Source organism: Mustelus asterias, unplaced genomic scaffold, assembly GCF_964213995.1.
Source record: "Mustelus asterias unplaced genomic scaffold, sMusAst1.hap1.1 HAP1_SCAFFOLD_347, whole genome shotgun sequence".
In the NCBI taxonomy this organism is placed as follows: Eukaryota; Metazoa; Chordata; class Chondrichthyes; order Carcharhiniformes; family Triakidae; genus Mustelus; species Mustelus asterias.
In genome coordinates this window covers 50,193-194,371 of record NW_027590305.1, presented here as the reverse complement: position 1 = coordinate 194,371, position 144,179 = coordinate 50,193, and the positions used below count along the sequence as shown (strand labels likewise).

The following is a 144,179-nucleotide window of genomic DNA, read 5'->3' as shown; positions in this document are numbered from 1 at the left end:
AACGAGTATTTACTCAACACAAAATGGTCATGAACTGCGGCACAGTGGTTAGCACTGCTATCTCACAGCGCCAGAGACCTGGGTTCAATTCCGGACTCGGATCACTGTCTGTGTGGAGTCTGCACGTTCTCCCCATGTCTGCGTGGATTTCCTCCGGGTGCTCCGGTTTCCTCCCACAGTCTGAAAGACGTGCTGGTTAGGTGAATTGGCCGTGCTAAATTCTCCCTCAGTGTACCCGAACAGGCACCGGAGTGTGGCGACTAGGGGATTTTCACAGTAACTTCATTGCAGTGTTAATGTAAGTCTACTTGTGACACTAATAAATAAACTTAAAACTTATAAACTCACAGCTCCAAGGACCCAGATTCGATTCCGGACTCGGGTCATTGTCTGTTAGAGTTTGCACATTCTCCCCGTGTCTGCGTGGGTTTCCTCCAGGTGCTCCGGTTTCCTCCCACACTCCAAAGATGTGCAAATTAGGTGGATTGGCCGTGCTATATTGCCCTTAAGCTTGATTTTATTTTATTTGATTTTATTTATTATTGTCACATGTGTTAACACAGTGAAAAGTATTGTTTCTTGCGCGCTATACAGACAAAGCATACCGTTCATAGAGAAGGAAAGGAGGGAGTGCAGAATGTAGTGTTACAGGTATTGCTAGGGTGTAGAGAAAGATCAACTTAGTGCTAGGGAGGCCCATTCAAAAGTCTGATGGCAGCAGGGAAGACGCTGCTCTTGAGTCAGTTGGTATGTGACCTCAGACTTTTGTATATTTTTCCCGACGGAAGAAGGTGGAAGAGAGAATGTCCGGGGTGTGTGGGGTCCTTAATTATGCTGGCTGCTTTCTCGAGACAGTGGGAAGTGTAGACAGAGTCAATGGATGGGAGGCTGGTCTGTGTGATGGATTGGGCTACATTCACGACTCTTTGTAGTTCCTTGCGGTTTTGGGCAGAGCAGGAGCCATACCAAGCTGTGATACAACCAGGAAGAATGCTTTCTATGGTGCATCAGTAAATGTTGGTGAGAGTCGTAGCTGACATGCCAAATTTCCTTAGTCTTCTGAGAAAGTAGAGGCGTTGGTGGGCTTTCTTAACTGTAGTGTGCAGGTTAGGAGCATTAGCCACGGTAAATGCACAGGGATAGGGCTGAGAGTGGACCTACATAAGATGGAGACTCCATGTAGAGTCTGCTGTTTTACTTTCAGTTTTGGACTCTGCAGAGCAGAGAGCAGCTCTTCAATAAAACCTGTTGTGTGCTAATTTGAATCTGCACATGCAAGCCAAGTTTTTCTGTTCTGCAAGGCGATGGAGGAACTTGGAAACATGGTTAACATTGTCTAAACGGAGATGTTGCCAGACGGGGAGTCAACGCAGGTGAGTGAGGACGGAGGGGATTGGGTGAACGGGACTTGGTGCAGAGATTTCAACGAGCTCAAAATGATGGTGAATGATTTGAATTCACAATAACCTCCTCCCTGGGAAAGTTCACAAGTTAGCGTGAGCTTCTCAGACTTTACAGGAAATCATTAAAAGCTAAAAACTGGTCTGTGGCGCATATATACATCCGAGTTTTGAAACTTTTGCCACTTCCTCAAGATATTTTATTAGGCAGGGTGATTACATACTTGCAGAGTTACGTTAATGGGGAACAGTCCATCATGTGCTAGAAGCTGGCGAACTTTGGGACAAACACATAACCACCAAAGGCATTAAAGACTGAGCAAGTCTCATATTGTTTTTATTTCATGGGATTCACGGACTTATAGAAGTGTTTTGGGGATTACAGCCTGATTGTATCTGCTTTTTTAACAGAAACAGAAAACTGGTTAGCGCTGCTGCCTCACAGCACCAGGGACCCGGGTTCGATTCCCGGCTTGGGTCACTGTCTGTGCGGAGTCTGCACATTCTCCCCGTGTCTGCGTGGGTTTCCTCCAGGTGCGCTGGTTTCCTCCCACGGTCCGAAAGACGTGGTAGTTAGGTGCATTGGCCGTGCTCAATTGCCCCTTTGCGTCAGGGGAACTAGCTCGGGTAAATGCATGGGGTTATGGGGATAGGGCCTGGGTGGGATTGTTGTCAGTGCAGGCTCAAGAGCAAAAGAACAAAGAAAATTACAGCACAGGAACAAGCCCCTCGTCCCTCCAAGCTTGCACCGACCATGCTGCCCGACTGAACTAAAACCCCCTGCCCTTCCGGGGACCATATCCCTCTATTCCCATCCTATTCATGCACTCGTCAAGACGCCCCTTAAAAGTCACTATTGTATCCGCTTCCACTACCTCCCCCGGCAACAAGTTCCAGGCACCCACTACCCTCTGTGTAAAAAATCCGCCTCGTACATCTCCTTTAAACCTTGCCCCTCGCCCCTTAAACCTATGCCCCCGAGTAATTGACTCTTCCACCATGGGAAAAAGCTTCTGACTATCCACTCTGTCCATGCCTCTCATAATCTTGTAGACTTCTATCAGATCTCCCCTCAATCTCCCCTCAATCTCCGTCACTCCAGTGAGAACAAACCAAGTCTCCAACCTCTCCTCATAGCTAATGCCCTCCATACCAGGCAACATCCTGGTAAATCTTTTCTGTACCCTCTCCAAAGCCTCCACATCCTTCTGGTGGTGTGGCGACCAGAATTGAACACTATATTCCAAGTGCGGCCTAACTAAGGTTCTATAAAGCTGCAACACGACTTGCCAATTTTTAAACTCAATGCCCCGGCCTTCTCCACCTGCATTGCCACTTTCAGTGACCTGTGTACCTGTACACCCAGATCCCTCTGCCTATCAATACTCTTAAGGGTTCTGCCATTTACTGTATATTTCCTATCTGTATTAGACCTTCCAAAATGCATTACCTCACATTTGTCCGGATTAAACTCCATCTGCCATCTCTCTGCCCAAGTCTCCAAACGATCTATATCCTGCTGTATCCTCTGATGGTCCTCATCACTATCCGCAAATCCACCAACCTTTGTGTCGTCCGCAAACTTACTAATCAAACCAGTTACATTTTCCTCTGAATCATTTATATATATTACAAACAGCAAAGGTCCCAGCACTGATCCCTGAGGAACACCACTTGTCACAGCCCTCCATTCGGAAACACACCCTTCCACTGCTACCGTCTGTCTTCTTTGACCGAGAAAGAGTTTTAACAACATCAGGTATATTTGGTAGCAAATGCCATTAGCTTTCGGAGCGCTGCTCCTTCATCAGATGGAGTGGAAATCTGCTCTCAAACAGGGTAAGAAGTTTAACAACACCAGGTTAAAGTCCAACAGGTTTATTTGGTAGCAAAAGCCACACAAGCTTTCGAGGCTCTGAGCCCCTTCTTCACCTGAAGAAGGGGCTCAGAGCCTCGAAAGCTTGTGTGGCTTTTGCTACCAAATAAACCTGTTGGACTTTAACCTGGTGTTGTTAAACTTCTTACTGTGTTTACCCCAGTCCAACGCCGGCATCTCCACACCATGACTACCTCAAACAGGGCACAGAGACACAAAATCAAGTTACAGAATACTGATTAGAATGCGAATCCCTACAGCCAACCAGGTCTTAAAGATACAGACAATGTGAGTGGAGGGAGCATTAAGCACAGGTTAAAGAGATGTGTATTGTCTCCAGACAGGACAGCCAGTGAGATTCTGCAAGTCCAGGAGGCAAGCTGTGGGGGTTACTGATAATGTGACCGAGCCAGTTTTGTATCCATCTTGCTAGCTCACCTCTGATCCAAAAGGACTATTATTTCCATGATCCAAAACCCAGAAATGTGGTTGACTCTCAACTGCCCTTGAGCAACTAGGGATGGGCAATAAATGCTGGCCAGCCAGCGACGCCCGTGTCCCATGAATGAATTTTTAAAATCCCAGGTTACAGGGGTACATAAGCAAGATTCCACTCTCATTATCTTAAATTCCAGGAGTTTGGTCAACATTTTCAAATCTCTTACTTAAAGAGGAACCCTAAGGACTCTATAGGATAGTGAGAAATTAATGTAACTACTGACCATAAAGTGGGAAGAACAGACAGCCATTTGGGAGAGAGGGTTTATGTTTGTAACGGAATAAAACTGTCCGGGGTGTAAGGAATAAGGGGCACTTTTTAAAAATCCTTTCACAGGATGTGGGCGTCGCTGGCAAGGCCAGCCTTTGTTACCCATCCCTCATAGCCCCTTGAACTGCCTGGATCACTCGGCCATTTCAGAGGCATTTTAAGAGTCAATCCCATTGCTGTGGCTCTGGAGTCACATGTAGGTCAGACCGGGTAAGGATGGCAGATTTCCTTCCCTAAAGGACATTAGTGAACCAGATGGGTTTTTATGACAATCGACAGTGGTCAGCGCTGCTGCCTCACAGCGCCAGGGACCCGGGTTCAATTCCGGCCTCGGGTCACTGTCTGTGCGGAGTTTGCACGTTCTCCCCGTGTCTGTGTGGGTTTTCTCCAGATGCTCCGGTTTCCTCCCACAGTCCAAAAGAGGTGCTGGTTAGGTGCATTGGTCATGGTGAAAAAATTGCCCCTTAGAGTCAGGGGGATTAGCAGGGTAAATCCGTGGGGTTACGGGGATAGGGCCTGACTGGGATTGTTGTCGGTGCAGACTCGATGGGCCGAATGGCCTCCTTCTGCAGTGTAGGGATTCTATGATTCTATGATGTTAATGGTTTCATGGTCATCAGCAGATTCTTAATTCCAGAATTTTACTGAATTCAATTCAACTCAAAATTGAAATTCAGATTCCACAATCTGCCGTGGCGGGATTCGAACCCGGGTCCCCAGAACATTGCCCTGGGTCCGAAGAGGAAATGCTACGAAAACTCAGCAGGTCAGGCAGCAACTGCGGAGAGAGACCTTTGCTCTCTCATTAACACATTCTGCTCTCCCTGTTCCCCTTTGACCCCCCTTTTGTCTTGAGTCCATGACATCTTTGTCAACCTCTCCTTAGCTCTGACCTATCCCTGAGCTTCGATTCTGTTCCATCTCCTCCACCCCCGCCCCTTCTCGAACCATATAATCCATCACATCTGTGCCCCTCTTCAGCTCCGGAGAAGAGTCAACACAGACTTGAAACATTAACTCTGTTTCTCTCTCCACAGACACTGCCAGACCTGCTGAGTTTTTCCAGCATTTTCTGTTTTGATTTCAGATTTCCATCATCCGCAGTATTTTGCTTTGTATCACCTGGGTCCCGGATGACTGGTCCAGTGACAATAGCACTTCTCCCCACATGATGTATTTGTGCCCCCTAGTGTGAATTAAAAGATCACTGCTGATCAATCCGTACAGCCCTCTGTTCCTCATGGGCACTGGGTGAAATCCAGCAACATCTAACCAAGCCCACTGAGAAACAAATGCACCAGAGAAAGCATTCTTTCTGGTTGTATCACAGCTTGGTATGGCTCCTGCTCTGCCCAAGACCGCAAAGGGTCGTGAACGAAGCCCAGTCCATCACACAAACCAGCCCCATCACACAAACCAGCCTCCCATCCATTGACTCTGTCTACACTTCCCGCTGCCTCAGAAAAGCAGCCAGCATAATTAAGGACCTCACGCACTCCAGACATTCTCTCTTCCACCTTCTTCCGTCAGGAAAAAGATACAAAAGTCTGAGGTCACGTACCAACCGAATCAAGAACAGCTTCTTCCCTGCTGCCATCAGACTTTTGAATAGACCTACCTTGCATTAAGTTGATCTTTCTCTACACCCTAGCTATGACTGTAACCCTACATTCTGCACTCTCTCCTTTCCTTCTCTATGAACGGTATGCTTTGTCTGTAGAGCGTGCCAGAAACAATACTTTTCACTGTATCCCAATACATGTGACAATAATAAATCAAATCAAACTAAGGAGAAATGTAGCATGGCCAATCCACCTAACCTGCACATCTTAGGACACTAAGGAACAATTTAGCATGGCTAATCCACATAGCCTACACATCTTTGGACACTAAGAGGCAACTTAGCATGGTCAATCCACATAATCTTTGGAGTGTCGGAGGAAACCGGAGTGTCCAGAGGAAACCCATGCAGACACGGGAGGATGTGCAGACTCTGCACAGACAGTGACCTGAGTCCGGAATCGAACACTATGTACTGCACTCTCTCCTTTCCTTCTCTATGTACGGTATGCTTTGGCTGCATAATGCGCAAGAAACAATACTTTCACTGTATACTAATACAATAAATCAAACCATTTATTTTTCAAACTGGAAAATGCTCAGGAATAATAACAAATTAAAGGCATGTGCCATTCTGCCCACCTTTGCAAATATTTGAAATGTTGTTCCAATACTTTGTATCCTCCGCGCTCCCCCCACCACCTCCCCCCCCCCACCCCCCCCTCCGCACTCCACCCCTCTTTGAGTTCATTGGGCAACCCACACTCATCTTTGAGTGGCTGTTAATGAGATCCATTATTTAAACCCCACTTCCATCCGCCAGACACAATGTTAGCAGTTCAAAAAAATAGCTGTCTGGTTCTTATGGAGGTGGTAAGTGAGGGACCTCTTCACGTCCCTCAGTGACGCCTGCATTTCATTAGCAGAGTTGTCTCCATTGATCCAAAGCGAGGGCAAGACAATCCTCCTCAGAATCTCCTTCAGACTTCATATATCTAAAAATGTGAGGGTGGGGGTGTTAAAAAAAAAGCCATAACATGCCTCCTGAATCTCCTCCAGAGCTTATGTACAGGCAATCCAAAAGAAAGACTTTAGCCAGAGACTGTTTCTCTCCCGTCCATTTTATAAATTCTTTAAATAGCACTTCTTTCAATTATTAATGGTGCCAGAGGGAAGAGAAATCCTGCAGTGCAGCAGGCAAACAGGAATGATGCATCAGGGCGAGACGGAAAATATATTTTCACCAGCCTTTGCCTGATAAAAGTGGTGCGAAAATATTCACTCTTCCGAAGATCCGCTCCCCTCCCGAACCCAACTTTCGATCTCCGCGCAAATCCAAGGAATAACTTGAGTTCCCGCTCACGATGTGAATTGTCACTCCGCTCGTTTGACCCGATGGGCATATTTTTGCAAACGGTGGCTGTATTCCTCAGCCACAACCGACGCCAGGTTTTAAATAGTTGTCCATTTTTACACCAAAGCAGTCAAAGGAGGAATATCACATTTAAGCTCGAGTGGGCAAGAACATTAAATCAAATCAGTCGATCCTCTGAGAGATGATGCGAAGAGACAATAGACCCCCACACCCACCTCCCCCTCCCGAATATATTTTAAACAGAATTGAGTATCTCCATGCACCAGCCTATTGCTCGCTCTTTCGCAAACCAAACATGTTACAGAAATAACGCAGAGCCAGAATGTGAATTTCCCCGGAACGCACGGTTCCAGGTCCGCTGCACCCGCAAAATAAAACCTCAAATTATCCATACACGCAAAATTTTTAAAAACCACAAATGAGAAGACATCAGTCTGCAATTTATTTCTCTGTCTATGGACAGAGATAATGGACGAGGTTTTCCAGCGCTCCCCTCCAGGGGAAATCTTCCAGTCCCGCCGAGGTCAATGAACTTTTCAACAGCTCGCTACATTTTACAGCCCCGCCTCCCCGTACACCTCCACCCAATGTTTTATACAGAGTCGCATCGCAACCTTTCCAAATGATTGTCCAACTTGCCCACCAGGACTGTGCAAGAAGGAACACAAACAGTCTTTGTTACAGATGGAGCAATCTTCAGAGCTTCAGAAATGAGAGGAGTGACCAGCAGTTGGAAAATGCCTTTCAACACCACAAACTAACTAGGTTCATTAGAAGTGTTGTTGCAATGTATGGAAACGTATCAAGCATATAAAAACATAGAAACCAGAAGCAGGAGGAGGCCATCCAGCTCTATCATCCATTCAGGCTGGTACAGTGGTTATCCTTGCTGCCTCACAACGCCAGGGACCCGGGTTTGATTCCCAGCTTGGGTCACCTTCTGTGGGGAGTCTGCACATTCTCCCCGTGTCTGTGTGGGTTTCCTTCGTGTGCTCCAGTTTCCTCCCACAGTCCAAAGATGTGCAGGTTAGGTGGATTGGCCATGCTAAATTGCCCCTTAGTGTCAAAGGGACTAGCTAGGGTAAATGCTTGGGGTTATGGGGATAGGGCCTGGGTTGGATTGTGGTTGGTGTAGACTTGATGGGCCAAATGGCCTCCTCCTGCAGTGTAGGGCTTCTATGATTCTATGATTTTGATCATGGCTGATCATCAAATTCAATATCCTGATCCCCCCCACTTCCTCCCATATCCCTCGATCCCTTTAGCCCCAAGAGCTATATCTAATTCCTTCTGGAAATCACACAATATTTTGGCCTCAACTACATTCTGTGGGAGTGAATTCCACACATTTACCACCCTCTGGGTGAAGAAATTTCTCCTCACCTCAGTTCTAAAAGGTTTACCCCTTATCCTCAAACTATGACCCCTAGTTCTGGACTCCCCCACCATCGGGAACATTCTTTCTGAATCTACCCTGTCTAACCCTGTTAGAATTTTATAAGTTTCTATGAGATCCCCTCTCACTCTTCTAAACTCCAGTGAATATAATCCTAACCGACTTAGTCTCTCCTCACATGACAGACCTGCCATCCCAGGAATCAGCCTGGTAACCTTCAAGTTTAAGTTTATTTATTAGTGTCATAAGTACTCTTACATTAACACTGCAATTAAGTTACTGTGAAAATCCCCTAGTCGTCACACTCGGGCGCCTGTTCGGGTACACTGAGGGGCAATCTAGCATGGCCAATGCACCCTAACCAGCACTGTGGGAGGAAACCGGAGCACCCGGAGGAAACCCACGCAGGCACGGGGAGAATGTGCAGACTCCACACAGACAGTGACCCAAGCCAGTCCCTGGTCCCTGGCGCTGTGAGGCAGCAGTGCTAACCACTGTGTCACCCTGTTCGAATTTTATAAGTTTCTATGAGATTCCCGCTCACTCTTCTAAACTCCAGTGAATATAATCCTAACCCACTTAGTCTCTCCTCACATAACAGACCTGCCATCCCAGGAATCAGGCTGGTAAACCTTCGCTGTACTCCCTCTATAGCAAGGACATCCTTCCTCAGATAGGGAATATATGGTAGCGTCTGCGCATAAATTGCTCTAGCGGTGAGAATCCATGTTAACTGTATCACAGAGACACCATCCACCGACTCTGGGGAGTTGCATGCCCACACACCCACCATAAAGACATCTCCCACATGCATGCCTACCACCTCACCCCTCCCCAGTCCTGCTCCCCGTCACTCACCCCGGAAGAAAGTCTTGGATCGCAGGTAGCTGACACTGAGGCGGAGAATGGAGAGCTTGTCCAAAGTCGAGGTGACATCTTCGGTGAAAGGTAGAAGACCAGCCAGGCGGTCCAATTCGCAGTTCAGCCGATCACGGTGTCTCTTGGAAGGGTTCGATTTGATTCCGTCCGCTAACACCGGCTTCACACTGACAACAAGCAGAACAACACAGATCAACATGCGTGTGTAACACAAACTGGTGGCTGGCTACCTGAGTGCGAGGGTTTGGACACAGCATTATCACAGTGTAGCTAAATGTCATGGAAAGAGCTTGAATCATTTATCCAAATGCCAGGTTGGAATTAACACTTCTCACAGTTTGCATTAACCCCAGACGTCACAGTTTGCATTCAGTTTCATTCTTTCGCAGGATGTGACCCTTAATTGCCCCTTGAAAAGGTGGTGGATGAGCTGCCTTCTTGAACCCGCTGCAGTCCCTGAGGTGTAGGTACACCCACTGTGCTGTTAGGGAGGGGGTTCCAGGATTTTGACCCAGTGACAGTGAAGGAACGACCGATATATTTCCAAGGCAGCATGTTGTGTAACTTGGAAGGGGACTTGCAGGTGCTGGCATTCCTATGTCTCTGTTGCCCTTATCCCTTGAGGTGGTTGAGGTCATGGGTTTGGAAAGTGTTGTCTAAGGAGCCGTGGTGAGTGGCTGCAGTGCATCTTGTAGATGGTACACACAGCTGCCACTGTGTGTCGGTACTGGAGGGAGTGGATGTTTGTGGATGTGGTGCCACTTTGTCCTGGACAAGCTTCTTGAGTGATGTTGGAGCTGCACCCACCCAGGCAATTGTATTCCTTCACACTCCTGATTTGTGCCTTGTAGATAGTGGACAGGCTTTGGGGAGTCAGGAGGTGAGTTACTCGCCGCAGTAATTCCTAGCCTCTGATCTGCTCTGGTGGCCACAGTGTCTATATGGCTGGGAACCAGTTCAGTTTCTGGTAAATTGTAATTCCTGGGATATTGACTCTGGGAGTTTCTCGAAGCTAATACCATTGAAAGTCAGGGAGAGGTAGATAGATTGTCTCTTGTTGGAGATGGTCACTGTCGGGCAGTTAGTCAGGGTGAATGTTACTTAAACTTTACAGAGTTTGAACGTTTCCCGCAGCTCACAATAACCCCGATGACAAAGACCGACATTTTCCAACCCTTCCCGCTGGCAGGACACTCCAGTCCAGCCAATGGTGACTGCCCACGGTGCAATTCCAGGTGACGGAGAGTTCGAGACTCACAAAGCCCCATAAACATCGACGGGACACACACAGAGGACCAATGGCGTGGCGTCTCCCTCGCCAAGACAGACATCCCGGAGTGGGAAAATCCCACCCATAGCATCTAAACATCCAATCATATTCTCCATTAACCCCAATCGCAATCTGGATTAACCCAATCTCTCCATCTGGATTAACCCAATCTCTCAATCTGGAATAACCTCAACCTCCCAATCTGGATTAACCCCAATCTCAATCTGGATTAACCTTAACCTCTCAATATGGATTCACCTCAATCTGGATCAACCCCAATCTCTCAATCTGGATTAACCCCAATCTCAATCTGGATTCACCCCAATTTCAATCTTGATTAACCTCAATATGGAATATTGTGTGCAGTTCTGGTCACCTCACTATAAGAAGGATGTGGAAGCGCTGGAAAGAGTGCAGAGGAGATTTACCAGGATGCTGCCTGGTTTGGAGGGTAGGTCTTATGAGGAAAGGTTGAGGGAGCTAGGGCTGTTCTCTCTGGAGTGGAGGAGGCTGAGGGGAGACTTAATAGAGGTTTATAAAATGATGAAGGGGATAGATAGAGTGAACGTTCAAAGACTATTTCCTCGGGTGGATGGAGCTATTACGAGGGGGCATAACTATAGGGTTCGTGGTGGAAGATATAGGAAGGATATCAGAGGTACGTTCTTTACGCAGAGAGTGGTTGGGGTGTGGAATGGACTGCCTGCAGTGATAGTGGAGTCAGACACTTTAGGAACATTTAAGCGGTTATTGGATAGGCACATGGAGCACACCAGGATGATAGGGAGTGGGATAGCTTGATCTTGGTTTCAGATAAAGCTCGGCACAACATTGTGGGCCGAAGGGCCTGTTCTGTGCTGTACTGTTCTATGTTCTAATCTCTCAATCTGGATTGAACCCAAACTCTCAATCTGGATTAATCTCAATCTCTCAATCTGGATTAATCTCAATCTCTCAATCTGATTCAACTCCAATTTCTCAATCTGGATTAACCCCAATCTCTCAATCAGGATTAACCCCAATCTCTCAATCTGATTCAACCCCAATTTCTCAATCTGGATTAACCCCAATCTCTCAATCAGGATTAACCCCAATCTCTCAATCTGGATTAACCTCAATCTCTCAATCCGGATTGATCCCAATCTCTCAATTCAGATTGACCCCAATCTCTCAATCTGGATTCACTCCAATCTCAATCTGGATTAACCCAATCTCTCAATCAGGATTAACCCAATCTCTCAACCTGGATTAACAACAATTTCTCAACATGGATTAAACCCAATCTCTCAATCTGGATTCATCCCAATCTCTCAATCTGGATCAAACCCAATCTCAATCTGGATTAACCCCAATCACTCAATCTTGATTAACCCCAATCTCTCAATTTGGATGAACCCCAATCTCTCAATCTGGATTAACAATACACTTAGGCCGCTGAGTCTATATGGGTAGAACTGAGAAATAAGAAGGGGGAAATCACTTTGATAGGGTTGTACTATAGGGCCCCAAATAGTAGGCGGGAAAATGAGGAGCAAATATGTAAGGAGATTACAGATAGCTCCAAGAAAAATAGGGTGGTAATAGTCGGAGATTTTAACCTTCCCAACATTGACTGGGACAGCCATAGTATTAGAGGGTTGGATGGAGAGAAATTTGTTGAGCGTACTCAGGGGGAATTTTTCATTCAGTATGTGGATGGCCCGACTAGAGAGGGGGCAAAACTTGACCTCCTCTTGGGAAATAAGGAACGGCAGGTGACAGAAGTGTTAGTGAGGGATCACTTTGGGACCAGTGACCATAATTCCATTAGTTTTAAGATAGCTATGAAGAATTATAGGTCTGGCCCAAAAGTTAAAATTCTAAATTGGGGCAAGGCCAATTTTGATGGTATCAAGCAGGAACTTTCAAAAGTTAATTGGGGGAGTCTGTGGGAAGGCAAAGGGACATCTGGTGAGTGGGAGGCTTTCAAAAGTGTGCTAACCAGCGTTCAGGGTAAATACATTCCTCTTAGAGTGAAGGGCAAGGCTGGGAGAAGTAGGGAACCCTGGATGACTCGGGATATTGAGGCTCTGGTCAAGAAGAAGAAAGAGGCACATGACATGCATAGGCAGCTGGGATCAAGTGAATCCCTTGAAGAGTATCGGGGGTGTAGAAGTAGAGTTAAGAGAGAAATCGGGGGGCAAAAAGGGGACACGATATTGTTTTCGCAGATAAGGCAAAGGAGAATCCTTTGTTGGAAGGTATTTTGAGAGACAGGATCTACAGGCATTTAGAGATGCAAGGACTGATTAGGGACAGTCAGCATGGCTTTGTGAGTGGAAAATCATGTCTTACAAATTTGATTGAGTTTTTTGAAGGGGTAACCAAGAAGGTAGATGAGGGCAGTGCAGTTGATGTTGTCTACATGGACTTTAGCAAGGCCATTGACAAGGTACCGCATGGTAGGTTGTTGCATAATGTTAAATCTCAGAACCAGGGTGAGGTATCTAAATGGATACAAAATTGGTTTGATGACAGAAGCCAGAGGGTGGTTGTAGAGGTTTGTTTTTCAAACTGGAGGCCTGTGACCAGCAGTGTGCCTCAGGGGTCAGTGCTGGTCCACTGTTAGTTATCATTTATATTAATGATTTGGATGAGAATATAGGGGGCATGGTTAGTAAGTTTGCAGATGACACCAAGATTGGTGGCATAGTGGAGAAAAGAAGTGAATAAAGTTATCTCCAATTGCAACAGGATCTTGATCAATTGGGCCAGTGGGCTGACGAATGGCAGATGGAGTTTAATTTAGACAAATGCGAGGTGATGCATTTTGGTAGATTGAACCAGGGCAGGACTTACTCAGTTAATGGTAGGACATTGGGGAGAGTTACAGAACAAAGAGTTCTAGGGGTACAGGTTCATAGCTCCTTGAAAGTGGAGTCACAGGTGGACAGAGTGGTGAAGAAGGCATTCGGCATGCTTGGTTTCTTCGGTTAGAACATTGAATACAGGAGTTGGAATGTCTTGTTAAAGTTGTACAAGACATTGGTAAGGCCACACTGGGAATACTGTGTACAGTTCTGGTCACCCTATTATAGAAAGGATATTATTAAACTAGAAAGAGTGCAGAAAAGATTTACCGGGATGCTATCGGGACTTGATGGTTTGAGCTAAGGAGAGGCTGGATAGACTGGGACTTTTTTCTCTGGAGTGTAGGAGGCTGAGGGGTGATCTTATAGAGGTCTATAAAATAATGAGGGGCACAGATCAGCTAGATAGTCAATATCTGTTCCCAAAGGTAGGGGAGTGTAAAACTAGAGGGCAAAGGTTTAAGGTGAGAGGGGAGAGATACAAAAGTGTCCAGAGGGGCAATTGTTTCACACAGAGGGTGGGGAGTATCTGGAAGAAGCTGCCAGAAGTAGTAGTGGAGGCAGGTACAATTTTGTCTTTTAAAAAGCATTTAGACAGTTACATGGGTACGATGGGTATAGAGGGAAATGGGCCAAATGCGGGCAATTGGGACTAGCTCAGAGGTTCTAAAAAAGGGCGACATGGACAAGTTGGGCCAAAGGGCCTGTTTCCATGCTGCAAACCTCTATGACTCTATGGCTCTCAATCTGGATTCAGCCCAATCTTTCAATCTGGATTAACGTCAATCTCTCAATCTGGATTAACCCCAATCTCTCAATCTGGATTAAATGCAATCTTAATCTGGATTAACCTCAATCTCTCAATCTGGATTAACACCAATTTCTCAATCTGGATTCAGCCCAATCTCTCAATCTGGATTCAGCCCAATCTCTCAATCTGGATTCACCCAATCTCTCATTCTGGATTAACCCAATCTCTCAATCTGGATAAACACCAATCTCTCAATCTGGATTAACTCAAATTTCTCAATCTGGATTCACCCCAATTTCTCAATCTGGATTAAACCCAATCTCTCAATATGGACTAACCCCAATCTCTCAATCTGGATAAACACCAATCTCTCAATCTGGATTAACCTCAATCTCCCAATCTTGACTGACCACAATCTCTCAATTCGGACTAACCCTAATCTCTCAATCTGGATTAACCCCAATCTCAATCTGGATTAACCCCAACCTCTGAATCTGGATTGTCCCCAGTCTCTCAATCCAGATTTACCCCAATTTCTCAATCTCGATTAACTCCAATCTCAATCTGGATTCACCCCAATCTCTCAATCTGGATTAACTCTAATCTCTCAATCTGGATGAATCCCAATCTCAATCTGCATTAAACACAATCTCTCAATCTGGATTAACCCCAATGTCTCAATCTGGATTCACCCCAATCTCAAGATGGATTAAGGCCAATCTCTCAGTCTGGGTTAACCCCCAATCTCTGATCCTGTATTAACCTCAATCTCTGAATCTGGATTAACCCCATTCTTTCAATCTGGATAACCCCAACGTATCAATCTGGATTAACCCCATTCTCTCATTCTGGATTAACCTCAATCTCTCAATCTGGATTAACCCCAATCTCTGAATCTTGATTAACCCCAATCTCAATCTGCATTAACACCAATCTCTCCATCTGGATTATCCCCAATCTATCAATCTGGATTAATCCCAATATCTCAATCTGGATTATCCCCAATCTCTCAATCTGGATCAACCCCAATCTCTCAATGTGGATTAACCCCAATCTCAATCATAATTATGCCCAATCTCTCAATCTGGATTAACCCCAATCTCAATCTGCATTAACACCAATCTCTCCATCTGGATTATCCCCAATCTATCAATCTGGATTAATCCCAATATCTCAATCTGGATTAAACCCAATCTATCAATCTGGATTAATCCCAATATCTCAATCTGGATTAAACCCAATCTATCAATCTGGATTAATCCCATTCTCTCAATCTGGATTCACCCCAATCTCTCAATCTGGATTAACTCCAATCTCTCAATCTGGATTCACCCCAATCTCTCAATCTGGATTAACTCCAATCTCTCAATCTGGATTCACCCCAATCTCTCAATCTGGATTAACCCCAATCTCTCAATCTGGATTAACCCCAATCTCTCAATCTGGATTAACCCCAATCTCTCAATCTGGAATAACACTAATCCCAATGTGGACTAACCCCAATCTCAATCTCGAATAGCCCCTTCTTTCCCATTGGGTATTAACCTCCTGTGTGCCAGTGGGGATTAACCCTCTGTGTGCCAGTGGGGATTAACCCTCTGTGTGCCATGGGGATGAACTCTGTGTGTGCCAGTGGGGATTAACCCTCTGTGCCAGTGGGGATTAACCCTCTGTGTGCCATGGGGATGAACTCTGTGTGTGCCAGTCTCAGTTCTGATGCTCCCTGTCTATCTGTGTCTGTGTCTCTATCCATCTCTCCCTCTCTCTCTCTCCCCTCCCTCCCTCCCTCTCGCTGCCCCGGCTCACTCACCCTCTGGGAGCCGCTTTCCTCCTCCTCCTGCCCGGGTACATGTTGCTGGCGGAGCCGCTGCCGCTGCCGCCTCCCCGGGGCTCAGAGAGCCGCAACCCGGCTCCGCAATCCCGGCGCTGCTGGCGGCGCGGGCTCGAGCACCGCGGGCACGCGCCTATCCCCGCGGGGGCGCGCCTGGACCAGCCAGCCCGCGCCGGGAGCGCGCACCAGCTCCATCCCTCTGCATCGGCGGGAGGACGCTGCAAACATCTGGATCCACTGCACAGTGCCCTGGACACTGCTCTGGACACTGGACACTGCCCTGGACACTGCTCTGGACACTGGACACTGCTCTATGGACTGGTCTACAGGATGATGTATAGGGTGATCTATAGGGTGCTCTGTGTAACTGACTCTGTAAGATGCTCTGTGTGAGATATTCTATAAGGTTTTCTGTGTAATTTGCTCTGTAACATGTCCTATAAGGTGCCATGTGTTTCTATAAGATGTTCTATTTAAGTTGCTCTCTAAGATTCTCTATAAGGTGGTCTGTGTGAGTTGCTCCATAAGGTGTAATCTTTAGGCTGCTCTATAAGGTTTGCTGTGTAAATGCTTTGTAAGGTGTTCCATAGGGTGTTCTGTGTACATTGCTTGATAGGGTGTTATATAAGGTGTTCTGTGTGGGTTGTTCTATAGCGTTTTGTATGAATTGTTCAATAAGGTGTTTTATGTAAGTTGCTCTCTAACATGTCCTATAAGATGTTGGCGTAGGTTCTTCTTTACGGTGTTCTGTGTGAGTTGCTCTATAAAGTGTACCTGTGTAGGTTCCTCTGTTACGTGTATAATTTATATCACTCTATAGCTTTTCCTGTAAGCTGCCGTATAAGGTGTTCTATAAGTTGTCCTGTGTAGGTTCTTCTATAAGGTGTTTTGTAAATTGTTATATCAAGTGTTATATAAGGTACTCTGTGCAAGCTGCTATAAGGTGCTCTATAAGATGCTTTAGGCAGATTGCTCTATAAGGTATACTGTAAGGTGTCCTTTATAGGTTCTTCTTGGGGAGGAATCAAGATATTAAATTCGATAATCAGCCATAATCAAAATGAATGGCGGAGCAGGCTCGAAGGGCTGAATGGCCTAGTCCTGTTCCTACCTTCTATGTTTCTATAAGGTGTTATATGCGCGTTTCACTATAAGGTGTTCCATAGGGTGTCCTGTGTAATTTCCTCTATAAGGTGTTCCATATAAGTTGCTCTATAAGGCGTACTGTAAGATGCTTTATGCAGATTTCTTGATAAGATGTTATATAGGGTGTCCTGTATACATTGCTCTGGCGAGTGCCCTATAAGGTATTTTATGTAAATTTTTCAAGGGGGTGATCTATAATGTGTTCTGTGTAAGTTGCTCTATAATGTCGTCATTGTAAGTTTGCTCTATAACATGTTCTCTATGAGATGCTCTATAATGTGTTCTGTGTAAGTTGCTCTGTAATGTGTTGTGTAAGTTTGCTCTATAATGTGTTCTTTGTAAGTGGCTCTATAATGTGTTCATTGTAAGTTGCTCTATAATGTGTGCTCTATATGATGCTCTATAATGTGTTCCATGTAAGTTGCTCTATAAAGTGTTCTCTATAAGATGCTCTATAAGATGATCTATAAGGTGTTCACTATAAGATGTTCTATAAGGTGTTCTCTATAAGTTGCTCTATAAGGTGTTCTCTATAAGTTGCTCTATAGTGTGTTCATTGTAAGTGGCTCTATAATGTGTCCTGTGTAAGTGGCTTTATAATGTGTTCTGTGTAAGTTGCTCTATAATGTGTTCTCTATAAGATGCTCTGTAAGCTGTTCTCTATAAGATGCTCAATAAGCTGTTCCCTATAAGTTGCTGTGTAGGATGCCACGTGAACGAAGGATTTGTTCTCTCAGATGGAGCGAGAGGAAACCTATCTTTAATTAAAGTCTGATTTTGGCCACAATCGAACTGCTGAGAGTTTTGCTGTTGAAAAGTCCATTGTCACTAATTTATGAGGTGCTGCACTTTGGGAGGTCAAATGTTAAGGGTAAGTATACAATTAATGGCAGGACCCTGAACATCATTGATGTACAGTGGAGTTCAAGTCCATAGCTCCCTGAAAGTGACGACACAAGTAGATAGGGGGGGTAAAGAAGGCATATGACACGCTTGCCTTTATTGGTCGGGACATTGAGTACAAGAGTCAGGATGTCATGTTGCAGCTTTATAAAACTTTGGTTAGGCCGCACTTAAAGAGTATTGCGTTCAATTCTGGTCACCACATTACAGGGAGGATGTGGAGGTTTTGGAGACGGTGCAGAAGAGGTTTACCAGGATGCTGCCTGGATTAGAGAGTATGAGCTATAAGGAGAGGCTGGACAAACTAGGGTTATTTGCTCTGGAGCGGCGGAGGCTGAGGGGAGGCCTGATAGAAACCTATAAAATGATGAGAGGCAGAGATAGGGTTGACAGTCAGAATCTTTCTCCCAGAGTTAAAATGTCTAATTCTAGGCGGCACGCATTTAAGATGAGAGGGTGAAAGTTCAGAAGTGATGTGAGGGCTAGGTTTTTTACATAGAGAATGGTAAGAGTCTGGGACACGCTGCCAGGGGTGGTGATGGAGGCAGATACGATAGGGATGTTTAAGGGGCTTTTAGATAAACACATGAATATGCAAGGAACAGAGGGATATGGACCAAGGGCAGGCAGAAGGGATTAGTTTAATTTGGCGCCATGTTCAGCACTGTGGGCCGAAGGGCATGTTCCTGTGCTGTACTGTTCTATGCTCTGTATGCTGACAGGGTGAGGTCAAGTGGGAGGAGACTGTAGTGGACCATAGATACTGACATTGACCAATTGGGATGGTCGATGTTAAATTCTGTCGATGTCAAATTCTATTCGAGGTTTAAAGTTTAACGGAATATGGTTTATCTTTGCGGAGTTAGCGGATTGGGCCAGGCAGGTTAATAAGGAGCCTGGAGTTGGCTACCTGTATGGGTGTGAGTCAGAAACCAGGGAAGGTCCACCCTGGATCTCAGGCCCTAAAAGAGAAAACGCTGGAAAATCTCAGCGGGTCTGGCAGCATCTGTAGGGAGAGAAAAGAGCTGACGTTTCGAGTCCAGATGACCCTTTGTCAAAGCTAAAAGACACAGAAAGTGGGAGATATTTACACTGCAGGGTGAGGGAATGGAAGATTGTCATAGCCACAGAAACCAGGGGAAAGGCTGCTAATGGCAGACCATAGAGAGAATAAAGGATGTGAATGGCCAAACAGCAGAGAAGCTGTGATAGATGGAGATATTGTGGGGGGAGAGGATGGGACAGAGGTAGAATGTAGAAAAGAGTAAGCGGGGGGAGGGGGGGCGGAGAAAAGGTAAGAGACGGGGGATGAAGTAGGGGAAGGAAAGAGTGGTGAGGGTGGAAGAAAAATGAAGAAAGACAATGAAGAAATAAAAGGTAGAGAACAGTAAAAAAATTAAATAAAATAGAATGAAAACAAAGGGGTGGAGGTGGGGTAGAGCAAATCATCGGAAGTTGTTGAATTCGATGTTGAGACCGGAAGGCTGTAAAGTGCCGGAAGATGAGATGCTGCTCCTCCAGTTTGCGTTGAGCTTCACTGGAACATTGCAGCAGGCCAAGGACAGACATGTGGGATGGGAGCAGGATCGTGTGTTAAAATGGCAGCAACCGGAAGGTCAGGGTCCTGATTGCGCACAGACCGAAGGTGCTCAGCAAAGCGATCACCCAGTCTACGCTTGGTCTCTTCAATATAGAGGAGAACACATTGGGAGCAGCGAATGCAATAGACCAAATAGGAAGAGGTGCAAGTGAAACACTGCTTAACCTGGAATTAGTGTTTTGGGCCTTGGATGGTGAGCATTGAAGAGGTAAAGGGACAGGTTTTACACCTTCTGCGATTGCATGGGAAGGTACCATGAGTGACGGGAGAGGTGTTGGGTATAATGGAGGATGGGCTAGGTTATCCCGGAGGGAACGGTCTCTGCGGAATGCTGACAGAGGGAGTGAAGGGAAGATGTGTTTGGTGGTGGCATCATGCTGGAGTTGGCGAAACTGGCGGAGGATTGTGCTTTGCCTGCGGAGGCTGGTGGGGTGAAATGTGAGAACACGGGGGACTCTATCCTTGTTCTGGGAGGGAGGGGTGTGAGGGTTGTGGTGCAGGAGATGGACTGCATGCTGTTGAGGGCCCTGTCAACAACTGTCGATGGGAAACCACAGTTGAGGAAAAAGGAGCACATCTTAGAAGCACCACTTTGGAAAGTGGCATCATCAGAACAAATGCGACGGAGGCGAAGGAGCTGAGAAAAAGGGATGGAGTCCTTACAGGATGTGGGGTGTGAAGAGCTGTAGTCCAGATAGCTGTGGGAGTCAGTGGGCTTGTAATGGATATTGGTAGATAGTCTATTGCCGGAAATGGAGACAGAAAGGTCAAAGAAGGAAAGGGAAGTGTCAGAGATGGACCAGGTGAAGGCGATGGAGGGGTGGAAACTGGAAGCGAACTTGATGAGTTTTTCGAGGTCTGGACAAGAGCATGAAGCGGCAGCAAAATAGTCATCGATGTACCGGTAAAGGAGTTGTGGGAGGGGACCCGGGTCAGCCTGGAACAAGGAATGTTCCACATACCCCATAAAAAGACAAGCGTAGCTCGGACCCGTGCGGGTATGGATCTCAGGCAATTTCCTTCACCCACTTTGAACCCTGACCCTGACACTAAAATGGGATATTCATGTGAGGCTATGATGACACAATTATGTCATAGATTCCCTCATGACAGCCTATCCAATTAGTCACTGCAAAATGAACACCAGGAGGCAAAGATGAAAGTTTGGTCCAGAGCTCAGCAGTTGTTGTGAGACTATTTTTCGAACTTCAACGGCTTTTCTTCACATCCCAACACTGTTACAAAGAACAAAGAACAGTACAGCACAGGAACAGGCCCTTCGGCCCTCCAAGCCTGTGCCGATCACGTTGTCCTATCTAAACCAACCGCTCATATCCCTCCATACCCCGCCTGTTCATGTGTCTATCCAAATAAGTCTTCAATGTGGCTAATGTATCTGCCTCAACCACCTCACTTGGCAGCGCATTCCAGGCCCCCACCACCCTCTGTGTAAAAAACTCCCCCCGCACATCTCCACTGAACCTTTCCCACCCTTATCTTGAACTTGTGCCCCCTGTAATTGTCATTTCTGCCCTGGGTAAAAGCTTCTAACTGTTCACCCTATCCATACCCCTTGTAATTTCATAAACTTCTATCAGGTCACCCCCTCAGACTCCGTCTTTCCAGAGAGAACAATCCCAGTTGATTCAATCTCTCCTCATGGCTAATACCCTCCATACCAGGCAGCATCCTGGTAAACCTTTCCTGTACTCTCTCCAAAGGCTCCATGTCCTTCTGGCAGTGTGGTGACCAGAATTGGACACAGCATTCCAAATGTGGCCCAACCAACGTTTTATACAACTGTAACATAATTTCCCAACTTTTTAACCTCTAGATGTCCTTCAGGAATCAATCCTTGGCCCCTCCAAGTTCTCTCTACATGTTGCCCCTCAATGAAGCCATCCACAAACGGGGTGTTCGTTTTCATGCACACGCTGACAACACTCAGTTCACCCTCACCACCACCTCTCGAAACGATCGGAGAGTTTATCCCCACACCCATACCGGATGAGCAGAAATTTCCCCTAATTATGCATCACCTCCAGCCACACACTCTGTTCCCCAGTCACCTGTTACACCGCTGACCGCTGTCACAGACCCAACCTCTCAACCTTCACCTCCTGCTTAACCCTGAGCTGCGTTTCTGACTCCGGGATTCATCACTGAGACTTCCTATTTCCACTTCCCAACTCGTCTTTTTCCTTGATTTATTCTTTTATGGGATGTGGACCTCACTGGTAAGTCCAGCGTTTTTTGTCCAACTCCACCTGCCTTCGAACTGAGTGTCCCGCTCAATCATTTCAGAGGGCAGTTAACAGACACCAATGTTGGGGGTGGGTCTGGAGTCACATGTAGGCCAGGCCAGGTAAGGATGGCAGATTTCCTTCCCTAAAGGACATTAGTGAACCAGATGGGCTTTTATGACAACCATAGAATCATAGAATCCTACAGTGCAGAAGGAGGCCATTCGGCCCACTGAGTCTGCACTGACCACAATCCTACCCAGGTCCTATCCCCATAACCCCATGGATTTGCCCAAGCTAGTCCTCCTGACACTAAGGGGCTATTTAGCACGGCCAATTCACCTAACCCACACATCTTTGGACTATGGGAGGAAACCGGAGCACCCAGAGGAAACCCACGCAGAACGTGCAAACTCCACACAGTGACCCAAGCCGGAAATCGAACCTGGGTCCCTGGCGCTGTGAGGCAGCAGTGCTAACCACTGTGCCACCATGCCGTGGATCTACAGTGCAGAAGGAGGCAATTCGGCCAATTGAGTCTGCACCGACAACAATCCCACCCAGGCCCTATCCCCGTAACCCCACATATTTACTCTGCTAATCCCCCTGACACTAAGGGTCAATTTAGCACAGCCAATCCACCTAACCCGCACATCTTTGGAGTGCGGGAGGAAACCGGAGCATCCGGAGGAAACCCACGCAGACACGGGGAGAACATGCAGACTCCACACAGACAGTGACCCAAGCTGGGAATCGAACCCGGGTCCCTGGCGCCACAAGGCAGCAGTGCTAACCACTGTGCCACAGTGCTACCCAGAAAATAGTTTCAACATCTTAACTGTGATGGGGATTAATTGGCACTGTTTGATGTCTGCTTGACTTCTCCATCCTCCCCCCACCTTGGTGACCGCTGAAGTGTTCCCCAACAGGAAGAGAACAGTCTTGCCTGGTGATTGTCGAGCGGTGTTCATTCATCCGTTGTCGTAGCGTCTGCATGATCTCCCCAATGTACCATGCCTCGGGACATCCTTTCCTGCAGCGTATCAGGTAGACAACGTTGGCTGAGTTGCAAGTGTATGTACCGTGTACCTGGTGGATGGTGTTCTCATGTGAGATGATGGCATCCGTGTCGATGATCCGGCATGTCTTGCAGAGGTTGCTGTGGCAGGGTTGTGTGGTGTCGTTGTCACTGTTCTCCTGAAGGCTGGGTAGTTTGCTGCGGACAATGGTCTGTTTGAGGTTGCGTGGTTGTTTGAAGGCAAGAAGTGGGGGTGTGGGGATGGCCTTGGCGAGATGTTCATCTTCATCAATGACATGTTGAAGGCTCCGGAGAAGATGTCGTAGCTTCTCCGCTCCGGGAAGTACTGGACGACGAAGGATACTCTGTCCACTGTGTCCCGTGTTTGTCTTCTGAGGAGGTCGGTGCGGTTTTTCACTATGGCGCGCCGGAACTGTTGATCGATGAGTCGAGCGCCATATCCGGTTCTTATGAGGGCATCTTTCAGCATCTGGAGGTGTCTGTTACGATCCTCCTCATCCGAGCAGATCCTGTGTATACGGAGGGCTTGTCCGTAGGGGATGGCTTCTTTAACGTGTTGAGGGTGGAAGCTGGAGAAGTGGAGCATCGTGAGGTTATCCGTGGGTTTACGGTACAGTGAGGTGCTGAGGTGACCATCCTTGATGGAGATGCGTGTGTCCAAGAATGCAACCGATTCTGGAGAGTAGTCCATGGTGAGTCTGATGGTGGGATGGAACTTGTTGATGTCATCATAGAGTTGTTTCAGTGATTGTTCACCATGAGTCCAAAGGAAGAAAATGTCATCGATGTATCTAGTGTATAGCATCGGTTGAAGGTCCCGTGCGGTGAAGAGGTCTTGTTCGAACCTGTGCATGAAGATTCGCACTTTCAAATTCACACCTCAATATGCCAACATCTTCATGCACAGGTTCGAACAAGACCTCTTCACTGCACTGGACCTTGTAAGAGTGTTCTCTTCCTGTTGGGGAACACTTCAGCGGTCACAGGCATTCGGTCTCTGATCTTCAGGTAAGCGTTCTCCAAGGTGGCCTTCACGACACATGACAACGCAGTCGCTGAGCAGAAACTGATAGCCAAGTTCCGCACACATGAGGACGGCCTCAACCGGGATCTTGGGTTCATGTCACACTATCTGTAACCCCCACGACTTGCCTGGGCTTGCAAAATCTCACTAACTGTCCTGGCTGGAGACAATACACATCTCTTTAACCTGTGTTTAACCCTCTCTCCACTCACATTGTCTGTACCTTTAAGACTTGATTACCCGTAAAGACTTGCATTCCAACCATTATTTTGTAAATTGAGTTTGTGTCTTTATATGTCCTGTTTGTGAACAGAAATCCCACTTACCTGATGAAGGGGCAGCACTCCGAAAGCTAGTGGCTTGTGCTACCAAATAAACCTGTTGGACTTTAACCTGGTGTTGTGAGACTTCATACTGTGTTTACCGCAGTCCTACGCCGGCATCTCCACATCAAGTTCGGGTAATATGGAACATGGTTAGGGAATGGGGGGAAGGATAGAGAAGTCAAGAATACATCAAACAGTGCCAATGTTGAAGTTATTTTCCGGGCAGCATGGTGGAACAGTGGTTAGCACTGCTGCCCCCGCACCAAGGACCCGGGTTCAATTCCAGGCTTGGGTCACTGTCTGTGCAGAGTCTGCACATTCTCCCCGTGTCTGTGTGGGTTTCCTCCGGGTGCTCCGGTTTCCTCCCACACTCCAAAGATGTGCGGGTTAGGTGGATTGGCCAAGCTAAATTGTCCTTCGTGTCAAAGGATTAGCAGAGTAAATATATGGGGTTACAGGGAAAGGGTCTGGGTGGGATTGTTATCGGTACAGACTCAATTGGCCGAATGCCCTCCTTCTGCACTTCTGGTCCACGGTAACACAGTGGTCAGCACTGCTGCCTCACAGTGCCAGGGACCCAGGTTCAATTCCCAGCTTGGGTCACTGTCTGTGCAGAGTTTGCACATTCTCCCCGTGTCTGCGTGGGTTTCCTCCGGTTTCCTCCCCCTGTCCAAAGATGTGCAGTCTAGGTGGATTGGCCATGCTAAATTGCCCCTTAGTGTCAGGGGGATTAGCAGGGTAAATACTTGCAGTTCTGGGGATAGGGTGGGATTGTTGTTGGTGCAGGCTTAATGGGCCATATAGCCTCCATGTGTACTGTGGAGGTACTCAGAACCTTCGATCTGGCAGCTCTGATCCTTAACACTGAACTCCAAATTGAGGAAGGACAGCAGACACTGGAATCGACCATCAGGTTTTTGAACCACTTGCATCACTAGGCGATGGTCTAGTGGTATTATCCACTTAGACTATTAATCCAGAAACTCAGCTAATGTTCTGGAGACCTGGGTTCGAATCGCACCACGACAGATGGTAGATTTTGAATTCAATAAAAAAAATCTGGAATTAAGAATCTACTGATGACCATGAAACCATTGTCGATTGTCAGAAAAACCCATCTGGTTCACTAATGTCCTTTAGGGAAGGAAACCTGCCGTCCTTACCTGGTCTTGGCTGCATGTGAGTCCAGAGCCACAGCAATATGGTTGACTCTCAATTGCCCTCTGAAATGGCCTAGCCAAGGGCAATTAGGGATGGGCAATAAATGCTGGCCAGCCAGCGACGCCCATGTCCCACAAATGAATGAACAAAATAATCTTCCAATAACATCACGGGTTGTTCTTCAACCTCAACTCCACCTCCCCACGCTCTCCCCTGATCTGTTAAATCCATCAGTGTCCAAAAATCTATCGATCGCTGTCTTGAATGTACTCGATGACTGGACATTCACTGCCCTCTGGGAGAGAGACTGCGCTGAAAGTTCACAACACTTGCAGCGAAGAAATCTCTCCTTTCCTAAATCCCAAATGGCCATTCCCTCATCCCGGCACTGTGATCCCATGTTCTAGATGCTTCATCCAGAGGTTAAACCCTCTCAACATCTACCCTATCAAGCCCCCTTTTATAAACCCTGCTCCTCTCATCTCCACCCTCGCTTTCCACTGACTCAAGGCGAGACGGGGAGAGAGGAAGTCAGTGCAATACAACACAGGTTTGATCTCCAGTCCAGTTGAGCAATAGCAATAAAACCAGAAGACAAAAATAACAATAGGAGGAGGCCATTCAGCCCCTCAGGCCTGCTCCACTATTCAATGAGATCATCATCGATCAGATGCGATCTCAACTCCACTTCTCCCCCAAAACCCTTGAATCAAATCAAAAATCTGTCTAACTCAGCCTTAAATATTTTCAAATGACTGAGTCTCCACCAGGGAAGAGAATTCCAACGCCAGCAATTCTCTGGGAGAATAAATTCCATCATCTCCATCTTAAATCCAAAGATGTGCAAGTTGGGTTGATTGGTAGACTGCCCCTTAGAGTCCGAAGATGTGTAGGTTAGATGGATTAGTTGTGGTAAATGAGTGGCGTTACGGGGATAGGGTGAGGGAGAGGGCTTGTGAAAGATACTGTCAGAGAGTGGGTGCAGTCCCAATGGGCCGAATGGCCTCTTTTCTGCAGTGCAGGAATTTTCTGATTGTAGGGGCGGCACAGTGGTTAGCACTGCTGCGTCACAGCGCCAGGGACCCGGGTTCGATTCCCGGCTTGGATCACTGCGTAGAGTTTGCACGTTCTCCCCGTGTCTGGGTTTCCTCTGGGTGCTCCGGTTTCCACCCATAGTCCGCAAGCCATGCTGGTTAGGTGGATTGGCCATGCTAAATTGCACCTTAGTGTCCCAAGATGCATAGATTAGGGGAATTAGCAGAGTAATCAGTGGGATTATGTGGATAAGGCCTGGGTAAAATGCTGTATCGGAGAGTTAGCAGACTCAATGGGCTGAATGGCCTCCTTCTGCACTGTGGGGATTATATGAAAGATGAGTAACCTTCTATCCTAACCAGGGTGTAGGGAGGGGCACTATAGCTGGACTATGGTGGGGAATAGCCAATCTGGCCTCCTTCCCCTGAAGGCTGACCCTGCTGAAAGTTGTCAGTATTTGGACATTGGGCAAAGCCAAGTTTCACCACGTTGGTATTCCACGGGCATCCAGTCTGTGGGCACTCACCAAGCTCAGACCCTGCGAGAAGAGCTGGCAAGTACTGTAGAGCAAGGATATCAGAGGGAAGCCGGACCCATGGACCATCCAACAGGAATCAAAACCCTACCCATGCAGCAGAGGAGAGGAATGTCGGAATTAGGAGCAGAGGTCGGCAAATTCAGCCCTTCGAGCCTGCTCCGCCATTCAATCAGATCATGGCTGATCTCTCCCTGGTCTCAAATCCACCTCCCCACCTGTTCCCCACATCCCCTTATCCCTTTTTTATTAGAAATATATCCATCTCCTTCCTGAATCCATTCAATGATTCAGACTCCCTCGCGCGATGGGGCAGCGAGTTCCACAAATTCACACCCTCTGCGAGAAGTAGTTCCTCCTCATCTCAGTTTTAAATCTACTGTCTCTCAACCTATAGAATCATAAAACCCTACAGTGCAGAAGGAGGTCATTCAGCCCATCGAGTCTGCACCAACTATAATCCCACCCAGGCCCTATCCCCATAACCCCAGGCATTTACCCTAGCTAGTCTCCCTGACACTAAGGGGCAATTTAGCACGGCCAATGCATCTAACCCGCACGTCTTTCAGACTGTGGGAGGAAACTGGAGCACCCAGAGTAAACCCACGCAGACACACACATACGTACCCGAGGCTGGGAATCGAACCCAGGTCCCTGGCACTGAAGCAGCAATGCCAACCACTGTGCCGCCCCCATACATTGAAACATAGAAGGTAGGAGCAGGAGGAGACCATTTGACCCTTCCATTCAGTACGACCATGGCTGATCAACCTATACCTGTGACCTCTTGTTTGAGGTTGCCCCGTAAGAGGAAACATTTGGTCCACATTTACTTTATCAATCCCTTTTAGAATTTAATATACCTCGATCACATACCCTCTCATTTTTCTAAGCTCCAGCGAGTACAAGCGAGGGAAAACATACACTGCTCAATGGAAATGAGCAGAGGTACACCAATCGTCCCACAGGGTGGGAGGAATTTAATTGCTAAACGTACCCGATGATATTCAAAATAAAACATGGACCCATTCACATCATAATCCTTTTTAAAAAAGGGAGAAAGAAAAAGTGTTTTAATAAGGGGGAGGGAGGGGGAAGGATTACAAAAAAAAATGCTTTTAATTTTAAGCAAAAAGATACAATTTGTCAACAGCTACTTGTGTTTAAGACATTTATAACACTACACAACATTGGAGTGAAAGGCAGCAATATATCAAGTGCTAAAATATAAGCTGAACCAATGGGTTCTGTATTTCAATATCTGTAATATCAAAACACAAAAGCTGTATTATACACATGTCTCTTCCAGTAAAGTACTGATTTAATACGTAAATAGCTTAAAAAGTTGAAATGGGGTTTTTTTTTCATTCTTTTCTTCTTGTTTTAACAAAAACAGAGCAAGTCCCAACTTCAGAAGGTTCAGAGCGCAACATCAAGTGGGTCTCTCGTCTTGTCGGTGTACGGAGATGTTGGAGGTGTATTTCTGCCTCACAACAGCACCTCAAGTCTCCGGGGTTCTCGAGCGCCACACTGGGTGCCTCCGATTTTCAATTAATACTTAGTAACTGGTTCAGATAAAATCCTCGGTAGGGGAGGCTGGCTCCTTGGGGATGATCTCCTTCATTGTAAGGCTCTCAGTGCACAGAGCAAACCAGGATGGCGTATGGTGTGCATTCAACCTGTGATCACCGCAAAGAGACGTGGCTCATGATTATATGAGTAACGGCAGCACAAAACCAAAAACCACACACTGCGTTTTTATACAAAAATATAAACGTGAATATTTTTCTTTTACAAAGCAATAGAAAATCGATCGCCACGGATCTGGCAGGTGGCGATATGATGATACGTGAGATATCGATTACAATGAACGCACAACTTTGGCCGCACCCGTGTCTTTCGAGACTTCAGCACTTTTTACGCTGTTCGCCATCAAACTTCTGTGCACCATTGGGTTCGGCCTTTCCCGGTCCAATTCAATCGCAAGAATTGACTAGCACACAGTGCCCTCAGCCATCAATGTAAGGATGCCAGGTGGTCCAACTCCTCCGCTCGCCAGCTTCTCCCTGTTGGAAGGATTGGAAAAGCCTTCATGAAAATCTGAGGTGCTCCCGGGACAAAGACTTTACAATTCACACAAACGTCAATGGGGGGGATGTGAGCTTTTGATTTGATTTGATTTATTATTGTCACATGTATTAACATAGTGAAAAGTATTGTTTCTTGCGCGTTATACAGACAAAACATACTGTTCATAGAGTCCATAGGGGAGAAGGAAAGGAGAGAGTGCAAAATGTAGTGTTACAGTCATAGCTAGGGTGTAGAGAAAGATCAACTTAATGCAAGGTAAGTCCATTCAAAAGTCTGACAGCAGCAGAGAAGAAGCTGTTCTTGAGTCGGTTGGTACGTGATCTCAAACTTTTGTATCTTTTTCCCGAAGGAAGAAGGTGGAAGAGAGAATGTCCGGGGTGCATGGGGTCCTTAATTATGCTGACTGCTTTGCCGAGGCAGTGGGAAGTGTAGACAGAGTCAATGGATGGGAGGCTGGTTTGAGTGATGGATTGGGCTACATTCACGATCTTTTGTAGTTCCTTGAGGTCTAGGGCAGAGCAGGAGCCATACCAAGCTGTGATACAACCAGAAAGAATGCTTTCTATGGTGCATCTGTAAAAGTTGGTGAGAGTCGTAGCTGACAGGTCAAATTTCCTTAGTCTTCTGAGAAAGTAGAGGCATTGATGGGCTTTCTTAACTATAGAGCTTGTATGGAATCTTACTGCATCTGGAGTATTGTGTGCAGTTTGGTGTCCTTATCTGAGGAAGGATGTCCTATAGGCGGAGCACAGCAAAGGTTTACCAGGCTGATTCCTGGGGTGGCAGGCCTGTCATATGAGGAGAGATTAAGTTGATTAGGATTAATTCATCCCACCTGTCGGCATGGTGGCACAGTGGTTAGCACTACTGCCTCACAGTGCCAGGGACCCGGGTTCAATTCCCTGGCACAATTCTCAGAATGTGTGGAGTTTGCATGTTCTCCCCGTGTCTGCGTGGGTTTCCTCCGACAGTCTGAAAGACATGCTGGTTAGGTGGATTGGCCGTGCTAAATTGACCCTAGTGTCAGGGGGATTAGAAGGGTAAATACGTGGGATTATAGGAATAGGGCCTGGGTGGGATTGTGGTCAGTGCTGACTCGATGGGCTGAATGGCCTCCTTCTGCACCGTAGAGATTCTATATTCACTGGAGTTCAGATGGGTGAGGGGGACCTTATAGAAACTTATAAAATTCTAACAGGGTTAGACAGGGTAGATTCAGAAAGAATGTTCCCGATGGTGGGGGAGCCCAGGACTAGGGGCGGCATGGTAGCACAGTGGTTAGCACTGCTGCTTCACAGCTCCAGGGTCCTGGGTTCGATTCCCGGCTCGGGTCACTGTCTGTGTGGAGTTTGCACATTCTCCTCGTGTCTGCGGGGGGGTGCTCCGGTTTCCTCCCACAGTCCAAAGGTGTGCGGGTTAGGTTGATTGGCCAGGTTAAAAATTGCCCCTTAGAGTCCTGAGATGCATGGATGAGCGGGTAAATATGTGGGGGTAGGGCCTGGGTGGGATTGTGGTCGGTGCAGACTCGATGGGCTGAATGGCCTCCTTCTGCACTGTAGGGTTTCTATGATTTCATAGTTTGAGGATAAGGGATAAACCTTTTAGGACTGAGGTGAGGAGAAATTTCTTCACCCAGAGAGTGGTGAATGTGTGGAATTCACTCCCACAGAAAGTAGTTGAGGCCAAAACATTGTCTGATTTCAAGAAGAAATTAGATACAGCTCTTGGGGCTAAACGGATCGAGGGATAGGGGGGGTGGTATCAGGATATTGAATTTGATGATCAGCCATGATCAAAATGAATGGTGGAGCAGGCTCGAGGGGCCGAATGGCCTCCTCCTGCTTCTAGTTTCCATCTCTCAGTAACATCTCAAAATGATTCTCATCAAACGAAGCACCCAGAGTAATGTAATGGCAGCAAAATCAGTTAGTCTGCTGTGGGTTGGGAATGCAGAAAGAAAGCACTGGAGGTGGTACAGCGAAGGCTCACTAGATTGGTTTAAAGTTTATTTATTAGTGTCACAAGTAGGTTTACATTAACACTGCAATGAAGTTACTGCGAAAATCCCCCAGTCACCACACTCCGGCGCCTGTGCGGGCAGACTGAGGGAGAATTTAGCATGGCCAATGCACCCTAACCCACATGTCTTTCGGACTGTGGGAGGAAACTGGAGCACCCGGAGGAAACCCACGAAGACACGAGGAGAACGTGCAGACTCCGCACAGACAGTGACCCAAACTGGGAATCGAACCCGGGTCCCTGGCGCTGTAAATTGGTAAATGCTAAATTGCCCCTTAGTGTTCCACAATGTGCAGGTTAGGTGGATTGGCCAGGCTAAATTGCCCCTTAGTGTCCTAAGATGTGCAGATTAGGGGGATTGGCCATGCTAAATGTGTAGAGTTATGGGGATGGGGGTGGGCCTGGGTAAGATGCTGTTTTGGAAGGTCGGTACAGACCCGATGGGCCAAATGGCCTCCTCTTGCAATGTAGAGATTCTATAAAAAAACACATTGGGGGATGCGCCTTCAGCTGACTGGGTCCCAAGCTCTGCAATTACCTCCCACGACCCCTCTGCCTCGCTTTCCTCCTCCAACACCGACTTCTTTAACAAAGGCTTTCATCACAGGCCCTTGGGAGTTCCTTCTAAGATTTGTGGAATTCTGTTTTATATTCTCCTGTGAAACTCCTCGGGATGTTTTATTACCCATTAGAGGTTCTATGTAAATGTAAGCTATTGTTGTGGGGCTCTATGGGAGATTAAACGGGCCGGTTTGGTGAAGATGTTAAACGTTCTGAGTCAGGCCGTGTTAAACTTCTCCCAGTGGGCTTCCCGTGATTGGTCAAAGGCAGCAGACAAGGTGTCCATTTCCTCATAGCTACATTCCACCCGGATTGATGGTGAGACTGAGGAATGCTCCCACAGTGCATCAACCCCGTTCCTGAACTTGCCAGCTAGCTGACGAGGTCACAGGAGGAACCTTTGGATCCATTTGGCCAGTAACCACATCAACAACATGCTGTCCAAGGACACGGGAGAGGCACTAAATCAGCTATCTTCCCCCGCCTTGCAAAGCAGATTTATGGGACAGTCACAAATGCCCATTTCATACTCTCCAATTTTATATTTCCCAACAATACATACGTGGGATTATGTAGACAATCAGACAGAGGCCATTCTGCTGGTGTTGGTCCACCACTCGAGACTCCTCCCACCTTTCCTCATCTAAATCACAAAGTCATAGAGGTTTACAGCATGGAAACAGGCCCTTCGGCCCAACTTGTCCATGTCGCCTTTTTTTTGAGCCCCTAAACTAATCCCAATTGCCCGTGTTTGGCCCATATCCCTCTATACCCATCTTACATGTAACTATCTAAATGCTTTTTAAAAGACAAAATTGTACCCGCCTCTACTACTGCCCCTGGCAGTTTGTTCCAGACACTCACCACCCTCTGTGTGAAAAATTGCCCCTCTGGACACTTTTGTATCTCTCCCCTCTCACCTTAAACCTATGCCCTCTAGTTTTAGACTCCCCTACCTTTGGGAAAAGATATTGACTATCTAACTGATCTGTGCCCCTCATTATTTTATAGACCTCTATAAGATCACCCCTCAGCCTCCTACGCTCCAGAGAAAAAAGTCCCAGTCTATCCAGCCTCTCCTTATAACTCAAACCATCAAGTCCCAGTAGCATCCTACTAAATCTTTTCTGCACCCTTTCTAGTTTAATAATATCCTTTCTATAATCTATATCAACCATCCCTACCCTGTATTCCCATCTCCACCTTAAAATAAAGCAAGGCACCCCATGGAAGCGAGTCCCCCATTCTCCCCACTCCCCGTGGGAGCAAGTCCCAAATTCTCCCCCACTCCCCGTGGGAGCGAGTCACCCACTCTCCCCACTTCACCATGGGAGCGAGTCCCACATTCTCCCCCACTCCCCTTGGGGGCGAGTCCCACATTCTCCCCCAGTCCCCGTGGGAGCGAGTCCCACATTCTCCCCCTCTCCCTGTGGGAGCGAGTCCCACATTCTACCCCCTCCCCGTGGGAGCGAGTCCCACGTTCTCCCCCACTCCCTGTGGGAGCGGATCCCACATTCTACCCCCTCCCCGTGGGAGCGAATCCCACATTCTCCTCCTCTCCCCGTGGGAGCGAGTCCCACATTCTCCCCCACTCCCTGTGGGAGCGAGTCCCCCATTCTCCCCCACTCCCCATGGGGGCGAGTCCCACATTCTCCCCCACTCCCTGTGGGAGCGAGTCCCCCATTCTCCCCCACTCCCCATGGGGGCGAGTCCCACTTTCTCCCCCACTCCCCTTGGGGGCGAGTCCCACATTCTCCCCCACTCCCCTTGGGAGCGAGTCCCACATTCTCCCCACTCCCTGGGTAAAGAGGCTTCTGCTGAATTCTCTATTGGATGTCTTGGTGACCATCTCATATTGATGGTCTCTAGTTCTGCTCTTCCCCACAGGAGGAAACATTCTCCGTGTCCACTCCATCCAACCCTTGCAGAGTTTTAACACCTCCATTCGATCACCTCTCAGCCCTATTTTCTCAGTGAGAGTTCCAGACAATTGATCTTTTCCTGGTATCTATACCAGTACTCTCTTATTACAGCTTTAGCATGATGTATCAAAAAATCCCTCCTTACAAAAAGGAGCCAGAATTGTTAAAATTAAAGTTTATTTATTAGTCACAAGATGTCTTACATTAACACTCATGATAGTGCTATAATGAGGCTCGGGTACGTGGGCCAAGGAGAGAGGGTGATGCAATTCATTCACAATCCACCAGGGTTCCTGCTCCCACTTTTGGAGAGTGAACATTGGGCTGAGCAAAGACCAGGTCCACCTGGAGGGCTATGTGGAGATGGCACCCAAGCATCCTGTATCCAGGCCACAAGGAAAGAATGGCCCCACAGGCAACTCACCTGAGCTAACAACTCCAGTTAGCCTGTACCCCAGAGAAGGAGCAACTTCCCGGACAGTGGGAAGGGAGAAAAATGGAAATAGAACTGGGGGAATGGAATCACTTCACCACAAGATGTTAGTGATATCTTGACCACTCAAGATGATAGGGCGGCACGGTGGCACAGTGGTTAGCACTGCTGCCTCACAGCGCCAGGGACCTGGGTTCGATTTTGGCCTCGGGTCACTGGCTGTGTGGAGTTTGCACATTCTCCCCGTGTCTGCGTGGGTTTCCTCCGGGTGCGCCGGTTTCCTTCCACAGTCCAAAGATGTGCGGGTTAGGTGGATTGGTCATGCTAAATTGCCCCTTAATGTCAGGGAGATTAGCAGGGTAAATATTGGAGTTATGGGAATAGGGCCTGGGTGGGATTGTGGTCGGTACAGACTCAATGGGCTGAATGGCCTCCTTCTGCACTGTAGGGATTCTATGAGTTTACCGACATAACAATAACAACTGTACATGTGTGAAAATTAATCAGTTTACAGTTATATTTCTAATGTCATTCATTCTTCATGGTACATGAGAAGGCATTATAAAATGCAAATCTATATTGTCAAGATTCCAGCCTCGTTACAGAGAGTTATAGAACATAGAACATAGAACAGTACAGCACAGAACAGGCCCTTCGGCCCACGATGTTGTGCCGAGCTTTATCTGAAACCAAGATCAAGCTATCCCACTCCCTATCATCCTGGTGTGCTATTTTTCTAATTTTATATTTATTGTGTCTTGCCCAAGGTATTGTTTATTTTTTCTTGATTTATTTTATTTTGGAATGATCTCCTTCCTACTCCCTTTTCCCTCTCGCCAATGCCCCCCCAAACACCGGCTCCAACGCACCCCTCCCTGATGAGCTCAATGCATTCTATGCCCGTTTTGGGCAAGAGGTCAGCGAGAGCATGCCCTCCACCCCGGAAGCCCTGGATGAACCTATATCTGGGGTCACCACTGCAGATGTCAGAGCAGCTTTCTCGAAGGTCAACCCACGGTAAGCAACTGGCCCGGATGGGGCACCCGGACGAACACTCAGATCCTGCGCGGATCAGCTGGCGGGGGTATTCACAGACATCTTCAACCTCTCTTTACAACAATCTGAGATCCCTATCTGCTTCAAGAAGACGACTGTCATCCCAGCTGGAATGAACAGCCTGGCAGCTTGCCTTAATGACTACTGGACTACTGACATCCATCATTATGAAGTGCTTCAAAAAGTTATTCATGGCACGAATCAATTCCAGCCTCCCGGATTACCTGGATCCATTACAGTTCACCTATCGCCGCGACAGTTCCAAATTCTCCCTGGCCCTGCACTCAACCCTGGAACACCTAGATAACAAGGACACCTATGTCAGATTCCTATTTATTGACTACAGCTCAGCCTTCAACACCATTATTCCCACAAAACTCAGCTCCAAACTCCGTGGCCTGGGCCTCGGCTCCTCCCTCTGCGACTGTATCCTGAACTTCCTAACCCACAGACCACAATCAGTAAGGATAGGCAACAACACCTCTTTCATGATCATCCTCAACACTGGTGCCCCACAAAGCTGTTCTCAGCCCCCTACTATACTCCTTATACACCTATGACTGGGGGGGGCCCAGGACAGGTTGTTGGTGATCTGGACATCTAAAAACATGAAGCTCTCGACCCTTTCTACTTTGTCCCCATTGATGTAGACAGGGGCATGTTCTCCACTATGTTTCCTGAAGTTGATGACAATCTCCTTCATTTTGTTGACATTGAGGGAGAGATTATTGTTGCCGCACCAGTTCACCAGATTCTCTATCTCGTTCCTGTACTCTGTCTTGTCATTGTTTGAGATCCGACCCACTACGGTGATATCGTCAGCAAACTTGAAAATCGAGTTGGAGCGGAATTTGGCCAACTCGATTTTCAAGTTTGCTGATGACACCACCGTAGTGGGTCAGGTCTCAAACAATGACGAGACAGAGTACAGGAACGAGATAGAGAATCTGGTGCGGCAAGTGTCACAAACAAAATGAACAGCGGAGAGGTTCCTGGAGATTAAGAATGTTACAGAACAAACCACCCGGTTGATACTTTTACAAAGCATAAACATTTGACAGATTTTTATGGATAATTAATAGTTTGCTCTGTGTCGAAAACCACTTTTAGATTTATATGCATGTTTTAATCATGATTTTTCTTTTTAATATTCTGTTTTATATTTTTATATTCATAGTTTTAATAATAAAATTTATTCTGTTGTGCATTGTTAAAATCACCACTCATATTCTCCTTTCTGCGGCTACAATGGTTTAATTTTAATAATAACCAGACTGATTCATTTTTCTATAAATCTTTTGCCCTGGCTCGTTAGGTAGAGATCAATTATTGTTGTAGACATGCCACCATAAATCAGGGAATGGGCACCATGGCTGTGATGCTCTTTAATAGCCAACAAAGCCCAATCCATCACGCAAACCAACCTCCAATCCCATTGACACTGTCTACACTTCCCGCTGCCTCGACAAAGCAGCCAGAATAATCAAGGACCCCACGCACCCCGGACACACACTCTTCCACCTTCTCCCATTGGGAAAAAGATACAAAAGTCTGAGGTCACGTACCAACCGACTCAAGAACAGCTTCTTCCCTGCTGCTGCCAGACTTTTGAATGGACCTACCGCGCATTAACTAAACCAGAAAAATGCTGGAAAATCTCAGCAGGTCTGACAGTATCTGTGGGGAGAAAATAGAGCCAACGTTTCGAGTCTAGACAGAATTCTGAAGGGTCATCCGGACTGGAAACGTTGGCTCTATTCTCTCCCCACAGATGCCGTCAGACCTGCTGAGATTTTCCAGCATTTTCTGTTTATGTTTCGGATTCCAGCATCCGCAGTATTTTGCTTTTATCTATCTTGCACTAAGTTGATCTTTCTCTGCACCCTAGCTCTGACTGTAACACCACATTCTACACTCTCTCCTTTCCCTCTCTATGAATAGTATGCTTTGTCTGTATAGCACGCAAGAAACAATACTTTTCACTGTATCCCAATACATGTGACAATAATAAATCAAATCAAATTAATCCTGCGAACCACAGCTCCAATGGGCAGAGATTTTGTTAGTCCCGATAGGAACAGCAGATGGAAGTCTTGAACAGCAAGTTGTAAATTGTAACTGGCTTCTCCTTGGCCACTTAGGGTGAGGGGCCATTGAAATTCTATTGGTGTGTGCAAATTCTATTGGTTCTGCCATTTATACAGTAAATGGCGGAACCATTAAGAGTATTGATAGGCAGGGGGATCTGGGTGTACAGGTACACAGGTCACTGAAAGTGGCAACGCAGGTGGAGAAGGTAGTCAAGAAGGCATACGGCATGCTTGCCTTCATCGGCCGGGGCATTGAGTTTAAAAATTGGCAAGTCATGTTGCAGCTTTATAGAACCTTAGTTAGGCTGCACTTGGAATATAGTGTTCAATTCTGGTCGCCACCAGAGGATGTGGAGGCTTTGAAGAGAGGTTGGAGAAACTTGATTTGTTCTCACTGGAGCGACGGAGGTTGAGGGGCGACCTGATAGAAGTCTACAAGATTATGAGAGGCATGGACAGAGTGGATAGTCAGAAGCTTTCTCCCAGGGTGGAAGAGTCAATTACTAGGGGGCATAGGTTTAAGGTGCGAGGGGCAAGGTTTAAAGGAGATGTATGAGGCAAGTTTTTTTACACAGAGGGTGGTGGGTGCCTGGAACTCGCTGCCGGGGGAGGGAGTGGAAGCGGATACGATAGTGACTTTTAAGGGGCGTCTGGACAAATATGTGAATAGGATGGGAATAGAGGGATATGGTCCCTGGAAGGGTAGGGGGTTTTAGTTCAGTCGGGCAGCATGGTTGGTGCAGGCTTGGAGGGCCGAAGGGCCTGTTTCTGTGCTGTAATTCTCTTTGGTCTTTTTGTTCTTTGTGGGTGGGTCTTGCTGGTGGGTCTTGATATTCTGCCATTCTAAGTGCCAAAGTGTCTCACTGCCTAGTTTTAAAGCAAACTTTTTTCCCCAGTTTTGCCGCTGTGAGTTTTTGCACTGTTTTTATTTTGCGGAGACAGTGTGTTTCCCTTTAGCGATTGTTTAGCTTTCACTATTTAGCCTCGCTTCAAAGCTTCTGAACCTTCGATCTGAAAGCTGGCAGCTGTAAGGCAGACCCAATGCAGCCAAACTGCTCTGAGCTCAACCGTTTGGTCTGGGTTCGGCAGTGGGGACAATATTCCTGGTATTCCCACAACCCAGACGCGGTAACAAAGTCGCGTTCGGAACTTCAATGGGAAGGTCGCTTTGTGTTTTATCCGGAGGTCGAAAGCCCTAAACTGGCTCCTTTCCACACCGGAGTCGTGGGAATGCTGGCCATCGCGAGGTCAACAGCGATTCTTAACTTTTAAAACTCAGTTTGAGACCAGCAATTTAATAATTCAGAGAGAAAATTGCTGGGAGATTGGAACCGTGGACTGAAATCTCCCTTCACAGGGGCCAATCAGACTACTCTCCTCCCAACCACTTACCGTAAGAAGTCTCACAACACCAGGTTAAAGTTCAACAGGTTTATTTGGAATCACGAGCTTTCAGAGTACTGCTCCTTCATCAGCTGAGTGGAGAGGTGGGTTCACAAACACGGCATATATTGACAGAGACACAATTGCAAGATAATGGTTGGAATACGAGTCTTTAAAGGTAATCAAGTCTTTAAATCTACCTGGTGTTGTGAAGGCTTCTTACTGTGTCTACTCTAGTCCAACGCCAGCATCTCCACATCATGGCTACCACCGACCAGCAATATCTCAGCTTTAAAATGATACAACGATGGATAGGAAGGGCTAATGATTAAATATGCACAGTCTGTGACCCAGATAGAGATTCTGTCCTCACCTTTAATACATCGCTCTAATTCCAAGGTGCCTGACCTGTTGGAATTTGACACACAGAATTCTCAGCGATCGGTCGGGCTGAGAAACTTGGCTCGAACTGACACGAGGTGTTATAAATGTTCCGTTCTCCATTGGACACAGCCGAGGAACCTACCACGGGATTTACTGCGTCCTTGTCGTAGTAACAGGTTGCCTGCAACGGGCTGTGACTGGGGACACTTTCATCTTACTGTAGGGGGGGAGAGGAGCGACGGGGCTGCTGTCTGCAAATGACAGCCCAGTTCTCGCCGCGGGGCCACAGTCCTGGTATTCACAGGCCGCAAACATGCAGCTGGTGTTGGCGCTGCCAGGCTGCCCCATGGGGAATTGGTTGACTGTGGTCCTCTGCTGTACAGCCACACTGCAGCTGTAAGGGAGCTGCTGGCTGCTGCTTGGGTCCAGGTAACAAGCTGTCGGAGCCCTGTCTCCCGGAGCTTGTGTCGGTCTGCAGGATGACTCTGGCTCTTGATGGCGCAAACAGTCCTGTACTTGGTACGGTTGGGTGGGATCCTGCTGTCCATTCTGCATCTGGAGCTGCCACTGTGATGCGTTGAAAGGCTGCGCCTTAAGCGGTTCGTTTAACTGCGGGTAGGGGGGTCTCTGCAGGCTGGATTGCTGTGGATTCCTCTGGTGTGACCACTGGGCTGCCATTTTCTCCGCATGCACTGGTTGCGTGTTGGACTGCTCCGTGCAGTTTGCCCTCGGCAGAGTGGGGGCCATTTGCCTTGGGGCGCTCCTTGAGCTAAAAGCCTGCAGGTTAGGAGGATTGCGTAAACCCATTCCAAGGAGATTCTGCAAAGGAGATCCCAGTGGGTTCTGGATTCCAGCTGGCATTTCATTCTGTGGTCCAGACACACCGGAATTCTGGAATCCAAATGGCAGTGTGTTCTGTGACCCACAGACTACTGAATCCTGGGGAGAAAGCAAGGCTGCGTTCTGTGCTGCGGACACCATTGGGCTCTGGGATTGGGACAGCATTGGTGTCTGGGGGTGGGACATTATTGGTGGATGAGGGTGAGACATTGTTGGGGTGTTGGAGTGGGGCATCATTGGTGCCTGGGGGTGGGACATTATTGGCATCTGGGGGTGGGACATGATTGGTGTCTGGGGGTGGGACATTATTGGTGTCTGGGGGTGGGACATGATTGGTGTCTGGGGGTGGGACATTATTGGTGTCTGGGGGTGGGACATGATTGGTGTCTGGGGGTGGGACATTATTGGTGTCTGGGGGTGGGACATTATTGGTGTCTGGGGGTGGGACATTATTGGTGTCTGGGGGTGGGACATTATTGGTGTCTGGGGGTGGGACATTATTGGTGGATGAGGGTGGGACATTATTGGTATCTGGGGGTGAGACATTGTTGGGGTGTTGGAGTGGGGCATCATTGGTGCCTGGGGGTGGGACATTATTTGCGTCTGGGGGTTAGTCGTCATTGGCGTCTGGGGGTTAGTCGTCATTGGCGTCTGGGGGTGAGACATCATTGGCGTCTGGGGGTGAGACATCATTAGCGTCTGGGGGTGGGACATGATTGGCGTCTGGGAGTCGGACATGATTGAGTTCTGGGGGTCAGTTGGTTTGGAATTGTGGCAGCCAGGAATTTCTGAGGTCTGGGTGTCAAATCCAAATGACTTTTGTTGTAAGGATGCAAATGGGTTTTGTTGTGCCGATCCGGTGAAGTTTATTCGCACAGTATTGAAGCTCTCCGGTGAGAATTTATTCACTTTGGGGCCCTCCTTTGTCAGCATATCCTCGACACAGGACAATATAAAATCGGAGGTGAGGATGTCATTGAAATCATCCGGGAGCGAAGTGTTATCGTCCATTTTCATCAAAGTCTCCTCCCACTGCTCCAACCCGCTGTTCTCCACGTCCACATCCAGGTTTTCCAGAGTGTCGCAGAGGTCATTTTCATCAGCATTCTTTTCAGACAGAATGTCCATTATAGTCGACAGCGGATCGTCCAGATTCATCGCCTCCTGTTTGTCCGCGTTCTTGTCATCAGCGGTTGGCTGCCAGAAGTCGCCCGGCACATTTAAGACGGCAAACTCGTTGGCAAAGACATCATCAATATTGAATTTTGATTCGCTGTATGAGCTGTACGCAGACGGATTCTGTACCATCATGGCACCCAGGAGGGAACTAGGGTCGACCTCGTTTTTTTGGTCGGTGCCATTAACCCCGGGAGAAACCTTCTTGCTTTTTTCTTCAGCCTCGAACAAACCCAGATGCCCCATAAGCAATTGGTTGTTCTCGTACAAAACTGCTTCCCCCGTGGCAAAACAGAATGGCAGCTGCATGGACCTCTTCCTGAAGTGTTCCTCCCCTTCTTCATTCCTGGGAATAAATTGAAGCACAGCGAGACACGTTACATTTTCTAAACTTACTGCTGTTTCTACGAACACACAAGTTAATGACATGAGTAGCTGCCACAGTGGATCAGATCCCTCTGCGATCCGCTTTCCAGTGAGGCACACACCAATAGAACAGAGATTTCAGGAGACTAATTTCCCTTGTTGCTCAGATAGGAACATAAGAACTAGGAGCAGGAGTAGGCCATCTGGCCCCTCGAGCCTGCTCCACCATTCAATAAGATCATGGCTGATCTTTTCGTGGACTCAGCTCCACTTACCCGCCCACTCACCATAACCCTTAATTCCTTTACTGTTCAAAAATTCATCTATCTTTGTCTTAAAAACATTCAATGAGGTAGCCTCAACTGCTTCACTGGGCAGGGAATTCCACAGATTCATAACCCTTTGTGTGAAGAAGTTCCTCCTCAACTCAGTCCTAAATCTGCTCTCCCTTATTTTGAGGCCATGCCCCCTAGTTCTAGTTTCACCCGCTAGTGGAAACAACTTCCCTGCTTCTATCTTATCTATTCCCTTCATAATCTTATATGTTTCCATAAGATCTCCCCTCATTCTTCTGAATTCCACTGAGTATAGCCCCAGTCTACTCAGTCTCTCCTCATAAGCCAACACTCTCAACTCCAGATTTCCGGTATCGAGGGGAAACCCTTTCACCTCAGGTCCCCATCCCAACAAAAGCTGATCTGGTGTAAACACAGCTGGTGAGCATTGCAGGTGAGGTAAGAAGAAAATGAGGAAACTGGAGCAGGAGTAGGCCATTTGGCCCCTCAATCCTACCCCAGCATTCAGAATGGTCATGGTTGACCTTCCACTTTAACTCCACCCACCTTCCCAGAGTTCCACATCTCTCGATTCTCAGAAAACCTCTCAGACTCTGTCTCAGTCACTGAGCCTCTGGGGTGGAGAATCCAATAGATTCACCACCCGCTGAGTGAAGGCATTCCTCCCCATCCCAGTCCTAAAGGAAAGGCCCATCATTTGAACACTGTAAATCCGACTCCCATCTTGGGAAAGGATGTATCCTGGCTCCATTCCTTTTGTCATTGGGTTGGGCAAGAACAGGTGCTGTCTGGGACAGCTGCTGGTATGCCGTGCTCCAGAACCGTCTGTGGCCCAGAGGATTTCCGCAGGAAACCTAACGGCAGGAGTGGGGGGGGGGGGGGGGGGGGGGGGGGGGGAGGGGGAGAAACAGGTTAAAGGAACAAGCTGGCTTGCATTTCATAGCTCAGCATGATGGACCCTCCAAGCCGTGACGCAGGAGCAAATCAAGCCAAAACACTAACCCAAGAGCCCGTATGACATCCCGCGGGGTGTGCACTTACGTCAAAGGCCTTTGTTTGCAGATGATGGTGTCAGGCCGACCGCCTTTGTACACCAGCCGAGCATTCGCCTGAACCCAAACCCAACTGCTTTGCTTGGTAAGCAATCTGAACACGGTCATTCCGCTCTCTCCCGTCTTAATCACTGAAACACCACAACATAGCGCCAAGTGAGAAAAAGGTGACTTTCCACCACCCCGCCCCAGCCCCGCTCACCCCCCCGAAAAACATCTTAGTCCTTCCACAGACCAGCTCCATTCAGTTCCGACTCGAGCTAACCTCAGCGAGCTGTGGCTAATAAAGTCTCTCTCTGATAAATTCAAATCAAGAAAAGCTCAAGAAATCCGCTGCGATCTTCAAAATTCTCGTTGACCAATTCCTTTGGCCGAAATTTTTGCTGGATTTAGCACACACAAGAGACAGAGCGGATGGGCATCATTGGCTTGACTGGGCAAACATCAGAGAAGAATTTTCAAGACATTATAGAGTTTGACCCCCCCTGTGGCTCAACAGCCAGCAGTTAACTGACATGTCACCAATGACCGAGCTCTGGGATTCAGTAGCACGGGGAAGGTGTCTCACCTGGTAATGGAACTGTGATTGACTGTCCAATATACTGACCTGCCATTGTTTAGCAGTAACAGGTCCCACACTGTCTCATTCGCAGGCCTGCTCATCCGCACCCTGGCCCTCTACACACAGGCTTGTTGACTAGTTCACATACATAGAATCCCTACAGTGCCGAAGGAGGCCATTCAGCCCATCGAGTCTGCACCAACCACAATCCTACCCAGGCCCCTATCCCCGTGACCTCACCCATTTACCCTGCTCATCCCCCTGACACTAAGGGGCAATTTAACATGGCCAGTCCAGCTAACATACACATCTTTCGGACTGTGGGATGAAACCAGAGCACCCGGAGGAAACCCACGCAGACACGAGGGAGAACGTGCAGACTCCACACAGACAGTGACCCAAGCCGGGAATCAAACCCGGATCCCTGGCGCTGAGGCAGTAGTGCCAACCACTGTGCCACCCCGTACCCCTCCGGGCTATGCAATATCCCAGTTAATACAAATGGACGAAGCCACCAAAGTCTATAAGATGACCATTTTAATAGGAAAACGTAAAGACAATGCTCTGGGAACACTTTATTACCACCCCGTTTATCAGCGATGTCTTTTGTGTATACTTTGTTTCCACGGTTGGGTAAATGTACTACAACTACACAGACTGCAAACAGATAGCTCTCAGTGTGTGGGGAGATCCCCCCGCCCCTCTTGTGGACTGATAATAGTAAGATAAGGTAACAGTACCACAAATAGTACCACAAGGAGCAAATCTCTCTCGTGTTCCCCAGTGTCTTCTGAAAATGCGAGAAGATTAAATGAGAGACAATATGAACCAATTGAATGCAGTTTTCACTTCTCAACCTTGTTTGTGCTTCCTTCTTCACATCAAAGTTAAACACAACGGCCGCCAAGCTTGGCATCACCTATCCCACCACCCCCCGCACAGCTTGTGTTCCATTGTTACCGGATGGCGTCCCGCATTGAGAGTCTTGTCCCCGCGTGTCGCTTCCCAAATGAAAGGTGCGTTTGGGCTATACTCACTCTTCACGTGGTTATCAGCACAGTACATCATGTCGGCAGCATGGATAAACTGGTAACCTGTGCCTCGCATGCACAGCTCTGTTTCCGTGTAACCCAGGACAAACTTGCCCCTGTAAAGGACGAGAAGAAAGCACATTTAACCAATCAAGATTAGCAGCAATGTTTTTCTTTTATTCGTTCATTGGACATGGGCGTCGCTGGCTGGGCCGGCATTTGTTGCCCATCCCTAGTTGCCCTTGGAGGGCAGTTGAGAGTCAACCACATTGCTGTGGCTCTGGAGTTACATGTAGGCCAGACCGGGTAAGGACGGCAGATTTCCTTCCCTAAAGGACATTAGTGAACCAGATGGGTTTTCCCGACAATCGGCAATGGTTTCATGGCCATCAGTAGATTCTTCATTCCAGATATTTATTATTGAATTTAAATTCCACCAGCTGCCGTGGCGGGATTCGAAGCCGGGTCCCCAGAACATTAGCGGAGTTCCTGGATTAATAATCCAGCGATAATACTGCTAGGCCATCGCCTCCCCAGCGACACCATAGACTATCTTCAGCTGACTGAGGTCCGTCTCTAACATCCACCCTCCCCCCTCCGCCCCACAAACCGCCTCCCGCCCAACAGCTGGTGCTGAGTAGATTATCGATCGACCCTCTTTGACGAAGAGGGTTCAGATGCCTGGTCTGGGCGAGCTTGCCTTGGGTGTTGAATTGACCTCTGGAGCACCCTGGAAAAGGGGAAAGCCAGGACTCTTGCTCCTGATCCTGAAAGAGCAACTCTCGTTGGCCATGCCCTTGTCTAGATTGTGGTTGAGAGGCCTCCTTATCGTCAACGTAAAGATCTGCGCGTGGAAAGGAGGAATTCGCTGCACCAGTGAGCACACTGCATTCTGCAGAGGAGGGCAACTGAGAAGGACGATTGGAATTAGGGGAGGCGACGGCCTAGTGGTATTATCACTAGGCTTTTAATCCAGAAACTCAGCTAATGTTCTGGGGACCCGGATTCGAATCCCAGCATGGTAGATGGTGGAATTTGAATTAAATAAAAAATATCTGGAATTCAGAATCTACTGATGACCATGAAACCATTGTCAGAAAAACCCACCTGGATTGCGAATGTCCTTTAGGGAAGGAAATCTGCCATCTTTACCGGGTCTGGCCTACAGCCCAGAGCCACAGCAATGTGGTTACATAGAAACATAGAAAAACTACAGCACAAAACAGGCCCTTCGGCCCACAAGTTGTGCCGAACACATCCCAACCTTCTAGACCTACCTATAACCCTCCATCCTATTACGCTCCATGTACTCATCCAGGAGTCTCTTAAAAGACCCTATTGAGTTCACCTCCACCACCACTGACAGCAGCCAATTCCACTCGCCCACCACCCTCTGTGTGAAAAACTTACCCCTAACATCTCCCCTGTACCTACCCCCCAGCACCCTAAACCTGTGTCCTCTCGTAGCAGACATTTCCACCCTGGGAAAAAGCCTCCGAGATTCCACCCGATCTATGCCTCTCAACATCTTATATACCTCTATTAGGTCTCCTCTCATCCTTCGTCTCTCCAAGGAGAAAAGACCGAGCTCCCTCAGCCTATCCACATAAGGCATGCCACTCAATCCAGGCAACATCCTTGTAAATCTCCTCTGCACCCTTTCAATCTTTTCCACATCTTTCCTATAGTGAGGCGACCAGAACTGAGCACAGTACTCCAAGTGGGGTCTGATGAGGGTCTTATATCGCTGCATCATTATCCCCGGACTCCTAAACTCAATCCCTCGATTGATAAAGGCCAGCACACCATATGCCTTCTTAACCACCTCCTCCACCTGCGGGGCCGATTTCAGAGTCCTATGGACCCGGACCCCAAGGTCCTTCTGATCCTCGACAGTACGAAGAGTCTTTCCCTTTATATTGTACTCCTTCATCCCATTTGACCTACCAAAATGGACCACGACGCATTTATCTGGGTTGAAGTCCATCTGCCACTTGTCTGCCCAGTCTTGCATCCTATCTATGTCCCTCTGTAACTTCTGACATCCCTCCAGACTATCCACAACCCCACCAACCTTCGTGTCGTCGGCAAACTTACCAACCCATCCCTCCGCTTCCGCATCCAGGTCATTTATGAAAATGACAAACAGCAAGGGTCCCAGAACAGATCCCTGGGGTACACCACTGGTGACCAACCTCCATTTAGAAAAAGACCCATCTATACCCACTCTCTGCCTCCTTTGGGCAAGCCAGTTCTGGATCCACTGGGCAGCAGCCCCTTGGATCCCATGCCCTCTCACTTTTTCGAGAAGCCTTGCATGGGAGTCCTTATCAAACGCCTTGCTAAAATCCATATAAACCACATCTACCGCCTTCCCTTCGTTAATGTGTTTAGTCACATTTTCGAAGAACTCCACCAGGCTCGTAAGGCACGATCTGCCCTTGACAAAGCCATGCTGAGTATTCTTGAGCATACTAAACCTCTCTAAATGCTCATATATCCTGTCCCTCAGGATCTTCTCCATCAGTTTACCAACCACTGAGGTTAGACTCACTGGTCGGTAATTTCCTGGGCTATCCCTATTCCCCTTCTTGAAAATAGGAACTATATTCGCAATCCTCCAATCCTCCGGCACCTCTCCCGTCTCCATCGACGACGCAAAGATCATCACCAGAGGCTCTGCAATCTCTTCCCTCGCCTCCCACAGTAACCTGGGGTACATCCCATCCGGACCCGGCGACTTATCTATCTTGATGCCATTCAAAGATTCCAGCACAACCTCTTTCTTAAAGTCCACATACTCAATCCTTTCAGTCCACCGCACGCCCGCAGTACATCCACCCAGGTCCTTCTCCTCTGTGAAAACCGAGGCAAAATACTCATTGAGCACCTCTGCCATTGCTACTGGTTCCGTACAGACTTTCCCGCCTTCACCTTTTATAGGCCCTATTCCGTCACGTCTCATCCTTTTACTCTTCACATATTTATAGAACGCCTTAGGGTTCTCCTTAATCCTACCTGCCAGGGCCTTCTCGTGACCCCTTCTGGCTCTCCTAATTTCCTTCTTTAGTCCCTTCCTACAAGCCGTATACTCTTCTAAATCCCTATCTTCGCCAAGCTCTCTGAGCCTTTTGTACGCTTTCCTTTTCTTCTCGACTAGGTCCCGCACAGCTTTCATGCACCACGGTTCCTTTAACCGACCAACACCTCCCTGTCCGCTCAGAACGTTGTCCTGTAGAACTCTAGACAGACATTCCTTGAAAAACTGCCACCTCTCTTCACTACATTTCCCCGAGAATACCTCCTTCCAATTTACTCCTCTAATTTGCTGTCTGATGTCTTCATATTTCCCCTTACTCCATATAAACACTTTCCTAGCTTGCCTGATCCTCTCTTTTTCCAATGCAAGCCTAAAGGAGATAGAGTTATGGTCGCTATCCCCAAGATGCTCTCCCACTGAGAGATCTGACACCTGTCCAGGTTCATTGGTCAGTATCAGATCAAGTACAGCCTCTCCTCTTGTAGGCTTGTCCACATGCTGTGTCAGGAAACCCTCCTGAACACACCTAACGAACTCTTCCCCATCCAATCCCCTTACCCTAGGGATATTCCAATCTATGTTTGGGAAATTAAAGTCTCCCATCACAACAACTCTGCTATTACTGCATCTCTCCAGGATCTGTTTCCCTATCTGCTCCTCCACCTCCCTGTTACTATTGGACGGCCTATAGAAAACTCCCAGCAAAGTGACCGGCCCCTTCGCACTCTGAACTTCCACCCACAGAGACTCGGTGGACAATCCCTCCACAGCATACACCTTCTCTACAGCTGTGACACTATCCCTGATCAGCAGTGCCACTCCACCCCCTCTCTTGCCTCCCTCCCTGTCCTTCCTGAAACATCTGACTCTCAACTGCCCTCTGAAATGGTCGAGTGAGACACTCAGTTCAAGGGCGACTAGGGATGGGCAATAAATGCTGGCCTGTCGGCGACTCCCATATCCCACGAACGAATAATAAAAAAATTTGAGTAACACTGCACCAAAACAAAATGGGGTTAATCCATGGGGCTGATATTTGGGATGTGGGCCTTGCTTTATTACCCATTCCTGACTGTCCAGGGAAAGCTGGCAGTCATCCATTTTCTTGAATAAACGGAGTGTCTCGTTCGGCCATTTCAGAGGTTAAGACATTCCGGTGAATCTAACGTCACATTAAGAGCAGAGTAAGTAAGGATATGAGTGAACTCTCTGCTTGTTTCATGGTCACCATAACTGGCAGTAATTTCTTTTATTATTTTAATTAAATTCCCCCAGCAGCTGTGCTGGGATTTGAACTCGTATCTCTGGATTACTAGTCTAGTAACATAATGAGGAGGTAGGCGATGGTGCAGTGGTATTGTCACTGGACTAGTCACCAGAGAGCCAGGGTAACACTCTGAGAACCCGCGTTCCAATCCCACCCCAAGCACACATTTCTTCCTCGATTTCCCCAGTATCTTGTTCCCTCTGACACTCTCTCGGTCACCTTCTTCACCCCCCCACCCACTGCATGCCCCCCCCCCCCCCACCCAACACCTCCTCACCCCCCCACCCCCTCCTACCCCCACCCTACTTCCACCCCTCCCCCACCCCTCCCACACAACGTACTTGGTGTCGCAGGCCAGTGGCGTGAAGTCCAACTTATGTTTGGTCTGGAATATCAGCGTCTTGGTCCGCACCTCCAGGATGGACGGAGGCTGGAGGGGGGTTGCCACGGCGAACAGAGCCAGCTGAGGGGGGATGGGAGTGCCATCCTCCGCTTTCTTATTCTGCCCGTGTAGGAACTTCAGCCGCCCCTGGAAGTTCAACGTCTGCAATGAACACGGATGAATGAATGGAATCGCCAGGGACTCAGAGCATCGACCTACCTCTCCAAAATACACAACATCGGCTTCTCCTCCAGCCCAATTCATCTTGAATTTAGGATTGTAGAGTGGATAAATTTTTACATAGAATCATACAATCCCTGCAGGCCAGAAGGAGGCCATTCGGCCCATCAAGCCTGCACCGACAACCATCCCACCCAAGTCTATCCCTGTAACCCCACATATTTACCCAGCTAATCCCCCTGACACTAAGGAGCAATTTAGCATGGCCAATCCACCTAACCTGCACATCTTTGGACACTAAGGGTCAATTTAGCATGGCCAATCCACCTGACCTGCACATCTTTAGACACGAAGGGCCAATTTAGCATGGCTAATCTCCCTAACCTGCACATCTTTGGACACTAAGGGCCAATTTAGCATGGCCAATCCACATAACCTGCACACCTTTGCACCGTGGGAGGAAACCGGAGCACCCAGAGGAAACCCATACAGACACAGGGAGACCGTGCAAACTCCACACAGACACGGGGAGAATGTGCAAACTCCACACAGACAGTGATCCAAGCTGGGAATTGAACCCGGGTCCCTGGCGCTTTGAGGCAGCAGTGCTAACCACTGTGCCCCCGTGTTTTGAGGTGTGCACTCTCACACGGACAAGCAGCGTCCTTTCAGTTCAGTTTGTCCCTCTTGCTGGCCTCCCAATACCCATCACCTGAGCAATCGGAGTGGGCAGCTGCCTCCAAGGAGGTGACAGGATGTGTGGCCTATTCCCAAGTCTCCATCAACTCTGCTTGTGACCAACGGCTCTGCTGGGTCCAGGGATCCGGCCAGCGATGGATCACACTCTGACCTTGCCTCTGTCTTTTTCATTCCATCGAAACAGCTCCCCTCCATCTCATTCCGACGTCACCTTCAACCTTTCTCCACCCCCTGAGGTTTCCTGCCATAAAAGCCAGTGACAGGAAGAGGGAAACTCGTGTTTTCGATGGCAATCTTGTAGGTGCTGCCCGAAAGGACAGTGGAAGCAGATACAACAGGAACTTCCAATCGGGGAATTGGAGAAATACTCCACACACCCCGGACATTCTCTCTTCCACCTTCTTCCGTCGGGAAAAAGATACAACAGTCTGAGGTCACGTACCAACCGACTCAAGAACAGCTTCTTCCCTGCTGCTGCCAGACTTTTGAATGGACCTACCTCGCATTAAGTTGATCTTTCTCTACACCCTAGCTATGACTGTAACACTACATTCTGCATTCTCTCCTTTCCTTCTCAATGAACGGTATGCTTTGTCCGTATAGCGTGCAAGAAACAATACTTTTTACTGTATCCCAATACATGTGACAATAATAAATCAAATCAAATTTAAAAAATGAACCACACAGGGCGATGGGGAAGGCTGAGGGATGTAGCTCTCATTACTAGTTCTTTCAAAGGTCTGGGATAGACCTGTCCCTCCCACCCCCATCTCTGCAATCTGTTGGTAGCCCATCATTCACTGATTGGGATGGTTTTCTGATAACAGTGAGATTAAAACGTTGACAGTCTTAGTGTCACCTTTGTTTCTGTGGTGACCTTTTGGCTTCGTAGTCAGGTCATCATTAAGACCCCCTATTTCCACCCGCTGACTTCCCCTGCGTCTCAGCTCAGCTGCTGCTGAAACCCTCACTCCTGCTTTTTGTTACCCCTCGAATCAACGCCTACAATGCTCTTCCACATTCCGCTCTCCATATCCAAAACTCCGCGGTCTGTGCATTGAGCCTCCCTCCTCCGTCACCTGTGTGGCTCCCAGTTAGGCAACTCCTTGATTTTCAAATTCTGATCCTGGATATAAGATCCTTCCACCTCCCACCCCCTCTCTCTCTGAAATCTGCTCCAACCTCACAACCCTCTGAGATCTCTGCACTCCTCCAATTCTGACCTCTTCAATCTCCTCAATTTGAATCCCTTCACCATCGGTGGCCGTGCCTTCAGCTGCCTGGGCCCCAAGCTCCGGAATCCCCTCCCTAACCCCCCCTCGGCCTCACGTTCCTTCTCTTAGGACATTCCTTGAAATCTATTTCTTTGATCAAACTTTTGGTCATCAGACCCAAGACCTGACCCTCTCGCTTGGTTTCAGAATGTTCCGAAAAAGCACCTTTCGTTATATTAAAGGTGCTATAGACATTTGCAGTGTTGTTGTTGTCCAGATGCAGACAGTTAGGCTGCAAGGGCTGGACTCAACTGAACACCCATTTAAGACCACAAGACATAGAGGCAGAGGTAGACCATTCAGCCCATCAGGTCTGCTCCGCCATTCAATGAGATCATGGCTGATCTGATATAGAGTCATAGAGGTTTACAGCATGGAAACAGGTCCTTCGGCCCAACTTGTTCATACCGCCCAGTTTTTAACCACTAAGCTAGTCCTAATTGCCTCTGTTTGGCCCATATCCCTCTATACCCATGATATTCCTCAACTCCACTTTCCTGCCTTATTCCCATAACCCTCGATTCCCTTACTGATTAAAAATCTGTCTGTCTCAGCCTTGAACATACTTAATGACCCAGCCCCTACAGCCCTCTGCGGTAAAGAATTCCAGATTCACTTCCCTCTGAGAGAAGAAATTCCTCCTCATCTCTGTCTTCAATGGGTGACCCCCTTACTCTGAGACGATGCCCTCTGGCCCTAGACAATGGGAAACAACCTCTCAGCATCGACCCTGTCAATTCTCCCGAGATTCCGATATGTCTCAATAAGGTCGCCTTTCATTCTTCTAAACTCCAACTAGTTGAGACCCAATCTACTCAACCTCTCCTCATCAGAAAATCCCTGGATCAACCTAGTGAACCTTGTCTGCACTGCCTCTAATGCCGGTATATCTTTCCTTAGATACAGGGACCCAAACTGTTCACAGTATTCCGGGTGTGGTCCAGTGAGTGATTTGTACAGTTTTAGCAAGACTGCCCTATTTTTACACTCCATTCCCTTTGAAATAAAGGCCAACATTCCATTTGCCTTCCCAATTACCTTCTGAACTTCCTCGTAAGCTGTTTGTGATTTATGCACAAGGGCCCATTTCCATTTTAACTGAGTAAGCAGCAACCAGGAACAACAATTGTCATCGAAACATAGAAACTAGAAGCAGGAGGAGGCCATTCGGCCCTTCGAGCCTGCTCCGCCATTCATCACGATCATGGCTGATCATCAAATTCAATATCCTGATCCCCCCTTCCCCCCCATATCCCTCGATCCCTTTAGCCCCAAGAGCTATATCTAATTTCTCCTTGAAATCACACATTCGTTTTGGCCTCAACTACTTTCAGTGGGAGTGAATTCCACACATTCACCACCCTCTGGGTGAAGAAATTTCTCCTCACCTCAGTTCTAAAAGGTTTACCCCTTATCCTCAAACTATGACCCCTAGTGCTGGACTCCCCCACCATCGGGAACATTCTTTCTGAATCTACCCTGTCTAACCCTGTTAGAATTTTAAAGTAAAGTAAAAGTTTATTGATTAGTCACAAGTAAAGCTTGCATTAACACTGCAATGAAGTTACTGTGAAAATCCCCTAGCCGCCACACTCCAGCGCCTGTTCAGGTACACTGAGGGAGAATTTAGCATGGCCAATGCACCCTAACCAGCACGTCTTTCAGACTGTGGGAGGAAACTGGAGCACCCGGAGGAAACCCACGCAGACACGGGGAGAATGTGCAAACAACACACAGACAGTGACCCAAGCTGGGAATTGAACCTGGGTCCCTGGCGCTGTGAGGCAGCAGTGCTAACCACTGTACCACTGAGCCGTCCTATATTATAAGTTTCCATGAAATCCCCTCCCACTCTTCTAAGCTCCAGTGAATATAATCCTAACCGACTTAGTCTCTCCTCATATGACAGACCTGCCATCCCAGGAATCAGCCTGATTATCCCTCCCCTTACCCAACAGCTGAAGGTGCAGGAATGCTGAGGAGGACACTCTGCCCACCAGCCCTGAGTGGGGGTCGGCCCAGAGATCCTCCTGCCCCCAGGATTCAGTTCATCATCAGGTAAACCTGACCAGCCAGTTTCTTTGGGAAGCGACTGGGTGAGTGAGCAAGCTTCCCAACTTGAACAGTCTCTGCCTAACTAGACTTCAAACAGAAACCTGTGGCAATGAGGAGAGGAGCTGACTCAGGACGGACTTACCAGGAAACCAGAGGAATTGTCCAACAAACAGCGGAACCTGCAGATAAAGTTCCTCTTCATGAAGGACGAATTCTCTGGGGGCAAGTCGTGAGGATTGTAATTGACGACATTGGAGCAAAGGCTACTGTTCTCCGGAATAACTGGGTAGTGAAAGAGAGAGAGAAGGTATAAGAAGCAAAATACAATAATTGGAGGTCAAAGTACAAAGCATTGGCCAGACATTTCCAGCCATTCACACAGCAGGATTCTCCAGTCCCGCTGCAGTGAATGGAGATTTACCAGAGCGACACATTCTCTCTCTTGTTGCAGCGTGGTGTGAATTTATTCAGGTAATGGAAGGAGCTGTCTTCACCCTCGTGCAGAGGCAACAGTTCTCTTCCATCGTGGGCCAAGTAGGAATCTCTCCAATCCTCAGAGTGTGGTGGAGACAGATTCACACAGCGAGTGGTTAGGATCTGGAATGTACTGTCTGAGAGTGTGGTGGAGACAGATTCACACAGCGAGTGGTTAGGATCTGGAATGCACTGTCTGAGAGTGTGGTGGAGACAGATTCACACAGCGAGTGGTTAGGATCTGGAATGTACTGTCTGAGAGTGTGGTGGAGACAGATTCACACAGCGGGTGGTTAGGATCTGGAATGCACTGTCTGAGAGCGTGGTGGAGACAGATTCACACAGCGAGTGGTTAGGATCTGGAATGCACTGTCTGAGAGTGTGGTGGAGACAGATTCACACAGCGAGTGGTTAGGATCTGGAATGTACTGTCTGAGAGTGTGGTGGAGACAGATTCACACAGCGAGTGGTTAGGATCTGGAATGCACTGTCTGAGAGTGTGGTGGAGACAGATTCACACAGCGAGTGGTTAGGATCTGGAATGTACTGTCTGAGAGTGTGGTGGAGGCAGATTCACACAGTGAGTGGTTAGGATCTGGAATGTACTGTCTGAGAGTGTGGTGGAGACAGATTCACACAGCGAGTGGTTAGGATCTGGAATGCACTGTCTGAGAGTGTGGTGGAGACAGATTCACACAGCGAGTGGTTAGGATCTGGAATGTACTGTCTGAGAGTGTGGTGGAGGCAGATTCACACAGCGAGTGGTTAGGATCTGGAATGCACTGTCTGAGAGTGTGGTGGAGACAGATTCACACAGCGAGTGGTTAGGATCTGGAATGCACTGTCTGAGAGTGTGGTGGAGACAGATTCACACAGCGAGTGGTTAGGATCTGGAATGTACTGTCTGAGAGTGTGGTGGAGGCAGATTCACACAGTGAGTGGTTAGGATCTGGAATGCACTGTCTGAGAGTGTGGTGGAGACAGATTCACACAGCGAGTGGCTAGGATCTGGAATGTACTGTCTGAGAGTGTGGTGGAGACAGATTCACCCAGCGAGTGGTTAGGATCTGGAATGTACTGTCTGAGAGTGTGGTGGAGACAGATTCACACAGCGAGTGGTTAGGATCTGGAATGTACTGTCTGAGAGTGTGGTGGAGACAGATTCACACAGCGAGTGGCTAGGATCTGGAATGTACTGTCTGAGAGTGTGGTGGAGACAGATTCACACAGCGAGTGGTTAGGATCTGGAATGCACTGTCTGAGAGTGTGGTGGAGACAGATTCACACAGCGAGTGGCTAGGATCTGGAATGTACTGTCTGAGAGTGTGGTGGAGACAGATTCACCCAGCGAGTGGTTAGGATCTGAAATGCACTGTCTGAGAGTGTGGTGGAGACAGATTCACACAGCGAGTGGTTAGGATCTGGAATGCACTGTCTGAGAGCGTGGTGGAGACAGATTCACACAGCGAGTGGTTAGGATCTGGAATGTACTGTCTGAGAGTGTGGTGGAGACAGATTCACACAGCGAGTGGTTAGGATCTGGAATGTACTGTCTGAGAGTGTGGTGGAGACAGATTCACACAGCGAGTGGCTAGGATCTGGAATGTACTGTCTGAGAGTGTGGTGGAGACAGATTCACCCAGCGAGTGGTTAGGATCTGGAATGTACTGTCTGAGAGTGTGGTGGAGACAGATTCACACAGCGAGTGGTTAGGATCTGGAATGCACTGTCTGAGAGTGTGGTGGAGACAGATTCACACAGCGAGTGGCTAGGATCTGGAATGTACTGTCTGAGAGTGTGGTGGAGACAGATTCACACAGCGAGTGGTTAGGATCTGGAATGCACTGTCTGAGAGTGTGGTGGAGACAGATTCACACAGCGAGTGGCTAGGATCTGGAATGTACTGTCTGAGAGTGTGGTGGAGACAGATTCACACAGCGAGTGGTTAGGATCTGGAATGCACTGTCTGAGAGTGTGGTGGAGACAGATTCACACAGCGGGTGGTTAGGATCTGGAATGCACTGTCTGAGAGCGTGGTGGAGACAGATTCACACAGCGAGTGGTTAGGATCTGGAATGCACTGTCTGAGAGTGTGGGGGAGGCAGATTCACAGAGTGAGTGGTTAGGATCTGGAATGCACTGTCTGAGAGTGTGGTGGAGACAGATTCACACAGCGAGTGGTTAGGATCTGGAATGTACTGTCTGAGAGTGTGGTGGAGGCAGATTCACACAGTGAGTGGTTAGGATCTGGAATGTACTGTCTGAGAGTGTGGTGGGGACAGATTCACACAGCGAGTGGTTAGGATCTGGAATGCACTGTCTGAGAGTGTGGTGGAGACAGATTCACACAGCGAGTGGTTAGGATCTGGAATGTACTGTCTGAGAGTGTGGTGGAGACAGATTCACACAGCGAGTGGTTAGGATCTGGAATGTACTGTGTGAGAGTGTGGTGGAGACAGAATCATGGTGTTCAAAAGGGAATTGGATAAACGTTTGAAGAGAAAATATATGTGCAGGACTACAGGGAGAGAGTGAGACCAGCTGTGTGGCTTAGACAGAGCCAGCATTAACACAATGGGCTGAATGGCCTCTTTCTGTGCTGTAACTGTTCCGCGATTCGATTCTTCTGTATTTGGTCACCATTCCGAGTGCGCCCTATTTAACGTAAAGGAATACTTTTGGTTACTGATAAGCATAAAGTCACCCAGAGAACTCACTGTCTGCCCGAGGGTTGGATTCTTGGCAGGATTGTGGATTCAGGGCCCAGTGCAGCTGATGGCGAAACATTGCCCTGTCGTCAGTGTGGATCAGCTCAAACACACTCTGGTGTACCACATCCGACTGCAAAGGAAGAACAGAATAATCAATCGAATAAACGCCCAGGGTGAGTCAAACCAGAGCAATCGGAAGTCCAAACATTCCTGGGAACAAACAATTAAACTGGGATGGAGACAGAAAGAGAAACTGGAAATCCAGAAGTGAAACAACAAACCAGCAACTCGATCGGAGAGGAAAAGGTGAACTTGGTCTGGGGCTCCTGCTCTGCCCAAGACCGCAAGGAACTACAAAAGGCCGTGAATGTAGCCCAATCCATCACGCAAACCAGCCTCCCATCCATTGCCAGTCTACACTTCCCGCTGCCTCGGAAAAGCAGCCAGCATAATTAAGGACCCCACACACCCCGGACATTCTCTCTTCCACCTTCTCCCTTCGGGAAAAAGATACAAAAGTCTGAGGTCACGTACCCACCGACTCAAGAACAGCTTCTTCCCTGCTGCTGCCGTCAGACTTTTGAATGAACCTACTTCGCATTAAGTTGATCTTTCTCTACACCCTAGCTATGACTGTAACACTACATTCTGCACTCTCTCCTTTCCTTCTCTATGAACGGTATGCTTTGTCTGTATAGTGCGCAAGAAACAACACTTTTCACTGTATCCCAATACATGTGACAATAATAAATCAAATCAAATCAGACATTTTGGGTCAGATCCTTCATTGGAACGGCCATGCTGAGAGGAGGGAGCTTGGTTAGAGGGAGAGGCAGCGGGGTTGCGATGATGGGGGAGGGGAGAGGGAGATTAGGGGGATATAGATAAGCAGAGAGGGGGAAAGAGAGAGAAGGAAAGGCTTCGATTTTTATAAAGCCATTTACAATCTCAGACATCCCAAAGCATTGCACAGCCGATTAAAAACTTCTGAAGTGGTGTCACTGCTGCAATGTTGAAAAACTGGGCAACCAATCAATGCACAGCAAGATCCCACAAATAAAAACGACCATGCAATCTGTTGGTCGAGGGATAAATGTCAACCAGGAGGACACCTCCCGAGTTCCAAGTAGTCCCACAGGGTCAGATACAGCCAGCCCTGAGGGCAACCGGGGTCCTTAGATTAATGGCTCGACTGACAGGAGAGCAGAGAGTTGGGCGGTGGGAGAATGGATGTGGAATGGGAAGGGAAGAGGGAATGAGAAGAGGGAAAGAGGGGAGGAAAAAAAAGAAAGGAGGGAGTGAGAAAGGGGATGAGGAAGGAGAAGAGAGTTGAGGAGAAAGAGGGAGAGAGAAAGCGGTGGAAAGGGGGAAAAGAGTGGAGAGGGGAGAAACGGGAGCAGGTGTACGTGAGCAGGGCGGAGGAGGGGCAAAGGGAAAGATGAAGGGATTGTGAAAATTCACTGGCTGGTTTCACCCTCCTCCCCAACCACACAGTTGTTGCCTCAAAAAGGGGCTTCTCCCTCAAGGGGGCAACACCTTCTGCTCATCCCCTCACGTGTAACCTGAGCAACAGCAGCAATAGGACGGCAGGGCAGGATCATAACAATGCTGGCCCTATTCAGTGTCTAAATTTGGGCAGGGGCGACCGGATTGGGACCGGGGCTGTGTCCAGTCGCCTTTTCCAAACTCCAGATCTCCAGGGTTAATCTGCAACCAGCCACAGAGACTCGCAGCCGTGACCACTCACTCTCCGGGGACCAAAGTTGGGAGCTGCTGTACATTGCCTTCCCTCACCAGGGAAGGAAGGGAGCTCAACCAATCACAGACCTTAAACACGTCATGTGCTTGCAAATAGAGCCATGATCGAATAGCGGAGCAGGCCCGATGGGCTGAATGGACTAATTCTGCTCCGATATCTTGTCGTAACTTGCACACCAGAGCAAACTGGATTCATTGCAAGTGTCAACTTTAGTTGGGATCCAGGAGCACACAGCTGGCATCCATGTTGTCCGACTCTGCTTGTTTGTTAAGATTGAAACTGGAAATTATATGGTCACCACAACCGCTACCCCCCCCACCACCGCACCCAACCCTCGCCCCCCCCACAACCTCAGTATCTCAAGCAAACCAGTCATCCTTCACCTCAATCTCTCTCCAATCCCCAGCGCATGGCCACGCTGGCTCAGTCCGTGGGCGAGGAGATGGCAGGAAAATGGCACCGGGTGGTCTCAGAGTTCCGTGCTCCTCTTGTGCCCAGAGAGGGGTAGGGGAGGGGACGGGAGAGGGCTTTAAGAAGATGGGTTACAATAGGGGAATCTTAACACAGCAGGATGATCCTGGAGTAACGGTAGATTTAGCCCACAGCACCGAGGGGCTGGAGCTGATGGGCTCCAGTTATATCAGGTGGTGAACGGTTACTCGGTTAAACCAGGTGTCCGTCAAATCCCTTCAGGCCTTGTTGGAGTGGCGATGGAGGCAGTGCCGAGGTGAAGGAGTGTGTATTGGATTTGGGGGGGGGGGGTAAAGGGTTGGGCGAGTGTGCAGCGGGGCACATTAGTAGCTGCGGCAATGCTCAGGTGAGTAACAGAAGCAAAAATTAGGCAGTTGGGATTCTGAAAGGGCAGGAAATAGAATTGGGAGCAAATCTGTCTAACTCCTCCTTAAATTTACTCACTGTTCCGGCATCCACCGCACTCTTGGGTAGTGAATTCCACAGATTCGCACTTTGAGAGAAGTAGCTTCTCCTCATCTCTGTTTTATCCTGCTGCCCCAACAGTGACCTCTCATTGTAGATTGCCCCACGAGGAAACATCCTTTCTACATCTACCCTATCAATTCCCTTTAGCATCTTATACACCTCAATTAGATATCATCTCTTTATTCTAAATTCCAGAGAGTATCGGCCTAAACTGTTCAATCTCTCCTCATACGACAAACCCCTCATCTCTGGAATCAATCTAGTGAACCTCCTCTGAACTGCCTCCAATGTCACTACATCTTTCCTCAAGTAAGGGGACCAAAACTGTGCGCAATACTCCAGGTGCGGCCTCACCAATGCCTTGTATAGTTGCAGCGACACTTCCTTACTTTATACTCTATTCCTTTAGCTATAAATGCCACAACTCCATTTGCTTTCCTTCATACCCACTGTGCCTGTATGCTGGTTTTCTGTGACTCATGCGCAAGGACACCCAGATCCTTCTGCTCTGAAGCACCCCATTGAAATATTAAGTTGCCTTTCTATTTTTATGACCAAAATCGATAACCTCACACTTATCCCCGTTAAACTCCATCTGTCACATTTTGGCCCACTCACCTAATCTAACCAGCACGTCTTTCGGATTGTGGGAGGAAACTGGAGCACCCGGAGGAAACCCACGCAGACAAGGGGAGAATGTACAGACTCCGCACAGACGGCAACCCAAGCCGGGAATCGAACCCGTGTCCCTGGCGCTGTGAGGCAGCAGTGCTAACCAATGTGCCACCATGGGGATCTTACTGAAGCTTACTGGATACTGCGAGGCCTGGATAGAATGGATGTTGGGAGGATGTTTCCACTAGTAGGAAAAACTAGAACCAGAGGGCACAACCTCAGGTTAAAGGGACACTTCTTTAAAACAGAGATGAGGAGGAATTTCTTCAGCCAGAGAGTGGTGAATCTGTGGAACTCTTTGCCGCAGAAGGCTGTGGAGGCCGGGTCATTGAGTGTCTTTAAGACAGGGATAGATAGGTTCTTGATTAATAAGGGGATCAGGGGTTATGGGGAAAAGGCAGGAGAATGGGGATGAGAAAAATATCAGCCATGACTGAATGGCGGAGCAGACTCGATGGGCCGAGTGGCCTAATTCTGCTCCTATGTCTTATGGTGCCGCCCTTTTAAAGAGATAATGTACTGTACTCCTATCATTGGCCCCAGTATTGACAATTCTGTCTACAGGATAAACAACAACAACTTACATTTATCCAGCCCCTGAGAAGTGATAAAACATTTCGAAGCTTTTCACAGGAGGGTTGTTGAACAGAACTTGACACTGAGAGACATAAGGTGATATTAGGCCAGATGGTGAAAAGCTTGGTCAAAGACATAGATCGTAAGAATGGTCTGAAAAGGGAGGTAGAGAGATGGGTAGGGGTAGATGGGGAATTACTAGCCTTGGGACACGGGCCAGCTGAAGGCACGGCCGCCAATGATGGAGAGGCAGAGATGACAAGAGCAGCAAAGAGTAAAACTGCTTACAAAATTCAAAGGAAAATGAAAACACTAAAAATGTTGGAAATACATCGCAGAGCAAACAGCGTGTGGAGGAGAGAGGTTAAGTTCACGTTGTGAGTGAGACCTTTCAAAGACCGATGAAGGATGAGGGATTGTTGGCGTTCTTGATGCACTGCCCATTAAAAACCAGGCTGATTTTTTAAAAATTCATTCTGTGGGACATGGGTGTCGCTGGCTGGGCCAGCATTTATTACCCATCCCTCATTGCCCTCAGAGGGCAGTTGAGAGTCAACCACATTGCTGTGGCTCTGGGGTCACATGTAGGTCAGACCGGGTAAGGGTGGCAGATTTCCTTCCCTCAAGAACATTAGTGAACCTGATGGGTTTTCCCGACAATGGTTTCATGGTCATCAGTGAATTCGTAATGCCAGATATTTTTTTTTATTGAATTCAAATTTTACCATCTGCCGTGGCGGGATTTGAACCCAGGTCCCCAGAACTTTAGCTGAGTTTCTGGATTAATAGTCTAGCAATAATACCACTAGGCTATCACCTAGAGTCATAGAATCCCGAAAGTGCAGAAGAGGCCATTCGGCCCATCGAGTCTGCACTGACAACAATCCCACCCAGGCCCTATTCCCACAACCCCACATATTTACCCTGCTAATCCCCCTCACACTAGGGTCAATTTAGAATTGCCAGTCAGCCTAACCTGCACATCTCTGGAGTGTGGGAGGAAACCGGAGCACTCGGAGGAAACCCACGCAGACACGGGGAGAAAGTGCAAACTCCGCACAGACAGTGACCCAAGCCGGGAATTGAGACTGGGTCCCTGTTGCTGTGAGGCAGCAGTGCTAACCAATGTGCCACCATGTCGCCTCCCCGAAGTCTATTCATAGAATCCCTACAGTGCAGAAGGAGGCCATTCGGCCCATCGAGTCTGCATTGACCACAATCCCACCCAGGCCCCATTTTGCCTGTACACACAGTCAGAAAACAAGATGGTCAACACTTCAACAGGAATTGTATTTGGTTTCCGCTCCCAAACCGGGACAGGCTGAGCCTAACCCACTGCACTGCCCAGTCACTCAAACAATACGATCACTACCCTGGGGGTTCTGACAGCGAGATTTTTAAACTCAATTAGATCTCAGACTCACCTGGTGAAAGCCAAGGTAATCCTGGATGGTGGGAGATGTGTAGAAGACATATCCTTCAGCCGTGACCACCAGGATAAAGCCATTGAGAACCTTTGAAAAGAGGACAAAGGGAAATTAATAGCAACAACAGGACAACACATGGGAGGAAGGGAGGGAAGCAACTTTGGATCCCTCCTCCATTAACATTCCGGATCTCAGGAAGTCCCCTTCAGCACCAGCAAGGTTCAAATACTGTGGAGCACAACATTCCCAGTTAACATTAAAATGCAAAAATATTAAGCCCAATTTAAATATATAGAATAGAGGGTATCTTGAGAATGCATTACTGCCACAAATCAATCTCATCCACTTCGTCATTGTCTCCGTGTAACAAAGGGCTTTTCAATTTTTACTTATTATTTAACTTATCAAATATAAAATCATCGGTGTTCAGAATGGAATGCACCTCCAATTCTGCCAGTTTGCCAATATGAAGCACTCCTACAACAAGGGCAGTGCCAATATGAAGCACTCCTACAACAAGGGCAGTGCCAATATGAAGCACTCCTACAACAAGGGCAGTGCCAATATCAAACACTCCTCCCACAAGGGCAGTGCCAATATGAAGCACTCCTCCCACAAGGGCACTGCCAGTTGGTCAGCTGTAAAGTAAATATGCCAGACCCCAACAAATGTTTCAGGAATCCCAACCAAAGCTGTGTTCCTCCCTTCCTGCTCCATCGTGACATTCCCATTGTCCATCCCAGTCACGTTCATAGCCTCTCCAAGGAAAGATTGCCAATGGAATGCCAGTCTGGGCCAGATTTTTTATGGAGCAGGCTGAAACAGCACAAATAAGAGCAAAGAACAGTACAGCACAGGAACCGGCCCTTCGGCCCACCAAGTCTGTGCCAACACAGATGCCTCTCTAATCTAATATTTTCTTGCCTCTACATGGTCCATATCCCTCTATTCCCTGTCTATTCATGTATCTATCCAGATGCCTCTTGAACATTGTTATAGAATCTGCTTCCACCACCTCCCCCGGCAGCGCGTTCCAGCCATTCACCGCCCTCTGTGTGAAAAACCTGCCCCTTGCATCTATTTTAAACTTTCCCCTCTCACTCTCAACCTCTGCCCCCGAGTAACTGACCCTTCGACCCTGGGAAAAAGACTCTGACTATCCACTCTATCCAAGCCTGTCATAATCTTGTAAACCTCTATCAGGTCCCCCCTCATCCTCCGATGCTCCAATGAAAACAATCCAAGTTTGTTCAACCTTTCTTCATAGTCCATATCCTCCAAACCAGGCAACATCCTGGTAAATCTCTTCTGCACCCTTTCCAATGCATCAACATCCTTCCGGTAGTGTGGCGACCAGAATTGTACACACTGTTACAAATGCGGCCTAACCAAAGTCTTATACAGCTGCAACATGATTTTCCAATTCCAAAACTCAACGCCCCCACCGATGAAGGCCAGCTTGCCAAATGCCTTGTTGACCACCTTGTCCACCCGAGTTGCCACCTTCAGGGAAATGTGGATCTGCACGCCTAGATCCTTCTGTGTGCTAATATTTCTAAGGGCTCTCCCATTTATTGGATACTTTCCTTCTGCAGTAGACCTTCCAAATCGAATCACCTCACATTTATCTGGGTTAAATTCCATCTACCATCTTTAAGCCCAGGTCTCCAGCCGATTTATATCCTGCTGTATCCTCTGACAATCCTCCTCACTATCTGCTACTCCCCCAATTTTTATATCATCTGTGAATTTACTAATCAGGCCACCTACATTTTCCTCCAAATCATTTATATATTTAACAAACAGCAGAGGCCCCAGCACTGATCCTTGTGGAACACCCGCTTGTACTTGGACTTTACTTGGACTTGGATCCACACTTCCCTGAAGGTGGCAACTCAGGTGGACAAGGTGGTCAACTAGGCATTTGCCATGCTGGCCTTCATCGGTGGGGGCGTTGAGTTTTGGAATTGGAAAATCATGTTGCAGCTGTATAAGACTTTGGTTAGGCCGCATTTGGAACAGTGTGTTCAATTCTGGTCGCCACACTACCGGAAGGATGTTGATGCATTGGAAAGGGTGAAGAAGAGATTTACCAGGATGCCGGTTTGGAGGATATGGACTATGAAGAAAGGTTGAACAAACTTGGATTGTTTTCATTGGAGTGTCGGAGGATGAGGGGGGACCTGCTTGGACTTCTTACTGTGTTCACCCCAGTCCAACGCCGGCATCTCCACATCATGAACACCGCTTGTCACAGACCTCCAGTTAGAAAAGTATCCTTCCACTGCTACTTTCTGCTTTCTATACCCAATAAGAAGTTTAACAACACCAGGTTAAAGTCCAACAGGTTTATTTGGTAGCAAAAGCCCCACAAGCTTTCGGAGCTCCAAGCCCCTTCTTCAGGTGAGTGGGAATTCTGTTCACAAACAGGGCATATAAAGACACAAACTCAATTTACAGAATAATGGTTGGAATGCTAATACTTACAGCTAATCAAGTCTTTAAGATACAAACAATGTGAATGGAGAGAGCATCAAGACAGGCTAAAGAGATGTGTATTGTCTCCAGACAGGACAGCCAGTGAGATTCTGCAGGTCCAGGCAAGCTGTGGGGATTACAGATAGTGTGACATGAACCCAAGATCCCGGTTGAGGCCGTCCTCGTGTGTGTGGAACTTGGCTCTCAGTTTCTGCTCAGCGACTCTGCGCCGTCGTGTGTCGTGAAGGCCGCCTTGGAGAACGCTTACCCGAATATCAGAGGCCGAATGCCCATGACCGCTGAAGTGCTCCCCAACAGGAAGAGAACAGTCTTGCCAGGTGATTGTCGAGCGGTGTTCATTCATCCGTTGTCGCAGCGTCTGCATGGTTTCCCCAATGTACCATGCCTCTCGACATACACCGCTCGACAATCACCAGGCAAGACTGTTCTCTTCCTGTTGGGGAGCACTTCAGCGGTCACGGGCATTCGGCCTCTGATATTCGGGTAAGCGTTCTCCAATGCGGCCTTCACGACACACGATAGCGCAGAGTCGCTGAGCAGAAACTGATAGCCAAGTTCCGCACACATGAGGACGGCCTCAACCGGGATATTGGGTTCATGTCACACTATCTGTAATCCCCACAGCTTGCCTGGACCTGCAGAGTCTCACTGGCTGTCCTGCCTGGATGTGGAGATGCCGGCGTTGGACTGGGATAAACACAGTAAGAGTTTTAACAACACCAGGTTAAAGTCCAACAGGTTTATTTGGTAGCAAATTTGCTACCAAATAAACCTGTTGGACTTTAACCTGGTGTTGTTAAAACTCTTACTGTGTCCTGTCTGGAGACAATACACATCTCTTTAGCCTGTCTTGATGCTCTCTCCACTCACATTGTTTGTATCTTAAAGACTTGATTAGCTGTAAGTATTCGCATTCCAACCATTATTCTGTAAATTGAGTTTGTGTCTTTATATGCCCTGTTTGTGAACAGAATTCCCACTCACCTGAAGAAGGGGCTTGGAGCTCCGAAAGCTTGTGGCTTTTGCTACCAAATAAACCTGTTGGACTTTAACCTGGTGTTGTTAAACTTCTTACTGTGTTTACCCCAGTCCAACGCCAGCATCTCCACATCTGTGCCCAAGCCAGTTTTGTATCCATCTTACCAGCTCACCTCGGATCCCACATGACTTCACCTTCTGTATCAGCCTGTCATGTGGTACCTTATCGAAGGCTTTACTAAAGTCCATGTATACAACATCCACTGCCCAGCCCTGGTCAATTTTTGTCACTTCCTCAATTAAGATTGTGAGACACGACCTCCCCTTCACAAAACCATGCTGCCTATCACTAATAAGCCTACTCTCTTCCAGATAGGAGTACATCCTGTCCCTAAGAATCTTTTCCAATAATTTCCCCACCACTGATGTAAGGCTCACAGGCTGTAATTTCCCAGGTTGTCTCTTCTGTCCTTCTTAAACAGAGGAACAATGTCAGCTAATCTCCAATCCTCTGGTACCTCGCCCGTGACTAAAGGGGATACAAAGATTTTGGTCAAGGCCTCAGCAATTTCTTCCCTCCCCTCTTTCAGTATTCTGGGACAGACCCTCTCTGGCCCTGGGGACTTGTCCACCTTAATGTTTTCTAAAACCTCCAATACCTCCTCCCTTTTTATCTCAACATGTCCTAGAATGTCAACATCCTCCTTTCTACACTCACCATCCACCACATCCTTCTCCTTTGTGAATACTGATGCAAAGTACTCGTTAAGGACCCCTCACCCACCTCATCTGGCTCCACACACAAATTCCTTCCACTGTCCTTGAGTGGACCCACCCTTTCCTTAGCTACCCTCTTCCTCCTCATATACGCATAAAAAGCCTTGGGAGTCTCCTTAATCCTGCCTGCCAAGGACATTTCATGGCCCCTTTTTCCCTTCTAAGCTGTTTCCTGCTATCTTTGTATTCCCTCAAGAGCTTTATCCGTATACAATTCCCTGACTTGGACTTTCACTGTGGCCAGTTATAAACAGTGGGAAGAGCGAGAGAGAAAACACACTGAACATGACAGGAAATATATACCAGAAAGAATGTAGAAAAGATTTACTAGGATGCTACTGGGACTGATGGTTTGGGTTATAAGGAGAGGCTGGATAGACTGGGACTTTTTTCCCTGGAGCGTAGGAGGTGAGGGGTGATCTTATAGAGGTCTATAAAATAATGAGGGACATAGATCAGCTAGATAGTCAACATATTTTCCCAAAGCTAAGGGAGTCTAAAACTAGAGGGCATAGGTTTAAGGTGAGAGGGGAGAGATACAAAAAGTGTCCAGAGGGGCAATTATTTCACACAGAGAATGGTGAGTGTCTGGAACAAGCTGCCAGAGGTAGTAGTAGAGGTGGGTACGATTTTGTCTTTTAAAAAGCATTTAGACAGTTACATGGGTAAGATGGGTATAGAAGGATATGGGCCAAACGCGGGCAATTGGGACTAGCTTAGTGGTTAAAAAAAGGGGGCGGTATGGACAGGTTGGGCCAAAGGGCCTGTTTCCATGCTGTAAACCTCTATGACTCTATGAATGAAGATGGTGTGTGTAATAAGCATTCTGATTTTATTAGATACCTCATGACACGAAAGAGATCTCAACGGAACCTCCAATGGACGGCACGGTGGCACAGTGGTGAGCACTGCTGCCTCACAGCTCCAGGGACCCGGGTTCGATTCCCGGCTTGGGTCACTGTCTGTGTGGAGTTTGCACATTCTCCCCGTGTCTGCGTGGGTTTCCTCCAGGTGCTCTGGTTTCCTCCCACAGTCCAAAGATGCAGGTTAGGTGGATTGGCCATGCTAAATTGCTCCTTAGTGTCAGGGAGACTAGCAGGGTAAATATGTGGGGTTCCAGAAATAGGGTCTGGGTGGGATTGTGGTCGGTACAGACTCGATGGGCCGAATGGCCTCCTTCGGTACTGTGGGGATTCTATGATTCTGTGCTATAAGAATTTGCCTCAATTTTCATTTCATGACTTTTTTCCGACCAAGGCTGAATTGGAAGGTTTAAGGATCAGTAATTGAAGTGAGTGCTGCTGGAAATATGCTGCGATTCCCATCAAGGCAAAAAACACCCATTTATGGTCAGACATGTATTCCTTGGTGCTCTGGGGAATGCAACACATTGAACTAGAGTCATAGAGAGGTTCACAGCATGGAAACAGGCCCTTCGGCCCAACTTGTCCATGCCGCCCTTTTTTTTAAACACCTAAGCTATTCCCAATTGCCCACATTTGGCCCATATCCCTCTATACCCATCGTACCCATGGAACTATCCAAATGTTTTTTAATAGAAACTGCTCCATTTAATCTAACTGTTCCATTTATCTCAGCAATACAAAGAGGTTTCCCCGCTGGGTCCAGACCGTGCAGCTAGAACAATCCTCCCCCCCCACCCCCCACTCCCCACCATTCCCCCCCCCCCCCCACCCCTCCCCCTCCCCCAGAGCTGCTGGTATAAAAGATGCCTCTGTTTCCAAAAGAAGGTATTCATGATGTGGAGATGCCGGCGTTGGGCTGGGGTAAACACAGTCAACACAGCGGTCACGGACATTCGGCCTCTGATATTCGGGTAAGCGTTCTCCAAGGCGGCCTTCACGACACACGACAGCGCAGAGCCGCTGAGCAGAAACTGATAGCCAAGTTCCGCACACACGAGGACGGCCTCAACCAGGATATTGGGTTCATGTCACACTATTTGTAACCCCCACAGCTTGCCTGGACCTGCAGAGTTTCACTGGCTGTCTTGTCTGGAGACAATACACATCTTTTTAGCCTGTCTTGATCCTCTCTCCACTCACGTTGTTTTGTTTCTTAAAGACTTGATGAACTGTAAGTATTCGCATTCCAACCATTATTCATGTAAATTGAGTCGGTGTCTTTATAAGCTCTGTTTGTGAACAGAATTCACACTCACCTGACGAAGGGGCTTGGAGCTCCGAAAGCTTGTGTGGCTTTTGCTACCAAATAAACCTGTCGGACTTTAACCTGGTGTTGTTAAACTTCTTACTGTCCAAAAGAAGGAGCAGGGCTAGGCCATTAGGCCCTTCGAGTCTGCGGTGCTATCGATAAGATCATGGCTGATCAGGCATGGCCTTATCTGCACTTTCCTGTCTCCCCCCAACCACCGCCCCCACCACCCATAACTCCCTTATCGATCAAGAATCTATCCAACTGTGCCTTGAATATATTCCAACGACTCAGCATCCACTGCTCCCCGGGGAAGAGAATTACAAAAACTAACAACCCTCGAGAAGAAATTTCTCCTCATCTCTGTCTTAAACAGGTGGCACAGGGGTTAGCACTGCTGCCTCTCAGCGCAAGGGACCCAGTTTCGATGCCCAGCTTGGGTCACCATCTGTGTGGAGTCTGCACGTTCTCCCCATGTCTGCATGGGTTTCTTCTGGGTGCTCTGGTTTCCTCCCACACTCCAAAGACGTGCGGGTTAGGTGGATTGGCCATGCTAAATTGTCCCTTAGTGTCAGGGGGATAGCAGGGTAAAAATGTGGGATCACGGGGATAGGGCCTGGGTGGGATTGTGGTCAGTGCAGACTCAATGGGCCGAATGGCCTCCTTCTGCACTGTAGGGATTCTATGATTCTATCTGTGAACTGTTCCAGCTTCCCCAGGAGAGGAAAAATCCTCTCAAAATCCAAACTGCAGAGTATGCTCCGAGTCTTATTGGCTTCGATAAGCTCACCTCTCACTGTGTGTGGCACAGTGGTTAGCTCTGCTGCCTCACAGTGCCAGGGACCTGAGTTCAACTCCCGACTTGGGTCACTGTCTGTGTGGAGTTAGCACATTCTCCCCATGTCTGCGTGGGTTTCCTCTGGGTTCTCCGGTTTCCTCCCACAGTCCGAAAGACGTGCTGGTTAGGTGGATTGGCCATGCTAAATTCTCCCTCAGTGTACCCAAACAGGCACCGGAGTGTGGCAACTAGGGAATTTTCACAGTAACTTCATTGCAGTGTTAATGTCAGCCTACGTGTGACTAATAAATAAACTTTGACTTTTTTTTCCTTGAATATTCTATTCTTGTTCGAAACTTATAAAATCCTAACAGGGTCGATTCAGAAAGAATGTTCCCAATGGTGGGGGGAGTCCAGAACTAGGGGTCATAGTTTGGGGATAAGGGGTAAACCTTTTAGAACTGAGGTGAGGAGAAATTTCTTCACCCAGAGAGCGGTGAATGTGTGGAATTCACTCCCACAGAAAGTGGTTAAATTACATTGGAATTAAAGTGAAGAATGGTCACAGATGCCCAAAGTGCCAGTAAAGAAACACAGTGCCAGTTCCAGCCCTGGGCACCAGACATGCAACTGCCTCCACATTCCACTCATGGACCACATGGACAATTTGTTGCCAAACCTATCTGTGTCCCCTGGCTGATCACACAGGGCAACCCAGTCTATGTTTTTTTGGAAAACCACATTCTAGAAAAGCAGAATATTTCGCTCTGTGCCACATCATTAGCGCTGGTAAACATCTCTCACAATTAATGACTTGCTTTGTTCTAATGCTGTTCCAATATGGGAACAAATTGTCAGCAATAATGTAAATACAGCCCCGAGTCACGCAAGGAACCCTTTTCCTTCTGAACAATGTATTCTCAGCTCTCTGGAGCAGCTTAAGTAGGGGGAGGCACCGTTAAACTTGCAATCACTGCCAAGATAATTAGACTTTCTTGACCCAGACTATTGTTGGTCCCATTTACAAAGCTCAGGTTCCACACTCTGCAGGATGCATGAAACATTAACGACACTTAAATGTTGATAAGAATCCCACGAATGGCAGACATGGCAATCTCTGCCTTTGACAGCGCTCTGGAATGTTGAGCAGCTCGAATATGATGCCATTGGACAGTCACGCTTCCTCTAACTATTCATGGGTCACTATTAACATCTAAACGTAATGGAGGGCAGCATGGTGGCATAGTGGATGGCACGGTGGCTAGCATCGCTACCTCACAGCGTCAGAGACCCAAGTTCAATTCCTGCCTTGGGTCACTGTCTGTACAGAGTTTGCACATTCTCCTCATGTCTGCATGGGTTTCCTCCGGGTGCTCCGATTTCCTCCCACAGTCCAAAGATGCGTAGGCTAGGTGGATTGGCCATGCTAAGTTGCCCCTTAATGTCCAAAGATGTGCAGGTTAGATGAATTGGCCATGCTAAATTGCCCCTTAGTGTCCAAAGATGTGCGGGTTAGGTGGATTGGCCATGCTAAATTGTGGGGTTACAGGGATAGGGTGTGGGGTGGGCCTGGTAAAGTTTTAAAGTTTCAGTTATTTAAAGTTTATTTATTAGTGTCACAAGTAGGCTTACATTAACACTGCAATGAAGTTACTGTGAAAATCCCCTAGTCGCCCACACTCTGGCGACTGTTCGGGTTCACTGAGGGAGAACTTAGCACGGCCAATGCACCCTAACCAGCACGCCTTTCAGACTGTGGGAGGAAACCGGAGCACCCGGAGGAAACCCACGCAGACACGGGGAGAACATGCAGGCTCCACACAGCCAGTGACCCGAGCCAGGAATCGAACCCGGGTCCCTGGCGCTGTGAGGCAGCAGTGCTAACCCACTGTGCCACCCACTGCATCAGATGGGGAGTTGGTGCAGATGGGCCAAATGGCCTCCTTCAGCACTGTCGGGATTGTCTGGTTCATTCTACTAGGCTTTTCTTTGATCCATTTGTGGGATGAATGTTGCTGGCACGGCCGCCATTTATTACCCATCGCTAATTGCCCTTGCAAGGTGATGGTGAGCCACTTCCTTGAATACAATATGTGCTATTTCAGAGGGCAGTTAAGAGTTGACCACATTGTTGTGGGTCTGGAGGGCCAGACCAGGTAAGGATGGCAGATTTCCTTCCCATACAGGTTGTGACCAAACCTTATGGATTTTCTCTCCAATACCTTCATGGTCTTCAGTGTTAGGATCCCAGACCCGAACCTCAAATTACATTCGGACACCAGACTAGACACAATTTTTCAATTTCACAGTGAATGTGAGGAAAGGATACTTCTATCCAGGAATTATTCTGCTGACAAATTAGGGATCTTTTATAGTAAAACAAACTATATTTAATAACACAGTTTAAATATAACCCTAAGTGAAGCGGTTGAACAACACTTAAAAATGAAAGGAAACAACTTTACTTTCTAGCTTATCACTGCTCCAGTTCCAAATAAGCCACATTCATGCATATATCAATTCCACTTTTAAAATAAATACAGTTAGCAAGCCCAGGCACACTTGCTTTAACATTTGTGAACAGTCTTGAAGCTTTCAGAGAGAGAGAGAATTCCAGAAGCCTATAAAATCCTCCCAACTTCAACTAGGGTTCAGCGATAACTAACTGGTTTCTGCAAAAAGCTTCTCCCCTCTGCCACAGATCCAGGACTGCACATTAACCACATCATCACATGTCCCTGTCAATCGCTCTAATCAGAAATCCCAGGGGAATTTAAGTAGACAAAAGTGCACTCGTTCTATTTAAAATAAACACTTGCAATGCTGAAATGAGTAATTATTCTGCTCTCCCAGAATCTGAGTTGCATTCCCGCCAGACATATTGACTGCCTGTAGCCTAAAGCTGAATTTTCAAACATTCCCCCTAAATATAAAATAGATATCAATTGCATTACCATCATCACATCTGATGCTAGCTTTTTATTCCAGATTTAATTCATTTTGAATTCCCCTGTTGCCATTGTACGATTTCATCTCATATCTTCAGATCATTAGCCCATGTCTCCAGCAACGTAACCAGTGAGCTCCTCTACCCAGCCGTTCAATCTCACTATCCAACCGGTCTCCACCTGGGGCACTGGCAGAGGGTTGCATCCAGTGATCTGGGGCATCAGCTTGTACATTGTTCCCCTCTCCAGCCATGCCTGCAGTCTCCTCTCAGCCAGGTGAGAAGCTTTATTATCTGGCAGACTGCGTTAGTGCCAAATTGACACCCCACCCCATTGCTGCTGCAAAGCAACACAGGTAAAAGAGCGGGAAGCACCCATCACGTTAAAACCATCTGCTAATACATGGCCTTGCTACAAATGTCGGTACCCATCCGTCGGAATTATAAGAACATAAGAAATAGGAGCAGGAGTAGGCCATCTAGCCCCTCGAGCCTGCCCCGCCATTCAATAAGATCATGGCTGATCTGAAGTGGATCAGTTCCACTTACCCGCCTGATCCCTATAACCCCTAATTCCCTTACCGATCAGGAATCCATCTATCCGTGATTTAAACATATTCAACGAGGTAGCCTCCACCACTTCAGTGAGCAGAGAATTCCAGAGATTCACCACCCTCTGAGAGAAGAAGTTCCTCCTCAACTCTGTCCTAAACCGACCCCCCTTTATTTTGAGGCTGTGCCCTCTAGTTCTAGCTTCCTTTCTAAGTGGAAAGAATCTCTCCACCTCTACCCTATCCAGCACCTTCATTATCTTATAGGTCTCTATAAGAACCCCCCTCAGCCTTCTAAATTCCAACGAATACAAACCCAATCTGCTCAGTCTCTCCACATAATCAACACCCCCTCATCTCTGGTATCAACCTGGTGAACCTTCTCTGCACTCCCTCCAAGGCCAATATATCCTTCCACAAATAAGGGGACCAATACTGCACACAGTATTCCAGCTGCGGCCTCACCAATGCCCTGTAGAGATAGAACATAGAACATAGAAAGCCACAGCACAAACAGGCCCTTCGGCCCACAAGTTGCGCCGATCACATCCCCACCTCTAGGCCTATCTATAGCCCTCAATCCCATTAAATCCCATGTACTCATCCAGAAGTCTCTTAAAAGACCCCAACGAGTTTGCCTCCACCATCACCGACGTCAGCCGATTCCACTCACCCACCACCCTCTGAGTGAAAAACTTACCCCTGACATCTCCTCTGTACCTACCCCCCAGCACCTTAAACCTGTGTCCTCTCGTAGCAACCATTTCAGCCCTTGGAAATAGCCTCTGAGAGTCTACCCTATCCAGACCTCTCAACATCTTGTAAACCTCTATCAGGTCACCTCTCATCCTTCGTCTCTCCAGGGAGAAGAGACCAAGCTCCCTCAACCTATCCTCATAAGGCATGCCCCCCAATCCAGGCAACATCCTTGTAAATCTCCTCTGCACCCTTTCAATGGCTTCAACATCTTTCCTGTAATGAGGTGACCAGAACTGCGCGCAGTACTCCAAGTGGGGTCTAACCAGGGTCCTATAAAGCTGCAGCATTATCTCCCGACTCCTAAACTCAATCCCTCGATTAATGAAGGCCAGTACGCCGTACGCCTTCTTGACCGCATCCTCCACCTGCGAGGCCGATTTAAGAGTCCTATGGACCCGGATCCCAAGGTCCTTCTGATCCTCTACACTGCTAAGAATGGTACCCTTCATATTATACTGCTGCTTCATCCCATTGGATCTGCCAAAATGGATCACCACACACTTATCCGGGTTGAAGTCCATCTGCCACTTCTCCGCCCAGTCTTGCATTCTATCTATGTCTCGCTGCAACTTCTGACATCCCTCCAAACTATCCACAACACCACCTACCTTGGTGTCGTCAGCAAACTTACCAACCCATCCCTCCACTTCCTCATCCAGGTCATTTATGAAAATGACAAACAGCAAGGGTCCCAGAACAGATCCCTGGGGCACTCCACTGGTCACTGACCTCCATGCAGAGAAAGACCCCTCCACAGCCACTCTCTGCCTTCTGCAGGCAAGCCAGTTCTGGATCCACAAGGCAACAGCCCCTTGGATCCCATGCCCTCTCACTTTCTCAAGAAGTCTTGCATGGGGGACCTTATCAAACGCCTTGCTGAAGTCCATATAGACCACATCCACCGCTCTTCCTTCATCAATGTGTTTGGTCACATTTTCAAAGAACTCAACCAGGCTCGTAAGGCACGACCTGCCCTTGACAAAGCCGTGCTGACTACTTTTGATCATACTAAACTTCTCCAGATGATCATAAATCCTGTCTCTCAGGATCCTCTCCATCAACTTACCAACCACTGAGGTTAGACTCACCGGTCGGTAATTTCCCGGGCTGTCCCTGTTCCCTTTCTTGAATATAGGGACCACATCTGCAATCCTCCAATCCCCCGGAACCTCTCCCGTCTCCATCGACGATGCAAAGATCATCGCCAAAGGCTCCGCAATCTCCTCCCTCGCCTCCCACAGTAACCTGGGGTACATCCCATCCGGTCCCGGCGACTTACCAACCTTGATGCCATTCAATAGTTCCAACACATCCTCTTTCTTTATGTCCACATGCTCGATCCTTTCTGTCCACCGCAAACCAGCAGTACAACCACCCAGATCCCTTTCCACCGTGAATACCGAGGTAAAGTATTCATTAAGCAGCTCCGCCATTTCTAACGGTTCCGCACAAACTTTTCCCCCTTCACCTTTTAAGGGTCCTATGCCTTCACATCTCATCCTTTTACTCTTGACATATTTGTAGAAAGCCTTGGGATTCTCCTTAATCTTACCCGCCAAGGCCTTCTCATGACCCCTTCTCGCTCTCCTAATTTCCTTCTTAAGCTCCTTCCTACATCCCGTATACTCCTCTAAATCCTTAACACCTCCTAGCTCTCTGAACCTTCTGTACGCCTCTCTTTTCTTATTCACCAGGTTCATCACAACCTTCGTGCACCACGGTTCCCGTACCCTACCAACACCCCTCTGTCTCATCGGAACGTTGTCATGCAGAGCTCCAGACAAACATTCCTTGAAAATCCTCCACTTTCCTTCGGTACTTTTCCCCAAGAATGCCTCCTTCCAATTTACCCGTCTAATTTCCTCCCTGATGACACTGTATTTCCCTTTACTCCAGAGAAACACTTTCCTGGCCTGCCTGATCCTATCTCTTTCCAATGCTATCGTGAAGGAGATAGAATTATGATCGCTATCCCCAAGATGCTCACCCACCGAGAGATCCTCCACCTGTCCAGGTTCATTAGCCAGCACCAGATCAAGTACAGCCTCTCCTCTAGTAGGCTTATCCACATACTGTGTCAAGAAACTCTCCTGGACACACCTAACAAACTCCTCTCCATCCAAACCCTTAGCCCTAGGGATATTCCAATGCAGATGCAGCAAGACATCTCTGCTTTTATATTCTATCCCCCTTGCGATATAGGCCAACATCCCATTTGCCTTCTTGATCACCTGTTGCACCTGCAGACTGGGTTTTTGCGTCTCATGCACAAGGACCCCCAGGTCCCTCTGCACAGCAGCATGTTGTAATTTCTTTCCATTTAGATAATAATCCAATTTGCTATTATTCCTTCCAAAGTGAAATACCTCGCATTTGTCAACGTTATACTCCATCTGCCAGATCCTCGCCCACTCACTCAGCCTGTCCAAATCTCTCTGCAGACCTTCTACGCCCTCCACACGATTCACTTTTCCACTTATCTTTGTGTCGTCTGCAAACTTTGTTACCCTACACTCAGTCCCCTCCTCCAGATCGTCTATATAAATGGTAAATAGTTGAGGCCCCAGTACCGATCCCTACGGCACGCCACTAGTTACCATCTGCCAACCAGAAAAGCACCCATTTATTCCGACTCTCTGCTTCCTGTCGGATAGCCAATCCCCAATCCACGCTAACACCCTACCCCCAACTCCGTGTGACCCAATCTTCTTCAGCAACCTTTTGTGAGGCACCTTATCAAACGCCTTTTGGAAATCCAAAAACACCGCATCCACCGGTTCCCCTCCGTCAACCGCACTAGTGACATCTTCATTAAAATCCAACAAGTTCGTCAAGCACGACTTTCCCCTCATGAATCCATGCTGCGTCTGCTTAATCGAACCATTCTTATCCAGATGGCCTGCTATTTCTTCTTTAATGATGGATTCCAGCATTTAGAAGCTGAATCGGCAAATTCAGCCCTTCGAGCCTGCTTCACTGGGGCTTGTGTGAGATACTCTGCCAGAGAGTTTGGTGCAGACCCCATGGGCCGAATGGCCTCCATCTGCACTGTAGGAACTCTATGATTAAAGGGGCGGCACGGCGGCTCGGTGGTTAGCACTGCTGCCTCACAGCGCCAGGGACCCGGGTTCGATTCCCGGCTTGGGTCACTGTCTGTGTGGAGTTTGCACATTCTCCTCGTGTCTGCGTGGGTTTCCTCTGGGTGCTCCGGTTTCCTCCCACATTCCAAAGATGTGCGGGTTAGGTGCATTGGCCGCGTGAAATTCTCCCAAAATGTATTGATTAGGGGAATTAGAATCAGTGGGATTACAGGGATAAGGCCTGGGTAAGATGCTGTGTCGGAGAGTTAGCAGACTCAATGGGCCGAATGGCCTCCTTCTGCACTGTGGGGATTATATGAAAGATGAGTAACCTTCTATCCTAACCAGGGTGTAGGGAGGGGCACTATAGCTGGACTATGGTGGGGAATAGCCAATCTGGCCTCCTTCCCCTGAAGGCTGACCCTGCTGAAAGTTGTCAGTATTTGGACATTGGGCAAAGCCAAGTTTCACCACGTTGGTATTCCACGGGCATCCAGTCTGTGGGCACTCACCAAGCTCAGACCCTGCGAGAAGAGCTGGCAGGTACTGTAGAGCAAGGATATCAGAGGGAAGCCGGACCCATGAACCATCCAACAGGAAACAAAACCCGACCCATGCAGCAGAGGAGAGGAACATGGGAATTAGGAGCAGAGGTCGGCAAATTCAGCCCTTCGAGCCTGCTCCGCCATTCAATCAGATCATGGCTGATCTCTCCCTGGTCTCAAATCCACCTCCCCACCTGTTCCCCATGTCCCCTTATCCCTTTTGTATTAGAAATATATCCATCTCCTTCCTGAATCCATTCAATGATTCAGACTCCCCCGCGCGATGGGGCAGCGAGTTCCACAAATTCACCACCCTCTGTGAGAAGTAGTTCCTCCTCATCTCAGTTTTAAATCTACCGCCTCTCAACCTATCCCTGTGACCTCGTGTTCTAGATTGGCCCACACGGGGGAAACATTGGGTCTACATTTACTTTATCCATACCTGTTAGAATTTTATAGATCTCGATCAGATCCCTTCTCATCCTTCTAAACTCCAGCGAGTACAAGCCCAAACTGATTAATCTCTCCTCATTCATCAACCCTTTCATCCCTGGGAATCAATCTGGTGAAGCTCCTCTGAACTGCCTCCAATGCCCCCACATCCTCCCTCAAATAAGGAGGCCACAACTGAACACAATATTCTAGGGTGGCACAGTGGTTAGCACGGCGGCCTCACGGCAACCCCAGCACCTCCACTGATTAAGAGACTGTCGCCTACCCAAGGGACCCGGGTTCAATTCCCGGTTTGGGTCGCTGTCTGGGTGGAGTTTGCACGTTCTCCCCATGTCTGCGTGGGTTTCCTCCGGGTGCTCCAGTTTCCTCCCACAGTCCAAAGATGTGTGGGTTAGATTGATTGGCCATGCTAAATTGTCCCTTAGTGACAGGGGGGCTAGCAGGGTAAATAAGTGGGGTTAAGAGGATAGGGTCTGGGTGGGCTTGTGGTCAGTGCAGACTCGATGGGCCAAATGGCCTCCTTCTGCACTGTAGGGATTCTCTGATTCTATGACGTGGTCTCTCCAACACCCTGTACAACTGTGACAACACTTCTCTACTTTAATCCTCCAGTCCTTTGGCAACGAATCCATGTGTGTCAGGTGATGAGACTTTCAGCGACTCAAATCTGTTGGGGATCGGGTAGTTCCACATGGTGAACTTTTACTGAATGCTGAAGGGACCAATCAGTGAGAGGGAGGTTCTACCACAAGCGCCACAGATGAGGTGGTTCTCAGGTGTGGTTACAGAGTGTTGCTTTCGGTGTTGGTGTCTGCTGCCAAGCCACCGTAGCCACTAATCGTCACGGTGGCATACACTGGCCCACAGGTGGTGTCACCATTTCCTCCTGCTGTCAGCGCGCGTTACTAAGGCGAGAGTCAATGTTTGGGGCCTTCCTGTCAGGCTTTGGAGCATCCCTGAAACAGAGCGACTGGTTGTCTGGCTCCAGTGACCTCACCATACAGGAAATCATTGGGTAGGCGACAGTCTCTTAATCGGTGGAGGTGCCGGGGTTGCCCCTGCGGCAGGACGGACATCATATTTGAAAGCTGCGACTTTGAGGGGATGCCGAATTTGGTGATTTTTGTCCTTCCGTGGATGCCTAGAATACTCACAAACAGTTCAGGTGAAAGTTGTGGACTTTCCTTTCTTAATAGCGGATCTATAGATCATCCTGATCTTCTCAGTATGCCAACTGCGAAGAGAGTGTAGGGAACTGAGGGACCCACCCTCAGAGGGGAGTGAATCTGTGGGATTCTTTACTCAGAGGACTGTAGAGACTGAGTTGTTACGTATGTTCAAGGCGGAGATAAGATACTTTTAATCAGTAAGGGAATCAAGGGTTATGGGGATAAGGCAGGAAAATGGAGTGAGGATAGTCACATGAGATCAGCCATGATCTTACTGAATGACGGTGCAGACTCGATGGGCTGAATGGCCTACTTCTGCTCCTACAGATTGCCTGTGCACAATTGTCATGAGTTGGATCGATTTTTGGCCTTGTACCTTTCCAGATATTGGTGTCCAGATCACCAACAACCTGTCCTGGTCCTCCCATGCCGACACTATAGTTAAGAAAGCCCACCAGCCCCTCTACTTTCTCAGAAGACTAAGGAAATTTGGCATATCAGCTACAACTTCACCAACCTCTACCGATGCACCATAGAAAGCATTCTTTCTGGTTGTACCACAGCTTGGTCTGGGGCTCCTGCTCTGCCCAAGATCACAAGGAACTACAAAGGGTCGTGAATTTAAACCAGTCCATCATGCAAACCAGCCTCCCATCCATTGACTCTGTCTACACTTCCCGCTGCTTTGGAAAAGCAGCCAGCATAATTAAGGACCCCACACACCCCGGACATTCTCTCTTCCACCTTCTTCCGTTGGGAAAAAGATACAAAAGTCTGAGGTCACGTACCAACTGACTCAAGAATAGCTTCTTCCCTGCTGCCATCAGACTTTTGAATGGACCTACCTTATATTAAGTTGATCTTTCTCTACACCCTAGCTATGACTGTAACACTACATTCGGCACTCTCTCCTTTCCTTCTCTATGAACGGTATGCTTTGCCTGAATAGTGCGCAAGAAACAATACTTTGCACTGTATGTTAATACACGTGACAATAATAAATCAAATCAAAAATCAAAGATTCTGGGGGAGGATCCTGCAATGATCCTGGCACAGTTGGCTGTAAATTCAATACTCACCCCATTCCCATTTTACACCCACACTCAGGATAAAAATGGCAGACCCAATATTCTGCGGCACTGGGAGAAATGATGCACAAAGTTAAATGTTAGTGTACAAAGATGTGCGGGTTAGGTGGATTGGCTATGCTAAATTGCCCCTTAGTGTCCAAAGATTTGCGGGTTAGGTGGATTGGCTATGCTAAATTGCCCCTTAGTGTCCAAAGATTTGCGGGTTAGGTGGATTGGCCATGCTAAATTGCCCCTTAGTGTCCAAAGATGTGCTGGTTAGGTGGATTGGCCATGCTAAATTGCCCCTTAGTGTCCAAAGATGTGTAGGTTAGGTGGATTGGCCATGCTAAATTGCCCCTTAGTGTCCAAAGATGTGCGGGTTAGGTGGATTGGCCATGCTAAATTGCCCCTTAGTGTCCAAAGATGTGTAGGTTAGGGGGATTGGCCATGCTAAATTGCCCCTTAGTGTCCAAAGATGTGCGGGTTATGTGGATTGGCCATGCTAAATTGCCCCTTAGTGTCCAAAGATGTGTAGGTTAGGTGGATTGGCCATGCTAAATTGCCCCTTAGTGTCCAAAGATGTGTAGGTTAGGTGGATTGGCCATGCTAAATTGCCCCTTGGTGTCCAAAGATGTGCGGGTTAGTTGGATTGGCCATGCTAAATTGCCCCTTAGTGTCCAAAGATGTGCGGGTTAGGTGGATTGGCCATGCTAAATTGCCCCTTGGTGTCCAAAGATGTGCGGGTTAGGTGGATTGGCCATGCTAAATTGCCCCTTAGTGTCCAAAGATGTGCGGGTTAGGTGGATTGGCCATATTAAGTGCAAGGGGTGGCAGGGAATATGGCTGAGGGGAGGGTCTGGGTGGGATGCTCTTTCAGAGAGTCAGTGCTGGTTTGATGGGCTGAATTACCCCTTTCCGTACTGTAGGGGTCCTATGATTGATTGGTTCTATGGCACAGACATTTCCCATTCGTATTGGGCAGGAATTACTGAATGTTTGCCCTGCTGAGTACGAACGGAGAGTTGGAGAAGGGCTGCAATTCTTAAAGGGCTCCATCCTCCAACCTTCTCGCTCCCCCCCCCACACAATCTCTCCCCCCACACACCTCCCATAGCCCTCTCCCTCTGCAAACCTCCCCCTCACAAAGACTTAGCCAAGCTTCTAATATGAATGTCTGTTGGCATTTGTGTGAAGAATGTTTTCTCTTCCTGTGTGTGAACTGTACATTTCTGTGGAATGTAAATGAGTTGATTATTATCGGCCGATTCAACAGAACGCCAACTTTAACTCAGGAATTTACAAGATTACAGAACAGAAAGACATAGGGGCGACAGGAGGGCGTGAGGGGAGGAGAAGAACCAACTTGAAAATCTGCCACTAACGACACAAAGTAACACAGGGACTCTGGAAGCAATACTGTAAAACCCCAGTGATCACCAAATCCAAAATCTATGTGACATTGCGAGTTGGTGCTGAAATGCCCAGCCCATAATATTGCCCGGTTAAGAGGATGTGATGTGCAACAAAGGGGCAGCACGGTGGCACAGTGGTTAGCACTGCTGCCTCACAGTGCCAGGGACCCGGGTTCAATTCCCGGCTTGAGGTCACTGTCTGTGTGGAGTTTGCATGTTCTACCCGTGTCTGCGTGGGTTTCCTCCCACAGTCCAAAGATGTGTAGGTTAGGTGGATTGGCCATGTTAAATGTACGGGGATCGGGCAGAGATGGGATGCTCTTTTGGAGAGTCGGAACAGAATCGATGGCCCGAATGGCCTATTCCTCCACTGTAGGGATTCTCTGGTTCTCAGGCTTGCTAGGACAACACACAGGTGCAAATTCAGAGTGGTCACACCAAATATATCTGCACGCTGTGACCCTCAGCCCCAGCTCTGTGAGTAACATAGAAACAGAAAATAGGAGCAGGAGTAGGCCATTCAGCTTTCGAACCTGCTCCCGCATTTATTGTGATCATGGCTGATCGTCCAACTCAATATCCTGATCCCACCTTCCCCCCATATCCTTTGATTCGCTTCACCTCAAGTGCTCTGTCGAACTGCTTCTTGAAAACATTCAATGTTTTGGCATCAACTGCTTCCTGTGGTAATGAATTCCACAGGCTCACCACTCTTTGGGTGAAGAAATGTCTCCTCATCTCCGTCCTAACTATAGGGGCGGCATGGTAGCACAGTGGTTAGCACTGCTGCTTCACAGCTCCAGGGACCCGGGTTCGATTCCCGGCTCGGGTCACTGTCTGTGTGGAGTTTGCACATTCTCCTCATGTCTGCGTGGGTTTCCTCCGGGTGCTCCGGTTTCCTCCCACAGTCCAAAGATGTGCGGGTTAGGTTGATTGGCCAGGTTAAAAATTGCCCCTTAGAGTCCTGAGATGCGTAGGTTAGAGGGATTAGCAAGTAAATATGTGGGGATGGGGCCTGGGTGGGATTGTGGTCGGTGCAGACTTGATGGGCCGAATGGCCTCCTTCTGCACTGTAGGGTTTCTATGATTTCTATGATCTATGATTTCTAAATAGTCTACCCTGAATCCTCAGACTGTGACCCCTGGTTCTGGACTCCCCCACCATCGGGAACATCCTCCCTGCATCTACCCTGTCTAGTCCTGTTAGAATTTTATAAGTCTCTATGAGACCCCCCCCTCATTCGTCTGAACTCCAGCGAATACAATCCTAACGGACTCAAGCTCTCCTCATACATCAGTCCCGCCATCCCCAGAATCAGCCTGGTAAACCTTCGCTGCACTCCCTCGAGAGCAAGAACATCCTTCCTCAGAAAAGGAGACCAAAACTGCACACAATACTCTAGGTGTGGCCTCACCAAGGCCCTGTATAATTGCAACACATCCCTGCTCCTGTACTCGAAACCTCTCGCAATGAAGGCCAACATATCATCTGCCTTCTTTACCGCCTGCTGTACCTGCATATTTGCCTTCAGTGACTAGTGTACGAGGACACCCAGGTCACATTGCATATTCCCTTCTCTCAATCAATAGCCATTCAGATAATAATCTGCCTTCCTGTTATTGTTACCAAGGTGGACAACCTCATTTATCCACATTATACTGCATCTACCATGCAGATACCCACACACTCAGCCTGTCCAAATCACGCTGAAGCATCTCTGCATCCTCCTCACAGCTCAGCCTCCCACCCAACTTTGTACCATCTACAAATTTGGAGATAATACATTCAGTTCTCTCACTTAAATCATTAATATATAATGAATAGCTGGGGGTCCCAGCACTGATCTCTGCGGTACCCCACTCGTCACTGCCTGCCATTTGGAAAATAAACATTTCTTCCACTGATTTGTTTCCTGTCTGCCAACCAGTTTTCCATCCATCTCAATGCACTACCCCAATCCCATGCGCTTTAATTTTACACACTAATATCTTCTGTGGGACTTTGTCAAAAGCCTTTTGAAAGTCCAGCCTCTTAACTTAGAAGATACTGGGTTCAAAACCCAGACCAGAGACTTGGGCACAGAAATCTGAGGCATACAGAGGGAGGGGGGGGGGGGGGGGGGGTCGCTGCAGTGTTGGAGGTGCTATTTATCAGGTAAGACGTTGAAATGGGACCCTGTTTGCCCTCTCCGGTGTAACGACCTCAGGACACCATTCTGAAGAGGAGCACGGGAGGTCGCCCCACTGTCCGGGCCAATATTCATCCCTCTGTGAACTCGCAACAGGATATCTGGTTGTTGTCACATTGCTGTGTTTGGGAGAATGTAGCGCACACACTGGCTGCCACTTTTTCTCCATTACTGCAGTCCTTAGTCCTCAAAAAATATTTCATTGGCTACACAGTGCTTTCAGATGTATCGAGCTCATGAAAGGTGCTATAGAAATTCACGTCTGTCTCTCTAGCTGACAATAACTCAGATATCCCCTGCATTCAAGGACCATCATCCACCTGCCTAACAAGACCAGCATTCCCACCCAGCTCCCATGGCAACCAGGTCATCAAGATTCCCCTCTCACTGTCTTTACACTGAGCGATGGCTCAAGTTTGGCAAAGTTCAGCCTCTCACCATACTCTGAACCTGCTCACCATCAACCTAACCCGCACAGTTTTGGTGTGGGAGGAAACCGGAGCATCCGGAGGAAACCCACGCAGACACGGGGAGAATGTGCAAACTCCACACAGACAGTGACCCAAGCCGGGAATCGAACCCGGGTCCCTGGCGCTGTGAGGCAGCAGTGCTAACTACTGTGTCACCATGCCACCCAGTGCTGCAGGAACTCTCAGAGAGTCCTCCAACAGCACCTTCCAAACCCACAGCTAATTCGATCGAGAAGAACAAGGGCAGCAGACACATGGGAACACCACCACCTGGAAGTTCCCCTCCAAGCCACTCACCATCCCGACTTGGAAATATATCACCGTTCCTTCACTGTCACTGGGACAAAATCCTGGAATTCCCTCCCTAACAGCACTGTGGGTGTACCTCGACTGCATGGACTGGAGCGATTCAAGGCGGCGGCTCATCACCACCTTCTTAAGGGCAACTTGAGTTGTCATTGACTTCAGGAAGCATAGAGGAGAACATGCCCCTGTCTACATCAACGGGGACGAAGTAGAAAGGGTCGAGAGCTTCAAGTTTTTAGGTGTCCAGATCACCAACAACCTGTCCTGGTCCCCCCATGCTGACACTATAATTAAGAAAGCCCACCAACGCCTCTACTTTCTCAGAAGACTAAGGAAATTTGGCATGTCAGCTACGACTCTCACTAACTTTTACAGATGCACCATAGAAAGCATTCTTTCTGGTTGTATCACAGCTTGGTAATGCTCCTGCTCTGCCCAAGACCGCAAGGTACTACAAAAGATCGTGAATGTAGCCCAATCCATCACGCAAACCAGCCTCCCATCCATTGACTCTGTCTACACTTCCTGCTGCCTCGGCAAAGCAGCTGGCATAATTAAGGACCCCACGCACCCCAGACATTCTCTCTTCCACCTTCTTCCATCGGAAAAAAGATACAAAAGTCTGAGGTCACATACCAACCGACTCAAAACAGCTTCTTCTCTGCTGCTGTCAGACTTTTGAATGAACCTACCTCGCATTAAGTTGGTCTTTCCCTACACCCTAGCTATGACTGTAACACTACATTCTGCACTCTCTCCTTTCCTTCTCTATGAACGGTATGCTTTGTCTGTATAGCGCACAAGAAACAATATTTTTCACTGTATACTAATACATGTGACAATAATAAATCAAATCAAAATCAACTCGGGGCAGACAATAACTGCTTGAGACACACCCACATCCCAAGAGCAAGTAAAGAAATTCCTCCATCTCCACCAAGCCTTTCATTAACTCCCACATTGCTCACTCGCCCATCAATGTTTCTGACCCCTCGCTGGAACGCAGACTGCATTCAGTGAAAGACTGGTTCCATCATCATTGGCAAAATCAGCTCGAGTGCTCCCACATCTTCAATGCCAAAGGCTCCCACTTCAGCGAGGTTAGGGTCCCCACAGAAACCCCCCAAATCCCCCAACTCCATGGCCTGGTTACGGTACTCGCTACAAAGGAGCACGGATATGAAGGGATGTTTCGGCGCTCCCACAATATTCCAACCCCTCCGTCACGCCTCATCATCCTTGCGCAGTCTCACTCCTCACCTCAAGCAACAGCTCTCCCTCGGAGAGCGTCATCTGCCCGTTCTGCTGCCCGTTCCCTGGGAAATGTGCTGGCTTGTCCATTAGCCAGGGAGCCTTGTTCCTCTTCATACTCGCTGCAAACACAAAAGGATCAATTAGAAAAGGAAGATTACAAAACAAATCCAAGTTTCTCCTCTCAGTGAGAAATAGCAGCAGACAAGAAATTGACTGCGGTCACCAAGAGATTTGCTCGAATAAAACATTGGCTTATTCTAAAGGGACAGATTCATAAACCCTGTCCCTTGGTGGTGGACATGATGTGGAGATGCCGGCGTTGGACTGGGGTAAGCACAGTAAGAAGTCTCACAACACCAGGTTAAAGTCCAACAGGTTTATTTGGTAGCAAATACCATAAGCTTTCGGAGCAATGCTCCTTCGTCAGATGGAGTGGTCTCTGTTCTCAAGTCATCGTCAGATGGAGTGGTCTGTGCCCTGTTTGAGAACAGAGACCACTCCATCTGACGAAGGAGCATTGCTCCGAAAGCTTATGGTATTTGCTACCAAATAAACCTGTTGGACTTTAACCTGGTGTTGTGAGACTTCTTACTGTCCTTGGTGGTGGATACAGACCAAGTAAATTCTAACAGTCCATTGATACAATTCCAACCTCGTTCATCCCTTGGTTAATATCTGTGACTCACTGACATCTCAAAAGATTGAAGAAGCTCCATCATATTGAAACATAGAAACTAGAAGCAGGAGGAGGCCATTCGGCCCCTCGAGCCTGCTCCACCATTCATTTTGATCACGGCTGATCATCAAATTCAATGTCCTGAACCCCCACTCCTTCCTCCATATCAAAGAACAAAGAACAGTACAGCACAGGAACAGGCCCTTCGGCCCTCCAAGCCTGTGCTGATCATGATGCCTGCCTAAACTAAAACCATATGCACTTACAGAGTCCCTATCCTTCCATTCCCATCCTATTCATGTCTTTGTCTAGATGCCCCTTAAATGCCGCTATTGTACCCGCTCCCACCACCTCCCCGGGCAGCGCGTTCCAGACATTCACCACCCTCTGTGTAAAAAACTTGCCTTGCACATCTCCTCTAAACTTTTCCCCACGCACCTTAAACTTATGTCCCCGAGTACTTGACTTTCCTACCCTAGGAAAGAGCATCTGACTATCCACTCTGTCCATGCCACTCATAATCTTGTAAACCTCTATCAGGTCACCCCTCAACCTCCGTCGTTCCAGTGAGAACAAACCGAGTTTATCCAACCTCTCCTCATAGCTAATACCCTCCAGACCAGGCAACATCCTGGTAAACCTCTTCTGTACCCTCTCCAAAGCATCCACATCCTTCTGGTAGTGTGGCGACCGGAATTGTACACAATATTCTAAATGAGGCCTAACTAAGATTCTGTACAGCTGCAGCATGACCTGCCAATTTTTATACACAATGCTCGACCGATGAAGGCAAGCATGCCGTATGCTTTCTTGACTACCTTATCCACCTGCGTTGCCACTTTCAGTGATTAGTAGACATGTACGCCCAGATCTCTCTGCCTGTCAATACTTCTAAGGGTTCTACCATTTTCTGTATATTCCTTGATCCCTTTAGCCCCAAGGGCTATATCCAATTTCTTCTTGAAATCAGACAATGTTTTGGCCTCAACTACTTTCTGTTGGAGTGAATTCCACACATTCACCACTCTCTGGATGAAGAAATTTCTCCTCACCTCAGTTCTAAAAGGTTTACCCCTTATCCTCAAACTGTGACCCCTAGTTCTGGACTCCCCCCACCATCGGGAACATTCTTTCTGAACCTACCCTGTCTAACCCTGTTAGAATTTTATAAGTTTCGATGCGATCCCCTCTCACTCTTCTAAACTCCAGTGAATATAATCCTAACCAACTTAGTCTCTCCTCATGTGACAGACCTGCCATCCCAGGAATCAGCCTGGTAAGCCTTCGCTGTGCTCCCTCTATAACAAGGACATCCTTCCTCAGATAAGGACACCAAAACTGCACACAATACTCCAGGTGTGGCCTCACCAACGCCCTGTACAATTGCAGCAAAACATCCCTATCCCTAAACTCGAATCCTCTCGCTATGAAGGCCAACATACCATTTACCTTCTCTACTGCCTGTTGTACCTGCACGCTTACTTTCAGCGAATGATGCACGAGGACACCAAGGTCTCGCTGAGTATCCACCTCTCTCAATTTACACCCATTCAGGTAATAATCTGTCTTCCTATTATTGCTACCAAAGTGGATACCTGACATTTATCCACATTATGCTGCATCTGCCATGCAGATACCCACACACTCAGCCTGTCCAAATCACGCTGAAGCATCTCTGCATCCTCCTCACAGCCCACCCTCCCTTCCCCAGATTCCCTTTATTTACAAGCTTCTCTCCACTTCTAGACTGCTTCAGGTACAGAGTCAGAATCCCGAGTGCCAGTGGCCCTGACCTTCCTCAATATATACACAGGTGGTGGGCAGACAATCATTATCTCAATCAGGGAGCTCATACTCCAAGAGGCCCAGCTCACGGGCCTCGCTGAGGCGATTACGCCATGGTAAATCAGAAACATTCATGAACTATTCTCACAGTTTACGATAGCTCGCTGCTGCTTACACCTCAGCAATTGATGCGAGACTCTCCGTCCACTTTACAAAATTCCTTTGCACTACAGCGTCTGATGTTAAAGCAAATGGATCAAAAGTCTGAATATCTCCACAACACAGGCTCACATCCTCTGATTTGGAGGGAAAACAGTTTGCAGGATACACTGGAAAATCTGGGACACACCTCAGAGATTTTTATTCGTTCATACCGCGAGGTCGAGGCCCAGAATTCATCGCCCACCCCTAATTGCCCCCTTGAGAAGGTGGTGGGTGAATCGCCTTCTTGAACCTGCTGCAGTCCGTGTGATGTAGGTACACCCACAGGGAGGGAGGGAAGTCCTGGATTTTTATCCAGTGACAGTGAAGGAACGGTCGATATGTTTCCAAGTCAGAACGGTGAGTGACTTGGAGGGGAACTCGCGGGTGATGGCGTTCCCAGGTATCTGCTGCCCTTGCCCTTCTAGATAAAAGTGGGCATGGGCTTGGAAGGTGCTGTCTAAGGAACCTTAGCGAGTTGTTGCAGTGCGTCTTGTGGATAGTACACATGGCCACTGAGCGTTGGTGGTGGAGGGAGTGAGTGTTTGTGGATAGGGGGGCCAATCAAGCGAGGCTGCTTTCTCCTGGATGGTGTTGAGCTTCTTGAGTGTTGTTGGAGCCGCACCCATCCAGGCAAGTGGAGAGTATTCCATCACACTCCTGACTTGTGCCTTGTAGATGGTGGACGGGCTTTGGGGAGTCAGGAGGTGAGTTACTCACCGCAGGATTCCCAGCCTCTGACTTGTTCTTGCAACCACAGTTTTTATAATGCTGGGTCCAGTTCAGTTTCTGGTCAATGGAAACCCCCAGGATGGTGATAGTGGGGGATTCAGTGATGTTAACCCCCTGGATGTTGATAGTGGGGGATTCAGTGATGGTAACCCCCAGGATGTTGATCATGGGGGATTCAGTGATGGTAACCCCCAGGGTGTTGACAGTGGGGGATTCAGTGATGGTAACCCCCAGGGTGTTGACAGTGGGGGATTCAGTGATGGTAACCCCCAGGGTGTTGATCATGGGAGATTCAGTGATGGTAATGCCATTGAATGTCAGTGTCTGAGGAGTCGCGAATGGTGCTGAACACTGTGCAATCAGTGAACATCCCCACTTCTGACCTTATGATGGAGGGAAGGTCATTGATGAAGCAGCTGAAGATGGCTGTGCCGAGGACACTCCCTGAGGAACTCCTGCAGAGATGTCCTGGAGCTGAGATGACTGACCCTCCACAACCACAACCATCCTCCATTGTGCTGAGTACGACCCTGACTTTCCCCTGCGACGTACTGACTTCAGTTTTACGAGGGCTCCTTGATGCAACATTTAGTAACGCAAACTCATAGACTTCGTCAGCAACACCAGGGGTATTTATTAAGACGGAAACACAGCACAGAGACTGACAGCAAGCCACCACCTCCCCCCCCCGCCACCCATCCCTACATGTCTTCTGCCTAAGAGAGGACTCCATCCCCTGTGGTGATTACCCACTCTCAGTCCCAATTGGTCCCCCAAGCCAGGTGAACCTCTTATACTGCGCTGCCCTTAAATGGACACTCACCACACCAAATGCTGCAGTGATGTCAAGGTCATTATGTGCATGTGTGCGAGTGAGTGTGTGTGCGTGTGAATACACGCGTGCATGAGTGAGTTTGTATGCACGAGTGTGTGTGCACGAGTGTGTGTGCGCACATGCACGCAAGTGAGTGCGCGCAAGTGAGTGCGTGCATGCGCGAGTGAGCGCGCGCACGCGAGTGTGTGTGTGTGACTGGGTGTGACGTCCTCTCCGATTCTGCAGCCCGTGGGCCCTCAGACAACCTTTGTGCTCCGTGACCCTGTGAGACACAAGGTCAAAGTTTCTTTGAGGATACCTCCACCTTCTCTACCCAGTACCGCAACGTGCCTGCCCCGACTCAGACTGGGCCACATGCGAGGGGGATGAAATCTCAAAACAGGGAAGGGTTTAAAAGCCACAATGTCACTGAGATTATATCGTCGGGCCTTTTTCAAATCTACACGGCAACATCTTCCTCTCCGATTCGGAGGTATCCACGTAGCCATGTCTTGTATGATTGCATCAACCTGCATTGACGTGTCTCTACACATCAGACACAAAGGCAGGACCATTCCACAGAGAGCGATGTAGCAGCAAAACAATGCAGAGGTTTAGCCAATAGTGTTCCCAACCTCTCTCTCTCATGTACAAGACTGCGATGGAATTCGTGAGCCTCGAATCTCACACGACCGCAGAGCTGGAACAGAGCTGCTTCGGAGCAAATTACTACCAAATGAGGTGAACAGTTGTCAACTCAAATACTTTGCATCGCAAACCCCACAGACCCAAAACCAGGGCGGACAAACCTCAGTGTCAACATTTCGCTCCTCAGTCTATCCACATGCAACAACAGCCTGCATTTATATAGCGCCTGTAACCGAATAAAACATCCCAAGGGGCTTCAGGAGCACGTCACAAAGAAACATCTGCCACCAAGCCCCGTTCGGCAGCTTTGGAGCAAAAAAGCTTGATCGAAAAGGTAGGTTTTAAGGAGCGTCTTCGAGGAGGAGAGAGGCAGAGGGAGGCCGAGAGGTTTGGGGAGGGAATTCCAGTGTTTGGACTCCAGGCAGCTGAAGGCACGACTCTTGACACTTCCAACCCTCGTCATTTACACAGGGGGGCGTGGGGGGCGCAGGGTCAAGGTGAGAGGGGGAAAGTTTAAGGGAGAAGTTTGGGGAAGTTTCTCACACAGAGAGTGGTGGGTGCCTGGAACGCGCTGCCAGAGGAGGTGGTGGAAGCAGGTACATTAGCAACATTTAAGAGGCATCTGGGTGGGTACATGAATAGGGAGGGAATAGAAGGACATGGACCGAGTAAGCGCAGAAGGTGTTTTTTTAGTGAGGCCATGGGTTGTGATCTGGAAACCTTATCAATGGTCAAACCAGCTGCTGAGCCAATCATTTACCATACAAGCATCTGAAACTGGGCCATCAACTGAGCGTAGAGTCAGAGAGATTTACAGCATGGAAACAGCCCTTCGGCCCAACTTGTCCATACTGCCCCTTTTTTTAAACCCCTAAGCTAGTCATCATCATCAACATGACGCTAGATTGAAGATAAAAACCACTCTGGAAATATTTACCAGCTGTTTAACATTGCCGCAGCAGCCCTTTCAGCTCAAAATTAAACTTTCTCCCCACCTGGGAACAACCTACACCAACAACCTGTCCTGGTCCCCCCATGCCGACACTATAGTTAAGAAAGCCCCACCAACGCCTCTACTTTCTCAGAAGACTGAGGAAATTTGGCATGTCCACTATGACTCTCACCAACTTTTACAGATGCACCACAGAAAGCATTCTTTCTGGCTGTATCACAGCTTGGGATGGCTCCTGCTCTGCCCAAGACCGCAAGAAACTACAAAGGGTCGTGAATGTAGCCCAATCCATCACGCAAACCAGCCTCCCATCCACTGACTCTGTCTACACTTCCCGCTGCCTCGGAAAAGCAGCCAGCATAATTAAGGACCCCATGCATCCCAGACATTCTCTCTTCCACCTTCTTCCGTCGGGAAAAAGATTTGATTTATTATTGTCACATGAATTGGGATACAGTGAAAAGTATTGTTTCTTGCGCTATACAGACAAAGCATACCGTTCATAGAGAAGGAAAGGAGAGAGTGCAGAATGTAGTGTTACAGTCATAGAATAAGGTTTTAGAAGCATAGAATGAGAGTAAAAGAATTAGAAGGTATGCTGGGCACAGTTTGCAAGAAGTTGCCTTGCTCCAGTGCCATCTTGGATCAAAAGGTCTGAGGTCACGTACCAACCGACTCAAGAACAGCTTCTTCCCTGCTGCCGTCAGACCTTTGAATGGACCTACCTTGCATTAAGTTGATCTTTCTCTACACCCTAGCTGTGACTGTAACACTACATTCTGCACTCTCTCCTTTCCTTCTCTATGAACGGTATGCTCTGTCTGTATAGCATGGAAGAAACAATACTTTTCACTGTATACTAATACATGTAACAATAATAAATCAAATTAAAATATCAAAATAAATCTTTCTGCATGGAGTTGTCGACAGCAGGAAGGGTTTCAGTTCGGAAGCTGTCGCGGCAAAGTCAGCAAACGCTGCAAATCCCAAGCTGGAGGAAAACGCTCCAAAGTGGATTCCAGGAATAGGGAATTTCAAATTCAACAATTCAAACCAGCTGAGGGACTGGGGACTGGCAACCGAGAGCGAGGAAGGGAACGGGAGCACTCACTCACACACGGAGACACACACACAGACAGAGACACACACACAGACAGAGTCACACACACACAGACAGAGACACACACACACAGACAGAGACACACACACACAGACAGAGACACACGCACACAGACAGAGACACACACACACAGACAGAGACACACACACACAGACAGAGTCACACACACACAGACAGAGTCACACACACAGACAGAGTCACAGAGTCACACACACACAGAGTCACACACACACAGAGTCACACACACTCACTCACACACACAGACAGAGTCACACACACACACACACACAGAGTCACACACACTCACTCACACACACACAGACAGAGACACACTCACAGACACACAGGCACAGAGAGACACACAGACAGGGACACACACACAAACACAGAGGTAGACACAGAGGCAAGACACAGACACACACACACAGGCAGACATATACACAGTCAGAGGCACACAGGCTGCTTCTGATCTTAGCCTCTTTGGCACCTCACTCTGTTTTCAAAGAGCGATTGTTCTCCAGCTCTGAGGAGTGTTCGGTTACCCAAGCAAGTCTGTACGAGTCTGCACAGGACACAGAGCGATGAATACAGTGTGTCAGCAAGCAAGCTTCAGAAGCTGGGCAAAGCATTCAAAATAGCAAACTTCACTAAATTGTACATGATGAAAATTAATTCAGGGAGTGGGAGAGATGTTAATGTAGTTTCTTCACCCATCGCATAGCCACTTCTCAACCTGGAGCAGTGTCCCATGATGCTGATAGAACTCTATCGTGGCGAGAGATTCTCTGGGTCCAGTCTCTGGTGTTTGGCTTGGATTTTACAGTTTGCAGTTCCTCAATTATCAGGTTCGAGGGGTGAGGGGTGACATAAAATCCAGCGAGTGACCTTCCTGTCGCTAATCCACCCTCCCACACCCGTCTGACAGGAGGGGCTTCAGGCGCTCCACTCACCATGAGGCCTAATATTGAGGCCCGGGAGTGACCAGTTAGCAGCCATTTCAGAGCCACATCTCATCGCTGCCCGGGGGGTGGGGCGTGGAGGAGGAGGGGGGGGGGGGGGGCGGATTTACCCTCCCCCCCCCGCCCCCCCAAACCCCAATATTTCCACAGGGAGTGGAGACCACGGCCACCCCGCAAGATCCAGCCCCTCGCCTCGCGTGTGACTTCGCCGTCACTGGGGGTTCACACATCATTGGGGTGGAGGGGTGGGTTCATCCCACAAATCACCAACACATGCCTCAGAGGGGTGCTGGCTAATCCATTCCTTCTCAATCCTCCCCCAAGCCCTGGGGCATCCCAGCTGGATACAGTGCCTCTATGCTGCCTGAATCCTCCGGATAAGGGGTTGAACCAGAGGCCTTGTGGCTGCTGCTTCAATTCCTTGAAGGGGGGTCTCAAATCCACTGTCCCGTCTGTTCCCCATAACCCTCGCCGCTTGTCGATCGAAAATCTGCCTAACTTTGCTTTGAATAAACTCAGACCCAGCCCTCCTCTGCTCTCTGTGGAAGAGAATTCCATAAAAATCCTCTGGCAGAAAATAATTCTCCTCACCTCCCTCTTAAATAGGGCAGCACGGCGGCACAGTGGTTAGCACTGCTGCCTCACAGCAGCAGGGACGCGGGTTCGATTCCTGGCTTGGGTCACTGTCTGTGCGGAGTCTGTACGTTCTCCTCGTGTCTGCGTGGGTTTCCTCCGGGTGATCCGGTTTCCTCCCACAGTCCGAAAGACGTGCTGGTTAGGGTGCATTGGCCATGCTAAATTCTCCCTCAGTGTACCCGAACAGGTGCCGGAGTGTGGCAACTTGGGGAATTTCACAGTAACTTCGTTGCAGTGTTAATGTCAGCCTACTTGTGACACTAATAAATAAATAAATAACTTTAAATGGGATATTTGGTCGGGAGATGATATACTTTATATCTGTGAGGGGTCTGAGCAACTGCAAAGTGACCCAATCACGTATCGGGCTTGCTGTCACTCGGAATCGTGTCACAGTCTCCGTGACAACGTTACATTATTCAATAACTGGATCCCACACCGCACCACACAGCGTGGAAGTTTATTAGTTATAGAATGTTCAGAGCTTTGGCAAATCACTTGATTTGATTTGTCACATGTATTAGCATACAGTGAAAAGTATTGTTTCTTGCGCACTATACAGACAAAGCATACCGTTCATAGAGAAGGAAACGAGAGGGTGCAGAATGTAGTGTTACTGTCATCGCTAGGGTGTAGAGAAAGATCAACTTAATGCAAGGTCGGTCCATTCAAAGGTCTGACAGCAGCAGGGAAGAAGCTGTTCTTGAGTCGGTTGGTACGTGACCTCAGACTTTTGTATCTTTTTCCCGAAGGAAGAACATAGAACATAGAACATAGAACATTACAGCGCAGAACAGGCCCTTCGGCCCACGATGTTGCACCGACCAGTTAAAAAAAAAAAAAACTGTGACTCTCCAACCTAAACCAATTTCTTTTCGTCCATGAACCTATCTACGGATCTCTTAAACGCCCCCAAACTAGGCGCATTTACTACTGATGCTGGCAGGGCATTCCAATCCCTCACCACCCTCTGGGTAAAGAACCTACCCCTGACATCGGTTCTATAACTACCCCCCCTCAATTTAAAGCCATGCCCCCTCGTGCTGGATTTCTCCATCAGAGGAAAAAGGCTATCACTATCCACCCTATCTAAACCTCTATTCATCTTATATGTTTCAATAAGATCCCCTCTTAGCCGCCGCCTTTCCAGCGAAAACAATCCCAAATCCCTCAGCCTCTCCTCATAGGATCTCCCCTCCATACCAGGCAACATCCTGGTAAACCTCCTCTGCACCCTCTCCAAAGCCTCCACATCCTTCCTGTAATGTGGGGACCAGAACTGCACACAGTACTCCAAGTGCGGCCGCACCAGAGTTGTGTACAGTTGCAACATAACGCTACGACTCCTAAATTCAATCCCCCTACCAATAAACGCCAAGACACCATATGCCTTCTTAACAACCTTATCTACTTGATTCCCAACTTTCAGGGATCTATGCACACATACACCTAGATCCCTCTGCTCCTCCACACTATTCAAAGTCCTCCCGTTAGCCCTATACTCAACACATCTGTTATTCCTACCAAAGTGAATTACCTCACACTTCTCCGCATTAAACTCCATCCGCCACCTCTCGGCCCAACTTTGCAACCTGTCTAAGTCTTCCTGCAAACTACGACACCCTTCCTCACTGTCTACCACACCACCGACTTTGGTGTCATCAGCAAATTTGCTAATCCACCCAACTATACCCTCATCCAGATTATTAATAAATATTACAAACAGCAGTGGCCCCAAAACAGATCCCTGAGGTACACCACTTGTAACCGCACTCCATGATGAATATTTACTATCAACCACCACCCTCTGTTTCCTATCCGCTAGCCAATTCCTGATCCAATTTCCTAGATCACCCCCAATCCCATACATCTGCATTTTCTGCAGAAGCCTACCATGGTGAACCTTATCAAACGCCTTACTAAAATCCATATATACCACGTCCACTGCCTTGCCCCCATCCACCTCCTTGGTCACTTTCTCAAAAAACTCAATAAGGTTAGTAAGGCACGACCTACCTGCCACAAAACCATGCTGACTATCACCTATCAATTCATTACTCTCCAAATAACTATAAATCCTATCCCTTATAATTTTTTCCAACATCTTGCCGACAACAGAAGTGAGACTCACCGGTCTATAATTCCCGGGGAAGTCTCTGTTCCCCTTCTTAAACAATGGGACAACATTCGCTAACCTCCAATCTTCTGGTACTATACCAGAGGCCAACGACGACCTGAAGATCAGAGCCAGAGGCTCTGCAATCACTTCTCTTGCCTCCCAGAGAATCCTTGGATAAATCCCATCCGGACCAGGGGATTTATCTATTTTCAGACCCTCCAGAATATCCTGCACATCCTCCTTATCAACTGTAATACTGTCTATTCTACTCCCTTGCAACCCAGTGTCCTCCTCAGCTATATTCATGTCCCCTTGCGTGAACACCGAAGAGAAATATTGGTTCAATGCTTCACCAATCTCCTCCGGTTCCACACATAACTTCCCTCTGCCATCTATAACTGGCCCTAAACTTGCCCTAACCAACCTTCTGTTCTTGACAGAAGGCGGAAGAAAGAATGTCCGGGATGCGTGGGGTCCTTAATTATGCTGGCTGCTTTTCCGAGGCAGCGGGAAGAGTAGACAGAGTCAGTGGATGGGAGGCTGGTTTGAGTGATGGATTGGGCTACATTCATGACCCTTTGTAGTTTCTTGCAGTCTTGCGCAGAGCAGGAGCCATACCAAACTGTGATACAACCAGAAAGAATGCTTTCTATGGTGCATCTGTCAAGGTTGGTGAGAGCTATAGCTGACATGCCAATTTTCCTTGGTCTTCTGAGAAAGTTGGTGGGCTTTCTTAACTATAGTGTCAGCATGGCGGGGGACCAGGACAGCTTGTTGGTGATCTGGACACCTAAAAACTTGAAGCTCTCGACCCTTTCTACTTCATCCCCGTTGATGTAGACAGGGGCATGTTCTCCACTATGCTTCCTGACGTCGATAACTATCTCCTGGCTTCAGTCCAGGGACTGACTGATCCTCACAGCTTCACACTGACAAACGATGTGGAGATGGGAGGTTCCTGGAGCAGTTTGCTAAGCTTGTGGTCGCAACTATACATTGGTTTAGCTCAGTTGGCTGGATGGCTGGTTTGTGATGCAGAGTGAAGCCAACAGCATTGGGTTCAATTCCCGTGCCAACTGAGGGCATTCATGCCTTCTTGACCTTGATTCTCAGGTTAAATCACCAACAGTCAGCTCTCCCCATCAAAAGGGAGAGAGCGAGAGCGGCCTATTGTCATCTTGGACTATGGTGACTTTACACTTACTGACACCATTGGGAAGCATATGATGGAATATTCTCCCCTTGCCTGGATGGGTGCGGCTCCAACAATACTGGAGAAGCTCAATACCATCCAGGACAAAGCAGCCCCGCTTGATTGGCCCCCCATCCACCCACTTAAACATCGACTTCCTCCACCACCGACGCACAGCGGCAGCTGTGTATACCACAGCTGCAGCAACTCACCAAGGCTCCTTCCAAACCCGTGACCTTTGCCACCTGGAAGGACAAGGGCAGCAGACGCATGGGGAACACCACCACCTGGAGGTTCCTGGCCAAGCCACATATCAGCCTGACTTGGAAATATATTGGCCATTCCTCCATTGTCGCTGGGTCAAAATCCTGGAACTGTCTCGCTAACAGCATTGTGGGTGTACCTACACCACATGGACAGCAGCGGGTTCAAGAAGGCACCTCACCCACCACCTTCTCAGGGGGCAGTTAGGATTGGGGCAATAATTACTGGCCCAGCCAGCGATGCCCACATCCCGTGAAAGAATTAAGAAAAGAGCAGCAAGTGATAACTTTCAGGAGGAAAGCAAAGTTTTAAAGTTTATTTATTAGTGTCACAAGTGGGCTTACATTAACACTGCATTGAAGTTACTGTGAAAATCCCCTAGTCACCACGGTCCGGCGTCTGTTCGGGTACATTGAGGGGGAATTTAGCACGGCCAATGCACCTAACCAGCACGTCTTTCGGACTGTGGGAGGAAACCGGAGCACCCGGAGGAAACCCACGCAGACACGGGGAGAATGTGCAAACTCCACACAGACAGTGACCCAAGCCGGGAATCGAGCCTGGGTTCCTGGCGCTGTGAGGCAGCAGTGCTAACCACCGTGCTCCTAGAAACATCACGTTGCAAGATGTTAATCTGTCCACCAGCACAGATGTTAAACACACATCCGAGTGTGTGCTAAAGGTGGGTCCCATGTACATATATACCATTACACTGAAATACTGATATTCACAACACACTGGCTGGTGCCCAGGACAACTGAAATCTCCCAGTTAGCAGCTTCACGCAACACCAGAGCTAAATCTGTCGTGTAGTTTTCTTTCCCGAAAGTTATAAACGAGTCACAGGACGGGGGGTGACACAGATGATTCGCATATCCGTGTTTTCTGCTTCTCCCGAGGCAGATGTTCCCATCTTTGCTCAAGCACTGAGGCTCCAAATTCAAAACAAGCTGCCAGCTATTTGTCTCTCTGGCACCCACACAAATGTGGATTAAGTAGCGTGCTCTCCCACTGCATCCAAACACGTTCAGAAGGGAATAATTGCCAGATATGGGGAGGGTGGAGGGACAGACTTGGGGTGGGGGGGGGGGGGGAGGGTGGAGGGACAGGCTGAGGGGCGCGGGGGGGGCGGGGTCAGCGGATCACGTGCTGTCACTGATTTGATTTTATTATTGTCACATTTTAGTAAACAGTGAAAAGTATTGTTTCTTGCGCGCTATACAAAGCATACCGTTCATAGAGAAGGAAGCGAGAGGGTGCAGAATGTAGTGTTACAGTCATAGCTAGGGTGTAGAGAAAGATCAACTTAGTGCAAGGTAGGTCCATTCAAAAGTCTGATGGCAGCAGGGAAGAAGCTGTTCTTGAGTCGATTGGTTCGTGACCTCAGACTTTTGTATCTTTTTCCCAATGGAAGAAGGTGGAAGAGAGAATGTCCGGGGTGCGTGGGGTCCTTGATTATGCTGGCTGCTTTTCTGAGGCAGCGGGAAGTGTAGACAGAGTCAGTGAGGTAGTGTGTGCGCGCGCTGTGGGACACTGACTGCTACCACCTCCATCCAAGCCAGCCTGAGGCTGATGTCTGCTTCAGGTGACTCCTTGTATCAGACCAGACAGGGAGAGGGAGAAACTGTCTGTCTGTCGAGCTGGAGAGATGGTGCAGGCACTCTGAGAAGCGTCAGCTCGCAAAGCCGTACATCTACACTGCCAGTCGCAGCATCACCTGCACAAAATAACACCGACTCCAGCTCATTCGGTTTTGTTCCCATGGATCATCAGCAGAGCCACACAGTGGGGGGGGGGGCAGAGCCATGCTGAGGGGGGGGCGGCCAGAGCCACATTGGGGGGGGGGGGGGTGCAGAGCCACGCAAGGGGGGGGAGGGGCAGAGCCACTGAAAGGTGGGGGACAGATTCACAGAGAGGGGGGGCAGAGCCACAGAGAGGGGGGGGCAGAGCCACAGAGGGGGGGGGGCAGAGCCACAGAGGGGGGGGGGCAGAGCCACGGAGAGGGGGGGGGGGCAGAGCCACAGAGAGGGGGGGGGCAGAGCCACGGAGAGGGGGGGGGGGGGGCAGAGCCACAGAGAGGGGGGGGCAGAGCCACGGAGAGGGGGGGGGCAGAGCCACGGAGAGGGGGGGGGGGCAGAGCCACAGAGAGGGGGGGGGGGCAGAGCCACAGAGAGGGGGGGGGGCAGAGCCACAGAGAGGGGGGGGGGGCAGAGCCACAGAGAGGGGGGGGGCAGAGTCACAGAGAGGGGGGGGCAGAGCCACAGAGAGGGGGGGGGCAGAGCCACAGAGAGGGGGGGGGCAGAGTCACAGAGAGGGGGGGGCAGAGCCACAGAGAGGGGGGGGGCAGAGCCACAGAGAGGGGGGGGGGGCAGAGCCACAGAGAGGGGGGGGGCAGAGTCACAGAGAGGGGGGGGGCAGAGTCACAGAGAGGGGGGGGGCAGAGTCACAGAGAGGGGGGGGGCAGAGCCACGGAGAGGGGGGGGGGCAGAGCCACAGAGAGGGGGGGGGGGCAGAGCCACAGAGAGGGGGGGGCAGAGCCACTGAGAGGGGGGGGGGCAGAGCCACTGAGGGGGGGCAGAGCCACAGAGAGGGGGGGGGCAGAGTCACAGAGAGGGGGGGGCAGAGCCACAGAGGGGGGGGGGCAGAGCCACAGAGGGGGGGGGGCAGAGCCACAGAGGGGGGGGGGCAGAGCCACTGAGAGGGGGGGGGGCAGAGCCACTGAGGGGGGGCAGAGCCACAGAGAGGGGGGGGGCAGAGCCACAGAGAGGGGGGGGGCAGAGTCACAGAGAGGGGGGGGGCAGAGCCACAGAGAGGGGGGGGGCAGAGTCACAGAGAGGGGGGGGGCAGAGCCACTGAGAGGGGGGGGGGGCAGAGCCACAGAGAGGGGGGGGGGCAGAGCCACAGAGAGGGGGGGGGGGCAGAGCCACTGAGAGGGGGGTGAAGAGGAGAGCAGAGCCCCCCGAGCACCGTTCAGAGTGGTGTGTCCCACTGTAGATTGCTTCCACTGTGTTTGAGTGGAGTTTGTGAACTGAGTGGTCCCTGGCTAGCCCGGTGGGGGGGGGGGGGGGGGGGGGGGGCTACCAAGTGGCCATTAAACCCCGTGCCCCTGCCCCGGTGGGCTGCGATATGGGCTGTGTGCAAGTGAGAGAGTCGGTGAGAATGGGGACATTGCTGTGAAAATTGAAAACCCAGCGAAAAACATGCGTCAGGACTGACAGCCCCTCGCCAGGCACCAAGTGGAAAACAAAATCGGATTATTTTTCTAAGATCTGATTTTTTGGCGTCTGGTGTATATTTTTGAAATTTCCACAGAGCTAGCCAATAATCAGAGTGGTGGCTGCGAACCAGCCAATAACTGGGTAATCGCTGGCTGTTCCACTGGCTGTGTCACAGAGGTCAGCTTTAACCAGACAGCGGGGAGGGTGGGGGGTGAGGGGGCAGGATACCAACTCCAAGGGCAACCTTTAGCAGTGAAGCATTATTGAGAATGTCAGGGGAGATACACAGGGGCAGGAGTCACAGCCAGGGACTAGCTTTGGACATGTCTTTGTGATTCCGATGGCAGTGTGTGGGGGAGGGTGTGTAAAGGGAGACAGAGAGTCAGTGTGTGTGTTTGTGGGGTCCAGGTCAGCGCAGCGGGGTGGGGGGCCTTAGCTGTGGGCACCGACCTGACCTCTCAAAAACAGGAAGTTCAGAGTGAAAAAGACTGGCAGTGAGGCAGCTGCAGCAGCAAGACAACCTGAGTAACTTTTTTTTTTAAAAGTTAAAAAAGCCAGATCAAAACAGAAATACTCAGCAGGCCGGGCAGCACAGTGGCACAGTGGTTAGCACTGCTGCCTCACAGCGCCAGGGACCCGGGGCAGCACGGTGGCACAGTGGTTAGCACTGCTGCCTCACAGCCCCAGGGACCCGGGCAGCACGGTGGCACGGTGATTAGCACTGCTGCCTCACAGCGCCAGGGACCCGGGTTCGATTCCCAGCTTGGGTCACTGTCTGTGCTGAGTCTACACGTTCTCCCCGTGTCTGTCTGGGTTTTCTCTGTGAGCTCCGGTTTCTTCCCACAGTCTCAAAGACATGCTGGTTAGGCGCATTGACCCGAACAGACGTCGGAATGTGGCGACCAGGGAATTTTCACAGTAACTTCATTGCAGTGTTAATGTAAGCCTACTTGTGACTAATAAATAAACTTTAAACTTTTTCCCTCTCTGCTGACGCAGAACTTTCTGTTTTGGTTTCTCCAGTATTTAAATAAGCAGCAAGACTTTGCGACTCCCTTCCCCTCTGCTTTGCCATGTTTTCCACCTCACTAGAGATCAGGCAAGTATTAAGCACACCAGACGCATTACTGCAACAGAACTGGAGTCAGCGATCTCAGGAGTCAACATTAATTGTATTTTTTTTAATGCACGTTGCTGCAGACAGTTCTTACTGTCTGTGGCAAGGACATTTCTTTTATCAGTTAACACAGCGATGTGACTGGTAAGAGCAACAAGGAAATTCAGCAGGGGCCTCTAATTCCCCTCCAGCGAGGTCAATAAAAGGAAATAAAAAACCCACTGCATTTCTCTCGACTGTGGTTCGCCGACTCACTCATCGGGGGGAGGGGGGGAATACAGCAAAGTTTCAAAGCAGCCAGACAAAGCAGAATTGTGGAATAATTGATTTGCGCTCCCTGGAATATACACCAATCATTCAGAGTTTGGATAGAGTTTCTCATTCGACGGCTCACTATTTCAACCCTCCAGATGGTTCAAATAAGTTTATTCATTCGTGGGACATGGGCATCGCTGGCTGGCCAGCATTTATTGCCCATCCCTAGTCATAGAATCCCTACAGTGCAGAAGGAGGCCATTCGGCCCTTCAGGTCTGCACCAACCACAATCCCATCCAGGCCCTATCCCCAGAACCCCACATATTTACCCCGCTAATCAATCTGACCCATGCATTCTGGGACACTAAGGGGCAATTTAGCATGGCCAATCCACATAACCCACACATCTTTGGACTGTGGGAGGAAACCGGAGCACCCGGAGGAAACCCACGCAGACACTGGGAGAATGTGCAAACTCCACACAGACAGTGACCCAAGCCAGGAATCGAACCCGGGTCCCTGGCGCTGTGAGGCAGCAGTGCTAACCACTGTGCCACTCATAGTTGTTCTTGTTCAGAGGGCAGTTGAGAGTCAACCACAGTGCTGTGGCTCTGGAGTCACATGTAGGCCAGACTGGGTAAGGACGGCAGATTTCCTTCCCTCAAGGACATTAGTGAACCAGATGGGTTTTTCCGACAATCGGCAATGGCTTCATGGTCATCAGTAGATTCTTAATTCCAGATATTCTTTCTGGTTGTATCACAGCTTGGTATGGCTCCGGCTCTGCCCAAGACCACAAGAAACTACAAAGGGTCGTGAATGTAGCCCAGTCCATCACTCAAACCATCCTCCCATCCGTTGACTCTGTCTACACTTCCCGCTGCTTCGGCAAAGCAGCCAGCATAATTAAGGATCCCACGCACCCCGGACATTCTCTCTTCCAACTTCTTCCGTTGGGAAAAAGATGCAAAAGTCTGAGGTCATGTACCAACCGACTCAAGAACAGCTTCTCCCCTGCTGCTGTCAGACTTTTGAATGGACCTACCTCGCATTAAGTTGTTCCTTCTCTACATCTTAGCAATGACTGTAACACTACATTCTGCACTAACTCATTAACAAGAGTCAGCATGGTTTTGTGAGAGGGAGGTCATGCCTCACTAACCTGGTGGAGTTTTTTGAAGAAGTGACTAGAATGGTTGACGAGGGAAGGGCCGTGGATGTCGTCTATATGGACTTTAGCAAAGCGTTTGACAAAGTCCCTCATGGTAGGTTGGTGCAAAAGGTTGGATCTCATGGGATAAAGGGGGAGGTGGCTAGATGGGTGGAGAACTGGCTTGGTCACAGAACAGTGACACACGACAGCGCAGAGTCGCTGAGCAGAAACTGATAGCCAAGTTCCGCACACACGCGGACGGCCTCAACCGGGATATTGGGTTCATGTCACACTATTTGTAACGCCCACAGTTGCGTGGACCTGCAGAGTTTCACTGGCTGTCTTGTCTGGAGACAATACACATCTTTTTAGCCTGTCTTGATGCTCTCTCCACTCCCATTGTTTTGTTTCTTAAATACTTGATTAGTTGTAAGTATTCGCATTCCAACCATTATTCATGTAAATTGAGTCTGTGTCTTTATAAACTCTGTTTGTGAACAGAATTCCCACTCACCTGAAGAAGGGGCTTAGAGCTTCGAAAGCTTGTGTGGCTTTTGCTACCAAATAAACCTGTTGGACTTTAACCTGGTGTTGTTAAACTTCTTACTTGGTCACAGAAGACAGAGGGTGGTAGTGGAAGGGTCTTTTTCCGGCTGGATGCCTGTGACTAGTGGTGTTCCACAGGGCTCTGTATTGGGACCTCTGCTGTTTGTGATTTATATAAACGATCTGGAAGAAGGTGTAACTGGGGTGATCAGTAAGTTTGCGGACGACACGAAAATGGCTGGACTTGCAGATAGTGAGGAACATTGTCAGAGGCTACAGAAGGATATAGATAGGCTGGAAATTTGGGCAAAGAAATGGCAGATGGAGTCCAATCCAGATAAATGCGAAGTGATGCATTTTGGTAGAACTAACGTACGGGGGGAGCTATACGATAAATGGCAGAACCATAAAGGGTGTCGATACGCAGAGAGACCTGGGTGTGCAAGTCCACAGATCCTTGAAGGTGACGTCACAGGTGGAGAAGGTAGTGAATAAGGCATATGGCATGCTTGCCTTTATAGGACGGGGCATAAAGTATAAAAGTTGGGGTCTGATGTTGCAGTTGTATAGAACGTTGGTTCGGCCGCATTTGGAGTACTGCGCCCAGTTCTGGTCGCCACACTACTGGAAGGACGTGGAGGCTTTAGAGAGAGTGCAGAGGAGGTTTACCAGGATGTTGCCTGGTATGGAAGGGCTTAGTTATGAGGAGAGATTGGGTAAACTGGGGTTGCTCTCACTGGAAAGACGGAGGATGAGGGGTGACCTAACAGAGGTGTATAAAATTATGAAAGGCATAGATAGGGTGAACGGTGGGAAGCTTTTCCCCAGGTCGGTGGTGACCTTCACGAGGGGTCATAGGTTCACGGTGAAGGGGGGGAGATTTAACACGGATATCAGAAGGACGTATTTTACACAGAGGGTCGTGGGGGCCTGGAATGCGCTGCCGGGCAAGGTTGTGGAGGCGGACACACTGGGAACGTTTAAGACTTATCTAGATAGCCACATGAACGGAGTGGGAATGGAGGGATACAAAAGAATGGTCTAATTTGGACCAGGGAGCGGCGCGGGCTTGGAGGGCCGAAGGGCCTGTTCCTGTGCTGTATTGTTCTTTGTTCTTTGCACTCTCTCCTTTCCTTCTCTATGAACAGTACGTTTTGTCTGTATAGCACCCGAGAAAAAATACTTTTCACTGTATGCTAATACATGTGACAATAATAAATCAAATCAAATATTTTTTATTGAATTCAAATTCCACCATCTGCTGCGGTGGGTTCGAACCCGGGTCCCCAGAACATTAGCTGTGTTTGGGGAAGGAAATCATAGAATGTATAGTGCAGAAGGAGGCCATTTTGCCCATCGAGTCTGCGCCATTCACAATCCCACCCAGGCCCTATCCCCGTAACCCCTAGCTAGTCCCCCTGACACTCAGGAGCAATTTAGCATGGCAAATCAACCTAAGCCACACATCTTTGGAGTGTGGGAGAAAACCGGAGCACCCGGAGGAAACCCACGCAGACACGGGGAGAATGTGCAAACTCCACACAGACAGTGACCCAAGCCGGGAATCGAACCCAGGTCCCTGGTGCTGTGAGGCAGCAGTGCTAACCACTGTGTCACCCTGCCACCCTCTAGAGGCACCGTGGCACAGTGTGACTCCAGAGCCACAGCAATGTGGTTGACTCTCAACTGCCCTCAGGCAACTAGGGATGGGCAATAAATGTTGGCCAGCCTGCCACGCCCATGTCCCACGGATGAATGAAAAAAAATTCCCTCCCTACCGGATCTTGGCTTCCTTCCCTCATTTCAAAACCCTCCTTAACACCCACTCAATGGTGAAATGATGCTAATCTTATCCATCTTTGAACAGCCTCTTGGGCCTCCTGTTGGGATTGAAACGTGCTTTCGAGTAGTTGTTGGACGTGTGAGAGCAAGGCCCAATCTCCCAGTAACGATCAGAGAATTCACAGCCAGGTTCCCCAGTCGTGCCTGAATGCCGCGTTCCATTCAGGCGCATACCAGATAGTTGAGTTTCTCAGGTCAGGTGAGGAGCATTCAGAAAATGCAAACCAGACCGAAAAGAAAAGCTTTGATGACAACTCCTCTACGTGCCAACCAATCAACACCACCTTCCCATACAGTACAGAGTTGTTGTTTGCCTTGACATTGGCATTCATCTCCACATCATTCTTGTGGTTGCCCAGGGCAGCGCAAGATGAAAAGCTTTGACAATGCCTTTTTTCAGCAATACCCAAAGCAAGCCATTCAGCCCATCGAGTCTGCACCAACTCTCCAACAGAGTGTCCCACCCAGGCCCCATCGCCATGACCCCACATATTTACCCTTGGGACACTAAGGGGCAATTTAGCATGGCCAATCCAGACTGGAATTGGAGACTCGGTCTGGGAGCTAGGACACAGAGTGGTTAACACATGGGTAGAACCATGTTCATCTTTCATGCGGATGGTATTTGATATGGTCTGGGGTGTTAGTTGTGGTGGAAGAAGCAATAACAGGGTTTGGAAATTGTACCCCTGGTGCTGTGGGCCCGAGGGACACAGAACAGCTTCCCCCGCCCTCCCCATCCCGGTTACAAAGTGATCGGGGTTTCCCGACCAGCCAATGCTTCCTCAGCACACTGACTTTCTCAGTCTCATTTCCGGCTCCTACAGCACTGGGCTCAGCAGAACAACTGAACCATCATTGTGTCTCCCACATTCCAAGACGGCAGCTTAGGTTACACACTGCCCTGCATCCTCCTGATCCAACAGAGAGAGAGACAGAGGGAGAGACAGAGAGAGAGAGAGGGAGGGAGAGAGAGAGGGAGAGACAGGGAGGAGGACAGAGACGGGGACAGAGAGACTTGGACAGAGGCTCGGACAGAGAGAGACAGAGTGAGAGACAGAGTGAGAGACAGAGTGAGAGACAGAGTGAGAGACAGAGTGAGAGACAGAGTGAGAGACAGAGTGAGAGACAGAGTGAGAGACAGAGTGAGAGACAGAGTGAGAGAGAGAGAGGCAAGGTGAGAGAGCAAACATTTCCAATAAGACTGGGTGTGTAGCTCACAGCACTTACGCTGCAGAAGAGTTTCAGGTCTCTGCCTCCACCACCAAACTCAGGCAGTGAATTCCAGACACCCACCACCCTCTGCGTAAAAAAAACTCTTCCTCACGTCCCCTCGACACCTACTGCCAGTTATCTTGAATCTATGTCCCTGGTTCTAGAATTCTCCCCCAAGGGAAACTGCTTTATCCTGTCCGCTCTCTCTTCCCCTCATTGTCAAGTCCGTGGAATCCCTAAAATGCAGAAGGAGGCCATTCTGAAAGCCCTATCCCTGTAATCCTGTGCATTTAACACGGAAAATCCCCCTACCCCTCCCCCCCCCCCCGCACATCTCTGGAGTGAGAGGGGAAACCAGAGTACCCGGAGGAAACCCACGCAGACACGGGGAGAGCGTGCAAACTGCACAGACAGTGACCCAAGCCGGGAATTGAACCCGGGTCCCTGGCGCTGTGAGGCAGCAGTGCTAAGCACGGTGCCACCTAGGTCTCACGTGAAGGCTACAAACTCCGTTACCTCTCCATTCCCCAGAGGGACATGAACCCACAGCCTCACAACTCAAAGGGAGTTGAGCAAGCTGCCACCAGCTTTGACCCAGAAAGTGACCTCTCTGCCCCTTTGCCAACCTCAGTGTGGACTGGAACTTGGAGGCCGGACCCTCGCTGTAAATCAACTTCCCACGCGTCCCACCCCCCCACCGACTATGGGACGATGCGACCTTAAGTGTTCCCACAGATGGAGTGTGAAGTGCAATGGGTGCGAGAGCCGAGGGTCGCGAGGGTCGTGAGGTAATGTCCTACCTACCCTGCGTATTGCAAGGAAACTCTTAATGCGGTGCATGTCATAGAGTCATGGAGGTTTACAGCATGGAAACAGGCCCTTCGGCCCAACTTGTCCATGCCACCCTTTTTTTAAAACCCCTAAACTAATTCCATTTGCCCGCATCTGGCCCATATCCCTCTATGCCCATCTTACCCATGTAACTATCTAAATGCTTTTTAAAAGATAAAATTGTACCCGCCTCTACGACTATCTCTGGCAGCTTGTTCCAGGCACTCACCACCCTCTGTGTGAAAAAATTACCCCTTTGGACACTTTTGTATCTCTCCCCTCTCACCTTAAACCTATGCCCTCTAGTTTCAGACTCTCCGACCTTTGGGAGTCCCGTCACCATTAAATCAACGCACAACACTGAACATCAGCAGTGCAAACTAAACCACTCACAACAGACTGAAATACTTGGGATTTTGTCTCGAACCTTTGGCTCTGATTTGCAGTTGGCAGAAACCTTTCATATTCCCAAACAAATTGAAACTTAACTTTGGTTATGTGTTTCATTCCTGTACACGGGAAAACTGTCAAGTCCATTACACAACTAATAACTTCACACACAACCCCAACTCCGAGGCCAACTTCCCTCAGCCACTCTGTTCAAGTATCTTTTATATTCGCTCATGGAATGTGGGTATCGCTGGCTGGGCCAGCCTTTGCTGCCCATCCCCGATTGCCCCTTGAATTGCATGTCTTGCTCGGCCATTTCAGGGGGCAGTTGAGAGTCAACCGCATTGCTGTGGCTCTGGAGTCACAAGTAGGCCAAGACCGGGTAAGGACGTCACTGATACCTCACAGCGCCAGAGACCTGGGTTCAATTCTGGCCTTGGGTGGAATCATACAGTGCAGAGGGAGGCTATTCGGCCCATCAAGCCTGCACCGACAACACCCCCACCCATGCCCTATCCCCACACATTTACCTTGTACACCCCCTGCCAGTAGGGAGCAATTTAGCATGGCCAATCCACCCAATCTACTCATCTTTGGACTGTGGGAGGAAACCGGAGCAACCGGAGGAAACTCATGCAGACACGGGGAGAACGTGCAAACTCCATACAGACAGTGACTCAAGCCAGGAATCGAACCTGGGTCCCTGGCGCTGTGAGGCAGCAGTGCTAACCATTAAGAACAATACAGCACAGGAACAGGCCCTTCGGCCCTCCAAGGGCCATTGTGTCACCGCGTCATCTGTGGAGTCTGCACGTTCTCGTGTCCGCGTGAGCTTCCTCCGGGTGCTTCGGTTTCCTCCCACAGTCCAAAGAAGTATAGGTTAGGGAGATTGACCATGGTAAATTACCTCTTCTTGTCCAATGATGTGTAAATTAGGTGGATTAGCCATGTTAAATTGCCCCTTAGTGTCATGGGGATTAGCAGGGTAAATATATGGGGTTATGGGGATATGGTCAGGGGGGAGGGGGGGCGCTGAACTGTGTTGCTCTTACACAGAGCTAACAATCCAAATTGGCTCCTCCTGTGACGTGGCCATTCTCCGATTCCCTTCATGCTGCCAGCCATAGTTCCTGTATCCAGTTGTCTGGGTCCCAAGGTCCCAAAAGCACCATCCTACAACTTTGCTCCTCCCTCTCACTCTTAAAGACACCCGCCAAAACCTACCTCCCATCCAAAAACATCCCCAAGTGTTTAGGGGTCACATTTTGCTCCAGAACAATCCTCCTGAGCTGGGTCATTTCTCCCACCTTAAAGTTGCCCATATGAATACAAGTTGTTGTTGGAACAGACACGGGGGCCCCAAATGATTTTCACCCCAGGAACAGCAAGAGTTTCCATTTCTATAGTCAATGTTTTTATTCTCCTAAAGCACTCAACACTCAACAAAGTGTTTTCAAAGACCCACGAATGTGAACTGCAGCCAATCCACATGCCACAACATGGCAGCATGTGGTGGCACAGTGGTTGGCACTGCTGCCTCACGGTGCCAGGGACCCGGGTTCGATTCCCAGCTCGGGTCACTGTCTGAGCAGAGTTTGCACATTCTCCCCGTGTGATACTAATAAACAAATAAGATTTTAACTGCAACTTCGAGTGAGAGGGCTAAATAATCTTTCTTCATTCATTGGCCAAGAGATTGGCCACGACTCCGGAGAATGTCTTTACTTCTCTTCAGAACCAGTGGGATCACTGGTACCACCAGCCAACTGGCACCACCCAAACACAGCAGAACAGTCAGTGAGTTGGGCTTTCCAACTCAGAGCATGGCAGTCCCCTATGCCCCCTTCCAGCGAAACCATCGCAAGAACTGGACACTTTCCCAGCGAGGAGAAGACGCCTTGCCGTGGAGATTCAGTTCCTGATATTTCTCACTGGGAGAAGACTCCACCAGGAAGACCACCAACAGTAGTGTCCCCGTCCCCAACTTACCCATGCACTTCTCTGTGTTTTAGCAAACGCCAAGCACTGGGTGGCAGAGCCAGCCTGTTACGGGAAGACCCGGGTCTAACCCCCCACCCCCCCACCCCCAGGCCCTGCTGCACTTGTTGAGTTCACCCATGGTACCTCTACCCTTCGGCTTCCTGGTGAGTGCCACTTGCCACGTGGGCCCACCGGGTGAGGACAGAATTGCGCTCGATTGCCACAAATCCCTACGTCCGAATCATGAACTGGTTTGGTTCACAGATGAAATTGAACTATGAGGTGAGGTGGGAGCGCTGCTGCTGACTCTGGTGTGACCACACCCCCAACGTAAGGCACCGTCCTTCGGGGAAGAACGGACAATTATTTTTGACTATTTGCTCTGAAACGTCCAAATAATTCCCACCATTTCTTAAGAAAGCCCACCAATGCCTCTACTTTCTCAGAAGACTAAGAAAATTTGGAATGTCAGCTACGACTCTCACCAACTTTTACAGATGCACCATAGAAAGCATTCTTTCTGGGTGTATCACAGCTTGGTATGGGGCTCCTGCTCTGCCCAAGACTGCAAGGAACTACAAAAGGTTGTGAATGTAGCCCAATCCATCACGCAAACCAGCCTCCCATCCATTGACTCTGTCTACACTTCCCGCTGCCTCGGCAAAGCAGCCAGTATAATTAATCACCCCACGCACCCCGGACATTCTCTCTTCCACCTTCTTCCATCGGGAAAAAAATACAAAAGTCTGAGGTCACATACCAACCGACTCAAGAACAGCTTCTTCTCTGCTGCCGTCAGACTTTTGAATGGACCTACCTTGCATTAAGTTGATCTTTCTCTATACCCTAGCTATGACTATAACACTACATTCTGCACTCTCTTCTTTCCTTCTCCCCAAGTACTCTATAAACAGTATGTTTTATCTGTATAGCTCACAAGGAACAATACTTTTCACTGTATCTCAATACATGTGACAATAAATCAAATATTAAGTTGATCTTTCTCTACACCCGAGCTATGACTGTAACACTACATTCTGCACTCTCTCCTTTCCTTCTCTATGAACGGTATGCTTTGTCTGTATTGCACGCAAGAAACAATACTTTTCACTGTATGCCAACACGTGACAATAATAAATCAAATCTAATCACCCCCTCTCATTCCCCATTCACTGATCCAGATTAAAAACTAATTATCAAATTCATGCTCAGAAAAACTAAACAATTGGCTCAACACTTTTGTGTGACCAATTGTATCAGAGGCAAGTGAACCCAGCCAAAAGCTGCATCATAACAATCAGTAGCCCCGGTGGATTTATAGTTGTCAGGGCAATGGAAGACATTTGAGAGTTTTGCTTGCCAGCCCTGCTGTAAAAGTGGCCACGACATTTATTGATGATAGCCTCGTGCTGTTTGTGTGAGATGATTTCACCTGCGGCCCAGCCCTCTGCCCGCCAACCTTGTTTTCGTTTACAGTCAATACTCGAGGAATCCTTGGGGAGCATGCATGGAAAGGTTGACAGCTCCAAGCGAGTCCCAGGGAGACTGCTTACTGCCGCATGGTCGGAGATACAGCAAAATAAACTAACAACTTTCACCCTGGGAAGGTCTCATCAATACATCATCGAGGAAGATTCGGCCCTGGGTCCGATTCCCTCTTCCTGATGACCATGAAGGGACCCTGCTCATTGGAGAGAGCTTGCGTATTTGATTGACCACTTAACTTTCCAAGTTTCCTCAAACCTTCTGCGCTAAAATATGACTGAGGGTCTGGAGGGATCACATTGTGGTTACCGTACCTTTTATAAGTAACCCCCTTGATCTTCAGCATGGCTTGACACAAAGTGGGAGCAGTTCCAAAACTGGAGAAGCCACGCTCAGTCTCCTCCAGAGCATCCCATTCCAACATTATCCATTAGGATAGGGTCAACTTCCCTACGTACGCTCCTGACAATCTCTTTCAGCCCTCTGCCACTGCTCCTGCCCATCACTGCCGTCCAAACACCTTCTCCGACTTAACACCAGCAAGTCGAAGGCCAGAATTTTACTGGGGCACAGCCACCCCGATTCCGGGGGCGGGCGAGATTCGGAGAACGGTTCCGTTGGCCTCAGGCGGGATTGTACAAACCTCGGGCGGACGTGCCGGTAACATTCCGCCCATCAAGTAGCATTCTCAGTCCTCACCAGAATCTCTGGTCCAACCAAAAGAAACACCAACTGTGGGAAACAAGCGGCAGGTCAGGCAGGCAGCATCCATTGTGAGAGAAACGAGCCCAATCTTCCGGAGCGCTGACCTTTCCCAACAGGCCTGAGGAAAGGCAGAAATACTCAGCAGGTTCCGAGAGAGTGAAGGGGGCGGGGAGGAGGGGGAGGAGGGAAAGGGGCAGGTTTGCGATTGGATGGAGGACAGGAGAGATTAACAGGCCAAAAGTCTCAAGGAGCCAAGGGGAGTGGGAATGGGTGAGATAAAGCAGCAAATGATGCATCCAGAAGCGGTGTGAATGGCAGGATTGCAAATCCTGCCTCAGATTCTGGTCCCGGTGTGTTCCCTCAGTCTCCTGTTTGACGCCGAGGTTAGAATCATAGAATCCCTACAGTGCAGGAGGTGGCCATTCGGCCCATCGAGCCTGCACCGACCGCAATCCCACCCAGGCCCTATTCCCCTCACCCTCATTTACCCTGCTAATCCCCCGACACTAGGGTTAATTTAAGCATGGCCAATCCACCTAACCCGCACATCTTTCGGACTATGGGAGGAAACCGGAGCATAGAATCCCTACAATACAGAAAGAGGCCACTCAGCCCATCGAGTCTGCACCGACCACAATCCCATCCAGGCCCTACCCCCATATCCCCACATATTTTACCCACCAATCCCTCTAACCTACGCATCTCAGGACACCAAGGGGCAATTTTTAGCATGGCCAATCAACCTAATCCGCACATCTTTGGACTGTGGGAGGAAACTGGAGCACCCGGAGGAAACCCACGCAGACACGAGGAGAATGTGCAAACTCCACACAGACAGTGACCCGAGCTGGGAATCGAACCCAGGTCCCTGGAGCTGTGAGGCAGCAGTGCTAACCACTGTATCACCGCGCTTCTGCCCTTTCAGGCAGCGAGTCCCAGCTTCCCATCACCCCCTGGGTGGAAAAGTTTTTCCTCAAATCCCCTCAAAATCTCCTGCCCCTTTCCTTAAACCCATGCCCCTGATTATTGATCCCTCTACTAAGGGGAAAGGTTCCTTCCTTTTCACCCTATTTATGTCCCTCACAATCGTGTACACACCTCAGTCAGGTTTCCCCTTGGCCTTCTCTGCTCCAAGGAGAACAACCCCAACCGAAGCAGCCTCTCTGGCTGGTATATCTCAGAGGTGGGAGACTCATGATCCTGAGGCAGTCCCTCAGGATTGAAGGCGACTTGAGGCCAGCCCGAGGGCTTTTCATTTTCATGAGTGTGGTGCGTGAGGGGGGGCGGGGTGGGGAATCTGCTAACCACGATAGCCTCCGCAGAGCAGGGGCACACACCAATGGCGAGGGGGCTCCAAGGTGATTGGTATCTGGAATTAAGAAACTACTGACCCAATCAGGAACCAGTGCTGGCGAGGGCCAAACCCAATCAGGAGCCAGTGCTGGCCAGGGCATAGCCAATCAGAAACCAGTGCCGTCAAGGGCCATATCCAATCAGGAGTCAGTGCCAGCGACGGTATACCCAATCAGGAGCCAGTGCCAGCGACGGTATACCCAATCAGGAGCCAGTGCCAGCGAGGGCATAGCCAATCAGGAGCCAGTGTCAGCGAGGGCCATACCCAATCAGGAGCCAGTGCCAGCGAGGACCATACCCAATCAGGAGCCAGTGCCAGCAAGGGCCATAGCCAATCAGGAGCCAGTGCTAGCGAGGGAATAGCCAATCAGGAGCCAGTGCCAGCGAGAGCATAGCCAATCAGGAGCCAACAGCTGAGCCAGAGACAAATAGACATTTCATTTAATAAAAAGCACATTAGACATTTAAAAACTCTCTGATTTGACTAACACTCCCTGGGAAGGACATATTCTGAAATTATAACTAGCATTGTAAACATCTGTGGATCATTTTGTTTTCCCATATATATATATTTACACATAATGCACGGTAGCACAGTGGTTAGCACTGCTGCTTCACAGCTCCAGGGTCCTGGGTTCGATTCCGGCTTGGGTCACTGTCTGTGTGGAGTTTGCACATTCTCCTTGTGTCTGCGTGGGTTTCCTCCGGGTGCTCCGGTTTCCTCCCACAGTCCAAAGATGTGCGGGTTAGGTTGATTGGCCATGCTGAAATTGCCCCTTAGTGTCCTGGGATGTGTAGATTAGAGGGATTAGCGGGTAAAATATGTAGGGATATAGGGGTAGGGCCTGGGTGGGATTGTGGTCGGTGCAGACTCGATGGGCCGAATGGCCTCTTTCTGTACTGTAGGGTTTCTATGATTTCTATGATGATAATACACACAGCACTTTAATGACCAGAGAGAGACACTGTGGCAAAAGCATGCAGACTCAAACAATATCTACTCATTAGCAAATTGGATCCTGGCTGCACGAGGCCACACTTTGCCACAACGACACTTTCCTCGGGCAAGGCTGATTAAACTCTGCCTCCCGCATCAAACCACACCTCTGATCCTGCCATCTCGGCCTCTCAGAAGGACTGGTGTGGCACGCAACGCAAAGCTGATCCTGATTCAGGCCGCCTCAGTCAGTTAACACAGGTGAAATACGGTTCCCAGTGAAAGCAGAAAAAACTGGGCCCATCTGCGGAGAATCTGAGGCCAACTGGGTCGGTGTGAGGATGTTCACCCCAAGTGGCTTAGTGATATTGTCACTGGGCTAGCAACCCAGATACCCAGGGTAACTCCCTACGGAGAAACATAAAATACTGCGGATGCTGGAAATCTGAAACAAAAACAGAAAATGCTGGAAAACCTCAGCGGGTCTGACAGCATCTGTGGAGAGAGGATAGAGCCAACGTTTCGAGTCTGGATGACCCTTCGTCAGATTTTCCAGCATTCTCTGTTGTCCTGAGTACTCTGCGTTTGACCCAGGTTCGAATCCCGCCATGGCAGCTGGTGGAATTTGATTTCAATAAATATCTGGAATTGCAAGTCTGGGGATGACCACGGAAGTATTATCGATTGTCAGAAAAACCCATCTGGTTCACCAATGTCCTTTAGGGAAGGAAATCTGCCGTCCTTACCCAGTCTGGCCTACATGTGACTCCAGAGCCACAGCAATGTGGTTGACTCTCAACTGCCCTCGGAAATGGCCGAGTGAGGCACTTGGTTCAAGGGACAATTGGGAATGGACAACAAAGGTTGGTCTCGCCAGCAACGCCCACATCCCATGGACAGATAAACAAAATGAGAAAAACCCTTCCACGGGGCAGGCAGCTGTAACAGGTTGAGTGGGGAGGGGCTTCGAACCCTGTTTGTCAGCAACCCACTCCCCCCAACCCAGTCTGCTGCCAGTCTTCAACGTGTCAGGGGTGGGGCAGGACCACAGGAAAGTTCCAGTCAGCCTCTGAAACTAGGCTTCAGTCGGGCATTAGCCCACCAACGATGGACCTACAACCCTTCAGGGGTTTGACAGCTAGCAGAGACACGATGGGCCAATCAGCCTCTTTCTGTGCCGTAAAAGTCTATGACTTTATGGCCTTCAGCGTGGCCCCAGGCTGAGAAGCCACGATGCAGCGAGTCTGAGAGAGTATCTTCCTTCCTGCCCACCTCCACGCTCCTCAGGGTGGAGAGCTGGCCCTGGGTGTCTGGGTGGAATTGTTGCTGCTATTTTCCTGGTTCAGGACTCACTCAACTTGAAGCAGAGCGGAAAAATAAATCAATCCTCCAACCCCTTCACAACAGCCAACCAATGAGGTCTGCGCAACACCCAGCCAATCAGGAGCCTTCTTCGAGATCAAAATAAAAAAGATTCCCCCATGTCGTGCAGTGGAACGGCGAGGGAGGGTCAGAGAGAGGCAGAGATCATTGCAGAGTCTAAACAGCCATGCCAGCAGGTGGGGCGTTCAACAGGAACAACACAAGGGTTACAGCTGCAACCCCAAACATTCTCTCTGCAACTGTTGTTTTTTCTGATCCTAACCTTCTGATCGCACACCCCTCCCACCCTCTCCTCAGGAGGGAGCTCATCCCACTGTCAGGAAAACCGAAAGGGAAATTGCAATCAATCTCCATGCACGAAGGAGCAAGGCAGCGACACAGAGCTTCCCCGGGGTGGGTTAACACGGCTGCATTACTGATGCTCCTCCAACTAACCTGATGAACTCATGAATAGATTTCTCCAAGGCGGAGAGAACTCCGGAGCTTTGGCAATGCCACTTCTTTTTTTCCCCCACCCAGGCCAGTTGGGGCGGCGCGGTGGCACAGAGACACCTCAGCGCCAGAGATCCGGGTTCAATTCCAGCCTTCAGTGACTGCACGTTCTCCCCGTGTCTGCGTGCGTTTCCTCCCACTGTCCAAAGATATGCAGGTTAGGAGGATTGGCCGTGCTAAATTGTCTCTTAGTGTCCAAAGATAGAGCGGCACAGTGGCACAGTGTTTAGAACTGCTGCCTCACAGCGCCAGGGATCCGGGTTCGATTCCCGGCTTGGGCCACAGTCTGTGCAGAGTCTGAATGTTCTCCCCGTGTCTGCGGGGGTTTCCTCCGGGTGCTCCAGTTTCCTCCCACAGCCCGAAGATGTTGGTTAGGGTGCATTGGCCGTGCTAAATTCTCCCTCAGTGTACCCGAACAGGCGCCGGAGTGTGGCGGCTAGGGGAATTTCACAGTAACTTCATTGCAGTGTTAATGTAAGCCTACTTGTGACTAATAAATAAACCTACTTACTTATATGTAGTTTAGGGGGATCAGCAGGGTAAATACATGGGGTTACAGGATAGGACTTGGGTGAGATGCTCTGTTAGAGAATGCGTTTTGAAAATGCCTCATTACAGGAAGGATGTGGAAAAGATTGAAAGGGTGCAGAGGAGATTTACACGGATGTTGCCTGGATTAAGTGGCATGCCTTATGAGGATAGGCTGAGGGAGCTCAGTCTTTTCTCTTTGGAGAGACATAGGATGAGAGGAAACCTAATAGAGGTATATAAGATGTTGAGAGGCATAGATCGGGTGGACTCTCAGAGGCTTTTTCCCAGGGTGGAAATGGCTGCTACGAGAGGACACGGGTTTAGGGTGCTGGGGTGTAGGTACGGGGGAAATGTTAGGGGGAAGTTTTTCACACAGAGGGTGGTGGGCGAGTGGAATCGGCTGCCGTCAGTGGTGGTGGAGGCAAACTCAATAGGGTTTTTTAAGAGACTCCTGGATGAGTACATGGGACTTAATAGGATGGAGGGTTATAGGTAGGCCTAAAAGGTAGGGATATGTTTGGCACAACTTGTGGGGCCGAAGGGCCTGTTTTGTGCTGTAGTTTTTCTATGTTTCTGTTTCTAAAGGGTCGCCTGGACTCGAAACGTCAGCTCTTTTCTCTCCTTACAGATGCTGCCAGACTCGCTTGAGATTTTCCAGTGTTTTCTCCTTTGGTTTCAGATTCCAGCATCCACAGGAATTTGCTCTCATTTCTTAATTTCACTCCTGCAAGGTTTGGCTCCGAAATTCAGACCTTGCCCAGAAGCTCTGGACTCCCAGACCAGCGAGAATAATCTCTCCCCAAAGCATCCATGTCCTTCTGGTAGCGTGGCGACCAGAACTGCAGCAATATTCCAAATGCGGGCCCAACTGAAGTTTTACACAGCTGTAACAGGACTTGCCAATTTTTAAACTCAATGCCCCGGCCGATGAAGGCAAGCATGCCGTACGCCTTCTTGACCACCTTATCCAGCTGTGTTGCCACTTGCAGGGAACCATGGACCTGTACGCCCAGATCCCTCTGCATGTCAACGTTCCTCAGGGTTCTGCCATTTACAGTATAATTCACACCTGAATTTGATCTTCCAAAATGCATTAACCCGCGTGTCCTGGTATCTCGCTGAAACATGAGGAAATGCATTTTGAAAGGTCTAATACAAATGGGAAATATACAGTAAATGGCAGAACCCTTAAGAGTATTGATAGGCAGAGGGATCTGGGTGTACAGGTACACAGGTCACTGAAAGTGGCAACGCAGGTGAAGAAGGTCGTCAAGAAGGAATAAGGCATGCTTGCCTTCATCGGCCGGAGCATTGAGTTTAAAAATTGGCAAGTCATGATGCAGTTTTATAGAACCTTAGTTAGGCCACACTTGGAATTTGGTGTTCAATTCTGGTCGCCACACTACCAGAAGGATGTAGAGGCTTTGGAGAGGGTACAGAAAAGATTTACCAGGCTGTTGCCTGGTATGGAGGGTATTAGCTATGAGGAGAGGTTGGAGAAACGTGGTTTGTTCTCACTGGAATGACGGAGGTTGAGGGGCGACCTGATAGAAGTCTACAAGATTATGAGAGGCATGGACAGAGTGGATAGTCAGGAGCTTTTTCCCAGGGTGGAAGAGTCAATTACTAGGAGGCATAGGTTTAAGGTGGGAGGGGCAAGGTTTAAAGGAGATGCATGGGGCAAGTTTTTTTACACAGAGGGTGGTGAGTACCTGGAACTCACTGCCAGGGGAGGCAGTGGAAGCAGTTATGATAGTGAGTTTTAAGGGGCGTCTGGACAAATACATGAATAGGATGGGAATAGAGAGATATGATCCCCGGAAGGATAGGGGGTTTTAGTTCAGTTGGGCAGCATAGTCCGTGCAGGCTTGGAGGGCCAAAGGGTCTGTTCCTGTGCTGTAATTTTCTTTGTTCTTTGTTGAAATGTGGGCGGGTTAACCAGGATGAGCTACCAGTGGGACGGGCAAGGCCGCAAATGTAGGGAAAATTAAATATGAGCGAACAAGGAAGAAAACCAGGAAAAGAAGACCAGGAAAAAAAGTCGAACTCAAAATATCTGATATCCATATTTCGAAACAGGAGGAGGATCTGTACTATTCCACGCACAGCTAGCTCACAAACATGGAGATTAATGTAATCCAATATTTTGCCTCCCTCCTACACTCCTCCCCCATCTTTGAAGCTCTGTGCCAAAATTCAAGTTTACATGCTCCCAGACATGCAACCAAACATCAATCAACCTGGGCACTCTCTCCCGCTGCAGCCTAATAAACTGAGGGTGACACATGTGCCAGGAGCTCTCCCATACTCAAGTGGCCCATTGTTTCAGAGCTGGCAAAGCCCTCAAGCTCTCGCTCATCTGAAAGGAAAATGTCACTGGCCTGACGATTTGTGTGTTTAAAACAAACCCCAACAGACTCCAAAAAGCTCCAGTTGTCAATGCTTGCCTGCCCAACCCATCAGGAATCTTGTAAACAAATCGCTCAGTCCAAGAGGCCCCCCACCCACCCCCCAACCCCCGCCCCCTCCACCCCTGCCAAACGGAAACTCTCGCCCGAGACTACCAAGCCCCTCCCTACAAATTACAGAATTATCAGGCAGTGGGCGAGATTTACATAGCTTGCATAATTCCGTCCATGCACGCACGGCCCTGCACTTCAAACAACTCCTCACAACTTTCATGGTTAGGCTTCAGTTGTTACGCCGGGCCTCCGGAATGACTATTAAATGCCTGTTCCTACTTTGTAAACAGATTGCTATCTCGAGGGGGACTGGTCTTGGACTGGAGCCTCTCTCCTTTCTGTTTAGTTGGGCGGAGGGGTGTGTGTGTGTGTGTGTGGGGGGGGGGGGGGGGGGGGGCGGGGGGAGGGTGCAGAAAGCTGGAGGGGGGGGTGGGGGGCGGTTAACGGAAGAGGGTCCATGCGGAGACACAGTAACGCCAGCCAGGCCTGCATGCTTCATGGTCAAAAACTGCAAACAACCTATTTCTTAATAAAGTCTTCACACGCGATGCACTGGCAGGGTAAGCAGTTCCTGGCCACATCTGTCAAGTCCCGTCAGCCAAGGGTTTCACGCAGCAGCAGACTTCTCCGAAACTCAGAGAAACAGACGCTTTTGTTTTGTTTAGAAATACTTTTTTTTGGAGTGTTAACCCAGGAGTGCCAGAGAGAGAGAGAGACACACACAGAGAGAGGTTGTGGGGCGCGGGGGTGGGGGGTGGGAGCAACACGAGGAGGGAGATGACAAACTGGAATCCGGGTGAGCGATCAGAAACAGCGTTGTGTTGACAAACAGTCACCCCCAGAATCCTGGAATTCACACAATTCTCTCTCCAGCTACACAACTTAAAAGACTTCCTCTCCAAAATATTCCCCTGCACTAAGAAACCAAACAGGTTTGCACTCGAATGGCTTCACTGACAGAGTGAAACAGAGCCTACGTTGCGAGAGTTTCTCATTGTCTCTCAACAGCTCTGGGACACTCTGAGATCAAAGGCATTCTCGCCTCCCCAGACTCTGGGTTCAAGTCCCACTCCACTCGGGAGCCCACAATTCTAGGCTCCCACTTCACTCCCCCTAACCTGCACATCTTCGGACACTAAGGGGCAATTTAGCACGGCCGATGCTCCTAACCAGTATATCTTTCAGACTGGGGGAAAACCGGAGCACCCGGAGGAAACCCACACAGACCTGATTTGATTTGATTTGATTTATTATTGTCACATGTATTAGCATACAGTGAAAAGTATTGTTTCTTGCGCACTATACAGACAAAGCATACCGTTCATAGAGAAGGAAATGAGAGAGTGCAGAATGTAATGTTACAGTCATAGGTAGACACGGGGAGAACGTGCAGACTCCACACAGACAGTGACCCAAGCCGGAATCGAATACGGGTCCCTGGCGCTGTGCTGCACAGTTAAGAAGTTTAACAACACCAGGTTAAAGTGCAACAGGTTTATTTGGTAGGAAAAGCCACACAAGCTTTCGGAGCCCGAGGCCACCTTTCCTCTCTCTCTCTTGTCCCAAAAATGAGGAAGTAACCCTTCCCTTGCCCAGATTTTGAGCCTTGCTCAATTGGAAAGCTGCAGTTGTTGACTGTGGAAAAGTGGTGATATTTTCTTTCTGAGGGAGAAGTGTCTGTCCTTCCACTAGTTCCTCTACGGCAGGACCAGACCCACCCTAGCTGCAGCAACAAGAGGTGAGTGCATCATTCCTGGCCTCGATTCAAGGAGCACTATGCCACACAATGTGAAGATCACAAATAAACCATCCCAATCATGCCACTGCCACGTGACACCAGAAAATGCAGAGGGAAGTGGACTTTCTTCCTTCCCTCAAACAAAACGCATCCTAGACTTAGTTACGGAAATCGCAGAAATCATCAAATGTGAATGATCACAGGATATGGTGTATCTGTAAACCCTGGCAGTCTCCAAAACCAAACCACACCTCCCTTAAATGTGCTTCATGTTCCACAGAGTCACAGGATACATGGGGAAGTGGTGGATTGCTATTTCCCCCCTTGTTATCTGAAAGGAAGCTCCTCGCTGCACAGTCCCGGGTCCCTTCAGTTACCTCCTTCCTCGACACCATTTTTGGTGAGACCCACCACACTCCCTTCAGTGTTTCGACAAGGCCCCCACACAGCTCCAAGCTGAAGGTGAAACCATCAAATAACTACCTAAGGAGCATCCCCATCACGGTCACCTCCACCCGCCCTTCAGCCCTGCAAGATCTCCATGCTCCTCGAATTCTGGGCTCTCCGAACATAGAAACCCTACAGTGCAGAAAGAGGCCATTCAGCCCATCGAGTCTGCACCGACTCTCCAAAAGAGTATCTTACCCAAGCCCACTCTCCCGCTCTATCCCTATAACCCCACACATTTACCATGGCTAATCCACCTAACCTGTACATCTTTGGAAACTAAGGGACTATTTAGCATGGTCAATCCACCTAACCTACACATCTTTAGACACTACGGAGGAATTTAGCACGGCCAATCCACCTAACCCACACATCTTTGGAGTGTGGGAGGAAACCGGAGCACCCGGAGGAAACCCACGCAGACATGGGGAGAACATGCAGACTCCACACAGACAGTGGCCCAAGCCGGGAATCGAAACCGGGTCCTTTGGAAGCAAAGACAAGTTCCAAGATTTCGAGCTGTTCGTCGACGTAGGGTTGGGGTTGATGTGTGTGCTGATTGGGTGTTTCTGTAGGTCACAGCAATGCACCCACCCCATTACCTTTCTGTTGAACTCAAGCCCCTTGTAAATAATACCTGTGTGAAAGTCGAACTTACTGCCTCAAAAATTTGAATTTCTACGCGAGTTCTTAACGTAAATAAAATGTTCTGGGATCTCGATGTTGATTGGCTTTTCCCACGTATCTGCACTCCCGCTCTTGCAAGTGCGAAACTTGGGGGAAGAATCCAAAAATTCTCTCTCTCTAAGTCCACCAGCAATTCTCGATTTCAGACAAACAGGAGTGTGGGGGAATCAATCAACCCGACTCCAACAGCACACAGGAACCCAACCTACCTCCGGTAACCAGCAGCAAAACGTAACCCTCAGGCTCAAGAAATAAGTCACTGCCAGATTGCTGAGAGAGGCCTTTGTTAGACACAGCGCGAGGGTGAGAAAAGTTGCAGCAACAGGTGTCAGGAAGCTTTTGATGTGAGCATCCTGTTCATCAAGTCTACCCCACAACAACCCGCAAGATGTTGTGCCCGGTCTTTCGATGATTCATCACAGGGTGTAGTTCCGCAGGGACTAGTTGACCCATTAACACAGTGGCTAGAAATACTGCGGTGAGTAACTCACCTCCTGACTCTCCAGAGCCTGTCCACCATCTACAAGGCACAAGTCAGGAGTGTGATGGAATACTCCCCACTTGCCTGGATGGGTGCAGCTCCAACAACACTCAAGAAACTCAAAACCATCCAGGACAAAGCAGCCCCGCTTGATTGGCACCACATCCACAAACATCCACTCCCTCCACCACCGACGCTCAGCAGCAGCAGTGTGTACCATCTACAAGATGCACTGCAGAAATTCACCAAAAATCCTTAGCTGCACCTTCCAAACTCACAATCACTTCCATTTAGAAGGACAAGGGCAGCAGATACCTGGGAACACCACCACCTGCAAGTTCCCCTCCAAGCCACTCACCATCCTGACTTGGAAATATATCGCCGCTCCTTCGCAGTCGCTGGGTCAGAATCCCGGAATTCCCTCCCTGACAGCATTGTGGGTCAACCCACAGCACATGGGCTGCAGCGATTCAAGAAGGCAGCTCACCACCACCTTCTCAAGGGCAACTAGGGATGGGCAATAAATTCTGGCCTCGCCAGCAATACCCAAGTCCCATGAATGAATATAGCTCAGTTGGCTGGAGGCTGGTCTGTGATGCAGAGCAACATCGACAGCGCAGGTTCAATTCCCACACCGGCTGAGGTTATTCATGAAGGACCCGTCTCCCCAACAACCTTGTCCCTCGCCTGAGGTGTGGTGACCCTCAGGTTAAATCGCCAGCAGTCAGCTCTCCCCTTCTGAGGCCTACGGCCATCTGGAACTATGGTGTCTTTATCTTTATTAAATGTCTTAGCTGAGCGGAGAGGAGGGACGACCGAGTGAAAGAGGGACGGAGGTGAGTCGATACAGTTCTTAAGGTTGGTATGAACATTTCGTGGGCGGAATCCAGACACCAACAAGATAGAAAGTGATGTCCGAAGAACAAGGTGAATTAAGCGATAAGAATCAATGAAGGGGAGTCGAAAAATCAACTCAGATTCCAGACAGACAATGAGAGAACGCAGTCAGTCATTGAGACAATATGATTGTGGGCTGCAGCCATCTCGTTCTGCATCCCTGTCATGCCTCAAAAACCTCCATTCACTGCAAACTCTTTGGCAACTTCTGAAATCACAGACGTGTTCGTGCAATCACAGAGATTGTACAACAGCCAGCTCCAGCACTCAGCCAAACTGAAGGCCTACTGTACCCGGTATTCAGACGGTGCGCTGCCAATGGTCCAGAGCCCTGTGGAGTTGCACCATCCAAGCTCTCTCTCCTGGGACAGGTTCCTCACCGTAATGGAGCATCGCGACAAGAGGGAATAGAGAACACTGAATGATTGGCTAGCCAATCACCTTGGCGGTAGCGAGAGAGAGGGGAGTAGAGCCTGCATCTTCCAATCATCATGGGGAAGGAAGGCACCCTAGTGTTGTCGGAAATACAACTTGATTCATGATTGTGGCTCATGCGTTAGTGTGGTATAAACACAGGAGATTATGGTAGCCTGTGACTTATGTACGAGAAATTATGGCAACATGTCTTGTATAAAATAAATTATGGTGACGTGATGAATACATGAGATATTATGGTAACATTTGGCTTATATACAGGAGATTATGGTACCATGTGTCTTATACACGAGAGATCATGGTAATGTGGATTTTTTTTGCCCCACTGAACCTGTCTACTTGTTGCTGGGGGACGTTGCCTTGGGAACCAGCTATCCTCTGGCATCATGTGTCCATTCTCTGTATGTCCATCTTATTCATGCCAGCAACTTATTCAACTGTGCCAGGCATCATAGTTATCCTGCCCCACCTCAAAGTCAACACAAGTACACTTTCCATCATAAAACATATATTTCATTGGTCAATCAGGGGGGTGTGGGTGTCGCTGGCTGGGCCAGCATTTATTGCCCATCCCTAATTGCCTCGAGGAGATGGTGGTGAGCTGTCTTCTTGAGCCGCTGCAGTCCTTGTGGCGTAGGTACACCCACTGTGCTGTTAGGGAAGGGGTTCCAGGATTTTTGACCCAGCGACAGTGAAGGAACGGCCGATATATTTCCAAGACAGTATGGTATAGTGGCACAGTGATTAGCACTGCTGCCTCACAGCACCAGGGACCCGGGTTCAATTCCCGGCTTGGGTCACTGTCTGTATGGAGTTTGCACGTTCTCCCCGTGTCTGCGTGGGTTTCCTCCGGGTGCTCCGGTTTCCTCCCACAGTCCGAAAGATGTGCTGGTTAGGGTGCATTGGCCATGCTAAATTCTCCTCAGTGTACCCGAACAGGCGCTGGAGTGTGGTGACTAGGGGATTTTCACAGTAACTTCATTGCAGTGTTAATGTAAGCCTGCTTGTGACACTAATAAATAAATGTGTGGGGTTATGGGGATAGGGTCGGTGGGGGGGGGGTTTGGTACTGGGGGGGGGGGGGGGTTGGTACTGGGGGGGGCGGGGGGGCGGTTGGTACTGGATAATATGCTCTGTTGGGGAGTCAGTGCAGACTCGAGGGGCCGAATGGCCTACCTCTGAAGCGTAGGGATTCTGTGATTTGAAGTCCGGTTGGAGGGGGGAACTTGCGGGCGGCGTTTCCCACGATGTTGCTTTTGTCCGGCAGGGGGGTCACAGGTTTGGGGACGAGAGTCCGTTTGCCCTTCCTGAACGCAGACACACCGAGGCCCCGACAAGCCATTGGCAGGGCTGCAGCAAGACGTGGATGCCGTGTGTGTGTTGCAAAGTGGTTAATCAGTCCAGTTCAGAAGAATCAACCAAAGCTGCCTTACACGCACAGTGTCAGTAAAGTGGTGATTGACACCAACATGAGGAGCATAGCAGAGCAGAAAGCACTGGAAAAAAGCAGCAATATCACATTACCCTGACTAGTACATCAGCTTGTAAATACACATTCCTCTCCATTCAAACTGTGTGGCTCAGTTTCAGAGCACTACAGGCTCTCAGCATCATTTTAAACAGTCCAGAAAATTATCAAAAGGAGATTGGATTACATTCCTAATCTTTAATCCTCGCTTCATAAACCACTTTATTCATTATTTTTCTTCTTCTTGCTGTTTTTTAAAAATCTTCCTCACCGTTACTTTTGTAAACCTTACTTTCTTTCCCCCCCCCTGTGAAGTTTCCCCATGGTTTTCCCCCCCCGCCCCTCCCATCGCCGCCCCTTCCTCACTCGGCTAACAGGATAATCACACACACTGCTTTTTCAGCCAATTCCCCTTGGCAGCTGGTCAGCTGAGGAGTTGCGGAGTTTGCCAATTGTACAACTTAATAGCATCATCGAGTCCCTACAGTGCAGAAAGAGGCCATTCGGCCCATCGAGTCTGCACCGACCACAATCCCACCCAGGCCCTATCCCCATAACACCATGCATTTACCCTGCTAATCCTCCTGACACTAAGGGGCAATTTAGCATGGCCAATCCACCTAACCCGCACATCTTTGGACTGTGGGAGGAAACCGGAGCACCCGGAGGAAATCCACGCAGACACGGGGAGAATGTGCAAACTCCACGCAGACAGTGACCCAAGCTGGGAATTGAATCTTGGCACTGTGAGGCAGCAGTGTTAACCACTGTGCCACCGTGCCACACAGAAACATGGTCGCACCATCTAATGTCACAAGTAGGCTTACACTAACACCGCAATGAAAATCCCTTTGTTGCCAAAGGGGATTGAAATGTACAAAGGGTCAGAATGAATTCCAGTTTCAGGTTGCTAGATAACTGGTGTGTTGCACGTGTGATCTCATAGAATCCCCACAGTGCGGAAGAGGCCATTCGGCCCATTGAGTCAACACCGATTCCCTGACAGAGTATCTTATCCAGGGCCTCTCCCTTGCCCTATCCATGTAACCCTGTGCATTTATCATGGCCAATCCACCTAACCTGCACATCTTTGGACTGTGAGGGAAACCGGAGCACCCGGAGGAAACCCATGCAGACACGGGGAGAATGTGCAAACTCCACACAGACAGTGAACCGAGGCCGGAATCGAACCCGGGTCCCTGGCGCTGTGAGGCAGCAGTGCTAACCACTGTTCCACCAGTTTCAGGAACATCAATGCCACCCTTATTTACAGGTAAAAGCTACACAGAGGCTTCCAGCCACGTGGCTGCAGTCAGCTCCCGAGAAGATTCTGGCACAGGAGCCCCTGCTTGCCAGGGTGATCCCACATCCTGCTCCCTGTTTGGTTCCCCGGGTCATAAGAGCTTTACTCCGCAGACTGAGCGTTCAAGGGTCAGTCGCCACATCTGGGCAAGGAGCGTTACGACTATCAGTGACTGGCCATTACTCCATTCCATTGACTGGTGAATGGAACCAGTTACAGTTCATACGGGAAGATCATGCGGAAGAAACAGGACATTTCTTACATAACTCCACAGCAATTATTCACCGCTTTTCATCAAGTGAAGCTGCGCACAGAGGGATGGAAGTTACCCTCGCAGGAATATCCAGTCGGATGCTGCAGTGTGTTCTGGGTGCCACATCCTTAGGAATGTCTAGGAGGGGGCTTCACCAGAGTGAGACTAAATAGGTTAAGTGACACTAACTGGTTCGTGCCTAGACCCGTACACTTTGAACACCAACTTTCTCAGGAAGCTAAAGAAATTTGGCATGTCAGCTACGACTCTCACCAACTTTTATAGATGCACCATAGAAAGCATTCTTTCCGGATGTATCACAGCTTGGTATGGCTCCTGCTCTGCCCAAGATCGCAAGAAACTACAAAGGGTTGTGAATGTAGCCCAGTCCATCACACAAACCAGCCTCCCATCCATTGACTTTGTCTACGCTTCCCACTGCCTCGGAAAAGCAGCCAGCATAATCAAGGGCCGGACACTCCCCGGACATTCTCTCTTCCACCTTCTTCCATCGGGAAAAAGATACAAAAGTCTGGGGTCACGTACCAACCGACTCAAGAACAGCTTCTTCCCTGCTGCTGTCAGACTTTTGAATGGACCTACCTTGCATTAAGTTGATCTTTCTCCAAAACCCTAGCTATGACTGTAACACTACATTCTGCACTCTCTCCTTTCCTTCTCTATGAATGGTATGCTTTGTCTGTATAGTGCGTAAGAAACAATACTTTTCACTGTATACTAATACACGTGACAATAATAAATCAAATCTAAAGTTTGGCGGGAGACGGTGGTTGCAGAGTCCAGAACAAGTGGCCATAAAACTTAAAAACAGGTGGCTCCAGAGATGATGTCGGGAGGCAAAAGCCTAGTGGAAATCTGGAACATTCTCTCCCACAGAAAGCTGGCGAGGTTTGGGTGGGGGTTCATTGGCAATTTGACAAACTGAGACCGACGTGTGTTAAGTAAGGAAATTGCCAAGGCAGGGGAAACAGAGTGGGGATTAGCCACGAGAGGGGACCTGATCCAGGGATATAAAATACTAAAAGGGATTGATAAAATAAACAGAGACCAAATGTTTCCTCTTATGGGGTAATCTAGAACAAGAGATCACAGGTATAGGTTGAGAGGCGATAGATTTAAAACTGAGATGAGGAGGAACTACTTCTCACAGAGGGTGGAGAATGTGTGGAACTCGCTGCCCCATCGCGCGGGGGAGTCTGAATCATTGAATGGATTCAGGAAGGAGATAGATATATTTCTGATCAAAAAGGGATAAGTGGATACGGGGAACAGGTGGATTTGAGACCAGGGAGAGATCAGCCATGATCTGATTGAATGACGGAGCAGGCTCGAAGGGCTGAATTTTCCTACTTCTGCTCCTAGTTCCGATGTTCTGATATTCCCTAAACAGACGGTGCAACAGGCGCAAGCTCCTGTGTCTCTCAGTGTTACCGCGTGCCACACACGTGTAACCTCCACTTACAGCTGTTGTTGAGACATGAACACACGTGCACAGCACACACAAACCTCTTCATTTCTAACGTGCAGAGCAGCACATCTTTTGAAAGTTACAGTGCGTCTGCTGGTTCAGACGATGGTTATTAGCAACGGGGCTTTAGTGTAACTGTTTATGCCACTGCAACCCCTCAATTAGATTCCAGCCCATCACTTACTCCAGGGTAACCATTATTCTATGTATAAACCACCGGAATCCCTTGATGAGATGCCAGGGTATAGCTGGTTACAAGGTAGCTATTAGAATTGGAAGCAAATGACTTAAAGGACTTAGTGCAATGAAGCTTGAGCCACCTGACTGAGTTCTACTGACTGCTTGATGGAACGCAGAAAGCTGCGAGTTCATGTTCAGTTACTGGAAACACCGAGGCTCAGCCTGGAAGAGTTGCTGCATTCTTGACACAGATCCAGCAACTCTGATGTGAAGTATTTGCTGTATTCACCACGGTAGTTACAGAGTTCCAGGTCAGGCACAGGGCACAGTTCGGCGAGGGAAAGATTGCGATACAGAAACCAACCAGATCACGTCCTGCAGCTGAACTGGAAGGAGAGATTGCTGAAAGGGCAGTGGGAGTACAGCCACGAACTGTGCCCCCCCCTCTCCCCTTCCTCCACCTCCCTCCACCCACCTCCTTCCCCCCCCCCCCCCTTCACAATGGAGCTGGACACAAACCGCTTGTTAGATTTGCAAAGCAGGCACTGAGGATGCAGTTAAGCCTTTGCGGAATGATTTTGTTGTCCACAAGTGGGCCAACAAGTGGCAAACGCAATTTAATACAGGCAAATGTAAAATATCACAAGCTGGAAAAAAGATCGGCCAAATTAAACAAACAATAAAGAGGAAGATGGCTGCAAATTGGGAGAGGGGAGTGTGCAGCGGGACCTGGGTGTCCTTGTGCACCAGTCACTGAAGGTAAGCATGCAGGTGCAGCAGGCGGTAAAGAAGGCAAATGGTATGTTGGCCTTCATTGTGAGAGGTTTCGAGTACAGGAGCAGGGATGTGTTGTTGCAATTACAGTAAGAAGTCTAACAACACCAGGTTAAAGTCCAACAGGTTTATTTGGTATCAAAAGGTGGCTTTTGCTACCAAATAAACCTGTTGGACTTTAACCTGGTGTTGTTAGACTTCTTACTGTGTTTACCCCAGTCCAACGCCAGCATCTCCACGTCATTGTTGCAATTATACAGGGCCTTGGTGAGGCCACAGCTAGAGTATTGTGTGCAGTTTTGGTCCCCTTTTCTGAGGAAGGATGTTCTTGCTCTCGAGGGAGTGCAGCGAAGGTTTACCAGGCTGATTCCGGGGATGGAGGGACTGATGTATGAGGAGAGATTGACTAGGTTAGGATTGTTTTCGCTGGAGTTCAGATGAATGAGGGGGGGATCTCATAGAGACTTTAAAAATTCTAACAGGACTAGACAGGATAGATGCAGGGAGGATGTTCCCGATGGTGGGGGAGTCCAGAACCAGGGGTCACAGTCTGAGGATTCAGGGTAGACCATTTAGGACGGAGGTTGAGGAGACATTTCTTCACCCGGTGAGCCTGTGGAACTCATTACCACAGGAAGTAGTTGATGCCAAAACATTGAATGTATTCAAGAGGCGGCTGGATATAGCACTTGGGATGAACGGGATCAAAGGTTATGGGGAGAAAGCAGGATCAGGCTACTGAGTTGGACGGTCAGCCATGATTGTAATGATTGGTGGAGCAGGCTCGAAGGGCCGAATGGACTCCTCCTGATCCTATCTTCTATGTTCCTATGTAAAAGGATAATCACAGGGGGGCTTCCACAAATTCAGTAGCTTAAATCACCCATCAGCGCAAAAGCATGTAACTCCTACTCCGAGCTAAACCAGGAACCAATTCAAGTCCTTTAAGTCAATATTTATTTGACTTGGGGCCCAGGACTGTTCGACGTAAAAAGTTACTGCTCAAACTTATCGCAAGAGTTACTGTTACTTAACAACAACATCTTTCTGTGTTTGTATCAAGCCACTGACATTCTACCCAGAGAGGCATATCACCCACTGCCGCGAGTGTGACGAAATGTTTACTTAATAGAAAGTCAATACATTCAAGAACGTTCCCAAAAACAAACACAGTTGCATTTCAGTGGGATTGCGGAGACTGGTAATCCTCATTATAAAACTCAGCCAACATGCTGGTAAAGTTACACAAGAACGAGAAGCAGGAGGAGGCCATTCGGCCCCTCAAGCCTGCTCCGCCACTCATTTTGCTCATGGCTGATCATTGAATTCAATATCCTGATTCCCCCCCTCCCCCCCATGTCCCTTTATCCCTTTAGCCCCAAGAGCTATATCCAATTTCTTCTTGAAATCACACAATGTTTTGGCCTCACTTCATTCTGTGGGAGTGAATTCCACACATTCATCACCCTCTGGATAAAGAAATTTCTCCTCACCTCAGTTCTAAAAGGTTTACCCCTTATCCTCAAACTATGACCCCTAGTTCTGGACTCCCCCACCATCGGGAACATTCTTTCTGAATCTACCCTGTCTAACCCTGTTAGAATTTTATAAGTTTCTATGAGATCCCCTCTCACTCTTCTACATTCCAGTGAATATAATCCTAACCGACTTAGTCTCTCCCCATATGACAGACCTGCCATCCCAGGAATCAGCCTGGTAAACCTTCACTGCGCTCCCTCTACAGCAAGGACATCCTTCCTCAGATAAGGATACCAAAACTGCACACAATACTCCAGGTGTGGCCTCACCAACGCCCTGTACAATTGCAGCAAAACATCCCCATCCCGATACTCAAATCCTCTCGCTGTGAAGGCCTTCTTTACTGCCTACTGTACCTGCAGCAGCTGATGCCCGGGGACTCCAAGGTCTCACTGAGTATCCACCTCTCTCAATTTACACCCATTCAAGTAATAATCTGTCTATGAATCTATTATTGCTACCAAAGCGGATAACCTCACATTTATCCACATTATACTGCATCTGCCATGCAGATGCCCACACACTCAGCCTGTCCAAATCACGCTGAAGCATCTCTGCATCCTCCTCACAGCTCACCCTCCCACCCAAATTTGTATCATCTGCAAAGTTGGAGATAATACATTCAGTTCCCTCTTTCAAATCATTGTGTGAACGGTTGGGGTCCCAGCACAGTTCCCTGTGGTACCCCACTAGTCACTGACTAATGTCAATCAGAAAAAGACCCATTTATGCCAACTCTTTGCTTCCTGTCTGCTCACCAGCTTTCCATCCATCTCAAGACACTACCCGCAATCCCATGCGCTTTAACTTTACATAGTAATCTGCTGTGTGAGACCTTGTCGAAAGCCTTCTGAAAGTCTAAATAAATCACATCCACCAGTTCTCCCTGGTCAACTCTACTTGTTACATCCTGAAAGAATCCCAGTGGATTTGTCAAGCGTGATTTCCCTTTTGTAAATCCACGCTGACTTTGTCTGATTCTACCACTGCCTTCCAAATGCTGAGTTATGAAATCCTTGATAATAAACTCCAGTAACTTCCCCAGAACCAACGTTAGGCTCACTGGTCTATAGTTCCTTGTTTTCTCTCTACCTCCCTCAGGAGAAAAGGTTTCACCTGATGTTCTTGTTGGTCCTCGCCACACTAATTAATGGAAGGCACAGAATTTGAGTAAAAGAAATGAAAGAGATTAAATTTTATTTGTCCTAAAAATAGAAAGGACGACCAATATTCAGGGAGAAGCCTGGCTATATCTGCCTGAATCCCACCCCCCCATTGCCACTAACTCTTGCCACAACTACACAAGAGTAAATGTGTGACAGGATTGAGAAAAGGTAGCACTCCACAAATCATGGTATCGTGATTATGAAATAGTCCAATCCCACATTTCATAAAACTCATGAATGCTATGTAAACAATTGAGAATTTAACAAACTGAACCTGGCAACATGATCTCTGCTCTTTAATACAGAATGCAGTCAACATTTCATTTATTCATACAATGGACGTATTGGTGTTACCACGGGAACATATCACAGGGGGCAATGAGGTTACCATGGAAACATGCAGTGGGGGCAGTGGGGTCACCATGGAAACGTGCCATGGGGGAAATGGGGTCACCACGGAAACATGCCATGGAAGCGATGGAGTTACCATGGAAGCGTGCCGGGGGGGCAATGCGGTTACCACAGAAACGTGCCATGGGGGCAATGGGGTTACCAAGGAAACGTGTTATGGGGGCAATGGGGTTGCCACGGAAATGTGCCGTTGGGGCAATGAGGTTGCCACAGAAACGTGCAGTGTGGGCAATGGGGTTACCATGGAAACGTGCCATGGGGGAAAGGGGGTCACCATGGAAACATGCCGTGGAGGCAATGGAGTTACCACGGAAACGTGCCGTGGGGGCAATGGGGTTACCACGGAAACGTGCCGTGGGGGCAATGGGGTTGCCACGGAAACGTGCCGTGGGGGCAATGGGGTTGCCACGGAAACGTGCCGTGGGGGCAATGGGGTTGCCACGGAAACGTGCCGTTGGGGCAATGGGGTTGCCACGGAAACGTGCCGTTGGGGCAATGGGGTTGCCACGGAAACGTGCAGTGTGGGCAATGGGGTTACCATGGAAACATACAAAGGGAGTAATGGGGTTACCATGGAAACATACAATGGGAGTAATGGGGTTACCATGGAAACATACACGGGTACATTCAGCCTCTCAGGACTGTTCCCAGCATTCAACTCGATCACAGCTGATCTGACCCTTGACCCCATTGACCTGGCTTTGACCCTCACGCTTCCTCCCTGAACACGCTTTCTTTAGAATGACTGGAGATTGTCTCCCTCTCCGGTCGAGCTCTTGCCCCTTGACCCCAGCACCATGACTGCTCTTTTGTCCTTCAGCTAAAACATTAATTTCAATTTCTCCCCAGTACTCAGCTAGTTTCCCATCACTCTCCCCCTGTGATCCGCGGCCACTTCTTGTTACTGCCTCCAGCCACGTAGTTCTTCCCTTTATCTTTGATTACAAAGTGGCAGAGCTTCATATGGGGAGAGGCAGAAAGATTAAAGTGCCTCGCAGATAAGGCGGGTTAAAAGGTTTCACTGGAAGAGCCTCCCCTTGATGTGGTGTTGCCAGTTAACCTCCGTAGTTAAGCAACTAAGTGAATGTGAGCAGGGCACATATGGTTCTGGTCTGGCTTCAATTACGAGTCGAGGCAAAGACATTTAAGCAGCTGATTGTTCAACTTCACAGAGAAACACACTGGAGAGGCTATAAACTTCCAGAGACGGAATGGATCTCTGCAAAACTCCCTCGATGGTTGCAGACAATATGGCTCCAGTCAATCCATCACTGCTCCTGGGCCGTCCTGACAAAGGAGAGATGCTAACTTGGTCTCAGTGCCGCGTGGCTCCAATGCTTGAATCCTTCTTCATCTCCACCCTCCAGCAGGAGGGCGGGTCAGAAATTGGGACTCCCGCCTTCCACTCAGCGCATTGAGGTTGCCCCAGTGAATCGCAAGCGTAGCCCGCCCCCCCAGCCAGACCGCCCTCGGTTTCTTCAGGAACGAGTCCATGATCTCTGCTCGACTGCAATGTCAAATCTAACCGGCCAAAGACTTTACTTTGATTGCCCTCAAACAGAATCAAGCCAGGATCAAGCTTCACACTGCAGTCCCATTGGACAGACGACGACTAGTCTTCACCGACTGGTGCGGCTTTCTGCCAGGAGATGCTAACCTTCTCACCAAACTCAACAACCGAAGGAGCCAGACACAGGCGTAGAGCTAGGATAGTACAAGCCAAGTGGACTCGAATTGCACAGTGGTTAGCACTACTGCCTCACAGCACCAGGGACCCGGGTTCGATTCCGGCCTCAGGTCACTGTCTGTGTGGAGTTTGCACGTTCTCCCCATGTCTGCATAGGTTTCCTCCGGGTGCTCCGGTTTGCTCCCACAGTCCAAAGATGTGTGGGTTAGGTTGATTGGCCATGCTGAATCACCTCTTAGTGTTCAGTGATGTGCAGGATAGCTGGATTGGCCATGCTAAATTGCCCCTTAGTGTCCCAAGATGTGTAGGTTAGGTGGATTGGCCATGCTAAATTGCCCCTTAGTGTCCCAAGATGTGTAGGTTAGGTGGATTGGCCATGCTAAATTGCCCCTTAGTGTCCCAAGATGTGTAGGTTAGGTGGATTGGCGATGTTAAATTGTCCCTTAGTGTCCAAAGATGTGTAGGTTAGGTGGATTGGCCATGGGAAATGTGTGGGGTTATGGGGATAGGGCAGGGGAATGGGCCTGGGCAAGATGCTCTTTTGGAGATTCGGTGCAGAACCTGATGGGTTGAATGGTCTCCTTCTGCACTGTCGGGATTCTACGGTTCTACATGGTCTTTGACAAAGTTGCACTCAAAGAACGAATGGTTAAATTCAAAGCTGTCCAATTCAAAACGTTTGGAGTGAATGGATAAATGTGTGAAGAGGAATGGACAACATTAGCACTCGCTAGAGAGATGTCAGCATCAGAAGGGTGTAGGGGATGGGGGGAGAAATCCGTTGGGTGGGGGGTGGCGGTGCTCCAGAGGTCAGTGTTGGGACCCTGTTGCTAGTTGACGGCACGGACCCGGGATCATAAACTGAACACAAAGTGGTCAAACAGATCATGCTGCCATCAGAGACATCTCCGCAATAGATCAGCGAGATAACGGAATTGAAGGCAGGCTATTCTGCAATGTGAGGCAGCACACAGGCAGAAAAACAAAGCACACATCACACCGACTGCAGCAGGTTGAAGAGGCAGCTCACCACCACTGTCACAAGGGCAGTTAGGGACAGGCCGAGCCAGCGACACCCATACCCCAAGAAAAATTTTAAAAGCTCACAAACCCTGAATGCTGCTGAAAGAGTTATAACTGAAGCTGAAAGAGAATGCAAGTGTTAGCAGATCAGTGGATTAAACCACCCACTCCCTCCACCACCGACGCTCAGTAGCAGCAGTGTGTACCATCTACAAGATGCACTGCAGCAACTCACTAAGGCTCCTTAGGCAGCACCTTCCGAACCCTCGATCACTACCATCTAGGGTGGCACAGTGGTTAGCACTGCTGCCTCACAGCGCCAGGGACCCGTGTTCGATTCCAGCCTTGGGTCACTGTCTGTGTGCAGTTTGCACGTTCTCCCCGTGTCTGCGTGGGTTTCCTCCGGGTGCTCCGGTTTCCACCCACACTCCAAAGATGTGCGGGTTAAGTTGATTGGCCATGGTAAATTAACCCTTAGTGTCAGGGGGACTAGCAGGGTAAATACGTGGAGCCTGGGTGGGATTGTGATTGGTGCAGGCTCGATGGGCCAAATAGTCTCCTGCTGCACTGAAGGGATTCTATGATTCTATGAGAAGGACGAGGGCAGCAGATACCTGGGAACACCACCACCTGCAAGTTCAATTCCGAGCCACTCACTATCCTGACTTGGACCATTCCTTCACTGTCGCTGGGTCAAAATCCTGGAACTCTCTCCCTAACAGCACCGTGGGTGCACCTACACCTCAGGGACTGCGGGACAGTGAAGAAAACCAGAAGAGAAATCAGGAATACATTCGTGAAGTTAAATTGGAAAATCGGCTAAGAGATAAACAGCTGCAAGTTCCATTTTAGGATTGAGATCAGGTTGGAGAGAGCAAGTGGAACCTTTGAAATGTTTTACAAAACGACTGCCTGCCAAGTTTCAAACCCTTCAGGTGAGCGAACAAAATTGGGCGAATAGTCCGAAAATTTCCACAGGATTGCCTGGAATCTTGACTTGGAGAGTACGTTATGCTCTGCAGCTGCCAACTTGCCAACACACATCCACGGAAATTCCAGTCCAAGCTAGCACCTTTCTACGCAGAGTTGAAGAGCCACTCACTGGACAGAAAAATCCAACAGTTATGGGATTTTGAGCGGCACAGTGGTTAGCACTGCTGCCTCACAGCGCCAGGGACCCAGGTTTGAATCCCGGCTTGGGTCACTGTCTGTGTGGAGTCTGCACGTTCTCCCCGTGTCTACGTGGGTTTCCTCCGGGTGCTCCGGTTTCCTCCCACAGATGCGCGGGTTACGTTGATTGGCCTTGCTAAATTGTCCATTAGTGTCAGGGGGATTAGCAGGGTGAATATATGGGGTTACAGAGATAGGGTCTTTGTGGTCAGTGCAGGCTCGATGGGCCGAGTGGCCCCTTCTGCACTGTAGGGATTCTATGATTCAATCTCCAAAAGGTGGGGGAAGAATTCCAGAGTACCAAGCAATAACAGATTAAATTTTCCTTCACCCCATACGGTAACTCTTGAACCTGATACAATGCCCCATTCATCATCACAACTGCTGCCAACAAGAACAGCACTCCAGAAAATCATCTTCGTTCATCGATAGAAAAAGAAGATAAACGGCAAACCAATGTGGAGAAAGTGAGGAAACAGAAATCCTGAGTGCGAGGGAATGTCAAACATTTCTTTCACCAAAGCTCCGTCGCAGATTGGAGATTCTCCATATCTACACAAGGGGCAAGCCCGGATTTGTTTTGAAATAAGTACACGAAAGGATTGGGTCTGGATCATATTTTTCAGAGAAAATGAAAAAGCCTTATTGATTCCACGATGTTAAAGTTCACCGATCACTGTGTCTACAACTCCATCACCTAACTGGCAGTCCGTCAGTCTCAACTACAGACACCATGTGAAGCCATGAATCACAGGCCCAGAAAATCAACCCTGAACATTCACACAGAGATTCCAGCTGGTTTAAGCTTATTTACTAGTGTCACAAGTAAGGCTTACATTAACACTGGGGTATAGATCAGCTAGATAGTCAACATCTTTCCCCAAAGCTAGGGGAGTCTAAAACTAGAGGGCATAGGTTTAAGGTGAGAGGGGAGAGATACAAAAGTGTCCAGAGGGGCAATGTTTTCACACAGAGGGTGGTGAGTGTCTGGAACAAGCTGCCAGAGGTAGTAGTAGAGGCGGGTACAATTTTGTCTTTAAAAGGCATTTAGACAGTTACATGGGTACGATGGGTATAGAGGGATATGGGCCAAATGGGGGCAATTGGGACGAGCTTAGTGGTTTAAAAAAAGGGCGGCATAGACAAGTTGGGCCGAAGGGCCTGTTTCCATGCTGTAAACCTCTATGACTCTATGACACTGCAATGAAGTTACTGTGAAAATCCCCTAGTCGCCACACTCCGGCGCCTGTTCGGGTACACGGAGGGAGAATTTAGCATGGCCAATGCACCCTAACCAGCACGTCTTTCGGACTGTGGAGGAAACCGGAGCACCCGGAGGAAACCTATGCAGACACGGGGAGAATGTGCAGTCTCCGCACAGCCATGATGTGGAGATGCCGGCGTTGGACTGGGGTGGGCACAGTAAGGAGTCTCACAACACCAGGTTAAAGTCCAACAGATTTTTTTGGTAGCACGAGCTTTCGGAGCGCCGCTCCTTCATCAGGTGACTCACCTGTTGAAGGAGCAGCACTCCGAAAGCTCGTGCTACCAAAAAGACTCCTGGACTTTAAGTTGGTGTTGTGAGACTTCTTACTGTGCCCACCCCAGTCCAACGCCGGCATCTCCACATCATCATTCCCAATATTTCATCACACTTGATGCTACTATTTAAAGTTGAACGTAAGCCGGAGATGTAAACAGAGCAGCCTGTAAAGAAATTGGTGCAGGAGGGGGTGCAGTGCACTGTGGTTCTGAGCTCACTCACCCAATAGCATGAGTAAAAAATGATATTCATCAGCGCATGTGGGCAACCTACCAAAATAAAGAAACTATTTAAACAAAAACACAGCTTCAGGAGACAAAAGGCAGACAGGGCTTAAAAAGCAACAATAAGCAGGGATTGCATAATAGGGATCGGTCAAACATGCGAAACAAAAGATGCTTATATAGTGTCTTGGAATGAAATCACTTTTACATTGTCACTGTGACTTGGTAAACCCGAGCGCTGGACACTCATGCCCCACACCAAGACAAAATGGCCAGTTTATCGAGCTTATTTGGCTTCGTTCTCAAAACTGGGAGAACGCACCTTTGGAAAACATAGAACCTGGGATAACTTTTCCCAGACAGGCAGCATTTCCGACACGACCTCGGAGCACAGTCCAGATGATGCCCAAGTTCGCAGGCAGGTTCAACCCACAAACATCCGGACCCAGAGACTGACGGACAAAGAACAAAGAACAGTACAGCGCAGGAACAGGCCCTTCGGCCCTCCAAGCCCGTGCCAATCATGATGCCCTAACTAAACAAAACACCTTCTGCCCTTACTCAGTCCCTCTATTCATGGACCCATCCAGATGCCTTGTAAACGTTGCTAATGTTCCTGCTTCCACCACCTCCTCTGGCAGCGCGTTCCAGGCACCCACCTCTCTCTGCAGAAAAACCTCCCTCGCACATCTCCCTTAAACTTTCCCCCTCTCACCTTGAACCTGTGCTCTCTTGTAATTGACACTTCCACCCTGGGGAAAAAGCCTCTGACTATCCACCCTGTCTGTGCCTCTCAACATTTTATAGACCTCTATCAGGTCTCCCCTCAGCCTCTTGTCTTTCCAGTGAAAACAATGCGAGTTTATTCCACATCTCCTCATAACCAACACCCTCGAGACCAGACAACATCCTGATGAACCATCTTTGCCGTCTCTCCAAAGCTTCCATATCCTCTCAGAACGTTACGTTGACGGACAAATAGCCAGTTTCTATTCTCACCCCCACTGAAGAAAACAACATTTGCTTAGCCTCAGCTGTCTGGCTGTACAGTGACCACAGTAAGGAACATAGAACATAGAACAGTACAGCACAGAACAGGTCCTTCGGCCCACAATGTTGTGCCGAGCTTTATCTGAAACCAAGATCAAGCTATCCCACTCCCTATCATCCTGGTGTGCTCCATGTGCCTATCCAATAACCGCTTAAATGTTCCTAAAGTGTCTGACTCCACTATCACTGCAGGCAGTCCATTCCACACCCCAACCACTCTCTGCGTAAAGAACCTACCTCTGATATCCTTCCTATATCTCCCACCATGAACCCTATAGTTATGCCCCCTTGTAATAGCTCCATCCACCCGAGGAAATAGTTTTTGAACGTTCACTCTATCTATCCCCTTCATCATTTTATAAACCTCTATTAAGTCTCCCCTCAGCCTCCTCCGCTCCAGAGAGAACAGTCCTAGCTCCCTCAACCTTTCCTCATAAGACCTACCCTCCAAACCAGGCAGCATCCTGGTAAATCTCCTCTGCACTCTTTCCAGCGCTTCCACATCCTTCTTATAGTGAGGTGACCAGAACTGCACACAATATTCCAAATGTGGTCTCACCAAGGTCCTGTACAGTTGCAGCATAACCCCACGGCTCTTAAACTCCAACCCCCTGTTAATAAAAGCTAACACACTATAGGCCTTCTTCACAGCTCTATCCACTTGAGTGGCAACCTTTAGAGATCTGTGGATATGGACCCCAAGATCTCTCTGTTCCTCCACAGTCTTCAGAACCCTACCTTTGACCCTGTAATCCACATTTAAATTAGTCCTACCAAAATGAATCACCTCACATTTATCAGGGTTAAACTCCATTTGCCATTTTTCAGCCCAGCTTTGCATCCTATCTGTGTCTCTTTGCAGCCTACAACAGCCCTCCACCTCATCCACTACTCCACCAATCTTGGTGTCATCAGCAAATTTACTGATCCACCCTTCAGCCCCCTCCTCTAAGTCATTAATAAAAATCACAAAGAGCAGAGGACCAAGCACTGATATTTTGATTAAACCACAAAAGAGCAGATCGTCCCACTTCACACTCAGAGTCAGAGGTTTACAGCATGGAAACAGGCCCTTCAGTCTAACTTGTCGATGCCACCCCTTTCTTTAACCCCTAAGCTAGTCCCAATTGCCCGCATTTGGCCCATTTCCCTCTATACCCATTGTACCCATGTAACTGCCTAAATGCTTTTTAAAAGACAAAATTGTACCCGCCTCTACTACTGCCTCTGGCAGCTTCTTCCAGAGACTCATCACCCTCTGTGTGAAAAAATTGCCCCTCTGGACCCTTTTGTATCTCTCCCCTCTCACCTTAAACCTATGCCCTCTAGTTTTAGACTCCCCTACCTTTGGGAAAGGATATTGACTATCTACCTTGTCCATGCCCCTCATTATTTTATAGACCTCTATAAGATCACCCCTCAGCCTTCTACGCTCCAGAGAAAAAAGTCCCAGTCTATCCATCCTCTCCTTATAACTCAATCCATCAAGTCCCGGTAGCATCCGAGTAAATCTTTTCTGCACTCTTTCTAGTTTAATAATATCCTTTCTATAATATTAGCAGATTATGAAGGGAGGTAGTTCTCTTTGAGTGGTTGAGTGTTTGTTCTCAGAGAGGGGATAAACTTCCCCCTTTGTAACACTGTAAAACAATGTCTATTGTGAAAGCCAACCTGACAGACTTGTACCGAGCCCCAGTTACAGCAGCTGAATGAGCACGAACGGCCCCGCTTCTGTCACGAGCTGCCAGTCATGTAGCTGAATATGTTGCCCACCAATCCCCTGTGCATGTCTGTAAAATATTACAGTTTTATTACCATCCTGCCATTCACTCCCTTGGTAAGGGCGATTGTTCTTGCCTCAGTGTGCCCCCGTCACTTTCCCAAAGGAAAGCTGGCTCCATAAGAATTTTGCATGTTTCGAACACTGAACCAAGCGCTCTCATTACAGGTCACAGGGACAAAGCGGAGACACCCTGGTGAAATCTGAAGTCAGTTTCAGATTGTCAGAGTCAGTGAGTTTGTCAACACAAAGAAAAAGGCCCTTCGGCCCATCATGTCTGTCCTTGGTCCATCAAGCATCTATCCATTCCAATCCCATTGGGGCGACACGGTGGCAGAGTGGTTAGCACTGCTGCCTCACAGTGCCAGGGGCCTGGGTTTGATTCCCAGCTTGGGTCACTGTCCGTGTGGCGTTTGCACATTCTCCTCGTGTCTGCATGGGTTTCCTCCGGGTGCTCCGGTTTCCTCCCACATTTCAAAGATGTGTGGGTAAGGTGGATTGGCCATGCTAAAATTGCCCCTTAGTGTCGGGGGGACCAGCTAGGGTAAATGCATGGGGTATGGGGATAGGACCTGGGTGGGATTGTGGGTCGGTGCAGACTCGATGAGCCAAATGGCCTCCTTCTGCACTGCAGATTCCATGAACATAATCCCATTTTCCAGCACTTGGTCCGTAGCCTTGTATGCTTTGGCGCTTGAAGTGCACATCTAAATACTGTGAGGGTTCCTGCCGCTACAACCCTTTCAGGCAGCGAGTTCCACATTCCCACCACCCTCTGGCTGGAAATGCTTTTCCTTAAATGTGTCCAAAAGAGAATGTTTCTGCTGTTCTCCTTAAATAACACTGTGCTTTATCTACAGATGACAGGGGTCCGAAAGGTAGAACCAACTGGAGACACCTGCCCAACATTCTTCTTTGATAGCTTTCCCTTCCAAGACGCCGCGACAAAAACTGATTTTTCCACTCCCATCTCCTCTCCTGCGAGCACTCCCACCTCGCTGAGGTCAAGCTCCCTCGACTACGGACAGGCCCGTCACCACGGGCAGCAGCCATCTTGTTAACACTTTGGGAGCCCAAGCGCAGCACTTTCCAGTGTATTGCCAAAGGATCAGAACGCCATTCTGCAATCTGGTCAACATCCTTGGGGTTACCCTTGGCCAGAAACTCAACTGGACTCACCTCCTAAACACAGAGGCTACAAGAGCAGGTCAGAGGCTGGGAATACTGCGGCAAGTAACTCACCTCCTGACTCCCCAAAGCCTGTCCACCATCTACAAGGCACAAGTCAGGAGTCTGATGGAATACTCCCCACTTGCCTGGATGGGTGCAGCTCCAACAGCACTCGAGAAGCTCGACACCATCCAGGACAAAGCAGCCCCGCTTGATTGGCACCCCATCCACAAACACTCACTCCCTCCACCACTGACGCTCAGTAGCAGCAGTGTGTACCATCTACAAGATGCACTGCAGCAATTCACCAACGATCCTTAGACAGCACCTTCCAAACCCACCACCACTTCCATCTAGAAGGACAAGGGCAGCAGATACACGGGAACACCACCACCTGCAAGTTCCCCTCCAAGCAACTCACCATCCTGATTTGGAAATGTATTCATTCATGGGACATGGGCGTCCCTGGCTGGGCCAGCATTTATTGCCCATCCCGAGTTACCTGAGGGCAATTGAGAGTCAACCACATTGCTGTGGCTCTGGAGTCACATGTAGGCCAGACCAGGTAAGAACAGCAGATTTCCTTCCCTAAAGGACATTCGTGAATCAGATGGGTTTTTCCAACAATCGACAATGGTTTCATGGTCATCAGTAGATTCTTAATTCCAGATATTTTTTATTGAATTCAAATTCCACCATCTGCCTTGGCGGGATTCGAACCCGGGTCCCCAGAACATTAAAGTTTATTTATTAGTCATAAGTAAGGCTTACATTAAGACTAGGAATGAAGTTACTGTGAAATTCCCCACAGTCGGCACCTGTTCGGGTCAATGCACCCTAACCAGCACGTCTTTCAGAATGTGGGAGGAAACCGGAGCACCCGGAGGAAACCCATGCAGACACAGGGAGAACGTACAAACTCCACACAGTGACCCAAGCCGGGAATCGAACCCAGGTCCTTGGCACTGTGAGGCAGCAGTGCTAACCACTGTGCCACCGTGCCACCCACTGAGTTTAGCTTAGCTGAGTTTCTGGATTAATAGTCCAGAGATAATACCACTCGGCCATCTCCTCCCCCATTCCTTCGCAGTCGCTGGGTCAAAATATTGGAATTCCCTCCCTAACGGGTCACAGCACGTGGACTGCAGCGACTCAAGAAAGCAGCTCACCACCACCTTCTCAAGGGTGACTAGGGAATGCTGGCCAGCCAGTGACGCGCGTGTCCCACGAATGAGTAAGAACCAGCCTGCTGCCCTTAGCCATTCAGCCAGCACGTGACACGTGCTTTTCCAGTCTCAGCGACTGTCTACATGAACCAATCAGATGGAAAGCTGTTGACATAGCTCCCAGAGTGTGTTTTTTTTGCACTGTGATCTCACTGACATCAAAGAGTGTGAATGGCTGTGGTACCCGTGTCTAAACATGCTGCACTCGGCACTGCATCAAACTCCAATCTTTCTGTCAGGAAGTATTCAGGGCAGATTTCACACACAAAACCCAAAAACACAAGCCTCGAAAATCACTCCTGGCTCTTTATAAAACAAGAAAAGGGGGTGCTTTTGGAATTGCCACAGCTGCGAAACACCTCCCATTTCAAAACTATCTTATCTTTAAACCCCGTCCCGTTCGACGGCAAACATCAGGCCACAATCAGCTGTAACTGCGAAATATGCAGCCCCACCAGCTCAGACACAAACCCTGCAGGGAATGTTCTCTTTTCAAGAAAGCGTACAGCTGGATTTTTCTCAGTTCTTTCTCTCAACGTATCTGGCAATCTCCCCTCAGGGAGCGGTTCGTAGAGTCATAGAATCTCCACAGTGCAGGAGGCCATTCGGCCCATCGAGCCTGCACCAACAACAATCCCACCCAGGCCCTATCCCTGTACCCTCACACATTTACCCTGCTAACCCCCCTGACACCAAGGGACAATTTAGCATGCCCAATCCACCTAACCTGCACATCTTTGGAGTGAGAGGGGAAACTGGAGCACCCGGAGGAAACCCACGCAGACACGGGGAGAACGTACAAGCTCTACACAGACAGTGGCCGAAGACTGGAATGGAACCTGGGTCCATGTTGCTGTGAGGCAGCAGTGCTAACCACTGGGCCACTGGTATGTTTCACGAGATTTAGGAGCGGGATGGAATTGGCTCGAAGGATGCTGCCCTAA

At 48.8% G+C, this 144,179-nt stretch overlaps 2 protein-coding genes across 2 annotated transcripts in view; both read right to left on the bottom strand.

Annotated features, from left to right (window-relative positions):
• ahr1b (aryl hydrocarbon receptor 1b) overlaps positions 1–16,079 on the bottom strand; it is a 151,381-nt gene extending 135,302 nt beyond the window's left edge. Inside the window, exons 1-2 of the mRNA XM_078204480.1 lie at positions 15,936–16,079; positions 9,235–9,422 (exon numbers count right to left, since the gene is read on the bottom strand). Coding sequence (XP_078060606.1) covers positions 9,235–9,422; positions 15,936–15,976 — 229 coding nt within the window. The 5' untranslated portion in view covers positions 15,977–16,079. The remainder of the gene's footprint in view (positions 1–9,234; positions 9,423–15,935) is intronic.
• Positions 16,080–28,009: 11,930 nt separating this feature from the next.
• On the bottom strand, positions 28,010–87,960 carry LOC144486452 (uncharacterized). Its single transcript, XM_078204481.1, is given in 11 exon segments — positions 28,010–29,034; positions 38,897–39,105; positions 39,108–41,269; positions 42,627–42,768; positions 44,237–44,346; positions 48,879–49,081; positions 53,270–53,409; positions 56,319–56,442; positions 61,686–61,775; positions 85,107–85,219; positions 87,936–87,960. Coding segments are annotated over 10 exon segments (3,303 nt in total). The 3' UTR covers positions 28,010–29,034; positions 38,897–38,911.
• Between the last annotated feature and the right edge of the window lie 56,219 nt (positions 87,961–144,179).